Genomic DNA, 120,682 nt, shown 5'->3' with positions numbered 1-120,682 from the left:
AGTAATTAATATTTTATTTACAAGAAAATACATTCCTCCTTTTGTCAGTTTAGTTTTACCTAAACTATAACAGAAACATAGATACTGAAGAAGACTAGACCAATTACATTAAAACTTAATTTGTGCAAATATACTACAAACATATTTTTCAGGCACATATTATAAGATATTAATTTAGCTGAATTTGAATGGGTCTACAGGCATGTGGTGTTTTGTTTCATTTTAAAATAAACTATCTCCCACATGCAAACATTTTGGCCATTTTTATATATGTGGCATACAATTCACAGTCACCTAGCCAGTGATCTTTCTACATATTTAAATAATATACATCTGTGATAGTTATCCTAAAAAAAGAAAAAAAAATGTCCTTTTAAAATGACTTAAATATGGATTATACTAGACCCATATTTTTATTTTCTATGAATTTTTTCATGTTCAGCAGATCTATTCAAGTGATTGAAGTTATTGCACCATTTAAAAAGAAAAGTCTCAGCAATGCTTCTGAACTATGACATAATCTTAATTTCATCCTAAATTTCCTTTTCCCAAGAATTCTTAGAGTTCTTTTTTGATCACATAAGAATAAGTTTTAATCTCATTAGGATCAGGGTCTTTCTCAAAAATAAGATATAACCAATTTTGTGTTTTCTCCAAATCCCATCAAATTGTGTCCTATAGTAAATTCTTGTTAGATAGGAAATCTCTTCTGGAGGAATTTGTTCCATGGGGATTCCTAGTTTAGCCTTGAGCTGCTCATTTTAATCTTATAGCATTATTTTCTTCCAATTCTATTAGGTTGCTTAGTAGATCACTACAAGTATTTGTAAAAATAATCTGGAAAAGTTATTTTAGCATCTAATCTCTGCTGCAGTGATAACTTCTTTTATGTATTAAATTAAAAGGTAGTAAAGGTTTTATATAACAATCTTTTATCAATGCTTTTATTCAAGTAGCAATTCTTATTAATCTCTAAGCAAATCTTAATATCATTTTCATCAATAAGAATGTATATCTTTGCCAAAAGCTAAATTTGCATCAAGATTGTTGGTGTTTATTTCAGGCTTTGTTGCAATCTACTTAATCCTTCATAAGAAGCCTCCACTCCCTTAGAGGCATCAATGCGATGGCTTTGTTCAGTCAACTGCACTGCTGGGTGAGGAACTTCTCAGATTGCTTAGATCTCTATTTGTGTGGAAAGTGTTTTGTCATCTTGTTAAATAGTCCCTGATTGCTCTTAGCAGATAAACTCCTAAATATTTTATCATGTTAGTAGTTATTTTAATTAGCATTTTTCTTTCACTCTTTTCCCATTGAGTTTTTGGGGATAATAAATAGAAATGTTAATGATTTATGTGGATTCATTTTATGTCTTACAACTTTGTTAATTAAGTTGTTAATTATTTCAACTATTTTTAATGGGTTCTCTAAGCATACTATCATATTATCTACAACGAATAATAGTTTTTTCATTATCTATTGTTATTTTTTTTTCAGTTTCTTATGCTTGTCTTTTTGCTATAGCTAGTAGTTCTAGTACAATATTGAATAACAGCGGTGATAATAGACATCCGTGTTTCGCCCCAGATATTATTGGGAAGGCTTCTGGGTTATCTCCATTACAGATAATGTTTGTAAACAATTTTAGGTTCATACTAAACTTTTAAGGAAAGTGCCAAAAATTCCATGATTTCTAATGTTTTTAATAGGAATGAATGCTGCATATTATCAAAAACTTTTTTCCGCATCTAATGATAAAATCAATTTTTGGACAATTAGGGAAAACTATGCTTATAATTCTTCCTAATATTGATCCAGCTCTCCATTCGTAGTATAAACCTCACCTGGTCATAGTCTACAATCTTTGTGATATGCTATTATAACATCCTCACTACATTTTATTTAATTTTTTTGCATCTATATTCATAAGGGAAATTGGTTTACAATTTTCTTTCAGTATTTTTATTCTTCCTGATTTGAGTATCAAAATTATATTTATTTTCAAAGGGAATTTGGTAAGATTTCTTCCTTACCTCTTTTTTCAAATAGTTTATATAGTGTTGGGATTAATTATTCCATACATATTTGGTAGAATTCACTTCAAAACCTATCTGGTATTGTAGTGCTCTGATTGGTTTTCTGGAGGTCTCTGGACCAGCCTTAATTTCAGCAGAGTAATCACCATGAGATAAAGTCCAAATTCTTTATTATCTCCTTCACAATCTAATTTCCTTGCCTGGGATCCTGGCTAGCTTTCTTGAGGTCTTCCAGAGTCTTGGTTTCAGTGGAGAAGTGAAGGAAGACAGACCTGCCACTATGGTGATGTAAGATAGAATGAATCTCTCTCTGAGTCTGAGAGCTAGTGCTTCAGTTTCCAGCCACCACAAAGGTGGACGATTGGAATAAATCTGTCTCTGAGTCCACCCTGGCTGAGTTTGTCCCAGTTTATATGCTGTATTATAATTAGATCATTTATAGTATACTGGGTATAAACCAATCATTATATCACTAGGGAACCATTATTTGTTGTAAGATTAAATCAATCATACTGAATTATTAATCACCATGCTAAACTAGATAACCATTGTCTTATCAATTCCACAGAGTTAGCACCTTGTAAGAATTCTTGTTTCAAGTACAGAGTTCTGGCTCATAACATGGTACTAGAAATTTTTTCTTAGGAAACTTATTTATCACTTGTTCAATTTCTTTTTTCTAAGATGAGTTTATTTAAATATTCTATTTCCTCTTCTGTTAATCTAGATTGTTTGTTTTTGGTAATATTCACTTATATTGACAATTTTATCAGTGTATAATTGTGCAAAATAACTCCTAATAATTGCTTTAATTTTATCCTCCTAGATCATTCATTTGCCCTTTTCATTTTTGATACAGATAAGTTGATTTTCTTCTTTTTAAAATCAAATTTAAAAGTGGCTTATTTTTATTGTGTTTTTTTCCCCACAGTACCAATTCTGAGACTTATTTATTAGTTCAATTTTTTTTTTACTTTCAATTTTATTAATTTTTCCTTTGATTTTCAGGATTTACATATTAGTTCTTAATTGGAGATTTTAAAATTTCTTTTATTTTTATAGTTGCATTCATTTATTTGTTCTTTCTATTGCTGACATATATATACAAACATACGTATACACACACACACACACACACACACACACACACACATATATATATGTATAAATATATATATTTAGAGATATAAATTTTCTCCTAAGTGCTACTTTGGCTGCATTCCACAAATTTTGGTATGTTGTCTCATTGATGTTATTATCTTTAATATTTCTGCTTTTAAAAATTTGTGTGGGAATTTTTATGCCCTAATATATAGTTAATTTTGTGAAGATACTATATCTCAAGTACAGAGTTCTGGCTCATAACATGGTACTAGAAATTTTTTCTTAGGAAACTTATTTATCACTTGTTCAATTTCTTTTTTCTAAGATGAGTTTATTTAAATATTCTATTTTCTCTTCTGTTAATCTAGACTGTTTGTTTTTGGTAATATTCACTTATATTGACAATTTTATCAGTGAGAAAAAAGAATTCCCTTTCTTTTCTCATTCAGTTTTCTCCGGAGGTTTATTATACCTTTTACAAAATTCTGTTCTTTAATTTCTTTTTAAAATTATTATTATTTTACAATTGGATTTATCTAGCTCTGAGATGAGAAAGCCAAAGTCATCTAGTGATATAGTTTTAGTATCTATTTCCTTCTGTAAAACTCATTTAACTTTTAGAATTTGGATACTCTATTATTTGGTGCATAGATATTTGTTACTGATTTTACTTTATTGTCTATGGTGCATTTCAGCAAGTTGTAGTTTCCCTGTTTATCTCTTTTAATTAAAAATATTTTTTCCTTTTGCTTTGTTTGAAATCTTAATTGCTAGATCTGCCTTTTTTTTATTTCAACTGAAACATTACAGATTCTACTCCAACTCCTTACTTTAGTTGGGTGTATGTATTCTTCTGTTTCATGTGTGTTTTTTGTAAATACATATTGTTGGATTCTGATTGCAAATCCATTCTTCTATTTGCTTCTGTTTCATCAGTGAACTCATCTCATTCATATTCACAGTTAACATTACTAACTACATTTCCCTCATCCTGATTTTTTTTTCTTCCTCCTTCCCTTTCTCTCTCTCTCCCTCTCCTTTTTCTCTCTCCCCCTTTCCCTCTCCCTATATGCCCCTCTCTCCCTTTCCTCCTCTCCCTTTCCCCTCTTTTTTCCCCCTCTCCCTCCACTCTTTTCCTAGTTTCCCTTGCCGCTTCTACTCCTCTTTCCTCTCCTTCTCCCTCTCTCTCACCCCCTATCCTTCCCTTTGCCCCCTCTTTTGTCTTCCTCTCCCTCTATCTCTTTCCCCTACCTCCTCACCATTTCCCCCCCTCCTTTCTCCATTTCCAATCTCTCCTCCCTCCCCCTCCTCCTCTTCCCCCCTCTCTCTTTCCCTGTCTCTTCCCCTCTTTCTCTCCCCTTCTCCCTCTCCTTCCCTCTTTCCCCCTGTCTTTAAGGATTTTTTTATGAAGTGATCTTATTTTTTCCCAATTTTTCCTTTGTCACATTCATTTGTTCTTTTTTTATTATTATAGCTTTTTATTTACAAGATGTATGCATGGATAATTTTTCATAATTGACCCTTGCAAAACCTTCTGTTCTAACTTTTCCCTTCCTTCTCCCACCCTCTCCCCCAAATGGCAGGTAGACCAATACATGTTAAATATGTTAAAGTATATGTTAGATACAATATATGTATACATATCCATATAATTATTTTGCTGCACAATAAAAATCAGATTTAGAAATAAGGTAAAATTAACTTGAGAAGAAAATAAAAAATGCAAGCAGACAAAAAGAGAGGGATTGGAAATGCTATGTTGTGGTTCACATTAATTTCCCAGAGTTCTTTCACTGGTTCTCCTCATTATTGAATAAATGGAACTGATTTGGTTCCTCTCGTTGTTGAAGAGAGCCACATCCATCAGAATTGATCATTATATAGTATTGTTGCTGAAGTATATAATGATCTCCTCATCCTGATCATTTCACTCAGCATCAGTTCATATAAGTCTCTCCAGGCCTTTCTGAAATCATCTTGCTGGTCATTTTTTATAGAACAATAATATTCCATAACATTCATATACCTCAATTTATTCAGCCATTCTCCAATTGATGGACATCCATTCAATTTCCAGTTTCAAACCATTACAAAAAGGGCTGCCAAAAACATTTTTTGCACATACAGGTCCCTTTCCCTTCTTTAAGATCTCTTTGGATATAAGCCTAGTAGTAACACTGCTGGATCAAAAGGGACGCACATTTTGATAACTTTTTGAGCATAGTTCCAAATCTCTCTCCAGAATGGCTGGATGTATTCACAATTCCACCAACAATGTACCAGTGTCCCAGTTTTCCCACATCCCGTCCAACATTCATCATTATCTTTTCCTGTCAAACTAGCCAATCTGCCAGGTATATAGTGGTATCTCAGAATTGTCTTAATTTGCATTTCTCTGATTGATGTATCTTTTCATATGGCTAGAAAGAGTTTCAAATTTTTTTTTTTGAAAATTGTCTGTTCATATCCTTTGACTATTTATCAATTGGAGAGTGACTTGATTTCTTATAAATTAGAGTCAATTCTCTATATATTTTGGAAATGAGGCCTTTATCAGAACCTTTGACTGTAAAGATGTTTTCCCAGTTTATTGTTTCCCTTCTAATCTTGTCTGCATTAGTTTTGTTTGTACAAAAGCTTTTCAATTTGATATAATCAAAATTTTCTATTTTGTGATCAATAATGATCTCTAATTCTTCTTTGATCATAAATTCCTTCCTCCTCCACAGGTCTGAAAGGTAAACTATCCTATGTTCTTCTGTTTATTTATAATTTCATTCTTTATGCTTAGATCACGAACCCATTTTGACCTTATCTTGGTGTACAGTGTTAAGTGTGGATCAATGCCTAGTTTCTATCATACTAATTTTCAATTTTCCCAGCAGTTTTTGTCAAAGTGAATTCTTGTCCCAAAAGCTGAGGTCTTTGGGTTTGTCAAACATTAGATTATTAAAGTTATTGACTGTTTTGTCGTGTGAACCTAACCTATTCCACTGATCAACTAGTCTATTTCTTAGCTAACACCAAATAATTTTGGTGACCGCTGCTTTATAACTATAAAAAATTATAAAAAAAATTATAAAACTATATATAGTTTTAAATCTGGTACAGCAAGGCCACCTTCATTTGATTTTTTTTTTCATTAGTTCCCTAGAAAATCTTGACTTTTTGTTCTTCCAGATGAATTTTGTTGTTATTTTTTTCTAGGTCACTAAAATAGTTTCTTGGGAGTCTGATTGGTATAGCACTAAATAAATAGTTTAGTTTAGATAGTATATCATCTTATATTCACTCAACCTATCCAAGAGCACTTAATATTTTTTTCAATTGGTTAGCTCTCACTTTATTTGTATGGAAAGTGTTTTATAGTTTTGCTCATATAGTTACTGACTTTCCCTTGGCAGATAAATTCCCAAATATTTCATACTATCATCAGTTACTTTAAATATAATTTCTCTTTCTATCTTTAACTATTAGATTTTGTTAGTGATATATAAGAATACTGATAATTTATGTGGGTTTATTTTGTATCCTACAACTAAAGTTGTGGATTATTTCTAATAACTTTTTAGTAGAATCTCTGGGGTTCTCTAAGTATACCATCATATCATCTGCAATGAGTCATAATTTGATTTCCTCATTACCTACTCTAATTCCTTTAATCTCTTTCTCAACTCTTATTGCCAATGCTAGCATTTCTAATACAATATTGAATAGTAATGGTGATAGTGGTCAACCTTGTTTCACTTCTGATCTTATTGGGAATGATTCCAGTTTATCCCCATTACATGTGCTGCTTACTGATGGTATTAAATAGTTGCTACTGACTATTTTAAGGAAAAGTCCATTTATTCTTATACTCTCAAGTGTTTTTAATAGGAATGGATGTTGGATTTTATCAAATGCCTTTTCTGCATCTATTGAGATGATCATGTGGTTTTTCTTAATCTGGTTACTGAGATAGTCAATTACACTAATAGTTTTCCTAATATTGAACCAGCTCTGTTTTCCTGGTATAAATCCTACTTGGTCATGATGTATTATTCTGAGGATGATTTTTTGTAATCTTTTTTGCTAATATTTTATTTAAGATTTTAGCATCAATATTCATTAGGGAGATTGGTCTATAATTTTCTTTCTGATTTAGATATCAGTACCATGTCTGTGTCATAAAAGGAATTTGATGGGTTCCTTCATTCCCTATTTTTTTCAAACAATTTTTTATAACATTGGAGTTAATTGTTCTTTAAATGTTTGGTAGAATTCACATGTAAACCCATCTGGTTCTGGGAATTTTTTCTTAATTCATATTAATCTTATTATTAATAGCTTTTTCTATTTCTTTTTCTAAAATGGGACTATTTAAGCAATTTAGTTCCTCCTCTGTTAATCTAGGAAGCCTATATTTTTGAAGGTAGTCATCCATTTCACTTAGGTTATCAAATTTATTGGCATAAGGTTAGGCAAAGTAACTCCTAATTATTGCTCTAATTTCCTCTTCATTTTGTGCAAAGTTCTTGCTTTTCATTTTTGACTAACAATTTGATTTTTTTTCTTTCTTGTTTCTAATCAAATTTATCCAAGGTTTATCTATTTTGTTGGTTTTTTCATAAAACCAATTCTTAGTTTTATTTTTTTAATTCAATAGTTTTTTTTTCCTTTCAATTTTATTAATTTCTCCTTTTAACTTTAGAATGTCAAGTTTAGTATTTGATTGGCATTTGCTCTTTTTCTAGCTTTTTAAGTTGCAAGCCCACTTCATTGATCTTCTCTTTCTATATTTTATTCAAGTAAGCCTCTAAAGATAAAAAATTTCCCCTTATTACTGCTTTGATTGCATCCCACAAATTTTGGTATGTTGTCTCATTGTTGTCATTCCCTTGGGTGAAATTATTAATTGTGTCTATGATTTGTTCTTTCACCCATTCATTCTTTAGGATGAGATTATTTAGTTTCCAATTACTTTATGTGATGACCATGTTTAGCATCCAGGGTATTTTAAAAACAGCCAGTGTCAGGATCAGCAAAAGTCCTTGATCTTTATTCTTTGTGGAGATGAAAGGGAATGGCCATATGAAATGAGAGCAATTGCGACACGAATCCAGCCAACAGTGCCTCTGGCTCTCACACTCCACCCACTGCATCCTATATCTCCTATACAACACATCAAACTTGCACAGAGAGTGGTCAGGGCCATTCTTTCTCCAAGCATATATTAATCAAGTATTGTCCATTGCTAATTAGCCTTAAGTGTTTGGACCTGACCTTAGTGCATCTGCTCAGCTTCAGACCATTACATATTTACCCGTAGCTTTTTGTTGAATGTAGTTTTTTTATTGCGTCATGATCTGAAAAGAATGCATTTACTATTTCTGCTTTTCTGCATTTAATTTTGATGTCTTTATGTCCTAATATGTTATGGTCAAATTTTGTATAGATTCCAAGAACTGCTGAGAAGAAAGTATATTCCTTTCTGTCTCCATTCAGTTTTCTCCAAAGATCTACCATACCTAACTTTTCTAATATTCTATTTAGCTCTTTAACTTCTTTCTTATTTGTTTTGTGGTTTGATTTATCTAATTCTGAAAGTGCAAAGTTGAGATCTCCTACTATTATAGTTTTGCTATCTATTTCTCCTTGAAACTCTCTTAACTTCTCTTTTAGGAATTTAGATGCATACACTTCTTGGTGCATATATATTTAGTATTGATATTTCTTCATTGTCTATGCTACCCTTTAGCAAGATGGTTTCCTTCCTTATCTCTTTTAATTAGATCAATTTTTGCTTTTGCTTGATCTGAGATATGGCTACCCCTGCTTTTTGGACTTCGCCTGAAGCATAATAGATTTTGCTCCAGCCTTTTACCTTTACTCTGTATGTATCACCCTGCTTTAAATGTGTTTCCTGCAAACAACATATTGTTGGATTCTGGCTTTTAATCCAGTCTGCTATCTGCTTCTGCTTTATGGGAGAGTTCATCCCATTCACATTTATGGTTAAAACACTAATTCTGTATTTTCTGCCATCTTATTACCCCTAGATTATGCTTTTCTTTTTCTTTCCCCCTTTACCCCCATCCTCAGTATTAAATTTACGGGCACCAATTGCCTCATGTAGCTCTACCTCTTTAGAATCCCTACCACCTCTTTTGAGTCCCTTTCCCTGTCTTATACCTTTCCCTTATTACTCTTTTCCTTTTCCCCTTTCCTCTCCCACTTTTGAATGAAATGAGAGAAGTTTTTCTGTAACCAAATATGTCTAATATTTTCTCTTTGAGACAAATCTGATGAGAGCAAGATCACACAAAGTTCCTTCCCCTCCCTAAATTCCCTCAGATATTATAGGATTCCTCGCATCTTCATGGGATGTAATTTCCCTCTTTTTATCTCATACCCTTTTCCTTTTTTCTGATACTATCCCTTTTCCACTTCTACTTCCCTTTTTTTGTTTGTTTTATAACAGTAAAATCAAATTATACATGCACTCTTTATATATATATACCTATAACAGAAATACAGTTCTCAAGAGTTCTTTTTATCTTTTATGCTTCTCTTCTGTCCTATATTTGGAGGTCAAATTTTTTGTTTAGCCCTGGTTTTTTTTTTTTCATTAGGAATAAATGGAATTCACCTGTTTCATGGAATGTCCATCTTCTTCCCTGCAAGAAAATGCTCAGCTTAGTTGGGTAGTTTATTCTTAGCTGCATTCTGAGTTATTTTGCCTTTTGGAATATCAGATTCCAGGCCCTTTGATCCTTTAATGTGGAAGCAACTAGATCCTGAGTGATCCCTATTGTGCCTCCTCAGTATTTGAATTGTTTTTTTCTAGCTGCTTGTAATATTTTTCCTTAGTTTGATAGTTCTGAAATTTAGCCACAATATTCCTTGGAGTTTTTATTTTGGGATCTCTTTCAGAAAGTGTTTGATGAATTCTTTCAATGTTTATTTTACCTTCTGATTCTATTACATCCGGGCAGTTCTCTTTGATGATTTCTTGTAAAATAGTGTTTAGGCTCTTGTTCATCATAATTTTCAGGGAGTACAATAATCCTCAGATTATGTCTCCTAGATCTATTTTCCAGGTCTGTTGTTTTTCCAAGTAGATATTTAACATTTTTCTTTTCTATTTTTTCATATTTTTTGGTTTTGCTTTACTGATTCTTGATGTCTCAACAAATCATTCATTTCTATTTGTTCAGATCTGATTTTTAATAAGTTATTTTCTTCATTTACTTTTTTTACTTCTTTCTGTATATGTCCAGTTGAGTTTTTAATTGAGTTGTTTTGCTCTATTTAATTTTTTTATTCCACTAATTTTTTTTTACTGATTTATTTTCTTTTTACAATTCACAAATCCTACTTTCCTGAGAGTTCTTTATCTTTTCCAATTCACAAATTCTATTTTCCCTGGGAGTTCTTTACCTTTTCCAATTCACATTTCAGGAAGTTGTTTTCTTTTTCCACTTTATCAAATTTTTCTTTTAATAAATTATATGCCTTTTCCATACTCTCTTGCAGAACTTCTCTTTCTTTTCCCCATTTTTCTTCTAGCTCTCTTTTAAGATCTTTTATAGTTTCTTCTAGGAGATTGAGGTTTTGTCTGGAGACTGTCTGCTATTAGTCTCCTTGGGGTTGGAAACCTGCTCCCTTTCTGTATAGAAACTAAATATAGTTAGAGTTCACTTGGCTTTGTTACTCATTTTTTTAAAAAGCCCTTAGGGTCTGTCTTCAGGAGAAGGCGGTTACCAGCTTCCTCTATAGAACAGGGAGGATAGATGGACAGTAGCTGCCCTGCAAATGGGCTGCAAATTGCAGCTAAACTGTGGAAGTTTCATTGCCTTAGGAAGAGTCTCCACAGGAGAAGTGCCATTGCCTTGCCAGAGCCTCCCATCCATGCAGAAGTGTGACTGCCCTGGGCAGAGCCCCACGCTTTGGACTTTGGTTGTACAGCTGCACTGTGATATGTGCCGAGTCACTCCTGGTTCTGGGTGGGTGTGGCCAGGTCCTGTTAAATTCTGGAGTTTGGGGGGGCACACTCTACCTTTGGTGTTTATGTAACTTCTCTGCTATCTACTGCTTTGCAGCCAAAGCAGAGTAGCCAACCAGTGGTGAGTCCTCCCTGTAAATTCTCTACCCACAGAGACCACCCCCACCCCCGGTCTGCTCAGTGTGCTAGCTTCCGTGTTCTACCTCTCTGCCTGTTCTGGCCTCTTCCCTCCTGATCTGGACAAACCTTTACTGGCGATCTTCCAGATTATCTTCGGCTGGTAATTTGTTGTACTCCCAATAATCATGGATTTTTACCAGTCAAGCACTATTTCAGAGGCTGAATTTGGTAATCAGTAGTGAGGGTAGAAGGGGAGCTTAAAATGAAGCATGTGTCCTCTCTGCCATCTTGGCTCTGCCCCCACACACATTCATTTGTTCTTAAAATCACTTTTGGCTCTTCAAGGAATTTTTGTTGGGCTTATGTCACATTCACTTTTTTCTTTGAGGCTTTGATTATAGTTGTTTTGACATTTTGTCTTCTTCTGAGTTTGTCTAGATTTTCTATATCCACATGGTAGATTTTTATGATCAGGTTCTTTTCTTCTGTTGTTTGCTCATTTTTCCAGGCTATTTCTTGACTTTGAACATTATGTTAAAGTTGGGACTCTATTTCCAGGGTGTGGTAGGGGAGGGAACTATCTTGAGATTCAGACTTTTTCCTCACTGCTGTTTATAGAACTTGTGCTGGGGTTTAAGTACCCCAGCATGATCTGAAAAGAGGTGTAGTGACTGTTCCCTTGTGATCAAAAATAATACTGCTCCTCAAGAACCCTGTTCCCTAGTGACTATTAAAAATTACAATTCCCTTGGAATACTAAGTGTTCCTCTCCACCCTGGAACTGAAATTCAGAAGTGAATTTAGGCTAGAAAAAGGCCCTATATTGTGTCCAGTGATAGCACTGGGATTCCTTATAGTCTCTTGCCAATTCCCTTACCACTCTTTTGAGAATTCATGAAAAAGAAGATGCTGCTCTCACCACCTCCAATGACCACTGACTGAACCAATGTCACAAACCTGTTCTTCTGACAGCCTATTCCTGCTAAACTTGTAAGTTGTCCTGGTGGATTCCAACCTTTTGTTGGCTTTGCCACTTCAGAATTCAATTCGAAGCTTTATTTTAAAGTTATTTGGAAGGGAGGTTTAAGTGAGTCCAGTTGCTTCCATTATTCCATCGCTTTGCCTTCCCCATTCCTACCAAATCTAGTATTCTTGAAGAGTATTTTTGAAAAGTTGCTTTGTAAATTTTAAAGTTCTAAATAAACAGATTTTTTTTAACCAAAGGAGGTGATAAATTAAGAAATCCTTAAACAAATTAAATTAAAGTTCAAAATCAGACAACAGTGTGAAAAGGAAACAACTTTCTTCTTTGGGTATAGTCTTCCATTTACAAACCTGAGAATCCTGTGTATGACCTCTGCCACAGATCAGTACTCAACTCAGAGGATTGGGATTCTTTTTTTTTTTTTTAAAGCAGGCACAAAATGAGGGTGTATCCTGGAAAAAATAACCACTTTTAAAATATAGCAAACTCCTATTTTGGAGAAGTTAATTGGCACAGTGGATGGAGTGCTGGATCTGGATTCAGGGAGACTTCCTGAATTCTTCCTGAATTCAAAAATGACCTCAGAAATTTATTAGCTGTATGACCCTGGCCAAGTCACTTAATTTTGTTTGCCTCATTTCCTCATTTGTTAAAATGAAATGGAGAAGGAAGTGGCAACCCACTCCAGTATCTTTGTCAAATGGGGACACAGAGTCAATTCAATGGGACTGAACAACAACAAATTCCTATTTACCCAAAAAATCTAATAAATAAAAAACTCAAGAAAGTAAATCCAGTAACTTAATTTTTTACGAGAACAAAAAATATGTTAATATCAGAGTTTTTTATTTTGGGGTGTTTTGTGGAGGAGGGGGGTGAGTTGAGGGTAAATTTCTGAGATATCCTAAAGCTGGAAAAGACCTTAAAGTTCATGTAATCTAGGTGCTGTTAAGTATTTTTGTGGGTCATGGACTCCTTGGCCATCTGTTGGAGTCTATGGAGATTTTCTCAAAAAAAATGTTTTTAAGTGTATAAAGAAGACACAGGATTATCCTGTAATTTTGGACGCAACTTTTCCAAATTCCTCATCCATAATACTAGGAGATACAGTAAAAGTAGGAGTTCCTAATCTATTTTAAAATATATTTTAAAATATGTTTATTATTATATTATTATTTACCTATTATATTTACATATTATATATTATAATTTATATAATTATATACATATTAACAGATTCACAGGCCCTAGGTAGGAACTCCTGATTTTACTGTATCTCCTAGTATTAGGATGAGAAATTTGGAAAAGTTAAGCAACCTGTCCAAAGTCATACATGTAGTAAAAGGCAAAGCTAGAGTTTGAACCTGGTTGCTCTAACTCTAAAAACAACAATAATAATAGTTAACATTTATATAGTACTTTCTATGTGCCAGGCACTGTGTTAAATCATTTACAATTATTTGATGCTAACAACTCTGGGATGTAGGTGCTTTTATTATCCCTATTTTGCTGATCAGGAAACTGAGCAAATAGAGGTTATGTGATATGCCCAGAGTTATACAGGATCTAAATCCAGCACTTTTTCCACTGTATCATATATCCCAAAGTGCCTTGTGAATATTCAAAAGTATATTAAAATAAATCTAGATATTCTCTTTTTTTCTTTTTTCTTTTTTCTTTTTTTTGGCTAAGTGTGTTTTATAGAACTATATCCCAATTTAAGAAGATTCCATTTTTGGATGTGTCTGTTAATGTGAAGGGCTACTCTGAGATGGGTTTAAACAGCAACCAAACTGTTTGGGGCTGTCATTTCAACTTACTGGCCATTATGAAGAATTGTTCTTATTTCCTATTTTGCCTATTGAATTATTGCTCCTTATTTAAAATTCAAATCAAAAGCTATCTCATTGTAAATACCTTGATTCAAGACTTCCCTTGTGACCCAGAGAGTCAAGATCTGCTTTTCTATATGAGTTTCATGTACTATTTTTCTTGTTCAATACAACATTATAGTGTGGTGAAAAGAGTATTGGATCTGGAGGCCCAGAATGTGGCATCAGATCCCAGCTGTATCATTTACTAACTATGAAATATTTTGTAGATCAGGGCTTCTTAAACTTTTTCACCAGCAACCCCTTTTTACCCAACAAATTGTTGTGCAACACTGGTTTTATAGGCATATAAAATATACAATAAATTAAACATTTAATAATGATAAATCATTATTTCAAATCCCATAACATTCAGTTAGATGACCTCATATGAGGTTGTAACTTGTGATACAGAAGCCACCTGCCAGTGGCTCCTAGAGATCTAATGCATTCCTGTAGAATGGATCTCTTCATGTGAAAGAATGATGATGACACAAGGAGACTGAGGCAGTTGTATTTTCTGACTTCTCTTCTCCTCCTTTTAGCCTCCAATTTACTTCATTCCCAATCCACAGGGAACATCTTTGTTGAAAGGCTACTTTGCAACTCATTCAAGTGTTATGATTCACAGCTGTGGAGGTTCTTGGAGAATTTGATGAGATTTAGATTTGGGGAACCCAAATGAAATTAGGGTTTCTGGTGGTCAGGGAGTTAAATGAAGTCTAGTGCTGGGTTTGGGGTTCAGGATTTGGAGGGGTTTGTCTCCTCTGCAATCCCTTGGGATTTGGTGCAAGCATAGTTTCTCTGTAAAGGAATTTACAGACCCGAAAACCTAGATTGATAAAAGAGGTTTATTATGGGGACTGGAAGTAAGGTTAAAGTCTGGCTAAGGAAATAGGTGAGGGTAAAGAGAAGAGGGCACTGGAAAAGAATATTCCAGTGGGTAGAAGCTCCTTGGACTGCCAAGCATGGTATGACTGGCATGTTTGGAACCACTGCAAAGAGAGGGTTTTAGTTTGGCTCTTTTATAATAGGGGACTTTGGCTACAAGTTGAAGGGAGCTCATGGGTGGAGTCCCAAGTTGACTCCTAGCTGGGTTTTAGCTTCAAGCTAGAAGTTGAATTGAATTCAATGAGTTTCAGGACTGAGCCGACACCATCCAGATAACAAAGATGAAACTGTTTGTCCTTCAGGGTGGCATCCATCACAGAGGCAGAGTTGAAGGAGATTTTCTCCTTTAAGGATTTTCAGAGTTTTGGGATCCTCTCTTCAAATTGACTTGCTCCTTCACTTAGGCATGGCCCTTAACAGTAAATCATAGTTTAAGAAGCTTTAGTGTAGATCAATTAACCTCTCTGGGCCTCAGTTTCTCCAAATGCAAAATATAAAATGACCTTTATCTATATGACCTAACTAAAGGCTCTTTCAAATCCAAATCTATAATCCCGTGACTGAAGTAAAAAATTCCCTTATTACAGTAATCAGTATATTTTATCCAGTGTTAGGCCCTTCATGAAGCTAGGGGTTGTCTCTTATACAAATCTTTTGTGTGTTTTTTTTAAAGCACCAAGCACAACAATTCATATGTAATCAATAATAGTCATGGCTAATATTTATGGAACACACTAAAATGTGCACAGTGTCTTCATTGTAGTATCCAATTTGATTCTCACAATAATCCCATGAGGCAAATACAATTGTTATCCTCATTTTACAAATGGGAATATTGAGGCTGGGGAATTTTAAGTGACTTCTCCAGTATAACACAGTTAATAAGTACTTGAGCCCTAAATAGAATTTAGATCTTTTTAACTTCAAGATCAGCCTTCTACTGTCACCTAGCTACCAGTGAACTCTTAACAAAAAATGAACCTATTTTTTCAGTATCCCCTTTCCTCTTTGAATCATCCAGGGTATGTCCCTTTCTTTGTCTCAGTCTTTCACTATTCACAATTCAGAAAATTCTTCTTCAAACAATCTCAGTCTCAGATTAACACCCTTTCATTTTCTCTTCCTTAGCTCAATTCTTGCCTTGGGGAAAATCTCCCTTCCATTTTCATTCACATCCATTTGTGAATTAAGAAATTACAACAATAACTAGTAGCTTATTCCACAGTTCCAGTGAGGTAGGAGAGAGAACAAAAGAAGAAAAGGAACTGGAAGGATTAGTGTGAGTGTTCAAGAGATCCAGTGAGTGGGGAGGGAACTGCCTATGCATTGTATATTTTAATGGAGAATTAAGGCATGTTAGCCATACCTGCTCTTTTATATTAAACAAACAAATAAACAAACAACTTACTTTGGGACCCAGGAACTAGAAATTAAAACCTTTGAAAATAGCCCAACACTTATACAAACATTTTCATCAATACATTCATGCTCTTTTAATCAAATCTGCTTCTTCCTTAAATAAAAGGTAGCCTTCTAAGAGCATAGAAAACTGGTATCTAAGCAGGCACAACTGGTTCAAGTCCTGTTTCCAAAAGACACTGACTGTGTGACGCTGGACAAGTTATTTAATTTCTCAATGGTCTAGACAGCTCTCAGAAATTCTAAATTACATAGGAAGTACTAACATGCAATGATAGAGGAATTTCCTTATCTGAGATTTCTTTAAATCATTGGAATTATAAGTTCAATCCTTATTATGTTTCCACAATCCTTTTTTTTTTTTTCCTAAGGCAATTAGAGTTAAATGGCTTGCCCACGGTCACACAGCTAGGAAGTGTTAAGTGTCTGAACTCAGATTCTCCTGACTTCAGGAAGTGCTCTATGTACTATACTACCTAGCTGCCCCTCCACAATGCATTTTTAAGAATTTTTTAATCATATTTGACTGTGTTCTGTTATAATTACTAATAAGCAACAAATTTTCATTGTCTTTTTTTCATTGCAAATATGCAGTATTTCATCTGATATGACTGAAAGAGTTTTGTGAGCTAGCCTTGAGATCTAAGATAAATCTTCATTTATAATATAGTTGCTATAGCAAAATATGTTCTGATTTATGACCAATCAACTTGTAAATGAATTGTGATTACACAATACATAATTTGAAGGAACATTTTTGGTGCACACAGACTTTTTGATACTACTCAGATGCTATCAAGCAAGTGACTGCCTATTCTATCCATACATAAGACTAGACAATCCTAAGAATCAAGGGTTGTCTGTGGACTTCCCTCTCTTTCCTGATTCTCTGGCCCATAATAAACACAGGTGTTTCCTCTACATGGGTTGATTTTTGAATCACCTCACTAAAATAATGTATACTCAGTTCCATCCTGGTTGTTGGTGATGATATATTTTTCTGTTCCAATCAGTTCCTTGAGCAATGAAAGGTGAGAGCCAGATTCAATGCATTCCTACTAAAGATTTATAATTTGATTCACAGTTTAGTTCTGAGACTGGATTTCCAAAAAATTATAGGCAGGAATTAAATAAGCCCTCGGTTACAAGTGATTCTAAACATTTTATTTGGAGTTTTTTCCTCTATGGGACAAGAAAAAATGACCCAACCATTAAATTTGTCAATTTAATAACTTTTTATGTTTCTGTTTTTCTGTCTCTTTCTGTCAGTCTCTCTTTGTGTGTGTGTGTGTGTGTGTGTGTGTGTGTGTATGTACTGTTACTGTATCCTTTCTCTTTCATCTGTTTCTCTGTCCTCTTCTCTGTCTTTCTATCTCTATCCCTTCCCCCCTTCTCTGTTTGCCAAACTGTTATAAATCCAATCTTCATAGTTTCTATAAAATCTGCCAAAAAAAAGTATCCTCATCTTTCTGGATCCCCTCAAGAAGCAATGCAGTGGCCTTCTCCCATTCCAGGTAAATATTTGTTTCCTTCCAAGGAGGGGGATATAAGCTATCTGATACTTATGATAACAGTATATCAGGAAGGAGGAATAACTTCCCAAACTATGTGTCCTTTGTGATATAGGATTGTTATAAGGATAACTTGTTCTCAATGCTTACATTGTGAATGGAGGTGGGAAGACATGACTGCGTCCACGTTACTAATCATATGTTTGTTCCACTACAAGGGTTGCTATTGGAGGTATTCATGAGACTGGCTGAGATAACAATGTGACATACCTAAAGATGGATTGGCAAACCTGAATCCTAGGGGCACTTTTATTTCAATGGGGAATAGATAGAAGAATCTTGGAGAATTGGTTTTTGATGCTGCTGTGGATAGAATGAAATAAGGCATTCTCATCTATGTCTTCTTGTTTTTCAAAACCTAGTATACAGATCAAAGGTTAGTCAGGGATCATGATCAAGTATGACAAGCAAACTACAATCTCTCCTCAACCAGAGAGGAATCTGTATTGAAGGCCTAATAGGATATTATTTCAAAGAAACTTTCCTGTTGTCTTCTTGGTAGCCAGAGTTATATGGTCTAGGACCCACCAGGGATATGACTCCATCATCTGCTTCTGAGAGATATATAAGCTATTAGTTTCCAGATTCCGCTTTAGAAAGCAAGACATTTACGCAAAGTATTACCATCTCCTTCATTTCCAGGCATCACTGCCGTCACTGACACCATGAAGGATGATCTTAGCAGTAAATTCAATTGGGTTATGGCCATAAGAGTCCCTGCCTGACTCAAGCCCCCTGTTTTCCAGTTCTAATGTGCCAACTCCATTAAAGGGGAGCACCTAAGTAAAACATAGTGGTGACATCCCTGTCTGTTACATTTCTTAATCCCATTTCCCCCATTTAATCTGCATAATGCTGTCCTGGTTTGGCCAAACCTTGAGAGCCTCTGATGACAGATAACATTTTAGCTCTATCTGGACAGCAAATGGTTCTGTGTTAACTCCATTCTCTGAGAGCTATCTTCTCCCTGCCACTACCAACTCCCTTTCCTGAAGGGAAGTCCATTTATGAGCTTTACAACTTAGTCTGCAGGCTTCTTTCTGTCATATTCCATTTACAGACCACGAGTCAAGCTGGAATTACAGAGTTCATTATTATAATTTCGCTGGGTATATTAATTTCCTTCAGTAGCCTTCTTTAGTACAACTTGAACAGGGGTCCTTGAATCAAAGGAAGTAGCAATTCAGGACAGAATCCTCCTTTGCTCTAATTTTGTTCTGGTCTAAGGGCTCTAGAATTTTTGTTTCTGGAAGTATATTGCCTTAAAGTAGGCACATAAATAAATGCTTGAACAAATGGATTATATAAAATAAAAAATAAAATAAAATGTTATTATACCATGCATGAATAGATGCAGTGAAGATTCAGTGTGTGTGTGTGTGTGTGTGTGTGTGTGTGTGTGTGTGTGTGTGTGTTTATGTGTATATAACCACATTTCTGAAGTGGTTTGAAGGTAAGAAAAAGTTGACATCTTGTGTTCAAGAAAGTAATTTCTTCAGTTTTAGGGTTCTTGAGCCTTCTCAAACTCTATGGAAAAAATAATTTCATTACCAGCTTATCAAAAAATAAAAGACACTTCTGAATACATCGATAACATGGAGTAATTTGAGGTTTCCCATAGACCCAAATATATAGTTATTGATAAAGGCAGTTTGATTATTTCTAACTGCTTTTCTCCCTGAAATCATAGAAGTCTTCACTACCGGTCTCTAGCAGGTCCCAGCAGATTAGATTTACATTTACATTTTCTTTAAAACGACTAGCCCAACTAGTCCAACTAATAATACATTGATTGGTGGAGTTGTGAACAGATCCAACCATTCTGGAGAGCAATATGGAATTATGCTCAAAGGGCTTTTAAACTGTGCATACCTTTTGATTCAGTAGTTTCTTTACTGGGGCTATATCCCAAAGAGATCATAAGAAGGGGAAAAGGACCTACATGAGCAAAAATGTTTGTAGCAACCCTTTTTGTACTGGCAAGGAACTGGAAACTGAGTGGATGCCCATCAGTTGGAGAATAGCTGAATAAGTTATGGTATATAAATGTTATGGAATATTATTGTTCTATAAGAAATGATCAGCAGGATGATTTCAGAAGTCTGGGGAGACTTACATGAACTGATGCTAAGTGGAATGAGTAGGACCAAGAGAACATTGTACACAGCAACAAGATTATACCATGGTTAATTCTCATGGATGTGGCTCTTTATAACAGTGAGATGATTTAGGCCATTCAAATCTTATACTGTAGAAAGCTATCTGCATCCAGAGAGAGAACTGTGGGGACTGAGTGGAAGATCACAACATAATATTTTCACTGTTTTTGGTTGTTGTTTGCTTGCATTTTGTTTTCTTTCTCATTTTTCCTTTTTGATCTGATTTTTCTCATACAGCATAACTGTGGAAATATGTATAGAAGAATTGCACATGTTTAACACTTATTTGGATTACTTGTAGTATAGGGGAGGGTTGGGGGAAAGGGAGGGAAAAAATTTGGAACGCAAAATTTTGCAAGGGTGAATGTTGAAAACTATGTATATGTTTTGAGAATAAAAAAAGCTTTTTAAAAAAGACTAGTCCATCACCCTCTCCTTAAGCCTACCACAAAGACATGCATGTATTAGGGCATAAGAAGACAGATTGACCAAATCCCTTTAATATTATTTGAGATGCTTTGGAGAAAATTTCTGAGTTAATGTATGGATGTTCTGATTATATCGAGGATTCATAAACAACTACGTTTATTAACAAAAGATAAAGTACTTGAATTTTCTAATCTTAGAAAAAGAAGTTTAATAAGTCAAAAATTAACCCTCCCTAATTCCAAGTATGAAATAGATTTATCAACAAATTCTATCAAACATTTAAAGAATAATCATTCCAATTATAATAAACTTTTTGAAAAAATAGGAAAAGGAGTCTTATCAAATTCTCACTAGGATATCTTCTTATTACTTAAACCAGCTCAAAACAGAAAAGGAAAACTATAAATCAATATCTAACAAATATTGATGCAAACTTTTTGAGTAATATTTAGTAAGGAGACTACAACAATATACCACAAAGTTTATACATTGTAACTAGGCTAGATTTACATAAGGAATGTAGGGCTAATTCAGTCTTAGAAAAACTATAGACAAATCATTAATTAATTTAATTAATCTAATAATATAATTATTAATTTAATAACAAGCATAACAAAAATCACATTATAACAATAAATGCAGAACTTATTTTTAATAAAGACAACATTCTAGGAACTCAAAATTTTAAAAATGTCAACAATGTTTTAATAAGTAATTTGGGAAAAATAAAACATTTAAAAATAAATATGCACATCAAAAAAAGTTTTTGAAAAGGTATAACATTCATTTATTTAAAAAAAGAAGACACAATAAAGCATAAGAATAAACATATCTTTCCTTACTATGATAAATAACATGTCTAAAAATAAAAGCAATACCATTATCTCTTTTGGGCTGAAGTAGAGCCTTTCCAGGAAGATCAAAGGTAAATCAAGGGTATCCATTATTGCCATTAATATCCAACATAGTACTAGATGTACTAACTAAAGCAATAAAGCTGCAATAGAAATTTGGGGAATAAGTATAAGCAAATAGAAAGCAAAATAGTACTTTTCACAGAAGAGTTGATTTACCTAGAGAACCCGAGAGACAAAAAAACTGAACCAATTAGCTTCAGTGAAGTTCTGGCATAACATAAATCCTTAAGATTTCTGTGTAGTATCAGCAATATGCAGTAGGAAAAGTTAGAAAGAGCAATTACATTTAAAAAGTAGAAAATATTTTGGAATCTATATTTTAAGACACCTTACAGAAATTATATGAATACAATTATGAAATATTTTTATACAAATAAAAACAAATCTTAATGAATGGAGAAATAGTAATTGCTCATAGGTAGACTGATCCAATACAAAAAAATGACAACACTACTAAAATTATTTTATATATTTAATGTCATACCAGTCAACTAACAAAGGAGTATTTTATAGAATCAGAAAAAATAGTAACAAAATTGTTCTACAGGAATAAGCTCAAGAATCTCAAGGGAAATCTTTTTTTTTTTTTAACTGAAAAAGGAAGGAGACTGTCAATATCATTCCTCAAATTGTATTACAAAGAATAATCATCAAAACAAGTTAGTTTGAGAAATATTCAGACTGATGAGTGTGACAGATTATATTGACAATTTACAAAAGTCAGTGAGCACAGTAGGCTGGTGTTTGATAAGCCTAAAGACTTGAGCTATTAAAACAAGAACTCACTATTTAACAAAAACTGGAAAGCAGATTGCAGAAACTAGATATAGATCAGCATTCACGTAATTTTGCCATATAAACTCCACATGGATATATAACAGAGATAAAGGGTGACATAAACAAATTAGAAGAGCTAAGAAGAAATTACTAGTCAAATCTGTGGGTAGAGAAAAGTTCATTACAAAGAAAAATTCATGTAAAAGAAAATAAAAAAGTTCTTGCACAAAGAAAACTAATGCAACTAAAGTTAGAAGTGAAAAAAGATAAACAGAAAAACATGTGCAGCAAATTTCTCTGATAACAGTCTCTTTTCTAATATGTATGTGGAAGTGATTTAAAAAATATTTAAAATTGAGAGCCATTTCCCAAATGATACATGGTCATAAGATAAGAACAGGCAATTTTCAGAGGAAATAATCTATATTATCAATAATCATATGAAAAATGCTTTAAATTATTAATAATTAGAAAAGTATAAATTAAAACAACTCTGAAGTTTTATCTCATTTCCACTGGATTGGTGAAACTAATAAAAAAAATTACATTCTACAGAGTCTGTGGGAAAACAAGTGCATTACAGTATTGTTGGAGAATCTGTGGAACTAGCCTAGCCATTCTAAAAAGCATTATGCCCCCAAATATATTGAACTGTACACATACTCTGATCCATAAATATTATTGCTAAATCTGTATATACTCCAAAGAGATTTAAAGAAAAAAGGAAAAGTATACATGTGCTATAGTATCTCTTTCTGTGATGGCAATGAATTGTAAACTGAAGGGATATTTATTATTTGGGAATAGTTGATATATAAATGTGACAGATTCCTATTGTACTGTAAGAAATTATGAAAGAGATGATTACAGAGAAGTATGGGAAGATCTGTATGAAATAATGCAGTGTGAATGAAGAAACAGAAGAGCCATTTATGCAATATCAAAAATATCATAAATACAATAACTTTGAAAGAGTTAGGAATACTGATCAGCACAATGATCAGTCATGATTCAAGAGGAACCATGGTGAAACATACTACAGTTCTTGCTCTGAAAACAATCAAATCATGCAATCATTGCTGAAAAAGAGGTGTCAAACATTGACTATCTCTATTACTTCCCAAAAGAAAACCTTCCTCTTTGGTCACCACTCTCCCATATATAATATCTTCTTCTGTTAGAATATAAGCTCTTTGAGGATAGGGACTCTCTTGCTTTCTGGTTTTATAACCACAAGGCTTAGCACAGTGTTTGACACATATATTAAGTGCTTAATAAATACTATTTTCATGCATTCACTCATTCATTCGATATCATATCAATCAATATGATAGTTTTGCTCTAGTTTGTCTTGGTCAGATCACAACTGAAGTATTGTGTTTGGTTCAGAGCATCATATTTTAGGAAAGACACTGACACAGGTTGAGGAAAACTGGACTTCTTTCTAGTCTTCACATGACATTCCAACTCCCATCTCCACATCTGACACAGCTATTTCTCATCCTGAGCCTCTTGAGATTTCTGATTTAAGATTTATTTCAAACACAATTGACTTTATGAGGCTTTTATTCATTTCCCCAGTTGAAAATATCTTGTGTTTATTTAGTATGGGATTCGTAGTATATATGTAATGGGAAGGGGGAGGGTGAGAAGTTAGTGCAACAGATAGAGCAGTGAACCTGGAGACAGGACAATCATTTCAAATCTTGCCTCAGTTTTCTTAATTGCAAAATGGGGGTAATGATGTACTACTTCTCAGTTTTGTTGTGAGGATCAAATAAGGTAATATTTGTAAAGCAATTGGTAGAATACTTGCCACATTGTAGATACTATATAAATGCATGTTCTCTTTGTAGTATAGTAGAATGCCTGACCCGAAATAAGCAAGATTCATTTTTCTGACTTCAAATATGGCTTCAGACATTTAATAGTTGTGTGATCCTGGGCAAGTCACTCAATTTTGTGCCTTAGTTTTCTCATCTGTAAAATGAGCTGAAGAAGAAAATGGCAAACCACTGCAGCATTTTTGCCTAGAAAATCCCAGATGAGTTACAGAGGATCTGACTGAAACCACTGAACAGCAACACGTCCTTATTGCCTTTTCTTTTGTAATGAAAAGCTCTTCAAGGATAGGGATTGTTTTTGCTTTTGTCTTTCTAGTCTTAGAACCTAACTTGAAACGTTGTCAGCAACTAACAGCTGTTTCTTGTCTGACAGACAAATTGATCTGTATCTAAAAGAAGATATCTACATGGTGGTGGTTGTGATGCCAAGTAAAGAGTATCTTGAAGGATTTGGGGATGTTTATCTTGGAATTGGGGTGAAGATATGAAAATGATCTTTAAATGCATGAAGAGCTGTCTTGTGACAGATTGATTATATTTGTCCTAATTGGCCCAAAAGTTTGGGGAGTATTAAGTATTAAGCATTTACTAAGTTCCAGATTCTATGTTAAGCACTTTTACAAATATTATCTCATTTGATCCCTATTTGATCCCAAGAGAGCAGAATAAGAGGCAATGGGTAGAGAATTCAGAGGCAGTTTTCAGCAGATTTCAGAAACCTTTCTAACAAGTAAGTAGTCTAAAAGTGAAATGTTTCCCTCATAAGTGAGTTTCCTATCATTGAAGGTCTTCCAGTGGAGTTTTTGAGAAAATACTATCAAAGATGTTGGCAAAGATTTGACAGAGGGCTTCTAAAGTCCTTTCCAAGTCTGAGATTATATGATCCTTAGGATTCTAGTATAAAGAGCTGAAACTCTGAATAGGTCCATTAGAATCAGGCAACTGAACAATTAAGACTAATTACCTATTGGACAATACTTATTAGCATATGCTTGGAAAATGGCCCTTCTCACTATTCTGTGCTGGCTGGATCTTTTAGTATATACAGATAATTGTAGGAGGGATTAGGGGGCGGAGTAAGACAAGCCAGAGTCACTTTGGAGGAGAACCAGAAGGGAAGTTGGTAGGTGGAGCGCTTGTGGCAGTTTCGTCCATCTCCTTTACTTCTCCCCCTAAAGACAAAGGACTTTTGCTGATCCTGACTCTGATTGATCCTGAGGTCAACAGGGAACTAACTTGGATTTCACATTCTAGGATTTAAAATTGAAAGGAACTTGGAGATTATCTACTCGAAATCCCTTATTTTATTTTATAAGTAAAGAAACTGAAGCCCAGAAAAGTTAAATAATTTGCCAAAGATAATATGGGGCAGCTAAATGGTGCAGTGGATAGAGCAATGGGCTTCGAATCAGGATAATCTCAGTTCAAATATGGCCTCAGACACTTAATAGATGCGTGACCTTGGGCACATAAATGTGCCCATTGTGCCTTAGTTTCTTCTCTGTTAAAATAAGCTACAGAAAAAATAGCAAAGCACATCAGTATCTTTGCCAAGAAAACCACAAGTGAAAAATTAAGTCATAAGTCAGACATGACTGACCAACCAGGATACATAATAGATAGGGGACAGATTTGGATTCAAGACCTTTGACCTCAAATCCAATACTGTTTCAGACATACTATGTTCATCAAATTCAAACTCAATAACTGTAAAATATAACTAAAAAGTTGGGTAATATTGTGGGGAAAGCATCAAAAGATGAATTCAAAGAAACTGAACTCAAATATTTTCTCTGGTACTTATTAACAACAGAAACTCTTGCTTCCTATCATAAGCTTTCTTAGGCCTCAGTTTTCCCATCTGCAAAAAAAAAGTGGTTGAACTAAATGGCTTTTGACATCCCTCTTAGTTTTATGATCCTATAACATGAATTGGGCTTTCAAAGCCTGGGAAACTTAAAATGTCAGAACTGGATATATGGGATCTTAATGTTCATTTCCATGATCCTCATAAGTCTAGAGCTGGAAGGAAAGTTAGTGATCATCTACTCCAATCACCTCATTTGGGAGCAACACAAGGCTGATAAACAACAGACCGGATCTGAGATTTCATTGCTACAGGGAAATCCTTGGAGAAAGACTTCCTCTTCTAATAGTGATTTAACAGTTCCCTAGAGTTTTGAGATATTGACTTGCCCAGAGTCACAGAGCAAATATGTGTCAGAAAAAGTACTTGAACCCAGGTCTTCTTGACTTTGCGATCAGCTATCTATCTAATAAGCTATGCTCCCTCTAATTTCTCTTTTTTAGAAATGAGAAAATCAGTATTTGAGTTGTTAAGTATCAAAGGCGGAATTTGAACCTAAAATTTTCCAGAGGACTCCAGAATCAGTGTACAGAGAATAAAAGACCTGAAACAGGATTATGACTTAGCCATAGTCAGACTGCAAGTTAAGTTAGTGGCATACCTGAAATTTGAACTCAAATCTATAATTCTTGTACTCCTCTCCCTTCCCTATAGAAAAAATGACTAATATTTTAGTAATAAATTGCTTAGGAAAATACAAGGGTGAGTCCTAGGACCTTATATCTTTCTCTTGATTCTCTTCTCCACATAGATCTGGATGTAGCTTGCCAGATACTTTTTAGGTAAGCAAGACTGCCCCGGATGTGATGGATCTGAGAGAGTGTGTCCCTTGCCTAGGGAACAGGCCACTGGGAATAAACAAACAACTTTCCTCTAGTGACCCTGAATATCTGATCTTCTATTTATTTACATTCCCTGACTGGGGATAGGTTTGGGGATGGGGATAGAAGGGCTGTATGTCAAATCCTGCCTGAGGCTTTCTTCCTGTTAATATATTAGATCTGGCCAGGGTTTCTGTGACATCAGCAGGAATAAATGAATAAACTTGAGAAACAATGGTTGAGGAAACAAGGCCTTTGATGTGTGGGCAAATGACTCCCAAATGGGAAGTACTGATATATAGCCAAGCTAGGGTGAAAGAGGGGTTGATTAGAAAGTATGTGTCTCTTGACAAGATATCTATCTCTTCCCCCTCCCACTACCCTGCTCTCTAGGGGTGTACATTAAAAACTACCCAGTTTTGAGGATTATGGGGTCCTGGCCAAAAAAGCCTTAGGCAAGAGCTGAACTCTATTTAGAATCATAGGATTTAGAATTGGATGGTGCCTTAAAAGGAGGAGACTAAGGCAAGAAGAGGAAACTTATTTACTCTTGTACATAGGTAATATTTTGCAGAGTCAGAATTAAACTTCTTTTCTGTCTCTAAGTTTAGATCAGTGAAATGAAAGACAACTTTAATCAGTAACTCAGGTCTAAAGTGTAAAATGCATGTTGTCTACTATATATAGCTAATAAAGGCAGGAATTCAGAATAAAGGTCTCCAACACCCTTTGTTAGTTTGTTGAAAGACAACTTAAAAATTATTTTGAATGGAAGTTAAAAGTGGCCTCCTAACTCTAAGTTAAATACAGGTCTGAGACATAGATATTTATTCTAGTGAGCAAGAGGAAGCAGGTTCAAGACAAATTGAATTACTGTGAGGTTTTATTTGGTTTAATAATTGTTTTGTGCTCCAAAAGAGCTTCACCCCTGGGTATAAAACTCTGTTTATGGAGCAAAAAACCACCTATATTTAAGATCTTAGGAACCAGCATATTCCTCTCTTTACCTTTCCTCTAATCTGACAGTGGGTGGGAAGGATTCACTAAAAGTGTCCTCACTTAAATTTGGAGCTTTAATCTAAGTAAGAGATTACAGAACTCACTTCTCTTAAGGAAAAAAAAAGTAACACTGAAAGTTGTGGTGTTCTTTTTCTTCTTTAAAATAATATAATAAGATAAAGGTTCTCTCTGGAGGAGAGAGCAGGTTTCTCGGGGGAAGTTTTCTTGGAGGCAGCTTTAGTATCAGTTCAGATCAATAATTATCCCAAATGCAGCCAGCTGGTAAAAATACAAATGTTTATTTCTCCTTCCAAGTCTTGTCTCTTTCCTTGGGCCCGGATAGCTAGATTCTTAGAGGCCTCTCTCTCCTTGGTTCTAAGAGGTCTTGCAATTTTGTTCTTTGCTTCTGCCTTTGCTTTCTTCAACCTTCAATCCAGCTCCACTCTTCATGTAATTCCGCTGAAATCTCTCCAAGAGCCTCTGTCTGTTTCTTTTATATGAGAGAGAGAGGAATTGTGGGATACAAGAGAAGATTATGGGTTTTCTCCCATAGTGCTCTCTGGCCCTAAGAGCTTCAAGGGAGGTGTGAATTCACAAAGTTACAAAGTTTACTTTGTAAATCTCTCATACTTGTGAACTCCAATGAATACTGGTGTGAACACAAGCATTGTATCAATTAGTTCTACTTAGTACCTTGTTTCAGGTTCTGGCCAAAAAACATCTTCTTGTAAGATCAGATCAATAATCTATCAACTCTAATAAATTAGCAGTTTGTAAAGATTCCAACAGAAAGTGAAGACTCTAGCTGAAAGCCAGAAAAGTAGAAGGAAGCTTCTATGAACACATTATTCCAATGAATTTTAATATTTACCAGTCACCATAAAACTAGTGAAGATTACATATTATATGAAACCAGCAGGACGCAGTTCCCAAGAAAGTAGCACAGTGAAATTGCCAGAAAACATTGGTGGGCTTCAGGTTTGAAGGTGTGAGTTATCTTCATGCATCTGTTTCCTATATGTGTGTCTATCCACATATATATCCTAGTCATATTTTTATGTGTATGTTCTTCCATGAGTATGGCTGGTTTATCACTAATGAGTAGCTATTTGTGTCAAAGTGTGTTCAAACTTTTCTTATGGTGGAGAAATGTGATACTGTTACCTTTCTTACTATGTTATTTCATTATATCTTTTCTTTGAGCTATGTATATTTTCTGGCTGACTTGACTTATGAAAGTAAACACATCAATAGGGCCATAATTTTAAGTGGATGCCAACCCAGTTACCTTAAACCTTTGGCACCTTTTGTGGGATCCATATAGACTAATAGTGGCATTCTAGGTGTCACATAGGCAATAATAGCTAAGATTTATATAGTGCTTTAAGATTTGCAAAGCACTTAAATATGTTAACTCATTTTATTTCCACAACAACCAAGAAAGTATCCTAAGTATATGAATATACTTATATGATATATGAATGTAAAGATGTGACTGCCTAGGTAAAATGATCAGAGAAGCATTAGAAAGAATACTCAGTCCCCATTTTAGATATTTGATACCATTATGCCTGAAATGCAATAATTATTTTGTTATCATTTTGAGTTCCTTCCATGTTGTATTTCAAGAGAAGCATTCCCCGGGGCAGGAAAAATTGAAAAGTCATCAATAGCATAATGTGAATGAGCTTATCAATTACTGAATAAGCTTATCATTTATCAATTACTGACTTTTGCCATGAGAAAGAAGAATTGGCATGAAAACATGGGGACTTTTGGAAATAAAAGAGGGAAGAGGATACAGGAAAAAAGCAGGCTTTGGGAGAAGGCAGTGAAGAACAAATAGCTGACATCACAATTTTGCTGAAGGCAGATGCCTTTTATGAAAAAAGGATCCAAATCTATCTGGCCCAGGTGAATCCTAAGTGCTTTGAGAAAATTGTCCCATAGGAAAAGATGTAAAAGTACAACACAATTGTCAAAGCAAAAAGTACTGGGAATCAGTTATGGGCTTGAATGACTCCTCTGATACAAACTTGTCCATGGTCACACCAGGCGTCATATTCCCTTCTCAGTTTCTTTCCTGTAATTTAATTCAATATTTTTCTTTTAAATCTAACATTTAGTAAATGCCTACTAAATATAAAATGCTAAGAATATTTTTGCTTTGAGATTAGCCCTGTGATTTCATTGGTGTAGGGGCATCAATTACTGCCTGAAATAAATAAAATATAGTTGGGAATTATTTAACAAAATAAGCAAAAGTACAATAGAACATAAATAATGTTAATATGTTAAATCAATATGAACTGTCAGTGTTCCTTGTGCATAGTTTAATGATCCTTGTTTCTTTTCAGTCTGGTACCAAAGGCATGTATAGTTTTATAACCTTTGGGATATAATTCCAAATTGTTCTCCATAGTAGTTGGACTAGTTTCCAACTTCACCAACAGTGCATTAATATATCTATTTTTTCCACACATGTCCCCAGAATTTGTCATTTTCCTTGTCATCTCAATCAATACTGAGGATATAAAATGTTACCTCAGAGTTGTTTTATTTTGCATATTTTTCTAATTATTATTCATTTGAATAATTTTTCATATGATTATTAATAGTTTTGATTTCTTCTCCTGAAAACTGCCTATTGATATATCAAATAATATATTACTTTTTTGATATATCAATCAAGGAATGCTCCTATTTTTATAAATCCACTCAGCTCCCTATATGTTTGAGAAATGAGACCTTTATCAGAAAAAATTTGCTGTAAGTTTTCTACCTTCCTTCTCTCACTTTCTTGCTTTCCTTTTCATTTTGGCTGTGTTTCATTTTGTTTGTGTATATTTTTTTTAATTTCATGTAATTAAAATTATATATTTTATTTTTCATCATTCTCTCTATTTTCTATTGGGTCATGAATGAACTCTTCCCTTATCTAGAAAATTGACAATTGATTTTTCCATGCTCCCTTAATTTGCTTATGATATCATTCTCTATATCCAAATCATGTATCCATTTGGGGATTTTCTTGGTTTATGCTATGTGAGATGTTTGTCTACACTCAATTTCTACCAGACTGCTTTCCAATGTTCCCAGCAGTTATCAAATAGTGAATTTTTGTTTCTGTAGCTTTGATCTTTGGATTTATCGAAGAGTAGGTGTTTATAGTCATTTACTTCTATATATCATGTGCCTCTCTATTCCACTGATCAACTATCCTATCTTATCCAGTACTATATTATTTTGATGATTATGACTTTGTAGTATAGTTTGAGATCTGGAGCTGATAGACAACCTTTCTTTGGTTTTGTTTTTTCCATCATTTCCCTCTATATTCTTGAACTTTTACTATTCCAGATTAATTTTGTCATTTTTTATCTAGCTCTATAAAATCATTCTTTGTGTTTGATATGACACTGATTAAGTGTCATTAATTAATTTAGGTAAAATTGCCATTTTTATTATATTGGCTTAGTTTACCCATGAACAATGAATATTTTTCCATTTGTTTGGATCTGTCTTTATTTGTGTGAAAAGTATTTTGTAACTGGCCTGCATGTGTCTTGGTAGGTAGATTTCCAAAAATTTTAATACTGTCTGAAGTTATTTTAAATGTCATTTCTCTTTCTAACCTTTCCTGATGGATTTTATATAGAAATGCTAATGCTGTTAATGATATGTGTGAATTCATTTTATGTCTTGCTTCTTACATTGATTCTCTTGACCTTTTGAAATACAGGGTCATAGCCTCCAATCCCTTTCATCTAAAATGAGAAAAAAACAATAAGGTAAAAGAATCAATGCCCCTATTCGTGGGAATATCTCCTTGAATGAAAAGAAGACTAGAGTACTTTCTTCTTACAGGATTGCTTTTTACTCAATACCATTTAGAATGAAGAAGTAAGCTGAATAAGAGAAATGAGAGAGAAAAGACACAGAGAGAGAGACAGAGACAGAGACAGAGAGACAGAGAGAGACAGAGAGACAGAGAGAAACACAGAGAGACAAAGAGACAAAGAAAGACACACAGAGAAAGACGCACAGAGACACAGAGAAAGAGAAAAGGAGTCCCTAGACCCTTCAATATGGGGACTACATAAATAGCATTGTGTGCAAGCTCATAGAGCCCATTAACCAGTCTCTATTTCACTATAAAACAAAACAAGAAAGGCAAATGGGAGTAAGACTACAGAGTTTTAAGTGCCAAACTAGGTAGTCTGTATTTTATTTTAGGGAACATAAAGATCCACTGAAGTCTTTTGAACATTTATAATGTGGCCAGATATGCATTTTTAGGAATATTAATTTGGCAACTTTCTGGGGAATTAATTAAAAAGGAAAGAGATTTGAGGCAGGGAGACCAATTAGAAAGCTATTTCTGTAGTCCCAGTGAAAGGTGATAAGGGTTTGAATTACAGTAAAGGCTGAATGAATGGAGGAAAGGGGTGGATAAGAGAAATGGAAAAATTAAGAAAAAATTGAATAGTTCAGGATGGCTCCAAGCTTATCCCAAGGTAAATGGAATGATGGTGATATCAAAAATAGACAACAGGAAAACTTGGAGAGAATTTTTTTTAGGGAAATATGATGGTTTCCATTTCTGTCATGTTGAATTTGAGATGTCTACTAAGTGTCCAAGTGGAGTTAATCCAGTAGGCAATTGGTAAAAATGGAGCTGAAGTTTAGAAGAGAGATTATAACTAGTTATATAGATCTCAAAGTCATTTGCAAAGAAATAACTGAATTGATGGGAACAATGAGCTCATTGAATGAGAGTTTAGAGAAACAAAAGTGACAGGGACATAACCTTTGCTGTCTACTCTTAGAGAATGGAAAAAGAAGACTTAGAAATAGACAGGTAGAAACAAAAGCAAGAGAGACTAGTTTCATAGAAGATGTGCAGAGAAGAAAGTGACCAAGAGGAGATGGTAGAGTCTCAAACTACAGAGAGATCAAGATTCTTCATGATCTTGATCTTGATAAGGACTAATAAAAGTTGACTGAATCTAAAAGTTAAGAGAACCTAAGTCACTTGGGATGGAACAGTTTTTGAGTCTGAAGTCACATTACTATAAATTAAGAAATAAGTGGGAGGTGATAAAAGAGAAACAAAGAGTACCAGAGATAAAATATTTTTCTAAGAGCCTGGAATTGAAAGAAGTCAAGAAAATACAGGTGGAGTTTGAAGAGATGTCAGGGTCAAGTTATGATTTGTAAAGATAAGAGAGAATCTATAAAATGAGAGGACTGAACAACATGAAACCCAATGTTTCTTTCAGTTTCTAATCCAAATTTCAAAGAAGAAATGTCCTTTAATGCTCTCAGTTGAAAGCCCTTTACTAACAATATACATTACCATGGAATAGGTAATAATTTACAAAGAACTTAAGTATCTGATTCTATTGGATCTTTGCAAAGACTCTGTAAAGCGAGTTAAAGGATGAGATGCCCCCCACCCAATTTTAAATGTAAAGAAACTGAAGTTCAAAAAAGTGAAGTAATTTGCTTAACATCACCCAGCTAATGAGTGGAATATTTAAGGACTGAAATGCAGGACTTTCAGCTCTAAGTCAAGTGTTCCTCCTTCACGTTTCCCCTTTTTTTCCTTCCCTCCCTCCTTCCATCCAACTGCTGGAGTTTACCAGTGCATTAGTTGGTTTCCCCCTCCTCTGGGCCTTTTAAAGATTAAGTTGAAATGTTTCCACAACTGTTCTCCATTAGCTTGACTCTGTAGTAGCTTAAGTAGCACAGGCTGCCCAGAGTGATGATAGAAATGAAGAAGACTTTTGTGATTTCAAAAGTTGTTTGGGCCCAGGTTGGATTTCACTCATAAATTTTCATACAATTTAAACAAAGACTGAAATTGTAATTAGACCAGAGAGTTGGCATTTCTCTTTCAGAGTTTCAATGTATTTTTACACTAGAAAAAAGAAGGAAAAAAACCACTTTGGTCTAGAATATTTGGTTACCAAAAGTTTCTGAAATATTGTAGGAAGAAAAACAAGCCCTCTGAGCCTGACATACTTGGGATCAGAAGGAAATGTAATATGCAATAATGAAATCTTTCTGACTTGTAAGAGACTCTGAATAACTGTGAATTTCATTGCTAGTTTTCTCTGGTTTCAAAAGGCTTCCCGCAAGGAAGAAAAGCCCTGTTTTAAAGGCATCCAACTATACCAAAAACTCCCCTATTGCCTTCTAAACTACTCTCTACTCATTTTATTCAAGTTTTACGCAAATTCTGGGCGTTCTCCTGTGGTCTCTGATGTCAGGGACCCACCCTGGTGCGTAGAAATATCATCTGCAGAGGGAGTTGATTGTGCTTCTGGCACCAACATCCTATGCAAAGCTGGCATGCCTCTTCTAAAGGAAATGGCTGTCCTGAATGATTCTGGCACACAACTTCAGCTTTTGCTATCTCCCTTTAATATGAAAGATTTTTCTGATGGCAATGGTCAGAGTCCAAGAAAACTGGGAAATGAACATTTTTCAATGCACCAGAAGGAATCTGAAATCCCTACCTAGCAAAATAAATACAGCAAAAAACTAAGAGCTGGTCTCTTATAGAGAAGCAAGTTGCAAATTAATGAAACTAATCCAAGCAACCCTTCTGGAATGGACCTGATTCTTTTTGGCTTCTTTTCTTCAATCATTGCTTATGTTCTAAATGTTTTCCACTTCAATATTCTCCATTAAACACATATGCCTCCATTTGGTCTATGGCCATTTTTACAAGAAGAGAAAAGAAGATCTTTAGGGAAAAAAAGAATACACTCAGTTATCCGGTTTAGTCAATTCTGCCTCCATTATTTCTTTTGAATCTGTTACCTTTTCTTTACTCATCCCACTACCAGTGAAATTCAGGATTTCTTATCTGGATTATTTTTAGCATATTTTTAATTTTCTCTCCGTTTCCAGACCCTTCTACAGTGCATACTATACACAAATGCAAAATTGATACTCCCAAAGCACAAGTCTTACTTATATATCTCTCCTCTGCTCAAGATATTTCATTGGCTTCCTATTGCTTTTGGAATAGTAGTGTCAAACAAATAAAATGGAGACTAACCTATACAAAGAGATCCCTGTAGACTGCATATTGACTTAGAAAATGACAGATTAACTTTATATTCTATTGTATTTTTACTTATTTTGTTATATCTTTCCAAATTATATTTTTCTTTTTTCTAAAAAAATTTTGTTTATGCTTTTTTTTATTATATTACCCCTTAGTATCTAATCATGTTGATTACCTTTTAAAATTTCATTTTTGTGTCCCTTTCCAGAAAATATTTCTCTTACTCTCTTCATTATCCACCTCTACTCCTGTCTCTCCTAGATCTTCATTTTATGACTCTTGACTCCTCTGACTAGAATTATCTATTTCTAGTCTTTATGTCATTTATTCAATCAAAATTTTAAAAGTGACCATTCTAGTTCTCCCATCTATATAGTTTCTGCCACTGCCTTGTAGAATTTTCCTTATGGATTTCCTTTTCTTGTTGTGTCTTATTCCCAGAATAATATTGCTTACAAATGTCAGGATACTGCCCCATGGTAGGGCCCCTCCTCCCTCATATCTTGATTATGCAACCTACTACTCACCTATACCTTCCTTGTACACCTTTTATTCCTATTTGTCTCAAAAATCTCCCTTTATCCCTGCTTTCCCACTCCCCTAAGTGCTAATTGTTCCTAGAAGTTCCAATTTCCCCCTTTCTAGCATGAGTGAACTTTGTAATCACTAAATCTCCTGGATCACCCCCAACATATGGTCTTTATCTCACTTCATAGACCATCTCTCTTCACCCATAAGAGCATTCATCAATAGACCCTTCTCCCACTACTAAAGTAAGGTCCTTTCCTTTACTTCTTTTCAGACTTTTCCTCCCCTTTCTCACCCATTCTCCTCTCTTACTGAGACCACAAGTATCACCCTTCCCTCACTAATAGCCCTCTAATTCATCTGAGAATATCCTATATTCCTTTCTTTCTCCTTAATTCTCCTCTCAACATTGATATTTATTATTCTATGTCATATTATAGTACACAAAAATTTTTGATTCACCTGTAAACAAAATTCAAGGTTCTATACATGAAGCCCTTAGGCCTGACTCTTTCTAGGTATTACCACTGAATTTCGACCTTCATCCCTGACTCTGTGTACATTTAGAAAGAACTCTCTTAATGGTATCTCTGTGATCATTCTTTTGCTGTTCCTATTATTGGCACTTGCCTTTATTCACTACTTCTATATATTTTTTGTTTTGGATGTTTGAGGAGGGGAATCTTTTCTGGTTGGATCTTCTTTCCAAAAATGTTTAAAATTCTTCTTTATGATTGAATTTCCATCTTTTAAAAAATTTACACTTAAACTTTGGTTTGCAAAACTAGGTCACCCCAATTTGTATGTTGAGCTCCATTGCTGTTTAGGACACATTATTCCATTCTCTTGTATGTTTGGTAGGTAGTGTACAATAGTCTTGTGTTGTGTGAATTTCTTTTCCTTTGTGCATAAAGATCTTTCTCCTGATTGTTAAGGATCATGCCTAAATGTAAAGGGACAGATTAAGTCTCCTAAAATCCCCAGATTTATGAATCATAACACTTAAAGGAGTTGCAAAGCAGCCTTTACTGACACAGATGTTGCTTGTGGATTGGGAATGAAATAAATTGGAGGCAAGAGGGAAGAGAAGCGAAGTTAGAGAAGCAACTGCTTCTCAGATCCTTGTATTTTCATCATCCTCTCACATGAAGAAATCCATTTTACAGGTCTTTGTTAGATCTCCAGCAGTCACTGGCAGGTGGCTCTCATTTCACAACACCTGATCATTTATGTAACTTGTTTGATTTTTAATTGGATTGTTAAATTTAATCATTATGTGTCTTGGGGTTTTAAGCCTTGCCTTCAAACTGAAGATGATCTATGAATCCTTTCAATTGATATTTCATTTTTTTATGTTCAGACGTTCTGGATAATTTTCATCTATTATTTCTTTCATTATGCTGTTAAGGTTTTTGTCATGTTATGTTCTGGGAAACCTATAATTCTTAAGTTTTATCTACACATAACTATTGAAATCAATATTTTTTGCTTGCATGGTTATCATATTTCCTTTCCTTTTCTTTTCTTTTTTTGCTTCTAAACTTCTAGATTTCAGTTCTATATATTTGCATTCCTAGGCTATTGTTTTCTTTTTTATTCTTTGGTGAAACTTGCCACTGCAGAACATAGTGTTTCTATTCTGCCCATTATTTATTTATTTATTTATTGTTTGCTATTCAGGTCATAAATTCTGCTCTCATAATTCTCATTTCTCCTTTGAACTACTCAAAAACAGTATATTGTGATTTCATGTTCTCCTCAAATCCCATAGGTATTTTCTGTCTTTCAAAGGGATTTCTGTTTCACAAGTGTTAGATTATTTTCCTTTATTTTGTAGCATTTATTCATAAATTCCTGACCCCATTTACTAGATCTAGAGGTCATATTTCTTTCTGCTATTTATGATTGCCCTTTTAATTTGCCCACTTATATTCAAGGTCTTTTAGTTTCCTTCTTCCTGGAGTCTTTAGTAATTTCAGCTTATTTTCCCTTTTATTTATTTTCTGAGTTTTTGACTGTCTTTCCTCTGAGAGTGGTTTCCATCTGAGCTGGACCTCAAAATATATCAGCATCTTTTCATGCTGAGTAAATACATGGTATCATAATCAATAACTCTCTTCCTCAAGTGACTTTGGGGTGAACAGAACTGTCCCCAGGTAAGTACTTTCCTCAATACACCTACTGTGTCCTGTCCCACACTGCTATTTCCCCTATATCAGACAGTTTAAAGAATTTTCATGCTAATGGTACAGGGTTGATTTTTGTGGTCTGGGTCATTGAGTGTCTAGAAAAGGAGGATCAAGTTAGGATGTGCTATTGAATTCTTTTTAAAGTCTAAATATTGTGTCCTATTCCCATCCCCCTGTCTCAGGCTTTCCTGAAGAAATTTTTTGTAACACACAACATTGCCCATTGTAATACAAGTGGTCTGGAGTCCTATATAGACAATTGCTATCTGTTCTGACCAAAACATCCTGGAACTAAGATCTCCTCACATGTGAAAAGAGGCAGAAAAGACAGGATTACGGGGATGAGTTTTATTTCCAGCTCTGTGGGTTAACTAGCATAGCTTTATGAGTGGTAACATGCAGTATGGCAAAGCAGTGCTGAATAAGCTCAGTTTGGAAGTCAGTGCATGGGTTTGTTTGTTTTATTTTCTTTTGGATTCTGAATGCCCTCAGGGGTCATCAAACTACGGCCGGTGGACCAGAAGCAGCAGCTGAGGACGATTATCCCCCTCACCCAGGGCTATGAAGTTTCTTTATTTAAAAGCCCACAAAACAAAGGTTTTGTTTTTACTATAGTCTGGCCCTCCAATAGTCTGAGGGACAGTGAACTGGCCCCCTATTTAAAAAGTTTGAGGACCCCTGCAAGGCTTTTTATCTTTGGAACATATTTTCTGTATTGGAACGAGTTGGAAAAGTTAAGAGGAACAGAAAAATGTCTTGTCCTCCATTTTGTTGACCACATGACTTGAAACTCGTCCCAGTTACATTTCCATTTGAGGACTGTTTTTGCTGCTGCTTCTGGGCTATGTGTTTGGTACCTCTGTTCCAGAATTAAAACACAAATTCCTCTTTTGGGTACTTAAATTTTTTCATAGTCTGATTCCAAATAACATTCCATCCTGGTTATATTTTACTTCCCTTGCTGGCTACACATATGAACTAAACTGGACTAGTTGCTGATCTCCATATATAACATTCTATCTCCAGCCTCCAGATTTTGTACAGATTATCCACCATGCCTGCAATCCACTTCCTTCTTTCTTCTGCCTCATGGAATCCTTTGTTCCTTTCAAAGTTCAATTAACTTGCCATTTTCTGTATTGACCCATTCCTTCTCAAGCAACATTTATTAAGCTTCTGTTATGTTCCAGGTATTATACTATGCACTGGGGATACAAAAAAAGACAAAAAAAACAGTGCTTACCCTCTAAGAGCTTACAATCTAATGGGACAGACAATATGTAAACAAATATAGACAAAGCAGGCTATATGCAGGTTAACAAGATAATTTTCAGAGGAAAAAGATAAGAAATAAGAGCACTTGAGGAAGGCTTTTGTAGAAAGTGGGATTTTATTTGGGACTTAAAAGCCCGGGGGGACAGTAGTTGAAGCAGAGGAACTAGGCACTGAAGATGGACAGAGAAAATGCCTAGAGCCCAGATATGGAGAGATGGATCTCTGTAGTTGTTTGTGAGTTTAACCTACCCTGAAAGTTCTTTTGGGTTTACTTTTTGTGTACTTGCTTATCTGTGTGCTTATTATATTCCTTATCCCACTCTGGACTGTTTCATTTTTGTCTGTCTCTACCCTGTCTCGCATAGTACTTTGCCCAATTAATCAAAACTTGTTGAATTTAATCAAATAAATTTGATAGCCTTCAACCATGGAGAGGATACTCCTGAGCCATCATAAATAAGACAAACATTTTGAAATGTGTCTCCAATTGTGGGGATAAGTTCACACTGAGCCATCTGCAAGACTTTTTTCTGCTCCCATTGCAATGTCACAGCTCGTTAATCCATGACTGAAAAAAGGTATGGTAAAACTAATTGACCCATATGTAAAGGATTAAATTTATGGGTAGTCAGAAGTCCAATATTCTAGTCCCAAGTCTACCCTCTTGCTAGAAGCTTAACTTCTAGCAAGTCTTCCAACCTCGTTGAGCTTCATTTTCCTCATCTCATAATTATTTTGTTCTACTGTCCCTCATAGCTCACCAGCCATGTCCTTGTGAATAGTAATTGTGAATTTGATTGTCCAAAGCATCTTCCACTGAGGCTTCCATAAATTCTTAATCCTAAATCCACCCTTTCAGCATGAGATGGGAACTTTGTGTATTCAAGGAGAGAACAAAAAGACATAATGATAAAATAATGAGGTAAAAATATTTAATCCGTGAGATGGTATGGTCTCAATTTCTAATCCAACCAAAACTATCCTTCTATACACGCTTGAAAGATTTTACATTCTAGAATACTTTATCATTCCCTTGTGAGATTAGAATGTCACCTTAGGGGAGCCATAACTAAGTATATCTTGGTTCTCTCTAACTTAAAATAATTCTAAAGGGTGAAATAGTGCCAATAATATAAAGCCTCTTTCTTACCTACATTCCAGAAGTGTCTTAGGGGTAACTCTATGGCCCATCATTAAGAAAGAGACATGATGCAGAATAGAGAATTTTCAAACCAGAAACTTGTGGATCGTCAGGTTTTCAAAATAAATGAAAGTGAAAGTAAATGGGTGCCTTGGGCCTATTTAACTAGAGACCTGTTTCAAGGTTAGGGATCTATGATTCTTCTTCCTAAGGATGTCTGGAATCTCCAGAATGCTTTTTAGAGACATTAAACAGACTTATATTTACCTTGACTTAATTGCTTTTTTATATCTCTCAGTACACTTTTATTGATGAATCAGGTGCCATGGGGAAAAGTGGTTAATAATTCTAAGAAGTAGAATGAGGAAAAGTAAGGATACAAATCACATTGAGATTAACTTTGTCTACATTTACTTAAGACCAGATCCCAAGATAAAGGAATGGGGGTTGAATTTAGATGGGATAGATTAACTTTGTAATGATTCACTATTATATTTGTACCTCGCTTTTAAGGTGAAATGGAACAACTTGAGGGAAATGAGACAGCTTCTTAAATATTAAACCAGGCAAAAAGTTTCATTGAACTACTTATAAAAACAGAAATACTTAGGAGTGATGTTCATATCTGATAGGGTAGATGAGCTAGCAACTTCCTTTCCCAGTCTAAGTTACCCACAGACATATTAGAACATATACAATGGAAGGCAAGCAATGTATATAGTGTATACCATCATTCAGAAGGAAATGCACTCTACAAAACTACCACAGATTGATCCTGTTAGTTCATATACCTTATTGTCCAAGTGCTATTCCCAAGTATGAAGTTTGGCTATGAACTCATTCCAAAAATCTCGTGCTTCTGCTTAAATATCTTCTATGTAGCCCCTTAAAGGCAGTGAGTAGAATGGGATTAAAGGATGATAGATTTACAATTAGAAGGAACCTTAGAGATCATCTAGCCCAACCACGTTCCTCTGTGACTTCCTACACACACACACACACACACACACACACACACACACACACACAATTTTATAAATGAAGCAATGAGGTCCAAAAAAGGGATATTATTTTCCCAAGATTATGCAGATTCAAAGCCAAGCTTCAAACCCAGGTTCTCTCCTCTGATTCCAAATACAGCCCTTTTTTTATGGCTCTCTGCTGCTTCCCACTTAACGCAAATAGCTAATATTTGTTCAATAAGGACTTTGCTTTGCTTATGCCCAGTTTACTCAAAGTAGAGCATCTCTTCAAGAGACTCCAGGACTGACCACATAGGTGGAAATAGCTTCTTTCCATTGTCTATATAGCTAGAATAGGCAGCATCTTTGAAATCATCATTCTGAGACAGTTTTTTTTTTTTCCTTTCCCCTTTCCTCCCCTCTCCTCTTCTCTCTTACTTTCCCTCCTCTCCCTTCCCTCTCTTCTTCTCTCCCTTTCCCTCCCCTCCTCTTTTTTTTCTCCCTCTCCTCCCCTCCCTCTCTTTGTCTCTGTCTTTGTCTCTATCTCTGTGTCTCTGTCTCACTCTTTCAATTGGTGACTGCAAGTACAATTTGGAAGAGTAACCTGGAGAGAGGTGTGTATATATTTTGTATTCATATAAATGTTGTTAGCCCCAGTTGAATGTAAGCTCCTTGAGGGCAGGGGCTTTTTCATATTTGCTTTTGTACTCCTAGTGCCTAGTACCATATCTAGCTCATAGCATATGCGGAATGTTTGTTGAAAATCTTTAAGGAATTCAGAGTTGTCTACATTCCACAATGAAATATTAGAGTAGGACTCTTTTCAGACTTAATTTGCCCAGTAGTCTCTCAATAGCAAATACTTTTATTAGCAATTTTTCAAATACTGTCTCAAATATCTTTAACAGCAGTTTTCATTTTATATACATAAAACAACCTTTTTCTGTATATTAGCATTGAGTGTGGTGGTGAGCTTATGATAATTGAGGTTGGATTTTTATGGTTTATATATCTTAGGATTTTAGTATTTTCCATGTATAAGTGATTCTTATTTCATCTTCAAGTATTTATTCAAAACTGTAGGACATTTGATTGGTTTTAGGGAGATTTAATTCCTTACTTTTAAGATAGGAAAAAGACTTTCAAAGAAATCTTTGTTGAAACTGCATAATATCAAACCTTTATATAGTAGAAATACCCATCATAATTTATGATTGCTATTCAATACTATTCAAAAGTCAACTTTTTTAGGATTAATAATTATTGCTAGCTTGGTTGAAATTTGAATTCATTAGAATAAAATAATTTCTGACATTTCATAAGCCTGAAATGCAAACAAAAAATGATTAAACATAGCCATACATATGGAATTTTTATTCAGTTCATAATGCTGAAAAGTAAATTTCGAGACAAAATAGACAAAACAGAATGAAATATTATGCAGTACACTTGTTTATTTAGTAACATAATAAAATAGGAAACATTGGAAAATTACGCAAAGTTTTACTACTATTAAATAGTATAAATATTACCTTAAAACAGGAAAATAAAATAATCAATTGCATTAGTCCCATACAAAGTCTTTAATTTGCAATGTTATTTATTAGGGATCTTTGGCCTTTCATGATTGATAAGACTAATATCTAGCTTTTCTGTGATAACCAACAATTACTGAATCTGAGTACCAGGTATTTTTCATGTACTTGTGGCAGATACTATATAACAATGATGTGCTATTCTAATTATTCAAACAATTACTTCAGCTTACTTATTGCTTAATTTCTAAATAGCTTTGAGGGATAAAAATCAAACAATTGTATATTCTTAAGAATGAGAGTAGATATTCAATTATCCAAATACACATTTAATTATCTGGGAAATGAGGACATTTATTGATCAGTATGTACAATTCGTTTAAAATCATGATTACTTGCTAAAAATAAATCCCGACATCTACTTTGAATATTTCTATTTTCATTAAAGGGAGACTTTGCTGTAAAAAGACAATGAAAAACCAGACAGACTGTGTAATTCATTTCAGATATTTAGTAAAAAGCCAGAAGCAACCTGTTTCTGTATTTTATCTATTCCTTTGTTCTTTGTTTCAAATGACATAGAGGAAAAAGAAAAAAAATTTGAAATATCAAAAATTTAAACAGTGTACATGATGAGGCAAAATGAAATTACTAACTACTCTAAACTGCTATCTTAATATGGACAGGCTTTTACTAGATTTCACTAGATTTCTATTATACTTTGAAGAATTGTATATTTTTCAATTTGATATTTCTGACAAATTTCAACTTGTTTTCCCATTATAAAATAGAATATTGGTAATTTTATTTAACATTAAATTAAGACATTTCTAAAAGACTGTTAATATACATATATAAACATACAGAGTAAAAATATCACTTAGCTGTGGGGTAAATAACACATTCTGTTGAATAAAATTCAACTCTAACACAATTAATTTTTTCATTAAGCAATTATTATTACCTTAGTAAGTCATTCATACTCAGTCATTAGCCAGAAATCACTGTATTATCAACATACTGTAAATTTACATAGGAATATTGATTTTTAACAGATAATTATGAAGACCTATAAGTTAGACACACACCAAATAGAATATGAGTTTCTTAAAATATCTTACCCAATAAGTGGAATTATCTATTCCAACTATATACCTTATAAACCAAGAATTATTTTTATTCCTGGAAAAATATATGAAAAATTTAACAAAACAATTGGTTACCAGAAATAGTTTCAGAATCCTGTATCACATTTTACACTAACCCTATGTTTTGGAGGAGTATTTTTCAACAGAAAAAATATTTCAGGAACATAGAATATTTTCCTTTTTTACTTTCGGGATTTACAGAAAAACACACATAATATAGAAATTTTCAGTTTATCACTCAAAAAGGCCCAGACCACTATATTTATTTGGCAAAGTCATCTTGACTTGAAAAATAAAATCTATAAAAACCTGGTATTTTATCCCCAATAAACCAATTATATTATTGAGTGATATAAAACACATCATACTAAAATGAGAGATAGATAATCTAGATGTTTAGATAACTTTTTTATGAGAGCCATTAAAACAAGTTTAGAAAAGCAAAAATTTTTCAATACTAAATGTATCTATAATTTGGCAGATACATTTTAATTACCATTAATAAATTCCTTTACAGCATAAAATAAAAACTATTGATGTTCATTTTTGGTTCAGTCATCTTTTTTGTCTGAGGTTCCATCTTCAACAGGTTCTGGACAGACTTTGTTATGACCAATGGATGGAGCCATTTCAACTTCTTTGGGCAATGAAAATACATGGCATGTCTGGAGGTCTAGGTATGTGGTAAAAATCTTGGCATATTCTGGATGTTTCAGGGCAAAACTCCTAAATTCCACTGGAAGAGGAGAAAGGAAAAAAATTTACATTATAGTGAGGCCCTCTTGAGTAGGTCCTATTCTGTCTGATGCCAAAATAATAAAATACAGTGATTTCTATTTCCTTATATCTTATGTTGGTGAATAAATTACTAAAAATTTCCTGAAACCTCAAACCAATGAATTATGCCAGTTAATTGTACATGTCTTAGGCAGGCTTGAAAAGCTCAATAAAGTGATAAATGTAGTCTGTTAAATAATACCTAACAGTTGCAAGAGTACACAGTGGTGGTATCCCAACATCTTCAGATAAGAAATAAATCATCTTTTATCTCAAATATTTCAAGCTAGAAAAATTAGGATGACAGAACTAAATTTGGCATCAAAATCTGATTTTTAACACTTCATACCAAAATAGAGGACCTAAATCCCTAAATTTTCCTTTATCCTTCCTTTTTTTTTTTTTTTAACTTTTCAATATGGCAAAAGACTGTAATAACTACATATAGCCAAGGGAAGTTTGTCCTTTAGTTACTTTGCTATTCTCTTTCAAAAGTAGTCTTTGAGTATTTCTCCATTGAGATCTATAATCAGACATATCCTCTACTCAATATTTTGGATCATCAATCAACTTTCCAAAAGTTAAAATTATATTGATGGGTCCTTAACATATAGATTAGTTGACCACAGAGTGAGGTTGAACCTACTATTTAATATTCAGTAATTACTCTGTACTTTTAATAGTTGCAAAACTAATAAATATCCCTTGCAATAGGACAAACTTATTAGTTTACTTCAAAAACTTGTAGGGAACCAAAGTTCAAAAAGGAACAGCAGCTTTGCAAAGATCAGAAAATAAGTTAATGTGAGAGCTGACATGGTTGAACTCAAGGACTTAACTCTAAGGCTTATACACTGTAGAAATGACCAACATCTCAGTCTTTGATATGATTGGTGAAAAATCAAGGTGTTACCAATTTCTGGAAGAAATTGCTCATGAAATTAAATCAAGTCATGCCTTAATTTGATTTGTGAAAAGCATTAAAGCAAAAATTTAATGTGATACTGGGTAAATTATTCAAGCTCTTGATATTCTAGGCAACTCTTTTAGAACTTATACATCTCGAAGATTTTCTCTGTCTAGAAAATACCAACTTGCTCTGGTAGAAGAGTTTCTTACCAGAAGCTCTAATTACACCACTGAAATCACAGTTCCAAATCTTACCTATGTTCTAATACCAAAAACGTTTTCAAAATGCTTTGTTAAATGTCTTCCCCCCACTCTAAATTTGAACTTGAATAATATGGATGCAAAAAACTTATCCTTTATCACTGGGCAGAACTGGGGAGGGGGGGTAGAAAAAGAAAACTAAATAATTGTTTTCACTTTTTTAAAAAAAGTATTTTAGTTGACTAAAAAAATTGTGTCTTTTAATCTACAATATTTTTAAACCATTTGCTATCATCAGACTGAAAAGTAGTTGATGACTGTTTCTTAAATAAAATTGTTTTAATTCCTATTTTGAAATAGAAAAACTCAAAGAAATAGATCATCTTGATATATATCTTGTCACTGGAACCAGATGGCTCTGGAAAGGAAAGTGAGGCAGTTGATCTTGCAGAGCCCTCATTTAAATTCAACTCACTTGCATGGTATAACATCAGTTCCCTGATGTCATGATTCTCTTCAAGACAAAGGGCAAACAATCTCTGTGAGTAAAGCTGGCCTGGAATTTGGTAAGTTGGAATACTCCCTTCTTCCTTCCCTCCTTCCTTCCTTCCCTCCCTCCCTCCCTCTTTTTTTTTCTTCCTCCCTCCCTTCCTCTCTCCCTCCCTCCCTCCCTTCCTTTCTTCTTTCCTTTCTTCCTTCCTTCCTTCTTTCCTTCCTTCCTCCCTCCCTCTCTTCTTCCCTCCCTTCCTCCCTTCCTTATTTTCCTCCCTCTGTCCTTAACTACAGATGCTTTTAATAGCATTTTCCTATTTTCTTTTGTACTTCTAAACCCTCCCAAGATATTTTGGGGTTTACTGGCTAGATTTTTCTCAAGGACCAGCTTTAAACTGAAACCAATCTGATTCTAAGTAGCCACCAACAGGCCCTAGGTCAAACCTCATTTGGTCATTGTTTGGGTCTTGAATGATTCAGATTGAATGTACATAGTAGTCATTTCTGCTTTGGACAGAAATCCTGAGTCTTTCCCTCCCAAATTCATTTATTTATTCAGATTGTTTTTGGACTCAATTGCCCCAATTGCTATCTAGCCTTAATCATTGAATGGGTACAGCCTCAGTCAAACTGAACCTGCTGAAGACCTTAAATTAAAAAGGGTAAGGTCTCTCATTTTCACCCAGGGCCATCTCCAGTTATCTTGATCTATTATCTTTCCAATGGACCCAGATGGCTCTGGAGAAAATGTGAAGCTGGTGATCTTACACAACTCTCCCTCATTTAAATCCAATTCAATTGCATGGCATGGCATGCCCTCCCTGATGTCATGGTTCTTTTTGAGAATGAGGGACAAATAGTAGATTGCTCTACCCAGGAAAGAAAAATGGTCATAATAGGATTAATATTTATAATTTTCCTTCAGTATGCATGTGCTCATTTTTATTTCTTTATTATGTTTTTTAAACATGAGTTTATTAAATATAACTAGGTGGCACTATGATTAGCATGAAGGACCTTAAGTAAGGAAAACGCATCTTCTTGAGTTTAAATCTGGCTTCAGACACTTACTAGCTGTGTGACCCTGGACAAATCACTTCACCCTGTTTGGCACAATTTCCTCATTTGTAAAATGAGCTGGAGAAGGATATGGTAAACCACTCCAGTATATGTGCAAAGAAAATCTCAAATTGGGTCATGAAGAATCAGGCACAACTGAAACAAATCAACAACAATCAGTAAATAAAGAGCTCTGGGCAGCTAATTACTCAATATGGAAAAGTGACAAACAATTGAACAAGCAGTAGCTAAATTATGTAGTAATGAAATCATAGGATCAGATTTTCCTTTAACCTTAAAGTCAGCAAACAAAACCTTTTCTGCCATCAAAGGGGAAAGTAAATTTTCAGACCAGTTATTCATTTTCTGCCTCCAAAACTCTAAAATTCAGGGATTCCATTTGTATATTTATTGTCTACTACGAATAGAGAATTGCAAGCTTAAAGTCTACTAAAAATATAGTCAAAGAATCTAATAATTGAGACAAGAATAATTTCATTACTATACTAAAATTTTTGGCAGAATGAAATCTTTCAGAACTCTACAAACATTTTTTTTGGTAAGTCAACAACTACCCTGGAAGGTTTATAGGTCCAAATAATTTCCCTAATTAAGTCCTCCTTCCTTAGTTTTTCCCTTCTCTAATCCATCCTCCACATATCTTCCATACTTATATATATATTTTTTTTTTGATAAAAGAGGTTTATTATTGGATAAGCAAAGTTAAAGTATAGGCGAAGGTAGAGATAAGGAGGGCACTGGACAGAGGGTCCAGTGGACAGAGGGTCTTCACATGGTAGCCATGTTTGGAATCTCTGCATATTTATATTTCTAAAATATACCCTAGCTCAATAAGTTTCAGTGGCTCTTTTTTGTCTCTAGGAAAAAAAAATGCTAACTCTTCTGATTGGCTTTTAAAGTCTTTCCCAATATAATACTAATCTAGTTTTACAGTTTGATTATATATTTAAAAATATAGTCCAGCCAAACTGGACTAATTACTGTTTCCTATTCATGGAATTTTATATATTATCTCTGTGTCTTTTTACAGGCTGTTTCCCCACACTTAGTATGTTCTCCCTTTCCATGTTGGCCATTTGGAACAAACACCTCTAGCTCTCTTCAAGGCTTAAATCAAGCACCATGATCAAATTTCTTTATAATGATTTCACATTTAATTTTGTGCATATAGTGTTTCTCTTCAATAGAATTAGAGCTTGTGGAGGACAGGAATTGCTTCATTTTTGTTTTTGTATTTCTAATGATTAACACAATGGATATCACTAAATGTCTGCTTGATTGAATGGAATTAATCCATTGGGATTCGTGACTGCCTGCAGAGATATAGTTAAGTGTTACCCAACTAGATATAGACACTTGATAAATACAGATAAATAGATAAAGATACATAAATAACTGTAGATATAGATATATCTACAGAGATATAAACATCTCTGTTTTGTAGAGGTATTTGTATCTCATATATCTATCTCTATTTCTATGTTATTGTGAGGCTGCTTCTGGCTACAAGAAAGGAGTCAAAATTGATAGTTATGCTGCTCCTTCCCTTCATAGATGTGGGATAACAGTCTATCAAACAAACTATCAAAGTTGTCCAGAAATGCCTCAGCCTACTCTATTTAGGTTACAGCACACCATGGACAACATGCTTGTTAAGCCTTATGAAATCACAGCAGATGAAATCACAATCCCTCCTTCTAATTCAAGACTAAGATGACCCATAGTGAGACAGAAGATGTGATTATATCCCCAAAGGTAAAATGTATAGAGGGATAATATAGAATATTATAAGGGACTATCTGTTAGATAATTACTACTCAAAAACCAAATCTGTAATGTCAAGGTATGGAGCACACTTACCATAGGAAACATGTGTTGAATCCCCTTTGGCTATTTCTCGGAAGAGGCCAGAAACATTAAGGTCAGGTACTCCAAGAGATGCCTGCAAAATGGTAGCAAATTCTTCCTCTGTTATATAGCCATCCTCATCAACATCAAATAGCTGAAAAAGAAACATTAAAGGATTTAACTTTGTGACAGAGATAGTAGTACAGAGTAATCTTCAAAAATTCTGTAATCATATTCTCTAATATTCAAAGTCCTCCTACAGTTGTCATTTAGATTTGGTACACTTCCAAATAAATTTTCAAAAATGGAATCAATTAGCATTAAATAAATTAAACTGAAGGAAAGTCCAATTGGTATAATCTCTAATTACAGTCATATTTGCCTTGTAAACTAGTTTGTGCAGAAAAGTATTTAGAAAATGTGACTAAGGTAATGTTCCCAATCCATAATTTTAGCCAAACTACTTAATTTCATAGGGTTATCAGATTCTGTGTGATCTGTCAAGGGAGTAACAATCACTTGGGCTACAAAGCAATGATAATTTTTCCCCCCTTAAGAGTGTTATTTTCCATGGAGTGCATGCCTTTTTTAATCAGCCATTCTTTCCCACACCATAGTCAGTCAATCGGTCAATAAGTATTTATTAAGCCCCTACTGTGTGCCAGGCACTGTTTTAAGTACTGAATCTACCAAGAAAACAAAAAATAGTTCCTATCCTCAATCATTTCACTGGTCATAGGATGAGGTAGTTTAACTTTTGTTTCTGATTAAATGGAACTCATAACCCATAGTACGTGGTCTTCTGCTTTAACTCTCTTCACAATTCCTGATACAAAATGACCACTTAATAAATGATTGTCAATTTATTGAATCATTGGATCACAGATTCAGAGTAAGCAGGGACTGTAGAGGCCATTTAACCTAACTCTTGTTTTTATAGGTAAGGTAATAGAGAGGGAGAAGTTTGGTGACCTATCTTGAATTATTGCTATACTTCCTGACACCTTAACAATATTCACTATGACCCTTACCCAAACATCAACATTTCTGAATGTGACACACTCAGCTTCATAGCTTCTCAATCCTCTACTATTTCCATATCTCAGGAATATTTTGCCCTCTTGGTATTCTAAAGTCTATATTCCCTCAGTTCTCAAGAATCCTTCAAATGCCTCCACCAGGGATACTCTGGAGAATGACTACAATAATCAACTTTAAATTAATTGAGGATAAGGTCCAAGTTTTAATTCATCTCTTAAAGTCTCTGACTCTTAAATTCAGTTCCATTGAACTTAGAACCAAAGAATCACAGGACAAAGAATCAGAGAATGGCAGAAGGCCTTTAGAGATGAAATGATCTAAATACTTTATTTTGCCAAAGATGAATTTAGGCTGAGAGAGGTACACTACCCTATCCAAGGTCAAAGAGGGAATCGATAACAGAACCAGGCTTCAAACTCAATTGCTCTGACTCAATCTTATGCCCCTGACTGATTCTATATTTCTTCTGCTCAGTAAATGTTGAAGAATACATATAGAAAACTGGTTAATTGGTTAAAAATAAAAGTTAATCCTTTTCCATATTACTTCTTTAGGCTGAACAGTGAAGCTGGCTCTTCTAAATAGGTGTGATTGTTTTAGTGGGAGTTAGAAAAAAGGCAATTTGTTTTTGTAAGCAGATGTTTACAGAAAAAAGATATGAACAAGTCTGAAATCATAGCATCTCAGAATGTCAAACCTGGAAAAGCCCTTAAAACACAGAAATTTAGAGTGAGAAGGGCTTTTGGAGATCATCTGCTTTAACTTATTTTGTAAGAGCAAGGAATAGAAGTATGGAGATATGAAGGAGCCTACTAGCAAATAGTGATTTCAAAATAGAACCATATCTCTAAATGTTTGGTGGAGAGAAACACAAATTAGGTTAGGATCTGGAATAAAGGGAGGTGAGAGGTCACAAATCCATTCAATAATTTTCCTGGTGAGGAAACTAGATGGTGCAATGCATAGAACACTGACCCTGAAATCAGGAGGTATTGAATTCAAATCTGACCTCAGACAACTAATAGTTCTGAGTTGTGTGACCCTGGGGAAGTCACTTAACCCCAACTGCTTCAATAAAATAAATAAATTAAATTAAAAGGGTTTCCTGGAGTAATGCTAAGAATATTTCTGATAAACAATACCAATCTTTGAGCTGGTCTCATTTCTACCAATGGAATACATTCCCTAATATTTGTGGGGCTTCTAAAATCCTTTCCTATACTTTTGGTTTCAGAGATTATGGAAAATATGAGAAGGAAGAGGAGGCAATGAAAGAGCTTTAGAGTCATCATTCATTTTTTTTAAATTGCAATATCTCATTTCTATTAGGAGAAAGACTAATGTGATGGCAAATCTCTAACACTGACTTCTACAGTCACATCACTTAAGGGTTCCTGTCAGATAAATTATTGAATTCCTTTGTTCAAAGACTCACAGAATTGTATATTTTGAGCTGAAAAGAATTTTAGAAGTCATGGAATACCACTTTCTCATTTTAGTGAGGAGGAAAACAGATTTTGGGAAATTAAGCGACTTGCCCAGAAGGGATTTAAATAAGTGGAAGAACTTGAACTCAGGTTTTCTATCCTTGTGTAAGTGTTCTTTACATTATGCTCTCCTTTAAATAGCCTGTCCCAGCCCCACTATTTTTGTCCTCTCACTGAGATTATCTCCACTTTGTCCTATATCTATCTCTATATTTTTTATGTACATATTTTGAATGTTGCGTCCTCACTCCCCCTCAGTAAAGTTATGAGCTCCCTGAGGGCAGAAAATATTTTTGCCTTTCTTTGTACCTCTAGTGTATAGCATTCTTCCTGGAAAACAATAAGTGTTTACTAAATGCTTATTGATGATTTATACTTCACAAAGCACAACAACAACATTTTAACCCTTCCTGGCTATGACCAATGTGGATTTAATTACTGTGGATATAATAAATGACATGCAGCATAACATAGTAGAGAGAAAGCTGGCCTCAAAAGCCAGGAATGCCTAAGTTCCAGTGCTACTTATGACAGAGACAGGCTATATGACCCAAGGCAAAGTCACAGTACTCTAAGCAACTTTCTACCATTATAAATTACAGATAGGAGACTATTATTTCTTGGTAATGGGAGTATCCTTACTGAATTAGACCAAAAGAATAGGTCTAATTTCTCTCCCTATCTCTACAGTAAAGGAAAGGCACTGCTATAGAAGGTATGATGAACAATTCTGAGAGTGACAAAAAAAATCAGTCACCTGCTTCTGGTAGTAGCAATGACAACTGTAACATCACTGACACTATTAGTGACACTATTCAGCAGTTGAGAAGCTAAGAAGGGATAAAACTTGCCCAAACATATTTTATAGAGCTCCAAGGATATTATATGAACATACTTTTTAAATATAGATTAAGACAAATGGCCATGCTATATAGAACGTGAGATTAGGACATATTTCTATATGTGGGAAAGGTTAATACTAAGTGATAAAATGATAAAATGTATGTGAAAGCAAATAAAAAAATATTGAGCATTATACAAATATAGGCCATTATTATTGTTATTAATCATAATCCAAATAATACTATGCCCCTAATAAAGGGAAAATTGCTTTGGATCTTAAGGTTTTATTTTGGTTTTTTATTTTTTCATTTTCCAGCATGGCATAGAATAGATTTAGTAGTATTTCCCTTACTATCTCATTTGTAGATGGTTTAGTAGTTGTGATATAAGTAGGCACAATAGCTAAGTAGTTATGACTAGATGGTTTTCATTTCCAATTGAATTAAAAGCCTTGGTCCTGTGTAATCTATAGTCTATCCCCTACAAAATACAGGTATTAATGTAGAAAGAAGAGTGTATGCTCAAAGCTTATTTGCAGGTTCTTTGAAAAAAATGCTAAATTAAATGAGCTTTGGAATGAGCTGCTCCAAATACAAATGAGGTAGTAAGAGAAATATTACTGAATTCTTGGAAAATTAGTAAGCTATATTTTTAAATTTAGTGTTACTAATTGAAGATAGCAACACAACAAAAAAGAAAAATATTCTTCATACAGGACCAGAAAGATGGCTCAAGATAAGTCCATTCATATTAATAGGAAAAAAAAAAACCTTGAAAGTAAAGGCCCTATTGACCATGGACCATCAAATTATACAAAATAGAATCAAGAAATTAGGGGAATTCTGGGACTGAACATGTTAATGGATAACATTGTTTATTTGTAAATCACATTTAAGGGTTTCAAAATGAGAAATCTAAAAAGGGAAATAATTTTCTAACTTAATTTGCTAAATCACCTGCTCCTTAACTGTGACATTATTACAAATTTCCTTTCAAAGGTCTTTATGACAAAACTGACACCTGCATTTACTTCACTGTCAATGTCAATTGACTTAACCATATTATTTCTGTGTATATGTCAGAGTGGATCTATAAATTCCTCTAAGAGATTCACGGGTTTTCAAGTAATGCATTTAGAGTCAACACTCATTTGTGAGGCTGAACAAGATTCTCTCAATGGGACTGACAGTACCTTAAATGCCACCTGGATGAGTTCTTCTGTATTGGCAGGATTACACAGGACAGCCAGACCAATCACATATTCCCTGAAGTCTATACTGCCATCATGATTCTGTGAAGGGATGAGAAGAATTCAATTATGAGGTCCAACAGTCAAATCACAGTTAACAAGAAAATATTGGGTGACAAAATGCCACATAATTCAGCAACAACTTCATGAACTGTGATTATTTGGAAGAAAAGTTTACATTGTGGTAAAACTACAGGCTAATAACTCTTCCATCTGCAAAAGTAGAAGTAATAGAAAATGAAGGGAAACAGATTTTGTAATATAAGGAGAAACTCCCTAAAAATTAGAACTATCCAAAAAGTGGAACAAAATGCGTAAAGAAATAATGCATTCTTTTTCCTTTGCATTTTTTAAGCTAGGGCTGAATTGCTATTTCTTGGAGATATGGTAGAGGAGAATTCTTGAATAAGTATAGGCCGTGTTAGATGGTATTTGAGGTCTTTTTCAATTTTGAAATATACCAATTCCCTGAAAGTCTGGGAGACTCAGTTATATTTGTTATTTATCTTATCACAAATTTCATGATTATATTCATCTTTTCCTGAGAGATTGTAGAGATTGGGAATGGAATAAGGAAGGATAATGATGAAGATGAATGAAAAGGGGGGAAAAGATTACAATAAAACACCTGAAAACCTGTGAGACAAATTACACAAGTTATAAATTCCAGGTGTTGTGAGGAGCATCTTGGCAGCAAACTCTCAGATGAATTCCTAGATAAACCATGAACTAGTACCAGCAAAGCTAGTAAGTTGTTTGATAAACTATCACAGAAGGCTTGTCATCAGTGAAATGCAGATCTTCAGTTCTGAATAAATTTTTTTTCTATCATAAATAATACTTCTATTCTCCCAAAACATCTTAGCACAGAATTTCTCTTTAAACAGCCTAAGAACTCATATCATTGTCTCTTTTGTCTTCAAAACATCCCTACAAATCCAAAAGAGAAGAGGGAATTATTTCTATTTTTAATTTTCACTGGAAAAATTAAAGCAGACAAAGGTGTAGTCATTTCCCCAAAGTTATATACAAAGTCTATGAAAGAAACCAGTCTAAAACTCGATTCTCCAATACGACTCCAGTCTAGCCTAGTCGCCAGTTTTCTGATAGAGCTGTCCAATTGTTAGTAGAGGTGAAGGGCTTGATTAAGTCTGTTATGAAGATTTTTTTCATAACATGGATCAATTTCACCTGCAACCCACACTCTTAGCTAACCCTGATGCCTTGAAGTTTTTCTAAACAGTGAACCCATTACCAGTGATGTATTAATTATAACTTGGCTTTAAAAGAGAACAATGTCAGAAGATAAAGGAATCTAAAAGCATAGACTATAATATAGAACTACAAAATGCCTTAGAAAACATTCTAGTTCAATCCCCTTATTTTAGAGATGAGGAAAATGAGATCAAGAACAAGAAAGCACCCTTCCTTGGTGCCCAAATTTTTAACAACTTTTAAATAATGTCAAATTAAGGTCAATGGGCAGTGACTCAGTTCCTTCTCTCGAGGATAGTATCATAATCACATAGGGTTATGAAAGGTAAGGAACATCAAATGCACAATGGACAAAGACAAGTAACTTAATTTCAGAGGCAACACTGTATACTGGGAAGAGCTCTGGATTTGAATTGCAAAGTCTGGGATAAATTTTGACTCAGTTACTTTCCACTTCTAATACCATAAACAAATCATATCACCTCAGTAAGTTTTAGTCTCTCCACCTACAAAATGAGGAGGAAAATATTTATATTACCTACCTTAAAGGGTCATTATGACAATCAAATGAGATGATGTATGTAAAACTTCCTTCATTTAAAGCGGAATATAAATGATTATGATGATATTTGTGGCAGAGATACTGTGGACATAAGTTCAATAAGCATTTATTAGGCTATTTTGCATAGGACCCTTTGTCAGTATTAGGAATGCAGGGACAAAAAAACTATACAATCTTTGCCTTCAAAGATCTTATATTCTAGAGGGGGCAGATTATAGCACAGACACAGTAAAATGTGCTGCGAGGGAAGTGAGATCCAGACAAAATGTTCCAGAACAGTGATGTCAAACTCAAAGAGAAATTGATGCCTGCTGGCAGCATATTGACTTAAAAAATGATATATTGATATTATCTATTTCTATTTCCAAATTTTGTAGCATGCATTCTACATGTTCTAGAATATCTGAGGAAAGATACTCTTTCAGATGGGGAGGGTGAGAAAGGATTTTAGGAAGAAAGGAGCCTCCTGAAGGCTTTTGAGCAGAAGAACCACTAGGATTGAGAAACCTGGGGCAAAACAGACAGTGCTACGGGGTGGGGAGGTGGAGGGGAACATTTATGCAGCTGTTCAATGTTGTTAATTACCCACTGGGAAACATTCTAGACACAGGTGATTGCTGTTTGGGCTTTGGGGTGGGGTGGGGGTAGGGCTGAGATTTGGCCCCAGGTGTGTTTGTGATAAAGTACTGGGTGGCTATTGCTTGAGCAAATTAGAATAAACTTGAGAGAAAAAAGAGAAAAAGGAGCAATAACTGACCACATATGGGCTGGAGAAAGACTAGTAGGAATGAGTGTGAGATGATCCTTGAAATGGAACATAAAGAAATAAGCGTGAAGAGAATGAGCACCTGAGTGCAGTTTCCTAGAGAGGAAACACAAAAAAATTTACTACTCATGGACCTAGGATTTTATTCAGGATTCTCAAATTTTGCCCCCAAATTTTTATATGTATATTACACTTGGCCAGAAAGTAATCTAATAAAGACAATTATGCCATGGTAAGGTAGAGTAGGAGGTCCTAATTCAAGTATCTACAACAAATGAAACATTGTCCCTTCCCTAAGAGATGCTATTATAGGGTTTCTAAAAATATGGTTTGCCCAGGTTTATTTATTTATAGAATTTCAAATTTGTGATCAAGGACTTGAGAGCTTTATGGATGTAGGGATTATCTTTAATCCAATTCCCTCATTTAAACAGAGAAGAAACTGAAACTCAGGAAAGGAAAATAACTTACATGTGGTCACATAGCTAGGCACAGTCAAGACTTGAACCTATGGGATTTGTGGGCTCTCAAAGGGAAAACCATTTTTGTTTTATAAGTCATAGGATCAAAGATTTAGACCTTGAAAGAACCTTGAAAACTATACAATTCAGATCCCACTCACACTTGCAAATGAAAAAAAAGTGAGCAAAAGAGATGTCAGAATGAATTGTCCAGTTATCCAACTAGTAAGTTTCTGAAGTGAGATTTGAACCCAGATCCTCCTAATTCCAACTTAAGTGATACTATTATACCAAATTGTTTTACATATAGAGTACTGTATATACTTCTGACATTATAGATATAAAGAAGATAGTTATTCATATATTTCAGCAACCAAAAACTTAACATTTGCAGGTGGGTGGGGGTTTGAAAGACATTCAATATATTATCCTATCACTCCTTATTGGTCTCCTTTCATGGTTCTGCAAACTCTGACCCCTAATTGTGATTATCTGGCAAGATATTAGTGAAAGAACACACACCAGTAAGGTCTTGGGCCCTCACAGTATTAAAAGTAAAGAATAGCTTAAATAGTAATAATATTGAAGTGAGGTTTGAAGCCAGGTTCCCTGATTGAAAGCCAGTATTTTTTAAAGTGTACCTCATGGTCTTCTGTTTTTATAAGAAAGAAAATAGATTCAAAAGATCTTGCTTGGGGACTTAAAAAAGTGGAAGGAACAGAATTCAGATTCAAATAAAGTTATATGAGAGTTACCATTTTCCTGAGGTCTAATGGATAAGGAATGATTGCAAAGTAATGAGACTCACTTTCCTACAGTTTGTGCAAAGAGTTTTATTACTTTACAGTTATATCTCATAAAGGTAACTTACCAAATCAAGTTTAATTAACAAGATTCTTGAGAGAAGAAATTGTATGTTATCAAGATCAGAGCTATATGCATGTATATAATTAATGCTGTCTAATCACGATAGTGATATCAAATTTTAACTTCATCAATTTCAAAAAAGTACTTCCTGAAAACAAATTGAATGCTATGACACATCAAGTATGTCATTATGTCATCATCAGTAGCAGCAGCATCACCACAGAGTTGTTTATTGTGATTAAGAATACAAGAAGGAAGAGGATCTCTTTTCCCTCCCTCTTCAAATCTAGCATTATTCTTATAGACAAAAAACAGTCTATCTATAAAATACAATTGTAAGAAATATACAATAAATGGGCAGTAAAGTCTTAAATAATATTCCAATATGCAGTTTTACAAAATAACAAACTTATTCTAGCCTGAGATTGAGTTTGCTAAGTATTTAACCACACTGTGCCTCTGTTTCCTCACCTGAAAAATGAATAGCTTGGATTTAATAACCTCCAATTGTAGATCTACAGCCTAAGAAGTATGGAGTCTTAAACACAGTTATAGCCAAATTAAAGCTAAAGGGGAAGCTAGGTGGGGAAGTGGAGAAAACACCAATGCTGAAAGCAGGAAGCCCTCAAATTTGGCCTCGGATACTTGTGAGTTATAGTATTCAAGGAAACTCACTTAATCTATTTGCCTCAGTTTTCTTATCTATAAAATGGGAATAATAATAGCACCTACTTCCAGGGTTACTGGGCAGCTAGATGGCACAATGGATAGAAAATAATAGTCCTAGAATAAGGAAGAACTAAATTTAAGTCCAGCTTCAGACACTTAGTTGACCCTAGGCAAGCAATTTAACCCTATTTGCCTTAGTTTCTTGATCTATAAAAAAGAGGTAGAGAAGGCAATAGCAAACTACTTCAATATCTTTGCGAAGAAAACCCCAAATGAGGTCATGAAGAATCAGACACAACTGAAAATTTATTGAAAATGCAGAATTGTTGTAAGGATCAAATGAAATAATAATTGTGAAATGCTTAGCATAGTGCCTAGTATTATGCTAAATACAACATATAATAAATGTTAACTTATTATGTTGTTGTTTCATGAAAAAAGGCATTCTGAGGTGATTTTTTTTTTTTTTTATCACTTCCCTCCTCAGGAATCCTGCAGTGTCAATTCTACCATTCTTTTGGAAAATGGAAAAGCAGGCTCATTCTATTCTCTTCCAGCTTGGACTCTGTCTCTGCTATGATACATAGGGCATTATCACAAGGGAGCTTTACACGAAAGCCCTAGATTTATTTCCAACATTGCTTTACATTCCATTCAACTTACAATTCTGCCTTCAAGTTTGTGAAGAAGAACAAAAGAATTTTCCTTGCTCCAAGGCAAGGCAAGACATGACAGGAGCTGGCTAACATCAACTTAGGCAAGCCTGATTTTGCAAGAACAGCTTGTAAGAGTGATTCTTTTGATTCATTAAGGCAGCCAAGGACATTCTGAACCAAAGATACACCCTTTTAGTCCTTGTTCTTCCCAACCTCTCAGAGAATAAACCGAACAACTAAAGAACCTCTTCACATTTGCTCTGCTTGAGACTAAAGGTAAAGAATGAGACCTACTAAAATGAAATAGACTCTCCATATATGATAGCTTATCCTTATGTTTGAGACTCTTAAATTATTGTACAATTTGAAACACTAGCTCACTGTTCTCATTTCTTAGAAAATTTTTATAATATAGTAAAACCACCAAATACAAAGTCAAAAGCAAAAAATATATAACTTTTTATTTCTAAAGTGAGGGGGAAATGAGTAAGAAGAGAAGAACACTGGCTATTTCATTAATTTATTCCAGGATTGTTTTTTACTCTTAGTAAACATTTTCTACTGTGAAGAATTAATTTGCTAAATAATTCCCAGTTGAGAACAGGATATTATATAAATTTTTAAAAGTCTATTCCTTTCAAGATTTTTGTATTTAGTTTTTTACCTACAAAATCATATACATACAATTTCAAAACATTTATTATATAGGTAATATACAAACTACTCAATATATTTTGCAATAAAATCTGCTTTAATGAAGCAACAAAAACCTGCATAAGATTTCAGAAACTGCAGAGGGGATATATAACAGTTATAACGCCCCATCCCGGACAGACACACCTAGGCTTAGAGCAGTCCTATCCTCGAGGCAGGACTGTGTCTTTCCAGCATTTGCTTCAGGAATACATAGTCAGTTCCAGCCATTCTAGAATATTTACTTGAACTTGTCCATCTCGATCTCCATCTAGTGACTTGAAAGCACGAAACATGGCATCTAGACGAACCAGGCAGCTAATGAAGTTGTTAAAATCTATGCTTCCATCTTCTTCAGTATATCTATGGGTTATCAACTGGTAAAGTTGGTCATTGAGCTTGAAGCCTGCTGCCTGAATAGCTCCCTTCACTTGTGTTGCCTCAAGAGAAGTAGAATGGTTGGTATTATACTGCTTGTAAACACACTGCCATTTCTTGATGTTGTTCCACAGGTACTTAAATTCCTCAAATCCTAGTTTTCCTGTAGCATCACTGTCCATGACAGCTACAATGCTCCGGCAAGTATCAAGGCTAAAGCCTTCAGAATTCAGTTCTCTGTGCTTGGAAATAATCTTGTTGAGAATATTCATCAGGTCAGTAGCACTTACTTCCATGTCATCTCCAGCCAGTCGATAAAAGACACGACGAAATTGCCTAACTTCCTCACTTTCACTGGCTTCAACATTTGAAAAGTGCTGGTAAGAAGGCGGTGGTTCTGGTGTATAATTAGCTGCTGCAGCCTCACTGATGAAGTTTACAATTCCCCCAACAATCCCTCCAATATTTCCTCCTCTTTTTTGCCCTCCTCCACCAAAGAGGCCTCCAATTGCTTCTCCAAGACCCCCTTTCTCTGCCCCTTCCAGGAGTGCCTTTGCAAGAAACATTCCGGCAGAGTAAGAAGAAAGTCACAGAAGTTTCCCAGCAGAGACAAAAGCTGTAATGGAGTCTGAGTTGCATATGTAGAAAAACTAGTTCATCTGTTTTTGCTTAGACTGAACCACACCCATTCATGTCTCATCCAGCCTTGGGCTTAAACTGCCTAAATTCCTTTAGGTCCTAGCACCTCCTCCACTTTATAAGTTCTAATAACCAACTTTACAGAACTTTGGAGAAATCATAAAACCACATCTATTTTTCATTACACTAACAAGAACAACATGCAACTGAGAAGGTATACTCATATTTATGTAATTCTCCCCATTTGGGTATTTGGATAACTTGAATACTCCTGCTAGAAAACAGTCTGAGATAATGGGAACAAGTTAGTTCAGGAATCAGGGGATCTTTTCCTAAAATATTATTTTGCTAAACTATAGAATTCTAAAATTTGAGAGATTAGAAAAGCCAGCTAATTAATCTCCATGTTTCATAGCTGCACAGGTGTCAGTTGAGCTTCTATTCAGAAACCTGAGGTTATCTAGCAATTTTTATACTTTTTAAAATAAAAGGGAAGAAGTGATCTGAGCTGCAAGACAATCTACCTGTCTGCCAACATTTGTCATCATGGAAAGATGTCTACTCTACTATAAGAATGTCTCCTGACCCTAAATGACCTAATATTCCAAACATTAGAACTAGTCTATTTGAAAAGAGAGGCATCCTAGTAATTTTATTAGCCTCTCCACATTCCCAAATATCCTGCATTCTCAAGTTGAATTTTGGTGCTGAGCCAGCTGACTTCTCTAAGTTTCTACAATATGAAACCAAGATAAAGAAGACAGAATTAAAGTTTTATTAATCTCAAGCATTCTAACACTCCTGAGTTCTGTTTCCTACAATTATACGTTGTCAACAATGTTCCATACTGTCAGGCCATGAAAGATTAATTTAAGGAATAAAAGGCTATCTCAGAGGCAACAACTGGATTTACTAAATCTGGTTAATTTCTCATCCACATACTTCACATCCAGTATTACTGTTCTATTGAATGTTTGATTTTATTTCTCTTTTACACAATGGTATATTTTGGAACATTAAGACTAAAATTCCTTTCTTAGATACCAGAGGAAAAATGACTCACTTTTTAGAGGATCCCAATCTGTCAGATTTATAACATTTCACATAATAGTTTTATTTTTAAATATTTCTAGGAAGGGATATAACATGACTTCTTCAGATAAGTTCAATTCTCAGTGCCTTTTAGGATGGTTTTCCTCTTATCTATCTAAAGTTTTTCTTAATGTAATTAGATTAATTTCTCCTCATTTGACCTCCATAATCTTTATTTTCTTATAAACCTTTTAGAGATTTAAAGGTAATTAAGTCATTCTTATGGGTTTTCTTTTTCAACTCAAGATTACTTAACCCTAACATCTACTTAACCTTAACATCATTTACCTACTCTCAAGGTCCTAATGGCCATCTTCATCATTTTCATGATTATATTTTTTTACTCTAATTTCTTGACATGGACCCTAAAATGGAGACCTACAGGGTCTATATTTCTCTAAAAGGGAGCTTGACTGATTCCAACAACAAAGGGAATTTTTCCTCCTGGCTATTGAAGGTTATAATCCTACCAATTTCCAGTACAGCATCATATTCACTTTTTAAAAAAAAAGCTGAAAAATAGTGTAATTCCACTGTATGAGGATGTATTTATACATTTATTTATTTTTTGCTAGATGGAGGTGGAAATGTTATTGGCAATGCCAGCTGGGCAAATATTTTTTCTTACCACAATAGTGCCTATATCTTCTTTTTTTATACTATTTAATTAGGAGTTTGATTCAAGTCTCTTTTTTCCCCATTGTTTCATTAGTAGGTAGTCTGAATGAATTGCCATTATCACAGGATAGTTATGTCTAAAAAAAGAGATGGCCAGTCTTGTCCAACATGCCAAAGAATCTCTATGGTCCTTTTGAAATGAGACAGCCCATTATATTATTGGGTTGAAAATGGTGGGAAGAGGACTTCCAGGGACAGACCAAAATAGCGGAGAGGACACATGGTTCTTTCTGACCTTCTCCTACAACCCTCAGACCAATTAGCAAATCCAGCCTTTGAATTAGCTCTGGACCAGCAAAATCCAGACTGGGATTTTACCCAATACTGGGAATTTACGAGCAGAAGATAATTTAAAAGATCACCAGAAAAGGTCTGTTTCAATTGTAAACAGAGGGAAGCAGCCAAGAGCAAGCAGGCTGGGCACAGATGCCAGTGCAAACAATGCAGAGTCTTGGAGTGGCGTGGACTCTCTGAGGTGGTGCTGACTTTGTGTGGTGAAGAATCTATGAGGAAGAATCTATAGCAGTGTTGGCTACTCTGCCCTGGTTGTAAGCCAGTAGATCAGCAGAGAAGCTATAAAACATCCAACACAAACACAAAAGGTAAAGAGTAAACCCTAAAATGCCAGAATCTCATGGGACCTGGCTATATCCACTTACAGAGAAAGCTGCTACTTGTAGAGGAAGCTTGGAATCTCCCTTGCCCTAAAAGTAGACCGTAACATTTTGTTTTGTTTTGTTTTTTAAATGAGTAGAAAAGCAAAGAGAACACTGACAATAAAAAAAAAAATTCACTCTTTTTTTATAGTTAAAGAGAATAGATTTCAAACCCTGAGGAGACTAAAAGCAGATTGTCTCCAGATGAAGTCCTAAAAGGTGATATAAGCTGGTTCCTTTCACACAAGGCTATCTTAGAAGAAATTTAAAAGGATCTTAAAAGAGAGTGTGCAAAACACTGAAAAGTTGGGTTTCCATAGTACTACAAGCTTTGAGGTAATGTGGAATTGAGATAGTGGGTACCACTGACCTGAAGAGATTTTCAGAATGTGAGGGGTTAAGGAAGATTAGAATTCATAGAACAATTAAGTGATCAATAGAAGCCTTGAGCAAACAAAAAATTAGGGGGTTAGGAAGGCACAGATGGATTAGGCCAATCAGACAGAGTCTTATGGTTTTGAGAAAACCACAAACTTAAGATAATAGTCCATCCAGCTCAAACTAGTTGGGGTCAATGATGTGACTTGACAAAATCACTACTGCACCTACTTAATGGGCTAATTGAATGTTAAGAACACACCCCAGAGGAGGAATTTTTCACCATTTTTTAACATAGGAGGCATGATGAGGGAGGGAGGGAATGTTTTATACATATTAAGGGGAAACATGTAGAGGTTATATCAGAAAGACTGTAACCCTGATAAAATGGACCAATCTGTTTGCTGAAAGGAGGAGCTGCATCACACAAGCAAGTATAAAGGTTTCCTCATTTCTGTAGTCAGTGCTTCCTCTTTCCCAAGAGAAGTGGGGCCTGCTACTATCCATAAACATTAAGAAGATTTCTTAATATTCTTTTAAAATAAATTTTCCTTGATGTCTTATTTTCAATGTCAAGAGTATTATTTTTAACAAGAGCTAGAAGAAAAATGGAGAAAGGAAATGAAAACTTTGCAAGAGGGTTTGGAAAAGGCATATAACTTATTAAAAGATAGATTTGATGAAATGGAAAAAGAAAAAACTCCCAAAAAAACAGAATTTGTGAAATAGAAAAAGAAAATAGCCCTTAAAAAAAAAAGAATTTGTGAAATGGAAAAAATTTCCATAGAACAAAACAACTCATTTAAAAATTCAATTGGACCAAATAAAAAAAAGAAGTTAAAAAAAGTAAATGAAGAAAATAATTCACTAAAACTCAGAACTGAACAAATGGAAATGAATGACTCAATGAGACAGCAAGAATCAGTTAAGCAAAATTAAAAAAAAATGTAAAATACCTTATTGGGAAAACAACTGACCTGGAAAATAGATCTAGGAGAGACCATCTAAGGATTATTGGATTCCCTGAAAACCATATTGAAAAAAAGAGCCTACACACTATTTTTCAGAAAATCATCAAAGAGAACTGCTGGATGGCATAGAATCAGAAGATAAAATAATGATTGAAAGAATTCACTGAAACAGCCCTCTTTGCAGTGGCAAGAAACTGGAATCTGAGTGGATGCCCATCAATTGGAGAATGGAGTATTCATATCATATATGAATACTGTGTAGTACTATTGTTCTGTAAGAAACAACCAGGATGATTTCAGAGAGACTTGGAGAAACCTACATGAAATGATGCTAAGTGAAATCAGCAGAACCAGGAGATTATACACGGCTACAACAAGACTATATGACGATCATTTCTGATGGACTTGGCTCTCTTCAACAATAAGATGATTCAAACCAGCTCCACCTGTTCAGTGATGAAGAGAGCCATTTATACCCAGAGAGAGGACCATGGGAACTAAGTGTGGAACACAACATAGGATTTTCATTCTTTTTGTTGTTTGTTTTCTTTCTCAGTTTTTCTTTTTCTTCCTTCTTGAACTGATTTTTCTTGTGCATCAAAATAACTGTATGAATATGTATACATATATTGAATTTAACATGTATTTCAACATGTTTAACGTATTGGATTACCTGCCAGCAAAGGGAGGGGGTATGGGAAGGGGGGGGGGAATTTGGAATAAAAGGTTTTGCAAGGATCAATATTGAAAACATTACCCATGTATATGCTTTGTAAGTAAAGTTTTAATGAAAAAAAGAGGAACTTAAGTTATTTGAAAAATAAGAATTTTAATTTGGAAGAATATTTTACATTACTACTGTATTTTCTTCTGTGACTGATATAAATAAATATAAATTGAATAAAGAATTTTGGAGGTGGGGGGGGGGGGAAAGAAAGAATTCACCAAACACTTCCTGAAAGAGACTCCAAAATTAAAACCCCAAGGAAGATCATGGCTAAATTTCAGAACTTTGGACCAAGAAAAAATATTACAAGCAGCCAGAAAAAAACAATTCGCATACCAAGGAGCCACAATAAGGATTACCCAGGACCTAGCAGCTTCCACTTTAAAGGATCAAAGGGCCTGAAATCTGATATTCCAAAAGGCAAAGGAACTTGAAATGCAGTCAAGAATAAATTACCCAACTAAAGTGAGCATTTTCTTTCAGCGAAGAAGATGGACATTCAATGAAACAGGTGAATTCCATTTATTTCTGATGAAAAGACCAGAGCTAAACAAAAAAAAAAAATACTTCAAAATATAGAACTCAAGAGAAGAATTAAAAGGTAAAAAGAAAAGAACTCTTGAGAACTCTATTTCTGTTATGGGTATACATAGAGAGTGCATGTATAATCTGATTTTACTGTTATAATATAAAAAAAGAAACTAGCGGTAGAAAGGGGAATATACTGGAAAAAAGGGGATAGTAGAAGTAAAATGAGGGAAATTACATCTCAGGAAGAGGCAAAGAAAATTTATTATAATTGAGGGAAAGAAGGGAAGGTGATGAACTTTATGTGAATCTTACTCTCATCAGATTTGGCTCAAAAAAAGAATGTTAGACATATTTAATTTCACCAAGAAATTTCTTTCACATTATAGAAAAGCAGAAGGGGAAAGGGAAGAGGTAGGTTAATTAGAAGGGAAAACAGAAATAGTAGGAAAAAGGTATTCCAAAGAGAAAGGGATTAAAGGGGGAGGACTGCTTGAGACAAGTAGTGTTCATAAGTAAAATATTGAGGAGGAGGGAAAGGGGAAAAGGAAAGAGATAAGTATAATATGGGGTTAATAAAATGGCAGAAAATACAGAATTAGTAGTTTTAACCAAAAATGTGAATGGGGTGAAATCTCCCATAAAATATAAGCGGACAGCAGACTGGATTAAAAGCCAGAATCCTACAATATGTTGTTTACAAGAACCATATTTAAAGCAGAGTGATACACACAGAATAAAGGTAAAAGGCTGGAGCAGAGGTAAAGATGAAGTTAAAAAAAAAAGCAGGGGTAGCCATCCAGATCTCAGATCAAGCAAAAACAAAAATTGATCTAATTAAAAGAGATAAGGAAGGAAACTATATCTTGCTAAAGGATACCATAGATAATGAAACAATGTCAATATTATATGTTTAATCTAAAATATGCATAGCATCTAAATTCCTAAAGGAGAAGTTAAAAGAGTTTCAAATAGAGAGCAAAAATATAATAATGGGAGATCTCAACCTTGCACTCTCAGAACTAGATTATCAAATCACAAAATAAATAAGAAAGAAGTTAAAAAGGTAAATAGAATAATACAAAGTTAAGTATGATAAATCTTTGGAGAAAATTGAATGGATACAGAAAGGAGTACACTTTCTTCCCGGCAATTCATGGAACCTATACAGAAACTGACCACATATTAGGACATAAAGACCTCCAAAGCAAATGCAGAAAGGCAGAAATAATAAATGCTTTTTTTTTCAAATCACGATACAATAAAAATTACATTCAATAAAAGGTCAGGGAAAATTAGACCAAAAGTAATTGGAAACTAAATAATCTCATCCTAAAGAATGAATGAGTGAAACAGCAAATCATAGACATAATCAATAACTTCAATCAATAATTTCATCTAAGAGAATAATAATGAGACAACATACCAAAATTTGTGGGATGCAGCCAAAGTGGTAATAAGGGGAAATTTTATATCTCTAGATGCTTACTTACATAAAATAGAGAAAAAGAAGATCAGTGAATTGGGATTACAACTAAAAAAGTTAGAACTAAATTAAAAAACCCCAATCATTTATTAAACTTGAAATTCTAAAATTAAAAGGAGAAATTAATAATATTGAAGGTAAAAAAACTATTGAACTAATAAATAAAACTAAGAATTGGTTTTATGAAAAAATCAATAAAATTGTTAAATCTGATTAGAAAGAGGTGAGAGGAAAATCAAATTAATAGTCTTAAAAATAAAAAGGGAGAACTTTCCACCAATGAAGAGGAAATTAAAGAAATAAAAAGGGGTTACTTTGCCCAACTTCATGCCAATAAATTTGATAACCTAAGTGAAATGGATGACGTCACCTCCAAACATATAGACTTCCCAGGTTAACAGAGGATGAAGTAAATTGTTTAAATAGTCCCATTTCAGAAAAAGAAATAGAACAAGCTATTAGTCAACTCCCTAAAAAAATCCCCAGGACCAGATGGATTTACATGTGAATTCTACCATATATTTAAAGAACAATTAGCCCCAATGTTATTTGAAAAAATAGGGAATGAAGGAGTCCTACCAAATTTCTTTTATGACACAGACATGATACTGATACCTAAACCAGGTAGGTTGAAAACAGAGAAAGAAAATTATAGACCAATCTCCCTAATGAATATTGATGCTAAAGTCTTAAATAAAATATTAGCCAAAAGACTACAGAAAATCATCCCCAGGAAATTACACCATGAGGAATGCAGGGCTGGTTCAATATTAGGAAAACTATCAGTATAATTGGCCATATTAATAACCAAATTAACAAAAATCATATGATCATCTCAATAGATGCAGAAAAAGCATTTAATAAAATCCAACATCCATTCCTATTAAAGACACTTGAGAGTATAGGAATAAATGGACTTTTCCTTAAAATAATCAGTAGCATCTATTTAAAAACACCAGTAAGCATGATATGTAATGGGGACAAATTGCAACCATCCCCAATAAGATCAGGAGTGAAACAAGTTTGCCCATTATCACTGTTACTATTCAATATTGTATTAGAAATGCTAGCTTTGGCAGTAAGAGTTAAGAAAGAGATTAAAGAAATAAGAATAGGCAATGAGGAAACCAAATTATCATTCTTTGTTGATGATATGATGATATACTTAGAGAACACCAGAGAGTCTACTAAAAAGTTATTAGAAATAATCCACACTTTTAGCAAAGTTGCAGGATACAAAATAAACCCACATAAGCCATTAGCATTCTTATATATCACTAATAAAATCCAACAGTTAGAGTTACAAAGAGAAATTCCATTTAAAGTAACTACTGACAGTAAAAAATATTTAGGAATCTATCTGCCAAGGGAAAATCAGAAACTTTATGAGCAAAACTACAAAACACTTTCCACACAAATTAAGTCTGATCTAACCAACTGGAAAAATATTAAATGCTCTTAGATAGGGCAAGCAAATATAATAAAGATGACAATACTACCTAAACTAATCTATTTATTTAGCACTATACCAATCACACTCCCAAAAAGCTATTTTAATGACCTAGAAAAAATAACAACAAAGTTCATATGGAAAAACAAAAGGTCAAGAATTTCAAGGGAATTAATGAAAAAAAATCAAATGAAGGTGGCCTAGCTGTACCAGATCTAAAATTATATTATAAAGCAGTGATACCAAAACCATTTGGTATTGGCTAAGAAACAGACTAGTTGATCAGTGGAATAGGTTAGGTTCAAAGGACAAAACAGCCAATAACTTTAATAATTTAGTCTTTGACAAACCCAAAGACTTCAGTTTTGAGGATAAGAACTCACTATTTGACAACAATTGCTGGGAAAATTGGAATTTAGTATGGCAGAAACTAGGCATTGACCCACACTTAATACCATACACCAAGTTAAGGTCAAAATGGATTCATGACCTAGGCATAAAGAATGAGAGTTATAAATAAATTGGAAGAGCATAGGATAGTATACCTCTCAGATCTGTGGAGAAGGAAGAAATTTGTGCCTAAAGAAGAACTAGAGATCATTATTGATCACAAAATAGATAATTTTGATTATATCAAGTTAAAAAAAATTTGTACAAACAAAGCAAATGCAAACAAGATTAGAAAGGAAGCAATAAACTTGGAAAACATGTTTACATTCAAAGGTTCTGATAAAGGCCTCATTTCTAAAATATATAGAAAATTGACTCAAATTTATAATAGTCCAAGCCATTCTACAATTGATAGGGTCAAAGAAATTGAACCGACAATTTTCATATGAAGAAATTTAAACTATTTGTAGTCATATGAAAAGGTGCTCCAAATCACTACTGATCAGAGAAATGCAAATTAAGACAACTCTGTGATACCACTACCCACCTGTCAGATTGACTAAGATGAAAGAAAACAATAATGACTAATGTTGGAGGGGATGTGGAAAAACTGGGACAGTGATATATTGTTGGTGGAACTATGAACATATGCAATCATTCTGGCAGTTTGGAACTATGCTCAAAAAGTTATCAAACTGCATATCCTTTGATCCAAGCTCTACTGAGCTTGTATCCCAAAGAGATCTTAGAGGAGTGAAAGGGACCCTCATGTGCAAAAATGTTTGTGGCAGCCCTTTTTGTAATGGCTAGAAACTGGAAACTGAATGGATGCCTGTTAGAATCCTTACAAGCTGTTAAGTCATTAGAATTGATAGAGACAATAATTATCTAATTTAGCGTGGTTCAGTATGATTGATCTGATCTTACGAGGAGATGTTATGGGCCAGAACTTGAAAAAAGGTACTAAGTGGAACTGATAGAAACAATGCTTGTGTTCACACCTTTGAGAGCTCATATAAGCAAGAAGCTTTTAGGGCCAAAGAGCACTCTGGGAGATTGAGAGCCAGAAGCCCTCTCTCAGAGGCAAGACAGATTCATTCCAACTTTCACCTTGGTGCTGGCTGGAGACATTTGGAGTTGAGCTAGAGGCAAAAGACTAGCAACGAGAGCTCTCTGAACCAAGGAAAGCTGAGGCCTCTAAGAAAGCTACCCAGGCCCAAGGAAGGAGAAAATAAACATTTGGATTTTATCACCTGGCTGCATTTGGAGTGATTATTACTCTAAACTGAAACTAAAACTGCCTCCAGAAAACCTCCCGAGAAACCTGCTCTCAGAGAGAACCATCATATATTATACAAAAGAAGAGAACACTACAGATGCCCATCAATTGGAGAATGGCTGAATAAATTATGGTATATGAATGCTAAGGAATATTATTGTTCTGTAAGAAACAACCAGCAGGATGATTTCAGAGAGACTTGGAGAAACCTTCATGAACTAATGCTAAGTGAAATGAGCAGAACCAGGAGATCATTATACATGGTAATAACAAAAGTATACGATGATCGATTCTGATGGATATGGCTCTCTTCAACAATGAAATGATTCAAACCAGTGCCACTTGTTCAATGATGAAGAGGGCCATCTACATCCAGAGAGAAGACCGTGGGAACTGAGTGTGGACTAGCATTCTCATTCTCTCTGTTGTTCTTTGCTTGTTTTCTTTCAGTTTTTTTCTTCCTTCTTGATCTGTTTTTTCTTGTACAGCAAGATAACTGCATAAATATGTGTACATATATTGGATTTAACATATATTTTAACATATTTAACATGTATTAGAGTACCTGCCAGCTAGGGCAGGTGAGGGGGGGAAGGAGGGGAAAGTTTGGAACGAAAGATTTTGCAAGGGTCAATGTTAAAAAATTTCCCATGCATATGTTTTGTAAATATAAAGCTTTAATAATAATAAAAAAGAGAACAGTGGGAAGAAATGAAAAGAGGATAGAGATTTTCCCTCAGAAATAGGGAACTTTCACACACTGTCTCTGTCACCATGAGTGTCCTCCTTTGGTCTCAGTCAAAGAAAGGTAGAAACTTTCAACCAGTTTGAATTAAGTAAGCTTTTAGGTCCAGTAGTAACCATGATAGCTTTGGCCTCCCTCTGCCTCCTCCCAGAAGAGACTTGGGGAAAGGGGAAGGTGGATGTTTTATAGAGCCTGTCTATTATTGCTAATGTTGGCGAAAGTACCTTATAATTTCTGAGACATAATTGCCTGCCAGAAAGAATAGAGAGGCAAAGCAGATTGAGTCAAAGACACTTCCAGCTACATTGTTCAGTCTACTCCTGTAGGAAGAAAATTGGAGAAGGGAAAAAAAAATTCTGGGATGGAGAAGCTAATTTCAAAACTCTGTGTTCTTATTTTCAGCAGTCTTATACCAAGGAAGTTATAAGGACTGCAGTTTTCTGAAGAGATTAAAATCTTTACTATCATATCTCTAACCCTGAGATTGGAGTTGGAGAGGAAAACTGAAGTCAAGAGAAAAAAAAAAAAGTAACCGATTCAAGATAGTAGATGCTCAAGAGCTAAATTTTATAATATGAAAAATGTTGTAGGAATTCAGATATAGCAAAGAGGCTTGCCTTTATGACATGAGGGCAAGCAAAGATGTATGTTGGTTCAGTCTCTGTTCTGGGCACCTCAGAAGATGGGGTGTCATGGAAGCTACTAGACAAAAAAGGTTGAGGCAAATGATCTTTTCAGAAAAATTATGGCAAAAACACCATCAAGATCACTCATGGAAATGCTGTGTGATGAGCTGCAGAACTAATTCACAGAGGGACAGAGATGGGAAGACCTTGATGACAGGTAGGCCAGGGGCACAAAGATCCAAAGATGAAAGATAGACAAATGAGCAGATCACAGAAGCCCCATTCCCCTCTTTGGTGCCCCAGAGCTCTTCACAATCACTTTCAAAGAGGTACGAGATATGCATGAAGCAACCTGATTTTTATAATTTAAAAATTCTAATGTTAACTTATACTGTGTAGAAAGCATCACAAACCCAGCTCTCACCTTTTTCCCTTCTTTTCAAACTTTTTTTCTGATAAATCTATCAATAGCTGCTTATATAATAGACTTGGGAAAGCTCTGTTACCATTGGCAATAGATCCTTAAAAACCAAGATTATGAGGGCTAGTATATCTGGTATGTAAAGTAATCCCAATGGGAAAGTTATTTATTCTAAAACATAAACTACCAGCAGTATAGCAAAAAAAAATATTTTCATTTTTATCAGATGCTTCTCTTCTTACTATAAATATATTATTCTTTTTTTAAAATGATATGATCAGGGCAGCTAGGTGGTGCAGTGGATCTAGAGCACCAATCCTGAAGTCAGGAGGACCTGATTTCAAATCTGGCCTCAGACACTTAATACTTCCTAGTTATGTGACCCTTGCCAAGTTACTTATCCCCAACTGCCTCAGGGGAAAAAAACAAACCAAAAAAACCAAAAAAACAAACAAACAAAAAAAACACATGATCCCTTCAAGCTATTATCCTCTTTCTGCTAAAAACAAACAAACAAACAACAGCAACAACAACAAAAACTGGTATTGAAAGAATTGGCAGATTTAATTGCTCAGCCACTATCAGTAATATTTGAAAGATTGTGATAAAAAGAAGGAAAATTAACATCTTGATTTTTAAAAAAGGAATTAGAATTGAGTATGCATAGATTATGTAAGCCAATTAATTTGACTTGGATTCCTGGAAAAATTCTAGGACAGATCATTGAAGAGATGGTTGAACATTTAAAGAGGAATTTCTTGATCATAAAGAGTCTTTAGTATGAATAGGTCATATCACAACAAATTTCCTTTTATTTTTTGTCAAAGATAAAGAAATCATTACTAAACTAGTAAACAAAAGGAATGCGGTGGTCAGTTTACCTAGATTTTAGCAAAACTTCTGATAAAAATATTTTCTGCTATTCTTATGGAGAAGATGGAGAGATATAGACTAGGTGATAATACAATTAGGTGGTTTCAGAGTTGGTTTGGTTGGTTAAATGATTACAATGAAAGAGTTGTTAAATGTTTCAATGCTAATGCAGCAATAAGTCTGAGTGGAGTATTTCAGGAATGCCACATGACTGTGTACTGTTTGATATTTTTATTAATGACTTGGATAAAATCAAGGATGGCATCCTCATCAAATTCTTAGATAACACAAAGCTCAGAGAGAGAGTTAACATACTTGGATGAGAGAGTCAGGATCCAAAAAAGATCTTGGCAAGTTAGAGCATTGGCCTGAATCTGATATAATGAAATCTGGTAAAGAATAAATGTAAAGTCTTACATGTGGCATGATTGCATACTTAGAAAACTCTGGAGCAATTCTTTGTAAAGTTCATGAAGCACATAACAAATCAGTTTTGCTCTACTAAAGACAATACTAATGCCCACATAGCATAGATTGTATGTAACAAATCAATTCTTAACTACAGACACTGAGATTGGAATTAGGACTAATTATTTCCATGTAAGTTACTAGATGTTATAATAAAGATTTCAAATGCATAATGGGCAATTAAAATAAATAAGACTTCACAGTTCATTTCCCATCACCTATATTTCCAAATTGGCCCTTTCTAATTTTACTCATGTGAGTGGATGATTTAATGCATAGTAAAATGCTATATTTTTTTCTAATTGGAAAGAGCAAATAAGGAAGTTTGCCATTGCTGGCACTCATACTTTAGCACTCTGAAAAAATAAGAAGAGCTAAGAAGGAGTCATATTCATATCAAATAATGTGAAAAGGTAATATAAGATCTACAGAACAACCATAACTTGAAAATTTTGATTTACAAGAGTATTTAAAGTATACACAGAATTTTGTATTTGATATTTTCCTATTTGCCATTTATATCTGAAAAGGCAATAATGCTAAAATAAAAAAGGATTTTATAACTATGAAAAAGTCAGAATTAGGAAAAAGTCAGCAATTTAAAAATATTATTCACTACAAAAACAGTGAGTACTCATTAAAACTTTGCTATATATATATTTTTGGTCTATTATCTACAGAAAGGTATTAAACATAGTAAGTTTTATCTTTTTTTCTATTCTACAAAAGTTTAGAAAATTACCCTCCCACATTGCATTGAGCACTATGAATCATTCTTTGGAATTTGAATGAAATAATACAAATAGAAACAATGATAAAACACACAAGATTTAGACTAAAGCTAAAGGTGATAATTTTCAATTTACCTTCAAAGAATATCCTAAATTAATTATAGTTAGAACACATCCTGATTATAAATTTCCAGTTGGCATAACATTTTGATTCCAAATTCTATTTTATATAATTACATGACTTGCTTGAAATTCACTTCTCAGATACCTTGAGGATTCTATGCAAATTCATTTCAGTCATAAAGCATTTATTAGGTACTTATTATTTGCCAAGTACTGGGGACACAAGAAAGTTAAAGGAAACAAAACAGTCCCTGCCTTCAAGGAGTTTACATTTTAATGGGGGAGATAAACAGGACTATAATTAAATTTCACATAGATAAAAGTCAATACACTCATAATTACATCATAGGGTCATATTATGATAATTATACATTATTTAATACATGTTTGTTATTATTGGAAGGAATATGTTTAGTTAACATGTATTTGAAGTGAAGGAGAAGGCATAGAAATGGTCCTGTATACCTCAAATTAATCCCCAATCATACCTCACCTATTTATGTGGTCTTCTAGATGTTTGCCTCAAAGAAAGGCAATAAAAGTTGAAGATTAAAAAGAAAGTGGAGAATAAAACTCTTAGGAATGATTTGTACCTATGCAGACATGAAGTATTAGAATTATAATAGTCAAGAAAATAATTCTGCCCCTTGATTTCCCTCTTCCCATCTATCTTCAAGCACCAATCACACCTGAAGTCAAAAAAATGCAGTAATTAAACCTTTTCTGTGTTTATCCCATCAAACTTTTTTCAAAATCATTTCATATCTGATTAAGGGAACCAGTTATCATGTGGGTATGGGTGTGTACGGGGTGTGTCAGTGTTTCTTACTTGAATGATACCTCCCTTTAAAACAAAGCAAATTTCACATGTACAAACATGCAGGTCTATTAAAAACAAGCCAAGTGAGTTTCTTGTGCCCCTTCAAAAAGTTTTCCTCTGCTTGCCATAACAACTGAGCTCAAAACTAAATTGTTTTAGCTTGGTTGAAGCCAGTCTCTGGTTAGGTCTTACTATACATACTTGAATCAAGAAAATCCATGGTTAAAAAATTCACATTGGTAGATCGAAGAAATCCATGCAGAAAAGTGAATGACTAATTATGATGACTCACCATCCTTCTCATCTCTAGAGGCAGTTGTCTTTCTCTAGATCAGAGGGAGGCAACCTGGCTGACCAGAACTTTGTATTGTCATAGCTCAGGCAACACCTAACATATGAACAAAAGGACTTCAGTATTCAAAATACTCAAAGTTAGAACTTCACTGACGACTAAAAACAAAAAGATTATTTGAATTCCTCATAATTGTATGTATCATAGAATCAATTGAACTGATGAAGGGATCTATCAATCACCAGAAAGAAAGGACTAGGATGGTTTGTAATGATAACCCAGAGTGTCATCTGAAGGACAGGATAAGTGCTAGAAATCTTTTTTACAATTTTGTTTATTATTATTTTTGGCAAATGTCTTTTAGACAATGTATAAACTTTCATTTTGATTCTTACCCAATTCCCCTTCATGTTTCCTGTTCTTACTGTTTTTACTCTAAAATATTTTTTCTTCTCAACAGGCTTTGGTTTATAGAAGTGAGGATGATTTCTTGAGCTATGCTATAGAAGGTACTATATAAATCCCGGATCCTAATTATGTGAAAGAATGGTTTATACACAAATGAGAAATCATTTAAAGTTCTCTAACCCAAAGCTTCTTAAACTTTTTCCATTTACAAACCATTTTCACCTGAGAAATTTTTATGTGATTCCAGGTATATAAAATAGCTGTATAAATTAAATATTTACTGATAATAAATCTTAATTTTACACCCCCACATTAAATTACAAATTGGGTTGTGGACCACAGTTTAAGAAGCTGGGCTCTAACCTACCTCTGCAAACACTTTTTTTTGCTTAAATATGTTTTATTTGTACCACAGATTTATTTTTGTACGACATCTATATTAAAATACATTAAAATAAAATTACACAAAAGATGATGAATTTAATTATTTCATATCCAATTACTGTGTATTATTGTATTATAAATTTTTGTTGCCTTCTATTGTACCTATGTTAATCAATTGAGAGATGATAAATTGCATTATTATCCCTTTTTTATTTTGTTTCACCCTCAAGCATGGTATAATTCTGGCAATGTGAAAAAGATGGTGGATTTAAAATTCAAATCCTGACTCTTCTACTACCAAACTTTATATCCTTAGGCATATCACTTAGTCTTTTTAAATCTTAGTTTATTCATCTGATCCATAAAATGAGATGGTTGAATTAGAGAGTTTCTAAGGTTCTTTTAATGTTTAAATCTGGGACCCTAAAGGACCAGTTCCAACATTCCATTTGAGAGGAAAGTTGCTCAGCAGCAGTTTAAATATTAAGCAGTTATATCATTCATGTCGTATAGTAATAATAAATACATTAGCACATATCTGGATTTTTTTAAATGAAATTTTGTAATTGCTTAAATTACTATAATAATTTCCTGACTTCTGTTACAAAGTGTTTCTCTGTTCCTAATAAAGAAACCAAAATTTTTATGGGATAGTTTTTTCCTTTCACTTTTTGCCATTTTGCCATCACAGTTAACTTATGGCTATAAAAGTAACTATACCCACAGCTTCTCTTTTGCTTCATTTTATGAATTTAAATCATTAAATTTAAGTAACACTAAGTAGACTTGAAATATGTCTCTTTCTCACACACACACACATTAATACACACACGTGCATGCATATGTACACACACACACAAATGATACCTATATTATCAATATGCATATATCTTAGTTTTGACAAATGTAAACATTCTTTCCAATGCTGTGAAAAAAATTCTCAATTCTATTATATCATTACTTTATACTAAAAGGAGTCTTTCTTTTCCAAATCTATTTTGATATATTTCCTTTTTTAAATGATTTAACACTGTTCTGAATATAATTTGATATTTTAAACAAAAAATTCTAACAAGATAAATACATTGCAGTTTCATAAACTTTAGCTAATATTAAACATTTTGAATTGCTTGCCAAGCCTTATGATTTATAGCCTATATATTATACATTAGCCTAAAAAGTTTCAGTAACATTTTGTTTCTAAAGTTTAGAAATTTACAAAGAAAAAATTTTACAAAGAAAAACAATTCTAAAAAATAACAAAATTCAGATTATATAAATATCATCAAATATTGGATCCAGAAAACTTTCACAGAAAGAAGTGCAATACTTCTCTCAATTTAGATTGTTACGCATCCTGTCAGTCACAGTGGCTATACCAAACTGATTTTCTTTGATAAAAGAGTGAGTTTAAAGGTGGAGATGGGGTAGAAAATATTGACAGTAAAGTGAAAAACAAAGAATATCAATAATGCATTTTAAAAGTAAATAAAAATTATTAATTAAAAAATTAAACAAACCCTGTCAAAGAGTGCAAAAAGCTGTCTCAGTACGTCGGAAACGGGCAATTTTAAATACGCTGCAAATTCATCAATTCCAATTCTTCCTCCTTTTGAGGCAGTTGCAATAGCAGCATATTCATCCAAATGTTTACGAATACTTTCCCAATCTAATCTAAATAAGAACAGGCATAAAAATAATTTAGGGGAAAAATTAAAATAATCAAAGAGTAGTTAGAAAGTCTTTAGATATATTCAATATAAAAATACAACATACATACATTTTACATATAATATTTTTAAAAGGTAAATGGAAATATGATTTTAATTTATGTAAAAATATATTACTGCAATAACTATCCTTTGCACTAGTACTATGAAAAAAGAAAAATAATGGAGATGAATTAGTTCATGTGGTGAGAGATCATATGAAGTAAACAAAATTAAATCCATATATCAACTGCTTAATAAGTTAATACTATTTTTTACTGTCAATCCCAGGGCAGATGAAAAGTATGCATAGAGACAATGCACAAAAACCAGATTAAGATGTAGTCCCTGTCCTCCAAGAATTTATAATTTATTTAAGAATATAGAGCTCCTATAAATAAAATGTCACTTGACAGAGCAAATCCTGCTATTGAAGAAGTCCATTAGACACTATTTAGTTTCCTAATGTTGGGGATAAATATTTCAATATTAGAATTAATAAAAATTAAAATAAAATAGTAGCAAACATACTGTGCATTATATAACAAACCCTAACTTTGCAAAAGTTAACTAACATATTTCTTCTATATCAGATTTCTCTATCTGAACTTTCTAAAGTTACAGAAACATTATGAATGTCAATGTAAAAACAATCAATCAAATGATTTTATTTCTCATATGGGAAAAATGCTGTAAAATCAATATATCCTAATATTGAACTCTGATATCATAACCAATTATAGTTTTGGAAATTCAACTCAGTTTTTTTAGTTTGCTTTTTTTTTTCCAGGAGACTGGGAATCCTAGGCAGCACAGTGGGTAGACTGCCAGGACTGAAGTCAGGAAGACTCATCTTTGCAAGTCTTCCTCTCTCTCTCTCTCTTTTTCTCTGTCTGTCTCTGTCTGTCTGTCTGTCTCTTTCTCTCTGTCTCTCTCTCATATACATTCATATGTATATGAATATATACGTATACACACACATATTATATATAATGGCTATATATAGGATATTCCTATTCCTATATCTTTGTTAAAAAAAAACAAAAAAAAAAAAAAACAAATGTAGTAACAAAAAATCTGAAATGATTGAAACAAAAGAACAAATTATGACCATTACATATAATATAAACCATAAGAAAGTGAGGACTCAGCAATTATGTTCCTCAAACTAAATGGTTCAGTTTGAAACTCTCTAAGACTTAGACTTGCACTCAATACCTTAAAGAGGTGTTTGCACTGACATGTCTCTCATCTTTTTTTAGACAATAAGACTCAAAGAAATAGATTATCTTTGGGCCTGTTACAAAAATGTTTCACAGTAAGTATATTTAAAAAAAGTGATGATCAGAATACAATATGGTATGGTGCAAAGAATCTATGAATCAGCAGACTTGAGTTCATTGACTCAAAGGATAACCTTATACAAACTGCTACATGCAAACTGTATTTTCATCTGGAATATGAGTTATTAGAACTGAATAATGAGTAGCTATATGGCACAATCAATAGAGTGTTGGACCTAGAGTCAGGACGACTAATTTTCCTAAGTTCAACTCTGGTCTCAGACACTTACTAGCTATGTGACTATGGGCAAGTTATTTAACCCCTGTGTGCCTCAGTTTCCTCATCTTTAAATAAGCTGGAGAAAGAAAGAGCCAACTAATCCAGTATCTGTCAAGAAAACCCAAAAGGGAATCATGAAGAATCAGACATTATTGAAATGATGCAGTAAGGCTGAATGATCCTATAAAGTTTCTGGTTATCATGAATTACTTAATGTTAAAACAAATCAACAAGTTCTGTAGGACTATTCTATCATCTTGATGCACTCTCCTGCACATGATCCATCATTAAAAATATGTACATATGCCAAGAAATTACTTCTAATAGTAACAATGGAATTGTGTTTATGCAGACCTACTATTTTTAGATTGCTCACAAGGCTAATTACCAGAGAAAAAGTAGATGATATGAAGACTTGGCATCACTAGGCCAATGTAAGTCAGCTTTAGAACTCCAAATAGGAAAACTGAATAACCAAAAGAGAAGTCTTTATAACTTTAATAGAAACATATATGATGAAAACACAGTATTCAACTTAATATGTACTTACTTCAATTTCTGACTAATTTTAGTAAATTCCACCAAACCAGCTTCCATAGGTAATGTAAGTTGTCCAGCTGAAATCATCAATCTGCAATCTTCATAAGTATGGTCAGTAACAGGTACTCCTAAAGCACTAAAGAAAAAGTAAAACATTGATTTTCAAATGATTTCTCAAATGATGATTTTTATTTTTTTACTAAGCTTGAACTGATCAGGTAACAACAGTACTTATTATTATTTATAATGATAGCTCTGTTTTGTTTTGTTTTGTTTTTCTGCCAAAGAGCCCAATTTTAACTACTTAATCATTGAACTTTTTTAAAAATGTATTTAATCTCTACATGGTTGTGTCTATATAACAGAGTGGGCATTTTTAAATTTTATTTATTTATTTTTTAGAGCACAAATGATTGAAACACAAAACTGGAAATCAAGGGATGTGAGTTATTTCCATCACAACTCTAATGCTATTCAGCAGAGTGACTGAGAAAGCCACTTTATCCCTGAGGATGTTAGATTGCTCATCTGTAAAATAGGAATAATGTTACCTGCCCTTCCTATTTTGGAGGATTAATTTGAAGACCAGGATCATAGCCAATACGTCTGAATCTGGACTTAAATTAAGAGTATTCATACTCTAACCTTCATACTCTAACACCATGTCATACTGCCTCTTATAATGTAATCAATTAATTTAAAAGTTTAAAAAAGATGCTAAGCAAGTTAAATTAGTTGCATTGATGTTTGATACCAAATTTATAATACTTAATAAAAATTATTTTAAAATTCAAATAGCATGAAAAAGTTTACAAACATAATACCATGAACAAGTACTCTAGAGAAAGGATAATAAATTGAAATGATAAATTAACCTAAAATAAAAGGGAAAAAAACTTACTTGTAAAATGTGGATAGGAAAAAAAAAAGAAATATAAGGCATGAGCCTCTATATTCTTATCGCAAACGTGAAAAAAATCACTTTTATTAATAATTTTTAAGTGTACCCATTTGATGTAGATTCTAACTAATTTTTTTTTCTTTAGTTCTGAGCATAAAGTTAGTATGAAGAGACAAGAGAAAAAACTCATGGAAAAATGTTTTGAAACACAGAACTAAGATAGAAGGTGGTGGGTTTTTAAAGTATAATTATAATATGTATACTAGTTAACAAAACTACTATGAGAAATATTTGCCAAATATTTATACAATTTTCCTCTACTCTCTCTCTAGCCAAAATAATATTTTTATTATCTACAGATTGATGAGGTATGGTTTCAGCTAAACACAAAAATACCCCCCCCATTATTTTCTTACCTTTTTCTTTATCTTATAATACCTACATTTTTTTTTGCTTTATTGATGCACTTTTTACACAATACTTACTGTTTATATCCATAATTACTAATTACCAATGAACATTTTTGTAACATAGAAAACATTAAGCAAAACTAATTGACCAAAGGACTTTATCTGACTCATGTCCATATTCTGTATTCATAATCCAGCTATCAAGAGCAGGAAGAGTTAAATGGTTCATTGTCTTTTCTCTGGGACCAAGATCAAATATTGTAATTAATCCAAATCTGGGAATTTCAGGAAAACTCAAAATTTTCCACTGATTGTGCTACTGCACTGTTCCACTAAACATAAAATTAGTGTACCAGTCTTCCTGTAGCCCCTCCAACATTTACTTTTTCCATCTTTTAATATCTTTGCTAGTTAGAAGGATGTGAAAGAGACCCACTAAGTTTTAATAATTTGAATTTTTTCTATTAGAAATTTGCAACTTTTTAAAAATTTTGACTTGTTGGAAGTTTCCATTCCTTCTCTGAAAACTGTCTGGTTTTTATTTTTATTTTATTTTGTTTTTATTTTATTTACTTTTCTATTAGTTGTTGGTCTTATATAATTGTTTAAATTACCTTTATATCTGGCTAGCAAACTTTTATCAAAGATATTTGTGCAAAAGTTTTTTCCACTTTTTTCTTATGAAGGAAGCTATGTGGTTCAGTAATTGATGCCAGCCTTATTAGGAAGACCAACTAAAATGCTGCTTTAGACAAGTACTGACTGTGATTCTTATCAAGTCACTTAACTTCTCTCAGTCTTTTCCTTAAGTGTAAGACAGTGACAACAATAGTACCTACTTTACAGAGGTGTTGTGAAAATTAAATGAGATAACATACAAGTGCAATGTGGGATTTTCTTCTTTATGTAATATAGTATCCAAATAATCCTACTCTTGATTGAATGATCAGAACTGAAATTATTCCAGTGGACATTTTAGGCTATGAAATGGGATCTAGTGAAATAATAAACCAAGTGCTTTGCAACTCTTAAAGCCCCTTTTAAATGTTAGCTATTCTCTCTTTTAACTGAAAGGATACATTTGTTCATTATAATTTCCAATTGCTGAAGTTATGCATGATTCTCAGACTTTCATCTCTTTAGTTTTATAGTTCAAACTAATGTAACATCTCTCCTAGACTTCCTAAAATAAAATGAATATATTCTCAGATCATCTAAAAAGATTATTCTCAAATGATCACAAAACACACTATCTTGAAAAATAGCTCACTTGATGTCCACCCCATGCAAGTGGTAAGTGGTGTAATACAGCAAATTTTAATTATTACATTTTCAGTGTGAGCATTTATATGTCAGAAATTAGCAAATGCTAGAATTAGAGCTTGATTTATTATTTTATTGATTTTCTAGACTTAAGAAAGCGACAGATAAAATGTAAATAATGTAGATCAAGCTTAAAAGTGTATCCTGCATGCTTTTTTTTCCCTGTAGAGTTAGTTGTTAAACATCTATCAACATATCCCTGACCCTACAGAACTATTATTGAAATTTTATAGGCTCCTGATGATATAATCAGTTATTATCCTTGGGACACTGAAAGGTATGACAAAGACTAATGAACATGCAAGGGAAATGTAGAATAACTTATTTTAATCTTCTTTATAAGGATTATGAAGCATAAGGGACCATCTGAAAAAAATACTATGTATATAGATATATCTATGCATGTTGTTCTATGTATGGGTGGGTGGGTGTGGGTGGCTAGGGTATGTAAGTGTGGATATGTATATGTATGTATCTATCTCTATATGTATATAGTATCTATCTATCTATCTATCTATCTATCTATCTACTTTCTCCTTGTGTCCTCAAGCTTTGCATGGACACTTACTTTGCCATAATGTTCCGGACATGAGTGGCAAAAAGAACAGGATCGCTTTTTTCTTCATCATTGGGAACATGAACAGGCATAAACTGGAAGACAAATTTCAATAAGGAAAATCACATAGGTTAAGAATCATTGTCAAAATTATCTTAGCTTCTCAGTATCTGCTCATTTCTTTCAGTCCAGTCTTTCAACTCCATCTAGCTGGAAACATTACTTGCATCATTTAAGTTTCTTTTTTAACATTTATTTTCTCACATTCTATACTTTCTACTCATTGATTCAAAAAACATTTACTAGCAATTTTCTGGCAATTATGGAATAATTATTGAATGAAGGAAGTCAGCCTGGGATTTTTTTTTTAAAGCATAAGTTTAATAGTGCAAGATCAATTCCAACTGATTACGTCTATTGAATGGCGTGCTAGTGAATGGATGATATGTTGTGAAGGTGGAGATCCTATGTTGAAAGGATGATAAGAGAAGTATCAATAAATCAGTGACTAAGCTTTAATAGAAAGAACAACCGAATGAGTCAAGAAACAGGCTTTTAAGTGTCAAATGGAATATAAATGTGGCCTTTTTAAAAAATTATCTTAAAGCCAATGTATATGATGGCAGCAGTTGAGGTAAAAAGGAAAAAAGGAAGACTGAGTAGAGGCTAACATATTTGAGAAAAATGGGAGACTACCTAATATGACAGCAGGCAGTGGTGATAAACATGAGGGAAAAGCTATGTAAATGGATAATATAGACTTCTAAAAGATTTAAACAATTTTTAAAAGCAGGAGCTCTTAAACTATGGTCAATGGATTTTTTTGTTTTAATGGTTATATTTCGATAGAATTGGGTTTCTTTGTGACCTTATATTTTTTAAAAATTATTTTATGTACCTAAAACATTATCTGAGAAGTACACAGGCTTCACAGACTGCCAAACACTAGGCTCTAAGTACAAAATAAGTCTAAATAACCTCTGATTTGGAGGAATATTGGGGAGCAAAGAATATGCTCACCCTTCCTCTTCTGGCTCTATGAAGAAAGGAGAATGGAACAGATGACTTCTCTGGGAAAGGACCAAAAGGAAATCATTGGTATTAGGAAAAAGATAGGTTTTAGTTTTTCATTTAAACTGTCATTATTTTTATTTATATGGTTTTCCAGAGTCAGAGGAAGATAAAGTCAGAAGGCACCTTGGGAAATACATTATCCACCCCTTCATTTTACTGATAAGGAAACTGAGGTCCAAAGAGGGGCCATGATTTATTTAAGATCAAAGAGGTAGTTAATGACAGGTCCAGGACTACACCTCAGCTCTTGATTCCAAGTCCATTAAATTATAATGAATTGTATTTTCTTTAATATTGAATAGCCAGATTTTGCTGCCATATTGCCGGCAATTATATAGTGCTTTAAGATTTACAAAGTGCTATTCTCATCAGAAATGGCTGAAAGAAGGCATAACACACTCATTGAGTATAGAAATCTAGATTACCCTGCAGGAAAGTAGAAGGAGAAGAGAATAGGAGAGGACCATAGAAGAGAGGGCAGATTGAGGGAGGGAGTAGTCTAAAGCAAAACATTTTTGAGGAAGGATAGAATGAAAGGAAAGAAAGAATAGAATAAATGAGGCTGGGAGGGGGAAAATACACTTAGTAATGGTAATTTTGAAAAGAATTTTGAAGATAGTTTCTCTGATAAAGTCTTCATTTTTCAAACATATAGTGAACTTAGTCATATTCATAAAAAATAAGAGCCATTCCCCCAATGATAAACGTTCAAAAGACATGAACAGTTTTAAATGAAATGATCAAAGCTATGTTTTTTGTTTTCTTTCTCATTTTTTTTCATTTTAGAATATATTTTCTTGTGCAATATGATAATTGTGGAAATATGTATAGAAGAATTGCACGTTTAACATATATTGGATTACTTGCTGTTTAGGGAAGAGAGTAAGGGGAAACAGGGAGAAAAAAATTGAAACACAAAGTTTTGCAAGGGTGAATGTTGAAAACTATCTGCATATATTTTGAAAATATAAAGCTATTATTTTTTTAAAAAAAGAAATAATCAAAGCTATTTATAGCCATATTTTAAAAAAAAAAACACTCTGACTCACTATTGGTTAGAAAAATGCAAATTAAAACAGTTCTAAGATGCTACCTCAACCTATTAAATTGGCTAATGGCCAGAAAAAAGACAATGAGAAATGTTGGAGAAAATATGGGGAAAATGAAATATTAATGCATTATTGATGGAATTGTGAACTGATTCAACCATTCTGGAGAGCAATTTGGAACTATGCCCAAAAGGCTAAAAAAAATCCCTTTGACTTACAATACCACTACTATAGGCATGTATCTCGAAAGGGATAAAATAGGAAAGGACTTATATGTACAAAAATATTTATAGAAGCTCTTTTGGGAGGGCAAAGAATTCAAAACTGAGAGGATACCCATGCAACTGGGGAGTGCCTGAATAAATTATAGTATATTATGATGGAATACCATTGTACTATAAAAATTATGAGTAGGATGCTCTCAGAAAAAACAAAAAAACAAAACTGGAAAGATTTTCATGAACTCAAAAGGGAAATGTACTGTGTCAAAGGCAACAGCAATAATGATTTTGCTGTCCTCAGCTATAATGATCCAAGACAACGTTAAAGGACTTATGATGAAAAATGCTATACATGCCCAGAGAAAGAATTGATTGTGTCTGAATATAGACTGAAGCATACATTTTTTAAACTTTACTTCACTTGAGATTCGTAAAGCAGATATTCTGGGATAAAAGAATTCAAAGCCATAATTACCTTTAAAAGAAGTATTTTAATACAAAATAAGAGATGGTGGGAAATAGGAGGGGAATGTTCATTCAAGACAATGAATTTTGCTATAGCTCTACTGGTTATTATAAAGTCTCAAGTCACAATTAAGGTATGGTTTAAAGCTGTATTCCCATGAGAGGTCTTCACTCAGTTAATTCCACATACCACCATATGAGAGGGTAAAAGACAGACTTTTTTTTTTTTTTTTTGCTGTTATTGAAGCATAAAGGTTATATTCATTATTCTTTTCTATTATTCTCTTAATAAATATAGACTCCAAGATTGTTTTCAGCTCACATTTTGTCATCTTTCTATAAATTAATCCACTAGAGGTCTCCAAATCTCCCAAATAGCAAAATATAGCTTCTAGGAGAGACAGCAAAAATTTTAAGCACCTTAGGGTGCTTCTGTTCCAACAATAAGTAGTAATTTTAAATCTTCTGGCTTTGGAATCTCTGATCTTGAGGTCTCCCACTCCCTGAGAATCCTATTATTCTAACAATCTGTCTGTCAATAAACATTATTGTCTTTTGGTCAGTGATAACCAAATTACAGAGATCACTTCTTGATCCTACCTCTGGGTCATAAAATTAGCATATCAATAACATGAAGAACTAGATAAATGTGTTTCTTTGCTTCTGTTTCTTTGCTAAATTCTCTTGGAATTTAGACCACTCCAGTGGTGTTACAATTTACAATAAATTTTGCCTTTTAATTTGGGGGTGGGTTAAAGCTTGCAAATTCTCTTTTTTTTTCCTTTTGCTGTGGCAATTGGGGTGAAGTGACTTACCCAGGGTCACAGAACTAGGAAGTGTTACGTATCTGAGGTCAGATTTGAACTCAGATACTCCTGATTTTCAAGCTGGTGTTCTATACACTGCACCATCTACCTGCTCCTGCAAAATTTTTTGAGATACCTTGTGACACCTGTCTGTGACCCCCAATCTTTTGGGGTCCCTTCTTAACTTCAAAAAAACTAGCTTTTTTCTTTCTAAAATATTTTTATTTTGTTAAGTATTTCCCAATTATATGTAAAAAAATTTAATACTCATTTATTTAAAATTTGGAATTCTAAACTTTCTCTCTTCTTCCCACCTCTTAAGAAGAAAAATTATACATGTGAAGTCATGTAAAATATTTCCATTCTAAATATATTGCAAAATATATACACATAGAGAAAAAAAGAAAATAGAATAAATATGCTTTAATCTGTACTCAGAATTTATCTGTTTTATCTCTGGCAGTGAATAGTATTTTTCATTATGGTTCCCTTAGAATTTTCTTGGATCATTGTCTGAATCAAAGTAGCTCAATTTTTCACAGTTGATAATCCTTTCGATGTTGTTGTTATTATGTACAGTGTTCTCCTGGTTTTGCTCACTTCACTTCAAACTAACTGTTCAAGTACGTATTTTCCAAAAAACACTAATATTTTCTCTTTTTTTTCAACATAACTGGAATCTTTTATAATTGCTCAGTATTAAAATCCAAGAAAACTACCTATAATTATGTGTTAACAATACAAAATGATAAAAAAATTAAATGACTAAAGAATTGAATTTACAAATGCTAGAATAAATCATTATAAATCAATCTTATAAATTAAATAGGCATATAGCATTCTTTCTTATATGTAGTCAGTTATACTTTGCATTGAAAATATTGCCTAATAAAGTGTCTGGTACATTAGTGAAATATGAGTTAGCTGGGTCCCTATTTGCATAGTTAATATTTACTCATGTAGCAATTTTAATTATCTTAATATTAACATGGCATTTTACTCTTGGAAATTTTTTTAAAAAGAATTCAAAGGAATAAAATGAATAAATTTTATAGTTAAATATCTGAAGATTTTTAGCTACCCTTAATGAAAAAAAAAAATGGGAAATCAAAGAAGTCACTTCTTCTAGGGCTAATGCTTTATGAGGCAATGTTGATTATAATATTCAGCAATCCTTTCTAATATTTTGCTAAAACTTAAAAGGTCTGCTATAAACATTTTTGTACATGTAAGGATCTCTTTCCCTTTTTTAAAAAAATCTCTATGGAATATAGACCTCATAATGGTATTGCTAGATAAAGGAGAATGCATAATAATTGGGCATAATTCCAAATTACTCTCCACAATGGTTGGATCAGTTTACATCTCCTCCAAAAGTGCAATAATGTCCCAATTTTTCCACATCCTCTCCAATATTTATCATTTTGCTTTTTTTGTCATTAATGACTCTGCTAGGCACGAGATGGTACCACAGACTTTTTTTTTAATGTCTATTTCTCTAATCAAAAGTGATTTAGAGTGCTTCTTCATATGCCTATACATAGCTTTGATTTCTTCATCTAAAAACTGATTGTTCATATCCTTTGAACATTTGTCAATTGGGGAATGGCTTGTATTCCTATAAATTTGATTCAGTTTCTATATATTTGAGAAATGAGACTTTTATCAGAGACATTTGCTGTCAAAATTGTTTCCAGATTTCTGTTTTGCTTCTAATCTTGGTTGCATTGGTTTTGTTTGTACAAAAGCTTTTTAATTTAATATAAACAAAATGAGTGTTTTACATTTTGTAATTCTCTTGTTTGATCGATTCTTCACCTCCCCAGAGACTTGACAGATGGACTATTCCTTGCTCTTCTAATTTATATAGTGTCACATTATATATCAAAATCATGTACTAATTTTGACCTTATCTTGGTATATTGCATGAGACTGGTCTATTTCTATTTTGTGTCCTATTGTTTTCCAGTTTTCTTAGCAATTTTAATCAAATTGTGAGTTCTTATCCCCAAAACTGGGAAATTTGGGTTTATTCAACATTAGGTTACTATGATCATTGATCACTGGGTCTTATGTACCTGTATTGCATTGATCCACCATGCTATTTCTTAGTCAATACCAGATAGCTTTGATGATTGCTATTTTATGATATAGTTGGAAATCTGGTTTTGCTAGTCTATCTTTGTGTTTTTTTTTAAATAATTCCTTTGATATTCTTGACTTTTTGTTTGTCAAGTTGAATTTTGTTTTTCTTTTTTCTAGTTCTATCAAATAATTTTTTGTTAGTTTGATTGATATGTCACTAAGTAAATTAGCTAAAGCAGAATTCTCATTTTTTTAAAAATTATATTGACTTGGCCTACCCATAAGCAATTGACTTTTTATCTATTATTTGTTTAGATCTGATTTTATTTGTATGAAAAGCATTTTATAATTGTGTTCATATAATTCCTGGGTTTGTCGTGGCAGGTAGACTCCCAAGCATTTTATATTATTTACAATTATTTTTAAATGGAATTTCTCTTTCTCTTTCTGTGGGACTTTATTAGTCATATAAAGAAATGTTGGTGATTTATGTGTTTTTATCTTATATCCTATAACATAACTCAAGTTGTTAATTATTTCAGTTAGTTTTTAGTTGATTGCCTACACATCTTATCATCTGCAAAGAATAATGGTTTTGTTTCCTTGTTGTCTATTCTAATTCCTTCAATTTCTTTTTCTTTTCTTATTACTACTTATTTCTAATAACATATTGAATAACAATGGAAGTAATGGGCATCCTTGCTTCACCCCTGATATTACTAGGAAGACTTGTAGCTTATCTCTGTTACATGCTTATCATTTTAAGGAACATTCCCTTTATTTCTATAGAGTCTTCCCTCACTTAAATTCAATTCACTTTCATGCCATAGAATCATCTCCCTTATGACATGGTCCTCTTTGAGAATGAAGGACAAACAACAATCTCTGTGTGTAGAGCTACCCTACTTGGAACCCAACTGGAACTAGTCAGTTAGGAAACTTCCTCCTTTCTTCCCTCCCTTCCTCTTTTTCTTTCTTCTCTTTCTTCCCCACCTCCCTTTCTCCTTCTGTTCTCTCACTTTCCTCTCTCCCTTCCCTTTCTCTGTCTGCACAGGGTATCATACTTTTCTTTTTTTTCCTTTTGAATCTCTGACCTCTCCCAAAATATCTCGGGGTTTACTCTCTAGATTTTTTTTTTCTTAAACACCATATTTTAAACCAAAACCACTCAGATTCTCATAGACTGGCCAACAATGAGTTCCAGGCCAAGCCCCAAGTAGTCATTGGTCTGATTCACCAATTTTTGGCCAGAAACCCAGAAACCCCTCCCAGATTTACTTATTTAGGTTTTTTTTTTTTTTTTTTTTTCTGATCAGGTGAAAGAGGTCATACTTTGCTTCAGTTTATGACTAGCCTTAATCACTAAATAGGTGTGGTCTCCTGTCAAATTAAGACCTTTTGAAAACCATAGCTTAAAAAGGCCAGAGGTGGGAGTGAGGGGAGGAGGGTCTCTCACTGTATCTGGGGCCATCTCCAATATCTGGCTGTTTTAGTTTCCAGTATTTTTCCCCTCCAAAAGAAATTCCTTTTATTTATTTTGTATATAATACATATATGTTACATATGTGTGGGTACAAAAACAAATAAGTTGTGTGTGTGTGTGTGTGTGTGTGTGTGTGTGTGTGTGTGTGTGTGTTTGAGGCTGATTAGCACAACCTGATGGGAGCAAAAGTATACTATAACGAAGAGGTGATACTCTTGGAATGGTATATGCAGGATTGACTACAGCATACCCTGAATATGAATATGAAGGTAACCCCTTGAAACTTCGATTGTACCACCATCACACTACCAACATTTTCTCCAAGGTTAACTAAATACCTAAATCTTATGGCATTTTTTCAATCTTTCTCCTTTATCTATGTAAACTTTTTAATACACTCGTCTTAAATTTTCCTTCTCTCTCTACTTTTATGAAACAATGCACTTCCTTTTCTTCTACTTTTGGGGTCTTTTCTATCTCTCATTCATTTAGCAATAAGTATACGTCAAATGTATTTTTTATGCATGTCACATTTTATATCTAAGAGACAGTATAGCTAGCAATATCTCCCTTCTATTAAGAGGAAAAGAGTAATAGATTAAAATGAAGTTTTCTCTCTTATACTCTTCTTTTTACTTCAAGAGTCAGAGGAAAGTGAAGGAAGAAATCCATAAACAATTATCACTGCCCTCTCAACAAGAGAAGAGACACACCTATGATGATGCTAAACATAATTGGGTATGCTCTGAACTCCTTGAGAGCACAGAAAGGGATTGATAATACTCTAGTTCAGTTCCCTTATTTTATATTCCATGGGTGGCAATGTGTTACCCAGGACAGCAAAGCTAGTTAAAATCATTGAAAAGTATAAAATCTAAGCCTGCTGATATTCTGACTAAGGTTCTTTCTACTAAGCTATAATATCACTTATGCTTTTCATGAGCACACTCTAAAATAAACTAGACTTCAGAACATTTCTCTACATTTGTGTGATGGAGAGCTCCCAAAAGGCAGCGTCTAGGCCAAAAGCCACAAACCAATTCAGTACCTTGGAAATTAAATGAACTACAGAGAGAGTTATACATGTACTTGAGCCTTCTACAAGTAACTAGCTCTTTTGGGACTTCCAAATATTTCTGAACCTATTGAATAAAACATTATTAAATGCTGCCCTTTCCTAAATCCGAATTTCCTGAGTTTTGGTTGAAAAAAAAAAAAAAACACACCCACTTTGAATAACAAAATGTTCTTATGTTTCTTTGGGTGGTGAAATGTCCTCCCCAAAATGTCTAAGAATACCACCCACACTTTTAAATATATACTATAACCTTTGTAAGGCGATTGCTTAGAAAAATATGAGTATATATGGGGATATACATACATACAAATCATTTTTAATACCTATAATAAGTTGGAATTAAAATAGTCTCTAAAGACTATGTGTTTTGACTGCATTTGCATTAAAATGCATTACAAGAAAGTAGCGAACAAGTTCTATCTTCAGTTATCGGGAGGGAGGAAGGTATGACTTTTTTTTTTGTCATAGGCAATTTTGTTATCATGAGCAAAGTAATAAAAATGTCCAACAAACATTTATTTGGAATTTACTATGTTCTGGACACTGTGCTATGTAGGCATTAGGATACAAAACTGAAATGAAATTTTTTTGCTCCCAAGGAGCTGATATTTTATCAGAAGAGTTGTCTCTTCTATAAATGTATTTATGTAGATAAATGTACATATGTATATTTATACACATGTGTATAAAAAACAAAAGGTTGGTAGTACTCAGAATTTCAATGCATAGAAGAGGAAAGGAAGAAAAGATCTATTTTGGACATGTTGAGTCTGAGATTCCTTCTGGACATTCACTTTTAAATGTGCAATGGGTAGCTGGTGATGTGATACTGGAGCTCAAGATAGAAACTAGCTAACTATACACAGTAATATGTGCATTAATTTAACATACAGCTTCTCCTCTGCAGTAATCAATTAGAGAGTAATCAATAGAGAGTTATTGAATATTTGAGATGTTCTCTTATTAACTATCTTACTTTGTGTAACTTGAAGCCATGATATGAGCTGTCTGCCAAGAAAGTGTGGATGTTGTTATTATAGATAAAGAAATTTTGTAAAATTGTAAAATAGTTTGATTTAATATAAATTTTTCTTACTAGGATACAAAATATTTTAAAGTCATCACAAAATACATAAAACTTTTCTATTAAAAGTATTCACTAATGTAACGTATCAGATCTTAAACTCATAAAGAATTAAAGAAAAATGTTCCTCATATTGAAGAAAAGTCACATGTCGAGTCTGTTGTAAGATTGTCAACTTAAATATTCAGAGGACTGTGATTTCCTCACACTAAAGAATACTGAGCAGTGAGCAAAAATGTTTGAGAACCATTAACTTAACAGGTTCATAACCAATGTAAGAGAACTTAGGGATGATCTAGTCTAATTCCATAAAACCTTCTATAGGAAACCTTTTCTGACTAATCCTTAATTCTAATACATTCTCTCTGTTGATTTTTCCTATTTATTTTGCACATAACTTGTTTGCAAAATTATTTCCAACTACACTAAACTCCTTGGGGTCTAGGATTATCTTTTTTCCCCTTTGTATGTCCAGTACTCAGCAAAGTGCCCGTAACACACCAGCTACTTAATAAATGTTTATTAACTCTTACTGACAGAAAGGAAGCATTTTACTAAAAGTTATAAAAGCACATGGCAAACACAACTATGTATGGAATATGGTCAATGCAAATGACAGCCACAAAAAATTAATTTAAGTTCTGTTGCCTAAAAAATTGGGGGGGGGGGGAGATAAAGGTAGAAAAATACATGAGAACAAGGATTAGGTAACATAATTCTTTTGTATTCCTCATATCACTTTGCAGAGTGATTATTGCTATTAAGTCATTCAGTCATGTCTGAGTTTTTGTAACGCTGTGTACCATACTGTCCATTGCATTTTCTTGGAAAGGCTACTGGAGTGGTTTTTCGTTTCCTTCTCAAGTAGATTGAGACAAATAGAAATTAAGTGACTTGTCCAGGGTCACAAAGCTACTTAGTGTCTGAGTCTAGATTTGAACTCAGGTCTTCTGACACTAGGCATGACTACTCTGTCCACTGAATCATTTAGCTGTCCTACACATAGTGACAGGCATATAATATAAGTTCAATATTTACTAAATTAAATTAAAAATATATTATCAGTCACAGGCAAAACTAATAGAGGGAGGATCAGAAGGAATCAGAAGGAAAGCTTTTTTTTTTCAAAAACGGGAAAATTTACATCATGTTTCTCTGATAAAGATCTCATTTCTCAAATATATAGAGAACTGAGTCAAATTTATAAAAATAAGAGCCATTGCCCTTTTGATAAATGGTTAAAAGATACAAATAATCTTTATAAAAAAAAGGAATAAAAGCTACCAATACTCATATGAAAAAATTCACTAAATCACTATTATTTAGAGAAATGAAAATTTTAAAAAGCCCAAGAAATCACTTCATGTCTATCAAATTAGCTAACATGACAGAAAAGCAAAATGACAAATGCTGAAGAAGCAATAAAACTGGAATACTAATACACTGTTGGTGGAACTGTAAATTGGCCTAAGTATTCTGGAAAACAATTTGGAATTACATTGAAAGGACTTTAAAACTGTGTATACCTATTGACTTAGCAAACCATTATTAGAGCTTTATCCCAAGTAGTTCAAAGAAAAGGGATATAGCTGTACAAAAGTATTTATAAAGATATTTCTGTAATGACAAAGAAGTGGAAATTGAGGGAATTTTCATCAATTGGGGAATGATTAAACAAGTCATGGTATATTATTATGATGGAATACTATTGTGTTATAAGAAATGGAAAGGGGGATAGTTTCAAAAAAACCATCTGGTTTTTTTGGGACTGGTGAAAGAGAAAGTCAAAAAACCAGGGAAACATTGTAGACAGTAATAGCAATTACTGTAAGGGTGATCAACTATTAAAGATTTAGCTATTATAATTAAGACAATTCCAAAGGACCCAAAATGAAAAATACTATTCACCTCCAGAGAGAGAGAGCTGATAAACAGTTGAAAAATGCAATTAAAAAAAAATTTCTCTTGCACTTTTTGGGTTGTATTTTCTTTTGCAACATATCTAATATGGAAAAGTGTTTTGTATGATTTCACATGGATAACTGTGATAATTATTGCTTAAGAGGTAAGAGAGAGGTGGGAAGGAAAGAGAATTTGAAACTCAAAATTTTTTAAATGAATATTTAAAAATTGGGAATAAAATTGGGAAACAACAAAATAAATAAAAATATATTTAATACATATAACTTCAATGTTAACTTGAACTACAGATAATAATTTTCTATTCACAAAATTCTGAAAATCTGAGTGGCATTATAGCAGTAGAAAGAGTGCTATACTTGGAATCAGAAAGCTATGAATACAAATTCCACCTTCCATTGTGAGATACTGAACAAGTCCTAACAGTCTCTGAGACAGTTTTCTTCTTTATAACTTTGGCAAAGTTATTATAAAGATCAGATGAGTCTATGCATGTAATGTACTTTATCAAGTTTAAAATACTATATACAAATGCTCTATATTATTATAATACCTAATCCTAGGTTTTCAAGACAGAGTAAATGTGAAAGGATGCATACAGAAAATTTATACAAGAATATATTTTTTCTTTTTCTTTGTTTAATTAAAAAAAATAACATTCTTTTTTTTTATTTTAAGATTCAAATTCTCACTGGAAAATGAATGAATACCCATCAATTGGAGAATAGTTGGGTAAATTATGGTATATGAATGTTATGGAATATTATTGTTCTGTAAGAAATGACCAGCAGGATGAATACAGAGAGGCTTGGAGAGACATACATGAACTGATGCTAAGTGAAATGAGCAGAACCAGGAGATCATTATATACCTCAACAATGATACTGTATGAGAATGTAGTCTGATGGAAGTGGATATCTTCGACAAAGAGAAGATCTAACTCACTTACAATTAATCAGTACTGGATAGAAGCAGCTACACCCAAAGAAAGAACACTGGGAAATGAGTGTAAACTGTTTGCATTTTTGTTTTTCTTCCCAGGTTATTTTTACCTTCTGAATCCAATTCTCCCTGTGCAACAAGAGAACTGCTCAGTTCTGCAAATATATATTGTATCTAGGATATACTGTAACATATTTAACATGTATAAGACTGCTTGCCATCTAGGGGAGGGAGTAGAGAGAGGGAAGGGAAAAGTCGGAACAGAAGTGAGTGCAAGGGATAATGTAAAAAACTACCCAGGCATATGTTCTGTCAATAAAAAGTTATTTAAAAAAATTCAAATCCTCTCCCTCTTTTCATACTCATTTTAAAAACTTACTGTGACTTCAGATAGAGTGAAAAAGTAACAATATTTCAATATTACAAGAATCTAGTATGATATGGATACTCATTACTAAGGCAGATCATAATCAACTGGCCTTTACAGAGTTGTGGCTGAAAAAAAATCGTAACTGTGCTGAGGAAGTAACATAAATAATTTGTGGGGGGAAAGAATAAAAATAGAACAAAGAAATATCTCCAAAATTCCAGGGGTAAATATTAATCATCAGTAACAGGTTGCATAGAAATGGGCAACTGTTTTTAATGATTCATACTAATGAGCAGCAATGAAGAAAGAACTTAATGAAGTACTCAAATTTTAATTTTAATGTGGATATATTAGCAGATTGATAATTCTACTTCTTTTAGTTAGCAATATCTAATAACAATATCTGAAATATACTAAATGATAAAATAAATTTTAAAAATCCTGAAGAAACCAAGACAAGCAAGGCTAAAGTATTTGTGCAGTAACCTAAATTAGAATGCCTCAGTCTAGGCAGAAAACAGGATGCTTCAGCAAAGGCCATGAACTACAACCAGTAAGCAATTTGAATAAGCATTTAATGTAGGTCTTTTTAGCTATATTTAAGCACAATGGGGAATTAAAAGCATTCAGAAGTCAATAAAATAACTAGGACTCCTTGAATGAAAGGTAGTTTCATAAAACCAAAATTCTAAATTCCATAAATCTAAAATATACACATTAAGACTGAAGTCTTCAAATTTCCAACATCTTGCTTAATATATCTGCTTTTAGAACAATTTTGATGCATTAAATCATATTGCACTCAGGTCAGATTGGTGGAAAACAAAAGTCTGTTTCTGAAGTTAAACAGTAATGAAAATACTTTCCTTCAAAAAATATTAACTAACCAAGTACAAGTCTGGCTAAAATAATGTTGTTATACCAAAAAAAAAAAAAAAAAAAAAAAAAAAAAAAAAAAGCAAAGACAAAGAGGAAAACAATATAGCTGTGTGACATAGAGGAAATGTGGCAAGAGTGGTTAAAATGAGAGAAAAGAGGAATTTGCATACTTCTATTGCAATCCAAAGCTGACCACTGCTATGTATATCAGGGTAAAATATGGTTCTATGACTGTTCCTCCATCTGTTTGCTAGAGTTTTCCTTATTTGGGTTTATGTCATCAGGATCCGAGAAAGGTCTGGTTTGCCTTTGTGGTATAGACAACTCTACAATTCTGTAGTGTTTGTTTCAGTTTGAAAAAAATAAAAATCTACAATAATAAAAATATTTAAAAATAATAACAGTACTTACATAAACTCGGAATAATAAGCACAGTATAATTAAGAAAAGAACAGTGTCTTTTCTAAGCAAACCAAAAAGCAAAACTAAATAAACCTAAAAACATTTAACTCAAATTAAATACAAACTTTTGCAATTGAAAATCCATTTTAACTATAATTTGCTCAATCCTAAACAGTCTGTGTTAATAATGAATTACTTCTGGAAGGCTAAGGAACAAAAACTAAAATTAACAATCAAAAAAAAATTATTCCCTCATAAACTAAATTCCAAAATATTACATATTTGTAGCTTCAATTTCTATGTGTGACTTGGGATGCAAATGCATAGCTGAATTTCCTATTATATTGAAGAATGAGGTTACTATTACTCAGAATGTCTTTCCTAAGAAGGGTTCTAAGATTGGAACTTATAGCCTGTGTCTAAATGCAGAATTCATCGAAAGGTGGAACCACTTTTAAAAGTATAAGGTCTATCGTAACTTCATACCAGTCAGGAGTTACACACCCAAATCTGTGGTCCTAGAACAAGGGTTCTTAAAATAGATTCTTAATTTCAGGACATCTAAGAACTCTTTTGTAATTCTGATAACTGTATTTCAACATAGTTTTCTTTGTAATTCTATATGTTTTATTTTATGCATTTTAAAATATTATTCTGAGGATTCTTCAGACTACCAAACCTGTCCATAGCATAAAAAAATAAAAGGTTAAGAGCCTTTAATTTGGAAATTCCAGGAGGAAACCAGTAAGCCTCATCCTAAATTTCACATCTAAATTCTGATTAACTTACCTCAACTTCTACCTTTGTGAAGAGCTGGCTGAAAGTAAGCATGCAAAGTTGAATGCTGGAGAAGGGGGAAAGAAACAATGCCATCTTTATACAAGAATACAGAAATTATTTAACGTTATTAATTATTCTTTTCATTTCCATAGTGTCAAACAACATACAATTTGACTTTCAAAGATATTCCTTTTCTACTGATAATGCTCCATAATAACATCTTACAGGCTGAAAGTTGATCATTCTTGCTAAGCAAAAATTAAAATTGTGAGATATTTTTAAGTCTCACAGCTCAGCAGACTATATCTCAAATTTGAAATCTTTCCAAAAAGGATTTATTTAAGATTTCACTTTAAGATCTATTAGACAGAAAGGATCTCTTAAATATGACTCTAAGCTTCTAATCTTTTCTAATGGATATTAGAATGCTGCATGATATGCTACAAATGCTAATATCCATTAGGAAGCATTTGTAGCATATCAAGCAGCATTCTGATAAGTTCTAAGCTTTACTTTAAAACAAAATTAAGACTTTCATTAAAATTGATTAAAATCTTTCAAAGACTGGTTCTGAAATAGGAGATTTCTAGCAAATTTCTTAATTCCTTAAAGATGGTATTTTTCACTCTCTTTTTTAACCTTTTCATAAAAGCATTCATCTATAAGTCTTTTAAAAATACATGATCCATGCTTGAACTTGAGAATTCTGAACTGCAATGGGTTTTGCCAATTGGGTATCCACACTAAGTCCAGCACTCGTATGCAGAGACTCAGGGACCAGGAGTCCACCATGCTGCTTAAAGAGGAATGAATTGACTCAGATCTGAAATGGAATAAAATCCATCTTCTGAGCCCATCAGTAATGATATCAGCTAAAGAGGAAACACTTATACACTAGGTGAGACAGGGAGACCCAGTATGTGTATCTATGGATATGAGAGTATATATTTGGTTATATAAGCATATGTATAAACATATACATATATGTATATGATTCAATTAAAGAGTGCAAAGTAGTGTAATAGATGCTTATTCAAAACAAAAAAGACCAAGTTGATATTTTTAAATATTATATATTTTTGAGATGAAAAATTACTCACAGTGAAAAATATTACTCCAAATAGCCAAGTGCATTTGTTTGTTTGTTTTTTAAGGCAGAAATCAAAAAAAGGAAGCTAGGGAATAAGAGGTTTACCACTTCCATATCTAATTATATGAGAGGCCATGTGGCACATTGGATAGAGAACTTGACATGGAACTAGGAGGATATGTGTTTAAATGCTGCCTCTGACAATGAATGGCTCTATAATCTTGGGCAAATCTTTAACCTATAAGTGTTTGAGGCAACTCTCTAAGAGTATACATTATAGAGAAAATGCCAATTCAACCTGTACTGGAAAGGGAGCTTGCTTATCTGGGTATTCCCAGTGCTGATGAAATCATAAGGCTGATCCTTATCCCTCTGTCTCATTAAAAATTATTCATTTAATTTTCAGTTCTCATAATTTCCAGATAAAACTGAAAATATCTTTCCACTTCTAGCAAGGAAATATACTTAATTTTGTTTGCTAATAAAAAAAAAAAAGCAGTAGCATGTAGAATTCAAAAATTACTCTCCTTAGATTTCAAAGTTAACATTTCTGCTTGTTAATTTTTGGGCATTCGCTACTTTGAAATTGCTTTTTACTCTTAATGATCCAAAAACAGATCCTCAAGAAATATAACTATTTTCACAAGGTACACTACCATCCACTCGCTTTCTGAAGATTCCAAGCATGATTTTACTTACTCTTTTAAAAATTTTTTTCTGTATTTTCTGGCAAATATACAAATGGTGATATATTTAAAAAATACAGAATAGACAAATGATTATTTTTCTCCTAGAGAAGTCAAATGAATTCAGCTTTTAAGATAAGTTTTCTTTGATTCTATTCTTCCATATGCTTTGTACTTATCTCCTTGCTAAATTAGAACATAAATGAAATGAGCAAAAATAATAACTAAAGCCAAACAAATATGTTTGTTTCAGCCAAATTGAAATATGAGCAGAACATTATAATAAATATCTATGCTACTCTATGGTATGATGACTTTTGGGAGGGACTTTAGGAAGGTATTGATTTTTAATATCTTTAGCATAGGGAATTCTTGGTAGCAAATCCTCCTATAATAAAGCAGAATAACAACTATTATCCTTAGAATAATTGGTTGACTGAGGTACTAAGAAGATGAACGACCAAATGTCTTGTCCAGTATTTCAAAGACAGTAGATGTCTGGGGATAATATTTGAACTCCGACCATCTTGACTCTGAGGTCAGCTCTCCAATTACTGTAATGCAATGTCTTTTCAATACCTTTTACAACAGTCTTAATTTTAAGAAAATAATATATACTTTTTAACTAGATCATGAGACATCCTAATTTTTTTTATTTGAAAACTATGGTAAATATGGTTATTATATATGTATGTATCATTTGGATATCCTATAATTTACATATTTTATTGTTTAGTTGTTCTAGTCATGTCTGACTTTTTGTGATCTCATTTAGGGTTTTGGGTTTTTTTTGTTTTGTTTTATTTTGTTTTTTTTGGCAAAGATACTGGAATGGTTTGCCATTTCCTTTTCCAGATTTTTTTATAGAAAAGGATACTGAGGAACAAAGTTAAGTGACTTGCCCAGGGACACACAACCAATAAGTGTCTAATGCCAGATTTTAATTCCAGTCTTCTGGATTCCAACCTCAGAGCTCTACTCACTGTCCCCTAGCTGTCCTTTAATGATTTTAATGGGATATATAAAAAAATTGGAGAAAATGATTATCACAACAAATTGAAGTTATGACTGAAGAAACAACGAAATACTCAGCAATACTGAATTCTATGACAATGTGCATATATATCTTATCATTGAAGGCCAAATTATTTTTTCCCTCATCTATTTCTAAATTCTTAAATTCTTAAAAAGCTTAAATTTAATTTTTAATTTAAATTTAATTTAATATTTAATTTAATTTAATAATAATTATTAAAAGTTAATAATTAATTTAATTTAAGAACATTACCTACCTAATCATGTAGGTAAAATTATGTCAGTTAAACACATACTCATACAGGTTATAAAATAGTGCATACTAAGTATGTATCATGAAGATATATTCAAATTATAAATGTTCCTCCAATATCTGTCACCAAACATCAAGCTGGCTCAGAACTCAATAACAGTGAATTAAACATAAGAATTCTTTGTGAGGAAAAAAAACACTGACAGAATGTTTTAAATTACTTCATAATTAATTTAATAAGAATGAAAACAAATTCTCTTTTTTTCTGACATACTTTTTTAAAGAACCGTTGACATTTAACATTTTAAAATATTAATTTTATTTTAGGATTATTAATTTAGGAACAAAACCAAAATTTGGAATCTTCAAATATCCAACATAAATTTATATTCACTATGCCAAGTGCTGATAATATAGTTATCTTCCTGTGCCTAAGAAATTTAAAGTTGTCATTGACTAGTCTGCTCCTAACAGTAAATTCAAAACTGAAGCATTATCTGATCACAGTAAATCTGATTAAACCCAAAGCAATGCAAAACTCTTACACTGAATTTTTTTTCTACATAAAACTAAACAAGTTAAAAAATAAACTAGCAAGCTCTTTATTCAGAAATGACAATCTTCAAAGATCATCATGATACTATTCAGAATTTGCATTCAAGGTACCAGAGCACAAGGATTTATCTGATATACAAGGCTACTTTTTGCCAAGAACTGTCATTCACTTATCAGCTAAAAAAAATCCCAAATCTCTAATATACAAACTGAACAAGAAGAGTTCTGTGACCTAAAAGATCTGTTTTCCCTTCCCTAATAATTGATATATACTGATATTTGTAGCACAATACACAACTTACAATGTATAACCCTGCCATGTCCAGGTCACAGTATCCTAAAACAAAAAGAATACTCAAAATGTTAGTGAGGGATTAAAGTGGAAGGGAAACAAAATTATTTGCATTTAAATTCATTACTGTATTGTTTAAGAATATTCAAATTTTAAAAAACATGATGGTGATTTACATAAGGGTTATCATCTATTTCCATATGGAAATAAATTACACTAAAAATTCTTTGACATTTTGACAAATGTTTGGCTCTTATTTGAAGGGGGGAAATAAGTGATTTTATATATGACTAAATTTCATGCTCAAATTAAAAATTAAATTTCAAACAATTCTCAAAAAGGATAATACAAATAAAATACTGAGAAGGAATGTAGATTATAAAAACATAATCAATTCAAACCTACAATCAGATGTACTTTTCACTAATTTATGGAATTTAATTAATATATCCTTTTTTCAGTGGACTAGAGAGGAAAGAAAAACTAGTTTCTGAATTGAAAGTAGGTTTTTTTTATTTAACTAAAAGTATACTAAGGGTCTTCTAAGAGAACAAAAAGATGAAAACCACCTCTGATTTAAAAATAAAAATCTAATCCTCAGAGCCTACAATATTCCCTTATATATTCCCCATCATCCCATCTCCAAATTCAAATGGGAACCTATCATCCAAAGGAAATATATTTCCTCTTTTAAAAACTAACTGTTGAGCAAAATGTGACTCTAGAGATACTGGTACTATCTGTGGCAAATAACCACTCAAATATTAGGGAAGCTCACAAAAATCTACTCTGAGTGTTTAAAATGTTTGAAATTTCTTCCATTGGTAATTTATAGTGCTCACCAACTTATTTGGATATCTCAGCAGTATTGGCTGCACTGGAACTCCTGGAATGAAGGCTCCTAAAACCACAAAGAAATTTGGCAATTTGTCTTTTATATCAACAAAAACTGTTAAAACAAAGAAAAGAATAAACCATTTAAATGGTGGAGAAGCAATGTGATGTACCAGAGAACAAAGTCAAAAACAGAATGCCTTCTTCTGACATTATGGATGTGTGGATCACAGAGAAATCACTTAACCTTATCACCCTCTTTCTCTCTCTCAGACTCGGTAAGCAATAGGCCAGTGGTTCATCTGTATTATTAGGAAATTCTTTATGTAGTTGAAATCTCAGCTGGACCTCATAGTTTTCCCTCAAAGTGAATAAATAGAATACCAAAGAGCTTGATAAATGTTATAGTCTTATAAGGTAGCTAATGAATAGTTAATTCAGTGGATAAAACAATGGGCCTGAAGTCTGGAATACCTGAGTTCAAAGTGAGCTTCAGACACTTAACACTTCCTAGGTGTGTGACCCTGGGCAAGTCACTTAACCCCAATTGCCTCAAAAAAAAAAAAAAAAGAAGAAGGAGGAGGAAGAGGAGGAAGAGGAGTAGGAGAAACTGCAAACTACTTCAGTATTTTTGACAATAAAAATTCATGGGTAATATTGGCATACTATAATCTATAGGTCATGAAGAATCAGACACAACTAAACAACAACATAGTCTTATTGAAAACAAGTGAATATTTAGAGGGATTTCAGCAAAACTGAGGAAATTGTCAAATTGTTGGATTTTCTTTCCATATTGCTCCATGTTTATGAATTTATATAGAGATCCCTGCATGATCATTTATGGGCCCAGATTCTGACTTTCTCCAGTGGGAGAAGAGAACAGCAACATAAGAACCAGACGTAAAAAATAATAAATTCTGTGCCTTTACAAAGTCTGAAAACTTTTTCTAGCTAGAAATATTCAGAGAAATACCCAATAGTTACTTCATGAAGTTTTTAAAATTAATTTTTTTCAATCAACAAAAATTCTCTTCTTTCTACCCATTCTCTCCCCTTTTAATTCCACAGAGAAAGAGGGGGAAAACGCATTGATAAAATGTACAAGCAAAAAAAATCCCTCCCCCCCACTGGACAAATCCTCCAAAATATATTTCCAACTTTATTCTGAATCTATCTTCTTTTTGTCCTAAGGTGGAAAGCCTACTTCATCCTGTAATTGTAGTTGATCATTGTGTTGATCAGAATTATAAAGGCTTTCAAAGTTATTAGTTTTCATTATTTCATGGGGAATCACCAAATCAGTTGAGGTAGCAACATAGTATAGTAGAAAACACTCAAGATTTTTAGTTAGTTGAATCCTGACTCTGTCACTTATTACTTACCTATATAATGCTGATCAAGTTATAGACTTTCAATTTCCTTGTCCTTGAAATGATGGCCAAATGATCACTAAGAACCATGCAAGCTTGAAAATCTATACTCCTACAGGCAATTTTATACCTATTTGTCAAAATGAATTATTAACATTTACTCACCTGGCTTAAAAGTGATCAAACAGGTACGATTAGTGCAGGTGCCTTCTGGGAAAACTAATAACTTAAGGGAGAAAGGAATATATTTATTATTTCAGTTTCATTAATAGATTAGCATTTTATTTAGCTTATTACTATGTAATTGTTACTACTTTTATTTTCTAAAAATGTTTTTAAAAAGCATGAGATTGATTAGAACTCACTGATTTTTCTTCCAATTTTCTCCTAAAACACAGGAATGATGGTGAAATCTTCAACATGATTACTATGACAAGATTTTTTAACCTTACACATAGTTGGCACTCAAAAATGCTTGTTACTGTTGATAATGATGATTCAACTTAATTTAAAACACGGAGACACTGGGCTGTGCTCCAATAAGGCTTACACGAAATGAACATTAGGATGTATTCCAGTTTTCTTTTTATCTTTATAATAGCTTGGTCAAATAAATTTTTGTTTATTCGCTTCAGTTTTCCCTTTCAGAAACAGTACTGATCTCTCATCACATATTTCTCAATTACTAAATTTTAAAATGCTCATAAAATGTTTTACTAGTCAAGACAATATATGGAAAACTACTTTACATTATTAATCATTACTCAATATTGTGTTTTAGAGTTTGTAAAGCACTTTCGATAAATGATCTCATTTCATTCTCAGAACAATCTTGGTGAGGTAGGTGTTATTATCACCTCCATTTTACAAATGAGAAAACTGAGATGAAGAGAGGGTAAGTGTTTTGCCCAAAACTATGTAGTTAGTATGCAACTGAGGGAGAACTTGAACTTAGGTCTTCCTGACTCAAGGTCCAGCATTCTTTCTGCCAGACCAACTAGCTGCCTAATAAGTAAAATGAAAAATGAAAAAAAGTACAACTATCATCCACTTATTAAAAAATAATTCCCAACAATGCTGATGTGATATCAAAGCATTATTACATTTGATTGTCATTTTTGGTTGTTTCCATCATCTCCAACTCTTCCATTTAAGGTTTTCTTGGCAAAGATACAGGAGTGATTTGCCAATTACTTCTGCATTTTACAGATGAAGAAACTAAGGCAAACAGTTAAGTAACTTGCCCAGAGTCATACAGTTAGTAAGTATCTGAGACTGGATTTGAACTCAGGTCTTCCTGAGGATAGGTCAAATGTTCTATCCACTAAAACACCTAAATGCCATTGCTCAGCAGAAGATAAAAAGTGAAAATGATAAATGCTAAAAGAATTGTGGAAAGATAGGTAAACAAATGCACTATTACTACAGCTTTATACTGATCAATCCATTGTACAAAATAATGTGGAATTATGATTTTAAAAGTACTTTTAGCATATATATATATATAATATATATATATATATATATATATATATATATATATACATACACATACTCCAGCCTGAGATATAACAACCAAGTATATATTCCAAAGATAGCAATTTTTGTGGTAACAAGAATTGTAAACAATAGACATCCATCTATTGGGGAATGGCTGAACAAATTGTAGTATATGAATATAATGGAGTATTTTATACCCAAAGAGAGTGATAAATATGAAAAAATCAAAGATTTGTATGAACTGATAGAGAACAACGTAAGGAGAATGAGGAAAATTTACAAGAGATGTGAAACTCAGGCAGCTGGCTGCCAGCAGCCACGAGAGCTGCCCAAACCAGATTAAAATGTAAAATGTAATTAATAAGTTAATGAAAATACAACACAGCATAGAGAATGTTCATTTTGATTTTCCAAGTAAATACAGCCCGAAGGAATTAATTCCTATTTGAGTTTGTCACTATTGACTACACTGATGACAACATAGGATAACAACACCATTGAAAGACTTCTGAATTCTAATCAAATATAGTCATCAATTATGACTTCAAAAGAATGATGATAAAGAAAACAATAATCTAGAGCCAAGAATAAGGCACACATTTTCAAATAGAACTTTTGTTTAACTAAACTTATTTTTTTTAACAAATGAGAATTCTATTTTTTGTTTGCTTTTTGATGGGGAAGTCAGTAGAAAGTAATAGTAATATTTTAAAAATTAATAATACTTTTTGAAAATCCTGTAAATACATTAAGTATTCATAAATGAAAACTAATACATAAATTAATAAATCTACAAACTCATAAAAGACAGATCCTGAAGAGAAGTAAATATGTTTTTACCTGTGGCCATTCACCTCTTGAAGTGGCTCTCTTTCTTATTTCATTTATTGTGGTCTTTCGAGAATCAGGGTCTACTCGGGATACTAGTACTGGCTGAATAGCTCGTAAAACTCCTTTTAAAACAAGTAAAAAACCACAGATAATATGCTTGGTTAACAAGCATTAATCTAAATGACAAATATTTCAAGCCAACAACAAAAACATAAACATTGCTTACATCAACCTATCAAAAAATAAAGTTTTTTTCCTTTTTGGAAAGAGGGGGCAGTAGTGGCAAAGAAGCTTTCCAATTCAAGGAATTCAAGTTCCATTTCTAAGAGCAAAATATATATTTAAGCATAAAATTATATTTCATCTATTGGCTTGAGAGAAAGGATAAAGAACATAAAAGGTAGCAAATATAACATTTTATAACCATACACAGTGACAGTTTCTTATTTAATACTAAATTTAAATTAAACACTAAAGATACTACTATAAACTATCACTATTAAGATTTGATATGTGAAAAATGTGGATTTACATAAGATATTTCATTTAAACTTTTACAGAAATAATTCCATCAGACAAAGATGGATCTAGTGAAGCACAGAAATTTATTTTTAAAAATAGGGAGCATTTATACCCATTTAGATCAGTACCTTCTCTGCAATTTATAAGTTAAGTGATCTGCTCTTGGTCACACAGCCAGGATACTTCAGAGTATAGACCTGAACGTATATCTACCCGACAATCAAATCAGCCTTCTTGTCTACCATATCACAAAGAAAACAAATATCTTTATTACACATATGACAAAGCAGGAAGCACCAACTTTACTCCTCCAGAGCAAACTACGTAACAACAGGAGATGAAAACAGAAAGAAGTTACTCAGAGACAAGTACCTTAGGGAGAAACCAAAGCTCCTTGTGGGAAAAAACATTTCACTGGCTTCATTATTATATTTTATGGCAGGAAGCATTTTTTTTTCAGTTCATGTCATCATTTTTAAAAATACCTACTGGTCCTTCATGGAGGCTTTTGTAAGCAATTAATGAAGAAAGCATAAACATTAAGAAAAGATTTCATATATCTCTTGAGTCACTAATCTCTATCTCATTCCATTCATTGAATTCATTTAAAAATACACTATGTACGGCAATAGGATATGGCTTTTGAATTGGACTTGTTTTGAAAAATATTTAATTCAACATGATAAATCAAGAGTTCTAATTACAAAAAGACACAATAATATCTTTAGTATATATATTAGCTACATCAGATTTAAGTGTTGTACAATACAGTAGGTACAACAGATAAATATCATTTTCAAAAACAATATTCCTAAAATAATCTTTTTGATTAAAAAGTTAGTCAACAAATAATATAATGCTTTTAAATTTTTTTTTAATTTAGCATAAAAACAAAAGTCACATGTATTAGCTACAAATACTTACTGCCAATCAGTGGGACATATGCATTCTCAGTTCTTGACACAATAGAAGGTAACCCAGCAACAACACAAGCAATTCCATCAAAGAAGGTAGAGTGAGGAGCTACAATAAAAATTGGTGCTTCGATAGGGCTTGCTATTTTTCCTTTCACTCTAACCATAAATCCCATTGAAAAGAACATAGCACGGCCTAGAAACTTCAGAGCTGGGTGAGTTAGTGTCCTTTGAAAAAATAAATGCACAGAGAATATAATTAGTTCTTTTGGGTGATGACAGTAGCAGAATGACTTTCATTTTCAAGTGTAGTAAGAAATTCAAAGCATCATAATATATCAAAAATAGGAGTCAGTATTGGATCTGAATTTCACTGGGAATTTGTGAGATTTTTCTCTACCAGTGTTAATCAGCACCTTCTCTGCAATTTAATGGCCTTATACAGTTGCTTTCAGTAACCTTAGGTAAGTCATTTAACCTCTTAGTGCCCTATAGGCAACTGTCTAAAACTTGCAAAAATAAAAAAAGTGTGACTACAGAATAACAACACGGGTTTCTTGCGGGGCTCCTTTCTAAAATACCTCTGAAAGTCATGCCCAAGTAAGAGCTCTTAAAATGGTTTGATTAATGTTGTGTACCACTATCTGCAAGTATTTAAGAAAATACTTTTTTGTTGTTCTAAATCTAAGTTATGATATACTTTTTATATTTTTTTGAAAAAATCAGTTCTATTAACAACTTTAGAGACACAACTCATTTCTGGTAAATAGATGAACTGACTTTAAAAGATGTGTTGCAGTTTCCAAAAATCAGATCTATCCTAAGAAAAAAAATTCTCCATCAAGACTTGAACTACTGAGGATATTCAAAAGAATGTACCATAGATTCTGACTAGATCATCAAAGGAGAAGTTCCAAAAAATCATAGAATCATAATTTTAAAGCTTAAAATGTTTGATCAATGATATCATTACTTTAAAATAAAAATATATTGTTTATATGTATGAATTAATTCTGCTTTGTTTAATTTTTTAAAAATCAAAATGATTACTTTTTTTGTCACACTTGCTATTTATTATAGTCTTTTAAAATTTATTAACTAGAAGGATCATCTAGCAAAAAAGTACAGAGCTGGGAAAAAAATGTAAGCATAATTTTCTTCTCCTCCCCAGATGACACATCATTCTAAAAATATAGTTATCTGACTCTATAAAACCAGGGCAAAAACTCACATAGGAAGAAAAATGAAAAGAGTGAGGCTTTGGGAGAGAAACTAAGGCAAGTTAGAAAACTAAGAAAACATACAAGAAAGTTAGGATTCATGGTAATAATAAAATATTATTGTATATGCTAATTGAATATTTTTCAGAACCAATATCATGTTTTGGCAAAATTTTATACAACATAACATTTTACTATATTATATTGGGATATTTAATACAAAAATAGATAGCTGTGCAGTGTTTAATAAGACTTGTACTGTTACAGTGAAATAAGGCTAGGTTAATTTCTTTTCTTTTTTTTTTTTTTACTGAGGTAATCAAGATTAAATGACTTGCCCAGGGTCACACAGCTAGGACATGCTAAGTGTCTGAGGCCAGATTTGAACTTAGGTCCTCCTGACTTCAGGGCTGGTGCTCTATGCACTGCGCCACCTAGCTGCCCCTAACTTTTTGCAAACATAAAATAATGATAAAGGTGGTGATGATGATGATGAAGATAGCTACCATTTATATACTGCCTATCATGTGCCAGGCACTGTGCTAAATACTTCACAAATATAATTTTATTTGATCTTCACATCAACCTTGGGAAGTAGATGTTATTATTAATCCCATTTTAAATTTGAGGAAACTGAGACAGACTAAGGTTAAGTGATTAGCTTAGGATCATACAGCTAGTAAATATCTGATGCTGGTTTTGAACTCAGGCCTTGCTGGCATACTTACTGGGCTTAGACAGATTTTTCTTTATCCTCAAACACTCAGTGTTTAATCATAAGTATTGCTTACCTCCTCCAACCTATGACTGGATGTGTCAATTTTTCTGGTAAGCCTACTGTAGCAACTGCAGCAAATGGCCAAGCCATTATCAATATTAATGCAACGCATATGGCACGGATTGGAAGCAAAATACTTCCCAAAAGGAGAATCTGAAAATTAAAGATGATAATGATGGATAAATGGAAATTATTTTTGATAGCAAAGCTCATTAAATCATTCTTTAAAACAGAAATATGAAATGACTATTGTCTTAGAGAGAACTGCTATAATTTGAAATTATTTATATGTAATCTATTTTGCAGTATAAGAACTTTAAAGAGAAAACTCGATCTCCTAAAGAAGATTAATATTGTTTCCCAAATTACAATTTTAGGGATGCCTGGGGCACTAAGAAATTAATTGACTTGTTCAGGGTGATAGGGTTAATATGTAAAAGACTTGAATTGAGGTTTTCTTGGCCTAAGAACATTTTGTTTATTCTTTTAAAATAGATTTTTGTTAATATCTTTTACTTTTACATGTTCTCTGTTTCTTTTTACATTCTTCTACCACCTTCCTTGGGGCCAGATCTTCTGCTATATAACTGGGTGGCAGGGGCAAGAAAAAAAATCAGCAACATTAATAAATACATTAAAAATGACATCCCAGGCAAAGTTATATATAGACCCTCTAAATTTAAGGAATATGGAGAGATATCTTCTCATATGTCTTCTTTGTGGGCCAACTTTTTTTTTGTAATTTTATACTATTCGTTTTTTTGTTGTTGTTTTGAGGTCCTTGATGTTTCCATTTACATTGCCATGGTCACTGGGTATATTGGCTTTTTTTTTTGACTCTGATTATCACATTTTGCATCAGTTCATACATTTTTTCTTTTTATGTCTTTCCATCCCTTTCTGCATTCATCATATTTGTTATTTCTTACAATACATTAATGTGCCATTACATTTCACAATTTGTTTAGTCATTCTGCAAATGACAGGAATCTAGTTTCCAATTCCTTGATATCTTACAAAGTGCTTGTATAAATATTATATTAAATATGAAGCCTTTCTCTTTGTCACCGAACTCTTTGGAGAATATGTTTACCATTCCAATCTGCCAACCATGTATTAATGTGTCTATCTATGCATACACACACACACACACACAAACACACACTAATAGTGACTATTCCCATTTAGGGGATAATTTTTGCTATCTTGCTAGATGCAAGTTGAAACCTTAGTATTGTTTTAATTTGTATTCCTCTTATTAAAAATTTAGAATTTTTTTCACACAGGTAATTTTCAATTCTTATGAGAACTATCTGTTCATATCCTTTGACTGTTTATCACTTGAGGAAAGACTTTTGGTCTTTTATATACATTAGCTTATATCTTGTAAAACTAAAGTCTTATATGAGGAATCTGCTACAAAGATTTTTTTTTCCCATTCAACCATTTCTCTTATCCTTTGTTGTTGTTGTTTAGTTGTTTCAGTCAGGTTTAAATTTTTGTGACCCCTAGGGGTTTGGCATTTCCTTCTCCAATTCATTTTACAAAAGAAGAAATTGAGGTAAACAGTGACTTGCCCAGTGTCAAAATGTTAATGTTAAGTATCTACAGCCTGGTTTTCTGGAGCTCAGGTCTTCTGAACTCCAGGCTTATCACTCTATCTACTGCAGCACCCAGCTGCCCTACCTTATCCTAGGTATATTAATTTTGTGTCAGCAAAACTTTTGAATTTCATATCATCAAAAGTATCTATTTTATCTTCCTTAACTACTTCAATATCTTATTTAATTAAGTAGTTATGCTCTATTCATAGCTATGAAAAAGTATATAAAGTTTCTCTTGTATTTTTTTTTAATGGCATGATCTTTAATTTTCAAGTTTTATTTCCATTTTGGATATTTTTATGGAATATGGTGTAAGATATTAGCTGAGACAACTTTCCACCAACTATCATATTGCCACTCTTCTGTATAATTACTATATTAATTACTATAATATATACCTAAATGCATGGCTTTGCATCCTTGTAAAGTTCTTGCTTATAAGCTTTCAGATTTTACATAGTTTTTGTGCTGTCTTTACCTAAAGCATACCCAAACCATATTTAGTTGTTTATACTATCTCAAATATCCCATAAACACTCAATAGCAACTTCTACCTATTCGCACAACTCTTTAGCCCAATGATCAGTTGGACATACACCTCAAAGTCATATTAGTTTATGTACTTCATTATTAAATTCCTTCCTTTTGCCCCACTTGACAAGCACCTCATAATTAATCCACACAACAGCTATAATGATATTCTCAATGAGTGAAATTGAATACGATATGAGTCTGTCAAAGACCATCATTATCCAAAGGGATTTAGTAAAGATGTAGCAAAATATGATTTTAACTAAAGCAGCTAAGTATCATGCATCATAAGGACAGTTTGACTAATACTGCAAGCTACCAAGGAGCTCAATTCCATACACAGCAGAAATAAATCTTAGTCACAAAAGATCCTTCATTAGAAGACAGGAAATGATAGATACTGAACTGTGATTTGAGAGTAGAGCTTAAATCACATGAGCTGGAAGTACAAAAGCTCCTGTGATAAATAATAGTGCATAGGAGTAATGCAACTGGAGATCAATAAAACATTGAAAAATCTCAAGAGCAAATATTTCCTAAACTTCCCTTTAGGAACACAGGAACAGTCAGTCAAAGCACCAAGCTGTATTATATCTCTTCCTATGTTTCCATTGCCTTGCAATTTTATTTTCCTCACTATAGAAAAAATAAAAACTTAAACACTTTTAATTATATGATGAAATAGTAAGGAATTTAATCAGGAAAAAAGAGCCAGGGCTTATTTCTATACGAGACATAGGTGAAAAAAAGTTCTTAAATACATAGTAATAATACTCAACATCAACCTAGTACTTTAGAGTTAACAAAGCATTTTCCCCACAACATAGCTATAAAGTTAGTATTATAAATATTATTATTCTCATTTTACACAATGAAAAAATTGAGAGTGGGGGAGGGGGAAGGTTAAGTGCATTTTCCAGTCACACAGGAAAGCAACCTATGAAATGTTTTCATGATAAAATTTATTTATTCAAATATGCCTAGTTACTTAACTATTTCAGTAGATTTGTGATATCAGCAATGTGAGTACTCCATCTAAAGGTGCAAGTCACACTCATCCATGACATCTTAGATCGTCCACTGTTTGTCTAGTCCTGCAGTAAATTGTTCACTTGGTGGAAGGGAGGAGCTTTCTCACATTGTGGATACATTTCTTTCTGGGTTTTAATTCCTCATTTGTAAAATGAGGAGAATGAATTAGCTGGTCTCTAAGTTTCCTTCTACTACTAAATCTTAGCAATCTAGTTCTAAACAATGTTGCCTTTCATTTATTCAAATTGTTTTAGTGTGCAAGATAATTTATAAAATGGGATTGCTTCAATCTCTTGGCTTTCTGGTATGTCAAACATGTAGATTATAATCAGTCCCAGTCAGACAGTCAAAAAGAATTATTTAAGTACCTAATCTATGTCAGGTACTATGCTAAGTGCAAAGGATAGAAAGGCAAAAACAGTCACTATTTTCAAGGAGTTCATAGTCTAATAAGGAAGACCACTTAAAAATTGTCATATCTATAACAAGCTAAATAAGGCATCAGATACATTGGAGATGTTCAATATGGTAAGACACTATCAGAAAGACTTTTTGTAGAAGATGGGATTTTGACTGGAAACCAGAAAAATTTGTAGATGAAGATGGGGAGGGAGACTATTCCCAGAATTAGTGAATAGCCAATCAAAATGCCAAAAGTTTGGAGACAGGGAGTATCTTTTTGGAGAAGAGGAAGAAGGCCAATGCCAGTGGATCATTGAGTATATAGGTAGGAAGTAAAAAGTAAGAGTAATAGAAAGGTAGGAGGAGACTAGATGATAAAGGACTCAATGCCAAACAGAAGATTTTATAGTCTTTTAGAGATGATAAGAAGACACTGAAGTTTACTGAATGCTCTATTCTGAGTTTGAAGAAGATTAATTTGATAACCGAGTGGAAAATGAAACAAGAAAGATAAACCAATCATCAGGCTATTGTGATAATCCAAGTATGAGGTAATAAGAACCTGATTACAAATATTGCCAGTCCATTTTGAATATTATCTGACTTTTAGATTCAGGGACTGAAATAAGCACATATATTCTAATACTTAATGGACCTGTGATTTCTTCCATAGGGGTATAACATCAACATGGCAGACCCATCCATGGGTTTCCATCCTTATAATTCCAGTCCATGACCCGAATCCACCTAACATGCTTAAGATTTTTTTCATGTTCTTTTCATGTTCTTTTGCATGTGACTGGTTCCTTTTTTTTTAAATAATATTTCTTTAATGTCATACTTCACACTGTTTCTTTTGTATAATTCCTTGCTCATAATGTATCATGATTTGTTTGTGGCCACCATCGGTCAGTTCATTGCCCTTTGGGTGATCTTCATTCAGACTGGGACAGGCAAAAGAGCACTGGCTTTGGAATCAGAGTTCAGATGCACATGTCTGGTGATTACTACTTGTGACTTTGGACAAATCACTTATATTGGTAAAATTAGGGGGTTGGACTAAATAACCTGTAATTTTGAACCTTCCAGGTCTAGATTGGCCCCTAAATTCCCCAGCTTTATTGGTAAAATTTTGCTGTCTATTGCTGAGGCCCAGGCCTCCAAGACACTTCTACTATTTCCCTCTATCCTCCTTTTCCCTTCCTATTGCTAGCATTCTTTTATTGGTCAGTCTTTTTTCATTAGAAAGTTTCTTGAGAATAAGCACTGACTTTATTACTTATTCACAGGGTTTAACACAGTGCTCAGTAATTCTTAATAAATGCTCTTTCTTGCACATTTTTCTGCACCACCAAGGGTTTTCTCCCTCTCTTCATTTATCTCTTCATCTCCTTTTCCCTTTCCTTCCTTCTTTTTTTTCTTTCTCTTGCTCAAAAAATGTCATTTCTATAGAAACCATAATGTTGTGCTTGATTTACAGCTATATGTAATCACTAGAAAAACATAGGTATTAAAAAGAAGGGACTCTGTTTAGGGGAGAAAATGGGGTAAAGGACATTTTTTTGCAATTTCTCAAAGACAAGGAAGCCAGCTTCTTGTTCCATTCTGAGCCCAACTCATTGTTCATTTTGATTTTCTATCTAAAATATACATACTGTTGGGTAAGCTCTAGAGATAATTCATATAAATATATATCATGGCCAAAAAATGGAATTTTTCTATCTATTAGCTTTTCTTTTCTGTATAGTTAGGCTAAGTTGTTTTGAGTGATAATAAATCCCAATCAAGAAGGTTTTATGATGTCCTAAGGCTTTTTGCAATCAGAACAATATCATATATGAACAATATTATTAGGAAGACCTAGTCATATATAAGGAATCCCTCTCTCACCTCTCACCTGTACTCAGTGTTAGATATCTATCTTGATGGTAATTAATACCTTCAAGGAAGATAAACAATGCATTTATTAAGTATTTACTAAGCATCCCATTGGATGAGTTCCTTGAAAGCAAGAATGATCTTTAAACTTTGTATCCCTAGTACCTAACACAATACCTTGCACACAGTAGGCATTTGATAAATTTTTACCGACTGATAGACAATGTTAAGTTCTGGGGATATAAATACAGACAAGCAAGTCAGTTCTTTCTCTCAGGAAGCTTCATCTCAGGATGCTGGTGAAAAATTATGACACATAAAGGGAAAAGACAAGATATATCTGTTTTATGCTATGCATAGTTATGATGCGGGAAAGATTCCTTTCTAGATTCCCACCCTCTCCTAGTTAATAATGTAAATTGCCCTTTAACTCACAAATCCTGGTCCCTTTGAATTCCAATAGAAGATCTGACCTGTTCCCAGCCCCACCCGGATATGAGCCAACTTTGGGGCTACACCCGAAAGCCCCTTGAGCTAAGTCTCCTATTATAAAAAGGCCCCGCTGGGAACCCCTCTTTGCAGAGATTCCAAACATGGCTACCATGTGAGGACCCTCTGTCCACTGGACCCTCTGTCCAGTGCCCTCCTTATCTCTACCTTCGCCTATACTTTAACTTTGCTTATCTAATAATAAACCTCTTTTATCAATCTAGCTCTCCGGGCCAATAAATGCTTTTATTGGGAACTCGCGCTGCTACTAGACCCCCTTGCACCCCAAATCTGTACCCCAAACCTGCCACTAGACCTTAACCCTAACTTCATTTAGGTACCCCAAAGCTAGACCTCAACAGTTTTCCAGAGAGTTATTCTCTTTATCTTTCAATCAATTGTACAATGGTAAAAATGTGCTCTACCATGGAATATAGTTTTTCTTCCTTTCCAATCCTAGCTGTAGTTTTTAAAAAAATGAAGAAAAGGAAATTTTCATCAAATATAATAAGAATGGCCTCAATGCAGATTATATAATTCTCACAAAAATTTCACATACGTATATATGTATTCATATATAAATGGAAAAGTAAAACAAACTGTTATTTATTGATGTTCTCTATATCAAAGCTTCTTAAACTAGGGTTGTGACTCCATATGGAGTTATGTAACTGAATGGTTTATTATGATTTATTATCAGAAAATGTTTTGTGTATCTATTTTTATATAACTATATGCATAATATCATAAAAATTTCTCAGGTAAAAGGGCATCTTTCATGGGGAAAGATTAAGATGCCCTGCTCTAAATTGCTTTTAAAAAAAATAGCTATAAATTCTTGGGATTTTGCTTAATATCTTTGAGATTTTCTCTCTCCATCATGCAAGCTCCTGAAAACTGATTCTTCAAAGCCTTACAAACTATATTTTCATGTCAAACATATATACAACATAAATGATACTTATTTAACAACAAATCAGTGTCATTATGCCTGAACTAATATTACAATATTAAAATGGTCCCTGTATTTTCAAATATTTTCCATTAAGTATTGAAAGTGAAAAGGACTTTTAAAAAATTTATCAGCTAAAAATTCAGAGAAAAACTTTCAAAACCTCACTTTTAAAAATAATTACCACATTGTCTTCTTTCTTCTTTTATAAACTCATCTGCAACAGCCATTTAGATTCATCACTTCTAAGTAATATGAAATGACTACCTAGCTGAACCCTTGCAATTTTTCACCAAAACAGTCATTCATTGCCAAGTGTAATTTTCAGGCACTATATAGATTTTTACATAACAATTAAAGTGCCAAATAGTATTTAAGGGAAGCAAAGAAAAAATTGCTGTCACTTGTGAATGCAGAACCAACATTACGAACATAAATTACATAGGCCTATCTTTTCCTGAATCGCCAAATTTACCAAAGAGGAAGTCGAGGGTGTGTAATGGTGCAAAGCTGCAGTTTAAAAAAAAAAAAAAAAAAAGCAAAGAAAAGGAAATTTTCATCAAATACGTAACTATATATTTTTGGCATGTAGACAATACCATTATTTTCTGAATTCACATCCACCTTCCTTTTCAATCAACAAACGTTTATTAAATGTCTACGATGTGTCAAACATGTATTAAGATTTCGGAATACAAATTCAAATTTTGAAGATTCTTCCCTTGTTGCAGACTCATAACCTACCTCAAAATCTCACCATGTCACTATTAAATATCTTTAACAACTTACTCAGTCACATACCCTTTTTAAACAGGGCCGACTGTCATAAAACTTCAACCACTTCTCCATGGGACAATTCAACATCTCTTTCCCGATAAAATAATAACAACAATAATAATAATAAATGAAAATCCCTTCAGGCTCCTCCCTTTTATAAACCCACCTTTCAGATAGTTACAGATTGACCATCATATACCCACTCTTTCCCCATGCACTTGGTCACAGATGTGCATCCTTATCATATCATAGATCTTTCCTGATCTTAGAACCGGCTTCGGACAAGGCCCAAGCACTCTTCCCTTCTTATCTCTCTCCCTTCCCACCTTTCCTTCTCCTCCCTCCCCCAGAGCCCTCTTCGGCCCCTCCCTCTCACCAGGAATCGGCTGCTGGCGCTAATCCGTGTATCTTGCACAAATGGGTTGGGCACTGGCGGTGGGAAGAAAGATGCTTGACGGGGCACCATCGGCGGCCGCACGCCGGGTGCCTCCGGGTTTCTGACCCCTGTTCCGGGCAAGGTCGCAGCCACCGCGGCAGCCTCCGCGCACCCGCTCATGCCGAGCCAAAGCAATCTCCTCTACGCTGCCGGGCTTCGAGAATCGGAGCCCAGATCCTCCAGGCCCCCTCTGCGCAGGCGAACAGGTCCCCTCCCTACCTCAGCGTGTCCCGCTCCGTCCCGCCCCTCTCAGCATCTCCACCTTCTCTCATAGACTTAGGCGGGATCCTTTCAGCAGAGATGGTTCGGCCTTCCTCAGTTTGGCCCCGCCTCTTTTAGTGCTCCCGCCCTCTTGAGCTCCTGCATCCACCTTTTGTAGCTGTGGAAACTTGTGATGTTTAATGATAATTACACATTTCCTTTCAAAACCTCCTTCCTCACAAAGAATGTTACTTAGAAAACATCTGCTACGGCAGAAAGGTATTGCACCTGCCGTTATATATCCATTTTGCTAAAGAGGAAACTCTAATTTGTCCATGGCCACATAGTCCACGTGTCAGATTCAGGATTAGCATACAATTTTCTGGTTTCCGAACTCAGTAGTTAAGAGCTCAGAGGATTTAGAATTGGGAAGCCCCATTTAGGGCAGCCTCTTACGATCAAGACAAAGAAAGTTAACTTCCTCAAAAATCGCACATTTAATAACAATCAAAATTTGAAATCCCAGTACGCTAAACTTCAACTTCGGAGCTTTCCGTTGTGATATTTAAAATATATATGTCCAGAGATCATTTCCACCAACACAAACTGGACCCTCTTCAAACTCTAGTAGATCTTCCAGATTAGTTGCTGTGGAAAAACTTTCTTCAGTTGCTGGCCTGCTGTCTCTCAATTTAATGAGACTAGCCTTGGACAGCAAATATACAAGCCAGCTTTTTCTGGCTTTCCTAACATGATAGAACCTGCCAGATGTGGAGCATCACTGAGCATCTTTAAGACCCCCTTAAGGTATTAGAGGAATTCAACAAAGAATTGTCATTACCATCTAATCCTATCTATAATGTGTTAAGATTTAAAGAATTTCTTAACCTAGACCCACATATTTTTATTCCAGTTTCACAAATAAGGAAACTGAAACAGATTCCAAATAGCCTAAAGTCATAGGACTTGAAATTGTGAAAGCTAGGACTGAAGTTCAAGGCCTTCCAAATCTGACACTAGAGCTTTTTCTTTCACTAAATGATCCCCTTATCTGTCCTCTGACTCTCAAAGGGGCTATGTAAGGTTCCTTGCTTCTTTGTACAAACCTCCATTTTCCATAGCTCCTTGGGCAATTACAGTGATTTGAACAGAGAGGAGTGTGAAGTCCGGTAAAAGGGAGTTGAGAGCTCTTAAACAGGAAGCTGCTGAGTAGAAGGTAGCCAAGGAGGAAGAATACCACAAAGATTAAGAGGATGTAGTTCCTCTTTAGGTCCCATTGGCTCAATCAGCAGTAGTTTTACTCTTAGCTCCCCACTCTTTCTTCCCTCAGAGCATTATTTTCTCAAGCAAGTAAAGCTTCCCATAGCCTCAGCAAACTGGTTTAGACCTTTGTGAGACAGGAATCCAGTGAAGACAAATTCAGGAGAGAGGAAACAATGACCTTAAATCTATAACAATGACAATCTTTCTCTCCCAGGCCTACAGTTCTGTTAGGGGAGACATGGAGAGGAAGGGGAATGCCTTAGAGATGTAACATATTTTATCATCTATCCTTTGGATCTCCACAATTATGTGTCCAATATCTTTCCATGGGTGAGGCACAAGATTAATTTGGCTTCCTTACAAACAGTAACCTGCTGATCTGGTCTGTGCGAGACCTATAAGACCTGACTTTACTTATCTCACGCAATTCTCTTCTGATTGGTCTCCCCGCCTCAAGCCTCTCCTCATTCCAGACTATCCTCCATTCATTTATCAAAGTGATCTTTCTAAACACAGATTTGACCATGTTATCCATAACTCCTTCACCTTTCCCTTCCCCAACACCACCTCCAGAATCCAACATAAACATCCTCTTTTTAGCTTTTAAAGCCCTTAATAACATTTCCTTCAACATTTCTACATTACTCTCTTCCACACTGCTATGATGCAAGTAACATTGCTCTCCTTGTTGTTCCTTACACAGGAGACTTTATCTAGTAACTGCATTTAATTTTCACAGTTCTAGAATTCCCATGTCTGGAACTATCTCCCTCTTCATCTCTCCCTCCTACTTTTCCAGACTACCTTTGAATCTTAGTTGAAGTTGCATCTTTAACAAGAAGCCTTTCAGGATCTCTTAATGCTAATGCCTTTTCTTATTACTGACTTATCCAGTATGTCTTGTTTGTTTCTAGTTGTTTTCACATTGCTCCCTCAACAGTCTATTAACTCCTTGAGAGACTGTTTGTTTTTTACTTTTTGGGGGGAGGTGGGCTGTGAGTGGGAGAGACCATTCTTATGTCTGGTGCTTCACACTACAAAATAGTAAGAACTTTAAAAATGCTTGTTGATTTGACTTGACTTAATCTGCCATCCCCAAATATTAAAAGGGCTATGCAGTCTCAAAGAAATGGCATAGATTGTTTTGCTGGGCCACAGACAATAGGATTAGGAACAAAGGAAAGAAGTTGGAAAGAGACAAATTAAGATTGAATAGGAATAAGGTTAGGGACTAGACCTATGATTTCAGTAGTGTAAGGAACTCCCCAATGAGAAAACTCCCACTATTTTACATACATTAGCACCTTCTTTTCCATTTACAAACTCAGAAAATTGCCTTGAGAGCTGTCCAGGGTCCCATAAACATCATATTCAAAGACAGAACTTGAACTCAGGTTTTCCTAATTCCAAAGTTATCTCTCTATCCATTACACAAAGCTATTAGGGGAAAAAAATCCTAACAATGCAATATAGGAATAGATTGACTTAAAAAGATAATGAATTCCTGTCACTGGTCATTTTCAAGGAAAGACTGGATGACTTTTGTCAAGTCAAGGATTTTATAGAGAGAGTTATGGTT

At 33.6% G+C, this 120,682-nt stretch overlaps 2 protein-coding genes and 1 pseudogene across 2 annotated transcripts; all 3 read right to left on the bottom strand.

The window, feature by feature from the left end:
* Positions 1-413: 413 nt before the first annotated feature.
* LOC127546834 (isopentenyl-diphosphate Delta-isomerase 1-like) lies at positions 414-34,156 on the bottom strand (annotated as a pseudogene).
* Positions 34,157-42,407: 8,251 nt separating this feature from the next.
* Positions 42,408-119,244, bottom strand: LPCAT2 (lysophosphatidylcholine acyltransferase 2). Its single transcript, XM_051979865.1, has 14 exons — positions 117,580-119,244; positions 109,552-109,691; positions 107,551-107,768; positions 106,114-106,226; positions 103,939-103,999; positions 102,409-102,467; positions 101,577-101,611; positions 97,665-97,719; positions 83,030-83,112; positions 79,838-79,963; positions 77,536-77,689; positions 53,527-53,625; positions 48,976-49,117; positions 42,408-44,392 (listed from the first exon to the last, which is right to left on the bottom strand). The coding sequence occupies exons 1-14, from the start codon at positions 117,757-117,759 to the stop codon at positions 44,208-44,210; spliced, it is 1,650 nt and encodes a 549-aa protein (XP_051835825.1). The 5' UTR covers positions 117,760-119,244; the 3' UTR covers positions 42,408-44,207.
* Positions 57,406-60,674, bottom strand: CAPNS2 (calpain small subunit 2). The gene has a single exon (XM_051979866.1). It carries the CDS (start codon positions 60,414-60,416, stop codon positions 59,676-59,678), a length of 741 nt encoding a protein of 246 aa, XP_051835826.1. The 5' UTR covers positions 60,417-60,674; the 3' UTR covers positions 57,406-59,675.
* Positions 119,245-120,682: the final 1,438 nt, after the last annotated feature.

The sequence above is a fragment of the Antechinus flavipes genome, chromosome 2, assembly GCF_016432865.1.
Source record: "Antechinus flavipes isolate AdamAnt ecotype Samford, QLD, Australia chromosome 2, AdamAnt_v2, whole genome shotgun sequence".
NCBI classification, from domain to species: Eukaryota; Metazoa; Chordata; class Mammalia; order Dasyuromorphia; family Dasyuridae; genus Antechinus; species Antechinus flavipes.
Note: the sequence above shows the minus strand (reverse complement) of the source record. Positions and strands in the feature narration are given on the sequence as shown.

Bases quoted from the DNA above. Each gene is read 5' to 3' on its own strand.
- CAPNS2 (XM_051979866.1), bottom strand. From the start codon at position 60,416: ATGTTTCTTGCAAAGGCACTCCTGGAAGGGGCAGAGAAAGGGGGTCTT.
- LPCAT2 (XM_051979865.1), bottom strand. From the start codon at position 117,759: ATGAGCGGGTGCGCGGAGGCTGCCGCGGTGGCTGCGACCTTGCCCGGA. The intron at 102,468-103,938 runs GTGAGTAAATGT...TTGTGGTTTTAG, and splicing joins TTTGATCACTTTTAAGCCAG to GAGCCTTCATTCCAGGAGTT. The intron at 44,393-48,975 runs GTAAGTGTGCTC...CTCCTCTTCCAG, and splicing joins TTCAACACATGTTTCCTATG to TGGAATTTAGGAGTTTTGCC.